At 35.4% G+C, this 104,507-nt stretch overlaps 3 protein-coding genes across 8 annotated transcripts; 2 read left to right on the top strand and 1 right to left on the bottom strand.

Moving 5' to 3' along the window:
- Positions 1 to 8,286: 8,286 nt before the first annotated feature.
- On the top strand, positions 8,287 to 9,001 carry LOC128210703 (U1 small nuclear ribonucleoprotein 70 kDa-like). Its single transcript, XM_052915055.1, has 2 exons — positions 8,287 to 8,393; positions 8,554 to 9,001. The coding sequence occupies exons 1-2, from the start codon at positions 8,287 to 8,289 to the stop codon at positions 8,999 to 9,001; spliced, it is 555 nt and encodes a 184-aa protein (XP_052771015.1).
- Positions 9,002 to 13,758: 4,757 nt separating this feature from the next.
- Positions 13,759 to 49,992, top strand: LOC128211917 (B-cell linker protein-like). Of its 5 annotated transcripts, none has more exons than XM_052917049.1 (17): positions 13,759 to 13,881; positions 17,663 to 17,837; positions 18,093 to 18,160; positions 19,113 to 19,175; positions 20,294 to 20,389; positions 21,751 to 21,891; positions 22,941 to 23,027; positions 27,725 to 27,784; positions 28,989 to 29,069; positions 32,298 to 32,369; positions 36,910 to 36,940; positions 37,577 to 37,789; positions 43,665 to 43,777; positions 46,105 to 46,227; positions 46,411 to 46,494; positions 46,824 to 46,985; positions 48,212 to 49,992. In XM_052917049.1, the coding sequence occupies exons 3-17, from the start codon at positions 18,098 to 18,100 to the stop codon at positions 48,326 to 48,328; spliced, it is 1,506 nt and encodes a 501-aa protein (XP_052773009.1). In that variant the 5' UTR covers positions 13,759 to 13,881; positions 17,663 to 17,837; positions 18,093 to 18,097; the 3' UTR covers positions 48,329 to 49,992. The 5 variants fall into 5 exon arrangements, with proteins under 5 accessions (XP_052773009.1, XP_052773011.1, XP_052773010.1 ...); XM_052917051.1 differs by having other exon boundaries at positions 17,663 to 17,849; XM_052917050.1 differs by having other exon boundaries at positions 17,663 to 17,854.
- Positions 49,993 to 60,540: 10,548 nt separating this feature from the next.
- On the bottom strand, positions 60,541 to 72,102 carry LOC128212027 (mesenchyme-specific cell surface glycoprotein-like). Of its 2 annotated transcripts, XM_052917245.1 has the most exons (3): positions 72,077 to 72,102; positions 70,800 to 71,165; positions 60,541 to 61,850 (listed from the first exon to the last, which is right to left on the bottom strand). In XM_052917245.1, the coding sequence occupies exons 2-3, from the start codon at positions 70,924 to 70,926 to the stop codon at positions 61,420 to 61,422; spliced, it is 558 nt and encodes a 185-aa protein (XP_052773205.1). In that variant the 5' UTR covers positions 70,927 to 71,165; positions 72,077 to 72,102; the 3' UTR covers positions 60,541 to 61,419. The 2 variants fall into 2 exon arrangements, with proteins under 2 accessions (XP_052773205.1, XP_052773204.1); XM_052917244.1 differs by lacking the exon at positions 72,077 to 72,102 and having other exon boundaries at positions 70,800 to 71,181.
- Positions 72,103 to 104,507: the final 32,405 nt, after the last annotated feature.

Below are 104,507 nucleotides of genomic sequence, written 5' to 3'. Positions count from 1 at the left end.
TTAAGAAATACATAGGGCATAATCGACAGTTTCAAGACTACGTCAGTTCCCTAACAACATACAAACCCGGCATGCGAAGCGCTTAATGGCATCTCACCCAACCTATACAGCTCTAGCCATCATCGGTTCCTAAAAGAGTCTTGGATGATAGAAAATGCCGTTGCAAGCTCTTGCTTGAAGTGTACTAAGTCAGGAGCCTTGGCACAAGTCGCCCGTATATAATTCCAGGCGCGGATGGTACGAGGGAAGAAACAAAACTTGTGGTTGTCGATAGAGAGTACCAGGCGCGGAAGTAACGAGGGAAGAAACTATACTTATAGTTGTCGGTAAAGAGAACCCGGCGCGGACGGTACGACGGAAGAAACTATATTTATAGCTGTCGGTAGAGAGAACCAGGTGCGGGTAGTACGAGGGAAGAGGTTATACTTGTTGTTGGTGTCGGTGGAGAGTACCAGGCGCGGAAGGTAGGAGGGAAGAGGTTATACTTGTTGTTGTTGTCGGTGGAGAGTACCAGGCGCGGAAGGTACGAGGGAAGAGGTTATACTTGTTGTTGTTGTCGGTGGAGAGTACCAGGCGCGGAAGGTACGAGGGAAGAGGTTATACTTGTTGTTGTTGTCGGTGGAGAGTACCAGGCGCGGAAGGTAGGAGGGAAGAAGCTATACTTGTTGTTGTTGTTGTCGGTGGACAGTCCCAGGCGCGGAAGGTACGAGGGAAGAGGTTATACTTGTTGTTGTTGTCGGTGGAGAGTACCAGGCGCGGAAGGTAGGAGGGAAGAAGCTATACTTGTTGGTGTCGGTGGAGAGTACCAGGCGCGGAAGGTAGGAGGGAAGAAGCTATACTTGTTGTTGTCGGTGGAGAGTACCAGGCGCGGAAGGTAGGAGGGAAGAAGCTATACTTGTTGTTGTTGTCGGTGGAGAGTACCAGGCGCGGAAGGTAGGAGGGAAGAAGCTATACTTGTTGGTGACGGTGGAGAGTACGAGGCGCGGAAGGTAGGAGGGAAGAGGTTATACTTGTTGTTGTTGTCGGTGGAGAGTACCAGATGCGGAAGGTAGGAGGGAAGAGGTTATACTTGTTGTTGTTGTCGGTGGAGAGTACCAGGCGCGGAAGTAACGAGGGAAGAAACTATACTTATAGTTGTCGGTAAAGAGAACCCGGCGCGGACGGTACGACGGAAGAAACTATATTTATAGCTGTCGGTAGAGAGAACCAGGTGCGGGTAGTACGAGGGAAGAGGCTATACTTGTTGTTGTTGTCGGTGGAGAGTACCAGGCGCGGAAGGTAGGAGGGAAGAAGCTATACTTGTTGTTGTCGGTGGAGAGTACCAGGCTCGGAAGGTAGGAGGCAAGAAGCTATACTTGTTGTTGTCGGTGGAGAGTACCAGGCGCGGAAGGTAGGAGGGAAGAAGCTACACTTGTTGTTGTCGGTGGAGAGTACCAGGCGCGGAAGGTAGGAGGGAAGAAGCTATACTTGTTGTTGTCGGTGGAGAGTACCAGGCGCGGAAGGTAGGAGGGAAGAAGCTATACTTGTTGTTGTCGGTGGAGAGTACCAGGCGCGGAAGGTAGGAGGGAAGAAGCTATGCTTGCTGTTGTTGTCGGTGGAGAGTACCAGGCGCGGAAGGTAGGAGGGAAGAAGCTATACTTGCTGTTGTTGTCGGTGGAGAGTACCAGGCGCGGAAGGTAGGAGGGAAGAGGCTATACTTGTTGTTGTCGGTGGAGAGTACCAGGCGCGGAAGGTAGGAGGGAAGAAGCTATACTTGCTGTTGTTGTCGGTGGAGAGTACCAGGCGCGGAAGGTAGGAGGGAAGAAGCTATACTTGTTGTTGTCGGTGGAGAGTACCAGGCGCGGAGGGTAGGAGGGAAGAAGCTATACTTGTTGTTGTTGTCGGTGGAGAGTACCAGGCGCGGAAGGTAGGAGGGAAGAAGCTATACTTGTTGTTGTCGGTGGAGAGTACCAGGCGCGGAAGGTAGGAGGGAAGAAGCTATACTTGTTGGTGTCGGTGGAGAGTACCAGGCGCGGAAGGTACGAGGGAAGAGGCTATACTTGTTGTTGTTGTCGGTGGAGAGTACCAGGCGCGGAAGGTAGGAGGGAAGAAGCTATACTTGTTGGTGTCGGTGGAGAGAACCAGGCGCGGAAGGTAGGAGGGAAGAAGCTATACTTGTTGTTGTCGGTGGAGAGTACCAGGCGCGGAAGGTAGGAGGCAAGAAGCTATACTTGTTGTTGTTGTCGGCGGAGAGTACCAGGCGCGGAAGGTAGGAGGGAAGAAGCTATACTTGTTGTTGTCGTTGGAGAGTACCAGGCGCGGAAGGTAGGAGGGAAGAAGCTATACTTGTTGTTGTCGGTGGAGAGTACCAGGGGCGGAAGGTAGGAGGGAAGAAGCTATACTTGTTGTTGTTGTCGGTGGAGAGTACCAGACGCGGAAGGTAGGAGGGAAGAAGCTATACTTGTTGTTGTTGTCGGTGGAGAGTACCAGGCGCGGAAGGTAGGAGGGAAGAAGCTATGCTTGTTGTTGTTGTCGGTGGAGAGTACCAGGCGCGGAAGGTAGGAGGGAAGAAGCTATACTTGTTGTTGTCGGTGGAGAGTACCAGGCGCGGAAGGTAGGAGGGAAGAAGCTATACTTGTTGTTGTCGGTGGAGAGTACCAGGCGCGGAGGGTAGGAGGGAAGAAGCTATACTTGTTGTTGTCGGTGGAGAGTACCAGGCGCGGAAGGTAAGAGGCAAGAAGCTATACTTGTTGTTGTCGGTGGAGAGTACCAGGCGCGGAAGGTAGGAGGGAAGAGGCTATACTTAGGCGCGGAAGGTAGGAGGGAAGAGGCTATACTTGTTGTTGTTGTCGGTGGAGAGTACCAGGCGCGGAAGGTAGGAGGGAAGAAGCTATACTTGTTGGTGTCGGTGGAGAGTACCAGGCGCGGAAGGTAGGAGGGAAGAAGCTATACTTGTTGTTGTCGGTGGAGAGTACCAGGCGCGGAAGGTAGGAGGGAAGAAGCTATACTTGTTGTTGTCGGTTGAGAGTACCAGGCGCGGAAGGTAGGAGGGAAGAAGCTATACTTGTTGGTGTCAGTGGAGAGTACCAGGCGCGGAAGGTAGGAGGGAAGAAGCTATACTTGTTGTTGTCGGTGGAGACTACCAGGCGCGGAAGGTAGGAGGGAAGAAGCTATACTTGTTGTTGTCGGTGGAGAGTACCAGGCGCGGAAGGTAGGAGGGAAGAAGCTATGCTTGCTGTTGTTGTCGGTGGAGAGTACCAGGCGCGGAAGGTAGGAGGGAAGAAGCTATACTTGTTGTTGTCGGTGGAGAGTACCAGGCGCGGAAGGTAGGAGGGAAGAAGCTATACTTGTTGGTGTCGGTGGAGAGTACCAGGCGCGGAAGGTAGGAGGGAAGAAGCTATACTTGTTGGTGTCGGTGGAAAGTACCAGGCACGGAAGATACGAGAGAAGAAAATTTACTTTAAGTTATCGGTGCGAATGGTATAAGGGAATGCGCTTTACTTGTATTAACCGGTAGGGGATAGCAGACACGGAAGGTATTAGGGAAGAAAGATTACTTGTAGTTTTCGGTAGAGAATACGTAGCACGAAAGTTATAGAGAAAGAAGCTGTATTTGTTTTTGTTTTTTCGGGAAACAAGCGCGGAATGTACGAGGGAAGAAACTATACATGTTTTGTTCGCTCCTAAGTGTTTCGAATGGGAAACCATCCAGAAGAAACAGTTCTAAGCACCATCCGTGCCTAAAACGGTTTGGGAGGATAGTCACACAGCAATTTCACTTTGGCTTAGGCTACACTTGTAGTCATTGGTCCTGGATAAGCGTTTCCGAAGTTTTAAAGATTGTAAATATAATATACGTGTAGATGTATGTAGGTTCTAAGTGGGTTGATATGTTCATGTCTTTATATCCTGTAGAACCTAACATTTAATTCCTAGTTTTCCAATAGGTTACGATTGACTTTAGTAACAAGTTCAGTGTGTGTTGCTGAATTTTAGTATGAACACATTGTGAAAACAAAACCAAAGAACAAAATTGTTTTTGAAATCGAATGGTGATCGGTGCTACTTATCAACGCCAAGTAGTCTGCAACACAAATCTGTACCATACCGTCGCCAATTTGGAGTTTGCCGTATTTTTCAATTTCGTCCTTCAGGGTATGTTGTTTCACGTCTATTTCAACTGATGGACATTCTTCTAGAAGACCTGGGGTTACGAAAATGTTTCCAAAACGTACAATAGAAACCGTCTTATGGTATATAACCTCAGCTTCCAACGCGTTAAATGTTTGTAACAATGTAATGTTTGATATAGATATATTAATACTCTGAAAGTTTAACCTTTTTGAAGCAATCAATGGAGCTGAGTATTTTGTATCGCGAAGAACTTCATATACGGTGCAGAGTTTGGTTGTCATTATTGTAATATGTATAAAAATGGTTTTGTTTGACGTTCGATAATACTTCAATAAATCAAAGGTGACCAAATTACATCTTTGCGAGTTTTCATTTTTGAGAACATTGAAGTTGAGGTGGTTCTTAAAGAAGCGAACAAGATGTAATCCTAAATCATCTGAATCCATTATTTCACCGTTGGTTTCCGCAGAAAAGGCAAAGTTCAACATGAGACTAGACGCTGTTGTAGCAAATTCAAGACAAACACCGAATCCTGGCAGGTAGAATGTTGGACAGTAGAGCTGTATGCACGATTTCTGAAATAAAACGAAAATAGAAACAGTAGAGTATCAAAATTAAGGCAAGAGAAACAGAGAACTCAGTGATCATCTGGATGAGTGAACAGATCTCTGCTACCATTTATTTGAAATTATAAACTGTTTCAATAATTTGAATGCGGTCACGTGATTTTGATAATCATCACGTGATATGCGTAATGGCGGTCATAACCGCTTGATAGATATTTAGAGAAACTTCAGAATGCATATGATCTTCAGAACATACTAGCTAGACCTATTTCTTTAGAGGAACAAATACAAAAAGGACGATCAAAATGCTATTTGCCAAATATGATGTTAATTTGAGGTAATAATCCGCCGTAGGTCATTTAGAAGACCACAGGGCACACGTTATAAATAATTCATCGAAAAGAACCTTCGCTGAGCATGCGGATTATCGAACTTTCAAAACAGATCAACTGGTCGAAATTATGAACACATGGTCTGTACTATGTGCGTTGGAACTCAACTGTAGGCATTTTTCAATATGGTATGCGACTTCTCAAAACGTTTATTAAAACGTTTATTATGATATGTAACGCAGACTTCGGTTGGTCATTTTGAAGCAGTATTACGTCAACAAGATGAGGGCGTATACGCCGTCATTAAAATTAGCCAATATCTCTATTCAAAAGCGAAATAAAATAAATTATTAGTATAATGCAGAACAGATTTACCTGAAGTGGGTCAAACATCTCATCCTTGCCACACAACGGAGCGTCTTTTGGTTCAACTCTTGTGGACAAAATCAAACTGAAATCTATGCCGTCAAATCTTTTCCCCAGATAATAATCTTCACACATTTCTTCAACATATGCAGAATTCTTAAAGCAATGGAGACAAAATAGATTTTGATATAAGTTTTTTCGTTGGAGAATGTTAGGTGATCTGTCAACGGTTTTACATTTTATCTCGTTTTCAGTAATAAACGCGTTCATATCACCTGAGTGTTGCCTGCATGTGTTTAAAATGTTAATCGTACCCGAACACCCATATCTGAGAATATCCTCATATAAGCTGATTGGAGGCATCGAGTAAAGACCACAGGAATCCAAAACTGCTTTTTCAAAATGGTCTGTGCTATTAAATCTGTTACTCATAATATGTTCACATTCCATGATATTAAGAGTCCATTCGACAACATCTTCATCTCCATTACATAGTGCACATTTCCGGTTCACATAGATGCGGCCGTCGGAATTCCTCGACACCGTAATGTAATCATCAAACTTCTGCATTTCTAGACAAGATTCATAGCCTTGGTTATCATCTGGACAGCTAGTTATGGTAATGAAACCTTCCCGTGTGGATGGCATTGATAAGTTCCTTGGAATGTTATAAAGTTGATATTGAGTGTAACATCTATGGATTTGTTCAATGCCCATTTCAGACTCAAAATCGTAGCAGCACTTTCCAAACAATCCGCAGTCCTCAGTACAAAGACAGAGTTCGCAACAAGGTCTTTGATTTTCATCTGGTGTCCATGTCTGTTTTAAAAGAAGAGACATGCGCAGTATATATATATATAAAGATTGTTTACAAACACGCACTCTGTCTGGTAGAATCCGTTGCGACATCATACCCAATTGGTCATAACGTGACTACAGTACCCTGGCAACATCTTATCAACAACACGCATCTACGGTATGACTTTTCAAAACGCTACTAATGATATGCGGTCGTATGTTACTAATGATATGCGGTCGTACGCTACTTATGGCATGCGGTCGTATGCTACTAATGACACACGGTCGTACTCTACTAATGATATGCGAACGTATGCTACTCATGATATGCAGTCGTACGCTACTTATGATAGGCGGTCGCACGCTTCCCATGATATGCGGTCGTACACTACTTAAGATATGCGGTCGTACGCTACATATGAAATGCGGTCATACGCTTCTTGTGATATGCGGTCGTACGCTACTAATGATATGCGGTCGTATGCTACTCATGGTATGCGGTCGCACGCTACTTATGATATGTGGTCGTACGCTACTTATGAAACGCTGTCGTACGCTTCTAATGATATGCGGTCGTACGCTACTAATGATACGCGGTCGCACGCTACTTATGATACGCGGTCGTACGCTGCTTATGATGTGCGGTCGTAAGCTACAAATGATATGCGGTCGAACGCTACTAATGGTTTGCGGTCGTATGCTATTAATGATATGCGGTCGTACGCTACTATTGATATGTGGTCGTAAGCTACTAATGATATGCGGTCGTTCACTAATTATGATATGCGGTCGTACGCTACTTATGATATGCGATCGTATTTACTCATGATATGCGGTCGTACGCTACTTATGTTACGCGATCGTACGCTACTTATGACACGCGGTCGCACGCTACTTATGATATGCGGTCGTAGGCTACTAATGATACGCGGTCGCACGCTACTTAAGATACGCGGTCGTACGCTGCTTATGTTGTGCGGTCGTATGCTACTAATGGTATGCAGTCGTACGCTTCTAATAAAATGCGGTCGTATGCTATAAATGATATCCGGCCGTACGCTACCAATGCTATGCGGTCGTATGTTACTAATGATATGCGGTCGTACGCTACTTGACATACGGTCGTATGCTACTAGTGGATATGCGGTCGCACGCTATATATGATATGCGGTCGAACGCTTCTCATGATATTCGGTCGTACGCTACATATGAATGCGGTCGTACTATACTCCTGATATGCGGTCGTACGCTACATATGATATGCGGTCTTACTCTACTCGTGATATGCGGTCGCACGCTTCTTATGAAATGCGGTCGTAAGCTACTTATGATACGCGGTCGTACGCTACTTTTGATATGCGGACGTATGCTACTCATGATATGCAGTCGTACGCTACTTATGATACGCGGTCGCACGCTTCCCATGATACGCGGTCGTACGTTACTAATGACATGCGGTCGTATGCTCCTGATGATATGCGGTCGTACGCTACTAATGATATGTGGTCGTACGCTACTAATGATATGCGATCGTAGGCTACTTATGATATGCGGCCGCATGCTACAAATGATATGTTGTCGTATGTTCGTGGCCCCTTCGTTCACAATGTATTTCGTAGTTATATGTCCACTTCGGAACACTAAATATTCACTGGAGGGAGTGACTATGGATATGGGTAACAAGGGAAGGGTATGACTAGGGGCGGATGATACTAGAGTACTAGAGGTGAGGAAGACTATGGGCCGGGGATACTCGGAGCGGAGGAGACTAGGAGAGGGGATGACTATGGGTGGGGGAGACTAGGGGCGGGGATGACTATGGGGCGTCGGGGACAAGGGGTGGGGACTTCGGACGGAGGATACTAGGGGGCGGAGGATACAAGGGCCAGGGACATAAGGGATTGTAAGACTATTGGACGGGGAGTGTAGGGGAAGGAATGACTAGGGGCGGGAAGGACAAGGGCCAGGGAAGTCTAGAATACTAGGGGCGGGGATGACTACGGGAGTGGAAGACTAGTGGCGGGTAAGATTTGGGGCGTCGGAGACTAGAGGTGGGGATGACTGCGGATGGAGTAGACTACTAGTGAGGGAGACTAGAGGTGGATGCGACTATGACGGAGGAGCCTAGGGGCAGGATACATTTTGGGGAGGAGACTAGGGGCGATGAGACTAGGGGTGGGGGACGAGGTCGGAGGAGACAAGGGGCAGAGATGACTAGGTGCGGAGAAGATTAGGGGCTGGGATGACTAGGGACGGAGAACACAAGGGGCGGAGAATACTAGGGGCATCGGAGATTAGGGTTTGAGGAGTCTAGGGGCGGAGAAGACTTAGGGCGTCGGAGACAAGAGACGGAGAACGCAAGAGGCGGAGAACGCTAGGCGCGTCGGAGACAAGGGACGGAGAACGAATGAGGCGGAGAACACTAGGGACGTCGGAGACAAGAGGCGGAGAACGCAAGAGACTGAGAACACTAGGGGCGTCGGGGACAAGGGACGGAGGAGACTAGAGGCGGAGGAAACTAGGGGCGTCGGAGACAAGAGGCGAAGAATACTAGGGGCGTCGGAGACAAGAGACGAAGAACGCAACAGGCGGAGAACACTTGGGGCATCGGAGACAAGAGACGGAGAAAGCAAGAGGCGGAGAACACTAGGGGCGTCGGATACAAGAGACGGGGAACGCACGAGGCGGAGAACACTAGGGGCGTCGGAGACAAGAGACGGAGAACGCAAGAGGCGGAGAACACTAGGGGCGTCGGATACAAGAGACGGGGAACGCAAGAGGCGGAGAACACTAGGGGCATCGGAGACAAGGGACGGAGGAGACTAGGGACGGAGGAGACTAGGGACGGAGGAGACTAGGGACGGAGGAGACAAGGGACGGAGGAGACTAGGGACGGAGGAGACTATGCACGGATGAGACTAGGGACGGAGGAGACTAGGCACGGAGGAGACTAGGCACGGGATGTTGACCGTGCTTCACCTACCCTCAGTCGTTATAAAACCGAGACTGCTGCTTTTACGCCTAATAACAGGTTTGTTGTTCTTGTGATGGATGTCTCTTCTAGATTGTAGTGCCAATAACATTATTAATTCACTGATAAATCTCTATAGACCAACGGAAAGCATATAATAAATAGTTAATATTTGAGTAAAACAAACCTTTAGAGGCCCAGAAGTGCAGAAGGTGTTATATGGACATAGTTCGGTCATATTCAGCTGGGCGTCGGATCCAAAAACGCTTGCAAAAAATGCCACACAAAATGCAGTTGGCTTGAACATTTTGACGTTTTGAATGTACCTAGAATACAGAATAATATCATCTGATGTCATCTCCGAAAGTTGCCTAATCTTTCGGGAGAGCTATACGGTTTTAAAACTTCCAACTTATGAAAAGTAATAAGATTGTCAGCCTATGAAATCAAACTTCTTGTCAATGTAACATACCTTAAAGCTGCACTCTCACACTTTGAACGTTTTGACAACTTTTTATTTTTTGTCTCGGAACCAGCCAATTTATGCGAAAATGCATGGAAACCAGTCATACGCAAAAGTTGGCTCATTCCAAGACAAAAAATAAAAAAGTTGTAAAAGCGATAAATATTTGAGAGTGCAGCTTTAAACAACAGAAAAGAAACAACAACAACAACAATCTTACCTTATCAAGGCAAAGTTTCAAAGCGTTGATTAATCATTCTCCGTATGAAAAAAGCAATAGCATTGTAAAAATGCTCCACGGCATCTGCAGGCAATCTAACTACACTACTCGACAGACATCTCCAATTTATAGACGCTTCTTAGGGACATGACGTCGTTGAAATGTGAAAGTCACAGGGCTATGCTGTGAAGGTTTAACATTTCTGTTACTTTAAACGCGTCATTTTTCGTAAGCTTCGTACCTTGAAACAGTAGAGCGGCCAGGGGCGTACCTAGTCATACTCCAGTACGAAGTGGGGTAAGCATCAGTATTGGGTCTTTGGTTTACTTCGTTTTAACTAAAACACCAACTTATTCATGCAATACCAAACGAGCAGTTTATTGAGTGATGACGTGCAACCGACAAAGAAAAGCACATGTAAGATATGTAAAACAAGTAAATTTTAGCACTGAAATAAGCATTGGCTACAAAAGTCCTACACTGTGCCACCGACTGGCCATGGTAAAAACAGAGACGGTTAACACTGGAAACCTGTGCTCATTTGCCAAGTGTCGGCTCACAAAGTATGAATATTGAGCCTCATTCATTTGTCTGATTCACATACGACATAACGTGCAATGCGAACAAAATAAACGATGTATACGGCGTGAAGTCGACAGGTAGAATGACCACATAACAACTTTACCCCTATACCATGAAATCCTCGTGCAAGACTGACCAATCAGCACCATACTGTGGCAAGTGCTTAAACGCGTACCTTGAAAGAGTAAACTTTAAGGTGCATGTGGTGTACCTTGGAATATCCCAATTCGCCTGCTGTAAACATCAATATTGGTTCTCCTGAATTGACACGTGCTGAAACCCGTTTCCTTTAAAGGGACTAGACACCAAATCCTGTCAAAATCGGCAAATTCAGTATTTCCTCAAAACAATCCATGAATTATCACTACGAGCTAGTATGAGGTAGATAATACATCATTTTACATGATTAAAAGGATAGTTTGTCGCTGCCCCAGCTGAGATGTCACGATTAAAAACAGGACATAGTGGTTTCCCAGTTTATGTATATTAAGCATGTAGAAGTATTTGACAATTATCTTTCTTTTTTTGCAATGGTAACATCTGGTGTCTTCTCCCTTTAATCGGTTAAAGAGACTCGCTCATGTTTCGGCACCAAAAATGAGGTTTACCGGCAATGCATCTGAAAACACTTCTTTTATAACACTCATAATGATTTGCCACACTTTATTTTGTTATAAAACAAATCCGTAAAAAAATGCATTTTCTATAAACCACGAGTCCCTTTTAGGGCGTTATTTTACTGAATGCTGAATATTGGTGCTTAAAACTGGTATTTTATCGTCTATGGCTGTATGCTAAAAAACACCTGCCGCTCCTCTCCCAAATAACTTATATCGAGACCCAAATATTGACATACCGCATGTCGACACCTCGTACAACTAAAAATGCCCCCGGTACGCACCTGGCGGCTTCCTGTGAGAAAACAAGGCGCCAAACTAGCCAACGGGCGCCATTTAGTGGCACGAAGCTTACGGATATTCTTGAGTTTCATGTGACATGCGCCTCACTAGCATTACGTACATAATGGCTCGATTGTTCAGAACTTTGTTAAAGTTAACAATGAAATTAACGACATTGTTGTTAACTTTTAATGGTGAACAATTTGATGATATGCTCACATATTTAATTAAAAAAGTACAGCTGAAACAGTTGTCTGAACTCTTGTTAGGAATACTGCCGATCATAAGTATACCTGTGAAACTGACAGAGGAATATAGATTTGAAAGTTAACAACGATGAAGTTAACAACGTTGTTAACTTCATAAAAGTTCTGAACAATCGGCCCAATGTCTGTCGCCAATCTAACGAAACCAGGGTGAGGAATAACGTGACCTAAAGGGGTTCTCACATAGGTCAACACGGGTCACAACGGCTTTATACAACTTTTTATTTAAGAATGAGCAAATTTTTGCGTACATTTCTGCAAACCAGTGTTACAAGACTGCTGACAAAAGATCGGATCGCAGATATCTATATTTCCGTTCGAAAATTAATGTTTTATGGCTTAAAGCGTTACTAACGGTTAAAGAAAATTGCATAAAAGATTATTTTTTTAACTTAAATAAAAAAATCTGCGATTTAATTTTTGTCAGCAGTCTTACATGACTGGTTTCAATGGATTTTCGCATAAATTGGCTCGTTCCAAGACCAAACAAAATAAAATAAGTTGTCAAAACGGCCAATCTGTGAGAGTGCAGCTTTAATACGAGTGTAACTTTAATAGTCCATTTTAGTACATACATTAAGTAAAGTTCCTCTTCAATAAATTGAATGACGCGTTAACCAAAGAAAAGCTCAAAATAGCATATACAAGAAAAGCAACTAAACTTTTTTTCATAAATAAAAAATATGTATCTTTCAAAAGAGCGGGTGACCGGAATTATGACTGAAAACATTTTAAGTGAAAACATCTGCTTTGACACCGAGATAATACATTTTTAAAAATGCTTTTCGATTTGTTGTTCATTTTGTTTGACGGAACACTATCTAAAATAGGTTGTTAAGATATATTTAGGTTCTTTATACTGTTATCTCCTAGATTATTTGGTGCACATGGCGATTGTTAACAACTAACGTTTTTTCGTTTTATTTTAGGTTCATTAAGGCTTATTTTGGTCTCGCAATTAAAAAAAACAACTCGAGAAACAACACGAAAAAACAACATGAAAAGAACAACAACACAAAAAACATCAACGCTATTTTTGGTTCGAAACATATACTGAAAGGAAAAAAAAACCTTATTTAATGCAAAAATGCATGCACTTGTATTTCTTTCACCAATTATGCACCAGTCAATTGTAACCACGGCCCCTCCAGGTCCGGGGGTATACTGGGGATAGCGGGGGAAATGGGCCGTGTTTTTACCCTTGAGGTGGACCTGCAGTGCCGAGTGAATGCGGTGGTTTTGTTTTCGCGCCGTAAACAGCGGGGAATGATCCTAACCTAGGATGCCCTTGGGGTGCGGGGGCTTTTAGCGGGGATTTTTCCAGCGGTTTGTCCCCACAGGACGGATATTTTACCGGGGGTTGACTGGAACGAAAGTCAAAGTCCCCGCTATTCCCCGGACCTGGGGGCCGTGGTTACAATTGACTGGTGTATTAATTAAAACACATTTTATGAAAAATAGATACGGAATGTGAAAAATGGCGTTTGAACTCTTTTTCTCAAAGTGACTGCATCCTTTTAACCAGCGTTCATATTTTACACACACTTAGCGTTTCACATAGAGAGTAAGCGGTGTTTTTTATTTTAAATATTTCAATGGACCAAAAAATCTATTGTCAGACGAAATTGTTCTCATAGCCTTATATTTACACCTCAACTTTCATTCCTTAAATGAACTACCTTTCGGCAATTGCGTTTATCAATCGATGAACGCAACATCTCGGATTTTTTCGTATCGCAATTCATTGCATAACAATATACATGAAAACTATTGATCTTGTTGTTGTTTGTATTGAGTCAGCAGCTCACGTAAAATATAAATCAACATTTTAGAAAGTGTTAATTTATTATATTTTAAATGTATTATTGCTATAATGGTTTCAATTTTACGTTTAAAAGTGATTTCAAGTGGTTGATATTTTCCCGCGTTATTGTGACGTCATTTAGACTTCGGACTCCACACACTTTGACCAGCCCAATAGAGTTCATACCCCGATAATGACATGAACCCCGCAATAAATATCTTAAATATGAATAGAATGCAATCGGGTTTTGAAGGAAAACCAAACAGATCCTAATCATCCCTTCAATGTAAAAACACGCTTTTTCCACCCCGTTGTAAAACTTCAATGATAAAGGCGAGTTTTTACCTCATTCGATCGCACTCTGATTATCGCTACATAACGATATATACGTCCTATATTTAAAGTGTCATGTTTCCTCTACAGTCGACTTATTTTATTCTTTAAACCAGGAAGCGAAAATAAAAAAACAGCGCATAATTGGATTTTTTAGCGACTTATCAGGTAAGAATGTTTTATAATATTTACTATTTACTTTTGTTTTGGCATTGTTTAGCTTACGTGTTAAACCGAATTTAAATTCAACATACATGTAGTATTTGATATACAATATAATATATGGCCATTTTGTGACGTAAAATACGAACAGCGAATAGCAGTCTTTTGTATTAACTTGATATTCAATCGAATGCAATGATGTTTAATCGTACAAGATAATATTTGATGCATTTAATCATGTTTGTTCGAATTTAATTCTATATAATGCTGTTTTAGTTCTTGATTATGATGTTTGATGCATTAGTTCGATAAAAGATGTTTGCTGCATTAGTTGTACGCTTTGATGTTTGATGCATTACGTTTTATAATGATGTTTGATGCATTATTTCGACATAATGATGTTTGATGAATGTGCTCGACTTAATGATGTTTGATGTATTAGTTCGACATAATGTTTGATGTATTAGTTCAACATAATGATGTTTGATGCATTTAGTTCGAGAAAATGATGTTTGATGCATTTAGTTCGACACAATGATGTTTGATGCATTAATTCTTCTTAACGGTCTTTGATACATTAATTTCTTCATGATGATGTTTGGTGCATTAAGTTCGACATAATGATGTTTGATGCATTTAGTTCGACATAATGATGTTTGATGCATTTAGTTCGACACAATGATGTTTGATGCATTCAGTTCGACAAAATGATGTTTGTTGAATTAAGTTCTAAATGATGATCTTTGATGTTTTCAGTTCGACGCAATTAGTTCGACACAATAATGTTTGATGGATTTTCTTCGACATAATGATGTTTGTTGCATTAAGTTCGACATATCTATATAATGATGTTTGGTGCATTTAGTTCGACATAATTATATTTGTTGTATTAACATCATAATAATGATGTTTGATGCATTAAGTTCGACATAATGATGTTTGATGCATTTAGATCTACACAATGATGTTTTATGCAACTAGTTCGACATAATGATGTTTGATTTAGTTCGACAATATGTTGTTTTGTGCATTACTTCGACAAAATGATGTTTGATGCATTTAGTTCGACATAATAAAGTGTAATCCCAATATACAATGGTTGTGGATGCATTTAATTCTTTCGATATGTTTGGTGCATTAAATGCATACGATGGATTTACAGTATGTGTTTGATTTCAATTCATCTTCTAATACAATCGATAATCCCATTATATAATTGGCAATGCATTTAAAACTTAAACCCTTTTTGCGGTCTGCGTAGACATAAACATATCTTTGACGCAGCTTATCCTTGATGTGTTCGATGAATTTCAACATTATTATTATGCTAAATATTACGCAAATGTAGCCTTAGTCAATTTCGACATTTGTAGGAAATATGAAGCTTTATTTATTCTTCTTCATTCTTCTCTCGCGTAAACACTTTTTTCGAAGGCCAAGGCTAATTATTTATCTCTCTTGATTTTGAATGGTGGAACATACAATCGACATTCAAGTTGGGTAATTCCCCGTGTATTTATTACTTTGGTCGTTCATATTTCAGCACGATTTCTATACCAATGGTTGTATTAGATTGTTGACATATCTAATGCGTTAGGAATAAAGTGTAGAATTCTACTGTTTGCAAAAAAACAAAGTACTCGTCAATCTATGTTGGCATATTACTGCCGAGAGAATATAAGTATTTTCCACATGTATGTTTAGCGGATGGAAAAATCCTTACCGAGAGGAGATGCGGAAGCCGGTAACGAGTCTTGCCGAGTTACCGGCCACGCAGCGTGCCCGAGGGTAGAATGTTTTCAACCGCCCCGCATACATGTCACGGAACGATACTTGTTCTTAATTAAACGCCAACGTCATAACGCGCAGTGATTTGAAATGAAGGCCAGAACGTTTTCATTTTACGTTGCCGTTTTGAGGTTCTCATTAAATTTTGTATTAATACTTTTATTGATGTACTTTGTTCTGTCTCTAAATCGTTATATTTTTAATTTAGTATCATCATCAATGAAAATATTTTTCTAAAACGGCGCGTTAATGCACGTGAGTCTACAATTCCGGGATGGGTTAGACCAGGGGCGGATCCAGGATTCGACGTTAGAGGGGGCGTTACTAAGGGGCGTAACCTTTGGCTTTCTCCCTTCACTCAGAACCAGAATATATTTGGTTTAAATCGGTTGCAAGGGGGACAGGGATCTCCCACATTTTTTAGTCCGAAACGGTGCATTTTGAGTTCGCATTTATTTACCTTTTTAATCTCCGATATTAACATGATTAGTAAACTTGGTCGATTCTACGGGGCCCGGTGCGCCCCCCCCCCCCCCGACCTGGATCCGCTAGTAAAGGCGTATACTTCCATGGCCGGTCAACACACATGTCTGTTATGCAAGAAGACGTTATGTTAACGTTCGCGAATTGTGTCATGTTAACCACTTAATTTTCGCGACAATTATCTAGCCATCAAGTTAATATTCGCAAGACTTTTTTCCGTAAGATAAATATCATAAGACTAAAAACAGTCTTGAAAGTGCACAGAGCCTGTTACCTTTTTTACAACACTACTTCTGTACAACACTAACAGGATGTCTAGTTGTGGTTTGCGAAATCCACTTAATAAGCAATATAATAACTGGTTAACTAGATACGATTCGTGTTTCCAATTATCTATAAATGCAATTCTGGCTTCTAGCAGTACCTGGTTATATTTACGATTTACGAAGTTCACTTAATAAGTCACATTATAACTGGTTAACTAGGTACGATTCGTGTCACCACTTACCTATAAATGCATTTCCGGCTTCTGGCAGTAACTGGTTATCTAGTTTGCAAATTCCGCTTCGTAAGTCACATAATAACTGGTTAACTAGATTATAAGCATCTTCCATGGCCGAGAGTGTAAGATAGGTTCATTCCGACCCGAGCGTAGGGTGTTTTGCGGAAACGAGGTTTACCGAGTTTCCGCAAAACACCCTGCGCGAGGGTCGGGATGAACCTATCTTAAACGAGCGGCTATAGTAGATGCTTTTTCTCCCACCTCAGTTTAACAAAATTAAGTAAAAATGTATTTTTTGCTGGAAATCGTTTGTGCTTAGTGAATATAAGTGCGTATAGATATGCGATAGTTCGCGGTTGTCATGGATATGCGCGCAGTGACTCAGATTATGTTAATAGTCAAATCGGTCATTATATAGTTCTAAGGAGAGTGAAGCATTATTTCTTGAAAGTTGCGTGAAAACTGTTTTATTGTGACATTTGAAGCGAGAAATAATTAGCGTCCTAAATATTGCCACAAGACAAGATTTCCATGATGCTACAGACGACAGCCTTCGACAAGGGAGGTAATTACAATGTGGTGACCATTAAAAAGCAGTTCCATAAAGGCATTTTATCTTCGCCCGTGGGCAACATAAGAATTTCTAGCATGGTTAAATTATTGGATCTACTTTTCTCACACTTCAGATAAGTAGATCCAATAATTTAACTATCTTTTCGGTTCCGCAAAACACCCTACGCTCGGGTCGGAATGAACCTTACACTCTCGGCCATGGAAGATACTTATAATCTGAGGTGGAAGAAAGATTCATCCCGTCCCGATATTTGTGCGTTTTCAGCTGTTGAATACATGGTTACAATCTTGTTATCAAAGATTAATATTTACCATAAATGCATTATTAAGTAAGTAGTCAAAAGTTTATCACTCGAAATTTATGTTTAAGTGTATTTATTGATTTTAAATACGAGTGTCACTTTAAACTGCATACCAAACTACTGCGTTAATGCACTTCAGATTCAGTCATACTTGATAACCAATTACTGCTTCAAAGAGTGAAAATATCAAGTTTTGAAAGCTTAGCTCGATCCACATCCCAAATCAAACGTCAGCGCGCACTGGGATGTGACCCAATTTGAACGACGTCATTTTCAAAACGACGTAACGTGTGCATACAAAAAGAAAAAAAACGGTGTGTTACAGTGTAAGGTATATTTCACCTCGAGAACAACAAAATTATATTTTCAACGTATTTTTAATCACCCCTCGTTTTACATTTTCATCACGCAAACTCCTTCAAGTTCAGTGGTATCAAAATAATGAGTTCACTAAGCATATTTGTTAACGTATGAAATCACGGCACTGTAAGCATTTTTTTCTTTCTGAAAAGTTGAGCTAACATACTATCGTGTTATGTTTCATTTAACAAGTGTTTCCATGTAACCAGGTACGATGGCTACCCGGAAGCTGCCACCACCACCGTCCCAACCCGGGGGAGGCCGAGCGTCACTCCACGTGAGTTTGCAAACTTAATACAGTCGAATCTCGTTATGTCGAATTCTGTTATCTCGATGTTCATTTTACTCGAATTTTATTTGATTTTTTTTTTTCGGTTTTGTTATACACTTTTATTTGTATTTCGGTTATATCGAATCTTCGTTATGTCGAAGTATTTCCCTAGTTCCCAACGAATTCGATATATCGAGTTTTGACTGTAGCATGAATTTCGAGAGGGCAAATTCCCCCGGACAATCCCCTAGCAAACTAATTGAATATATTTTGAGATGTGATCACCGATCAATTACATTCCAATGATATAAACAAACGCTAACAATCTTATTGAAAAAAAATACATAGACTTAAACACTATATAGCAGTGGAAGAGATTTAAATCTTATATTTGAAATCATAATTGGAGGGTAGCAGGGATGAATTTGTTCAAATGCGATAATAATTGCAATTGTTATACGTTCTAATTTCTAAGTACTTTATACTTGTGTTTAAAAACAAACCAAAAACAAGTTATGAAAAGCCAAATAATAAGTTTGTATACAAAAATATTGTTTTCAAAGAAATCTGTTTCACTAGCGGCGCACCAGGGGGAGCACCCGGCGCACTCCCCCCCCCCCCAAAAAAAAAATAAAATAAAATAATATAAATAATAATAAATACATAAATAAAAAATTTGTCCAAGCTTACTTTATATTTCAATTTATGAAAAACAAAGTAATAAAGTACGCCGAAAATGCACCATTTCGGACTAGCATTCCTTAATCTTTTCTTGGGGGACTACCCATACCCCCTGCCAACATCTTAAACCAGATAAAGATCGATTCTCAGGGAGGGGCGCAAGTCAAAAGCTAACGACCGTAAGTAACGCCTCCTCTAACGTCGAATTCTATATCCGCCCCTCCCTGTGTTCTACCATTAGAACTGGATTAAGTTCATCTAAACTGTCTGATTTCAGGGAGCTAACCCCTCGCTGCCGACCCGGAAGGCCTCTGCCCCGCCATTATCAGAAAACGGTCAGGTAAAGCACAGTTATTTCCTTAACATTTTTATAACGAGATTAAATAGTATCTTTAACAGCATTCGGAACTCCTTGGCTATTTTCCATTTGATGGAAAATGGACGAGAGGTTCCGAATGTAAAAACAGAGTTTATCATCAACTGACGTCATTTCCAGTAAGGGGTGCAACTCTTAGTTGATTAATTTAAAGGGTGTACTAATCAACTATAGTATTACTGTATAAGGGAAATCACTCTGGTGTTACTTGGGTGACATCCCACCATCTAACTGGTTTTGGGGCATCGTGAACATAAACCATGTCACTGAGCTTTACCATGATTGGATGACACATATGTACCTTTTATGTAAAATGGACACAACTATTGTGTAACTGGAAAAACTGTAATTCACCACCGAGCTTCGCCTACACACTATTTCATTACTAATATGGTATTAGAAATAAAACTTATATCGTAAGAAAGGAATTGGTTGTGATGATTATACTACAACTACATACGGCTGTAGATCTATCTGTACAAAATTGCGATGCAAGGCGACAGACAGTATGTTTTGCACATCCTGGTCGAATATTAACGTTTACATTCCTCCATCAATCAAATATTTACAAAACTCAAGAGTCTTACAATTTCGCGTTATTTAACGACTGCGAATTGCACTTGACAGATAATCGCTGACTACTAATTTTCGGCTGAAATTGTACTCAAGTCAACGTCCTAGGTCCACTGTTGCCAAAGATTAACCTGCGATATTAGATGTTAGGGCAAGCATTTGAGATATTTATGTATCTTCTGCGTACGTTAGATAACCATACATGTTCATTCGAAACTCGAAAACTCCTGATATAGAGTCGAGCGGTCTCCGATTGCACTCGGTCTTTCTCGGCCATTCCCGAGAAGTTTACGTCAAAGGGTCAAGCACACTTCAGAATATTTGTACAATATTGGTTAATTTGATACTAGTTTTATATTTAACAAATCGGCCATCTCCGACTGGCTCGGAAGAAAATTTAACTATGAATTTGAACATGATCGGTTATTAATATTCAAATCGATAAACGTTCCGGAAATGGCCAAGAAGTTGCGATCGCTTATGTCATGGTTTATGATGTTTATTTCCAGGGCGACTCTGATCAGGATGAGGAATTCACTGAAGCCTCATCACAGGAACTCTACAACGAAATTATCCGCGTCGTACAAGCCGAAGAGGGCCAGGAGGTTTGTATAAGGCGTGAACTGTTGGTAATTTAGAACTCTGCGGTTCTGAAAGTGCCAAAACTTTTCCCAATCGAAAGCCATTCAGATTCATTTGCTTGTGAAGTGAATTACCATTGTTCTACGATAATGTTCAGTAAACAAATACAGCTTCAGTGACAATATAACATGTTTATGTTTGGATACGGTTTCTCTTTAGACTGAACGTTGTTTTGATATAATTGATAGGAAAAAAGAGATTTTCTAAATCACATGACTACATAAGTACTCGTTTTTGTCCGGCAATTATGCGAAAACACGTTTCTGCCATGATAATTTTACGGTTTGATACACTAATATTTTTTCTCGAGATATACTTTCATAATGAATTTGGTGATTTGTATTTTTAACTCGATAGACTAGCATCATACCTGCATAAAAGAAATGAAATGAGCATAAAGAAGATATCCTATTTGTCGGAGTCGTGTGTCCATATTCTTTACTTCGTATAATTATTGCTACAAATATAGGAGGAGGAAGTGGAGATAAATACTCCCTATGTGTGTTTATATATATATATAATTATAATATAAGTAAACTGATACCATAGCTACAATTAAATGTAAAATGTTCGAAAAGTTGAAGGAACAACGAACACATATGTATTACCTTTGGTGAATGTGGATGTCTACCATTATGTGATACTTATTTTGTTAATTGTATGTTGTAGTTGTGTGTACATGCCTAATCATAGATATCCCCAATCATTGTTACAAAATGTCATATTAAATTTAAATATAAAATTTTGTGGGGGGTATTCCATTCAAATATTGGAATGCTTTTGCTAAATTTAGATGTTCAGAAGAAAAAAAATAAACATTGAACTAAGAAGACTCCGCGAAATTAAAGACCAATAAAATTCTTTAGTATGTTCGTACCCGGTACCCGACCAATACAGAAGTACCATTAGAACTGATTTCACATCCGGAACACCTCGGGGTTTTTTATCGAAATTTGGACGGTTTACATACTCAAAAAGTGGTACGTTTAAGTCCGCTGCAAGTAGTTCGCGCAGTAATTTTATTTAGCAGTTAAACTTTATGACCTAACTTTTGGGAATCTTCGTGATGTGTGCAATAATTCACTTCACTGGCAATCCATTTAAACTTTGATCAATAAATACAAGTCTTAAACACTAAATTTAATTCATGATATAATTAAAAAAATTACGAACTACTTCAACTGATGTACCTGCATACGTCTGAGGTTGAATTCGATAAAAATTGCCGATGAGTTCCGAATGACTGATTTGCATTATGTGTCAAGAAGCCGTTCGGGGGTTTCTATCATTTCTGTGGTAGCTCTAACTTGCATTGCTTCTGCAGCTGTACGCCGGAAGTGATGAAGAAGAAGACGGCACTCCCCCGCCGGTTGTCCGCCGGGTCCCGCCACCCGTCCCAGAGGAGCCACAAGAGGAGTATTCCGAAATAGAGGGCGTCCGTCCGAATCCTGAACCACAACAAGAGGTAAATTATTCATTTGACATCTAGAATTAAATGGCATCCGTCCGAATACGGAACAAAAACAACAGGTTAATTGTGTACTAAACCTTCGGAAAAACAGGTTCCCTGCCGAACGCTAAACACAGTTTTATTGTGGTATTAACCTCCAGAAATAGATGGCGTCCTGCCGAATGCTGAACCAAAACAGCAGGCAAATTGTGTACTTAATCTCCGTGCAAACAGTGTGCCCTGCCAAATAAATTACCATCTTGACAGGTTTGTGTTCTTAACCTTCAGAAACAGATGGCGTCCTGCCGCATGCTTATCCACAACAGCAGTTTAATTATGTACTTAACCTCAGAGCAAACAGGCTGCACTGCCAAATGAATAACCATTTCAACAGGTTATTTGTGTACTTTACCTCAGAGCAAAAAGGCTGCAATGCTTAACCATTTTAACAGGTAAATTGTGATCTTAATCCCTAGAAAAAGATGGCGTACTGCCGAAGCACGACAACATGAATTTTGTGTATAAAACCTCGAAAAGTCTAGCGTTGAATGACAACAGGATCTTAATTGCATATTAACCTGGAGAAAAAAGGCATAATGTCTAATGCGTCGGGAAACTGAGTGTGTCCTTCCGAATGCCGAACGACAACTGCAAGGATATTGTAAACTCAACCTCTTGATCAAGAGGTCTTCTTTTGGGTTGTGTTAAGCTCAACAGACGACATTGGTTATTCGACTGACATAGAAGCAGGACATTATTCACTCGACATTCAAACAAATGAATGTCGTTCTAGCACATTGGACATTCACCATTCAAAACTTATAACACTGTGCAATAAAAACAATGAATATCGTGCTGGTACCACATAAGTTAGTAAACATTAAAAATGAATACAAACGTCATTCGACATTGAACAAATTAACGTTGTGCTTGACATTCGACATTTGAAAATGATGTCATTCGACATAACATTCGACATTCAGAAAACGAAAATATGAGTGTCTTAGATCTCTTTCTGATATCGACCAGGCTCCTTTGTTATCTCATGCTATTGTATTTCATAGTTGTATGAGGTGGAGCCGGAGCCACCTGGGAGCCGTGGAGCCCATCGCCACTCCCCACCACCAGAGGAGCAGACATATGAAGAAACGGTACGTTTTCTTTCTTTCTGTTTACGAACAACTGTTATAAACTTATTAAGGTGGTATAAACAAGGGCAGGTCATTTCTATAAAATAGTGGATTATTTACACCTCATCTTTCATGCATTCAATGGGCAGCCTTTCAACAATTGCGAATATTTTACGTTGGACGCAACATTTTCGAAAATGTTCGGATCGCAAATCATAGCGTATGAATATAAATCGCGTACTACGCTATGATTTATGTCAGCTGGTCACAAAAAGTCAACATGTTGAAAATTGTTGATTTTTGATTTGTTAAATGCATTGTTGTCATTAGTGTTTCAATTTTTCGATAAAAAGTGATTCTATTTTGGGACCATTTTTGTCCGTAGCAATAAAATAATAAAAAAGATGTATTTTATGAACAATCCTTGAAAGAAAACATGTACTTTTGGTGTATATATAGAAATGAATTGCTTGACTGATGTCATTATCATGGATTTGAACGTAGTTGGGCTGGTTAAAGTTCGCGTGGAGCCCTTCGGATTCCACACGCTTTAACCGGACCAACTGCGTTCATACACCGATTATGACATCAATCAAGCAATTAATTCTTTAAATTTCAGCTTACATAGGTAGGCCATTTGACAGAGCGGACCATGCACTTCCATAGAAAAAATAATTTGTTGTTTTTTTCCATGAAAATAATGCTACTATGCAAATAGTTACAAAACTCTCAGCTCCACATTTTGCTGACAACTTTGGAAATTCCCTAATCTTTGCCTGACTATCTATGTGAATCATACAATTTTTAACCAGGTTTTAATAAACTGAAACCTGGTTATTAGAATGACGAACGTCGTTGTTCGGGCGGGCGGCCGTGCGGCCGGGCGGCGTGAAACTCACCTATGAACATGAATAATTTCAGTAAGGGTTGACATATCTTGACTAAACTTGGTCTATAGGAAGAGTTTATAGATACCTTTCATGGGATTGCGTTTGTGGTCACTAGGATCAAGGTCAAGGTCACTGTTACTAAAAATAGAAAAAAACGATTGAAACTGAATAACTTTAGGGTTGACATATCATGACTAAACTTGGTCTATTGGAAGAGTTTATGGATACCTTTAATGGGAGTGCGTTTGGGGTCCCTATGGTCAAGGACAAGGTCACTGTTACTTAAAATAGAAAAACGGTTGAAACTGAATAACTTTAGTTAGGGTTGACATATCTTGACTCAACTTGGTCTATAGGAAGAGCTTATGGATACCTTTCATGTGATTGCGTTTGGGGTCCCTATGGTCAATGTCACTGTTACTAAAAGTAGAAAAACAGACACAGGCTGAAGTTCTTCTGTCAATCATTGAAAACCTGGTGTCGTCGCACAGCGGCGTTTCTGTTTTTTTTTGTACTGGAAATGACGCAATGTATTAAGTTAAGCAAACTGAATTCAAAGACATCATAATGACGGAAACGTTCCGAGCTCGCTAATTACCATTAAAATGAGTCTAGTATTATTTCAGTGGCATTCCTTCAAAATGCCGAAGCTGCATTTTTCTGTTTCGGATTTTTACATCACTAATAAGTTAAATCATAAAGGCGAGCCCCATCCACCTGCAAAATGCCGAGTAAATAGTCCAATAGCAACATGGGGTTGTATCATGTGATCAAAATGTTGAGCAATGATTGGACATCTCACAGAGAAGCAAAAAGGCCGAACCTTCAGAAATTGTGACTACCTCGGCATTTTGTAAAACATTCGTGTGATCAAATTACCAAGATTAATTACTAAAAACGTTGTTACTGAAAACATGGGGTTTTGTAGCTTCGACATTTGGAAGTAAGGCGATCGATTTGTTTCATAGGGACAAAATTAAGTATACCAAGAGGAAAAGCGGTAGAACTGCTTCAAATTAAGCTACTTTTATTTATTTTTTGTCGGTCTGGATGGCGCCGACTATATTTGATTGTGTCCAAAATGTAGGTTTTACTTAAGGACCAGTTCATAAATTGCAGAAGAATGCCTTTGATATTTTTACTTTGCACGATATAATGTGAAGTTCAGTGTGTTAAAAAAATGTATACTCCAATTGATAACGAAGTCTTTAATAAATTATAACGGCCCTGAATATTGTTTTTTTGAAACTATCCATTTTAAATACCAACTTTTCTTAAAATAGATAGTAGGTTACACGGTACTATAACACTTTTCTATACGTTTCTCAATCTCCAACGCAGTAATCTCCATTGGTGAGCAGCGACAAAGGGAGTTTTGAAAAACTAAAATTAAGCTTAATGGTTTATTTTGGAAATGTCATTCAAAAAACAAATTCCAGTTTATTCCCTTATAATATATAATCTTTTTATCCCCGTTCAATTTACTCATTATAGTAAAGTGTGTTCACAAAAACACATACAATTGTTACAGTATTATCAACAATAATGTCTTTCAAACATATGCATACTTAACATGTAATCATTTAAGTAAATAACTTTTTTGATGATCGTCATGCTTTTTTTTGCTTCTATTTTTATCACGCCGACTTAATGGTATGCATCATTTTTTTCTTGTCATAATCTGCGAGACTGGAATTCTGTATTCTGGAAATTCTATCGTCAGGATGTTCATCTATTCAAATGTACTGGATTGTTCAAAGACAAAGATCACATTCGAACACAACGTATGCCATAATTTCCTAACAATAAATGGAATAGTCAATTGGTCCATTGGCTATCTTTTTCTCAAAAGGAAACGTATAGTGTCTTATATATAACCATAAATACAGTACACTGCCCAGACTTCGGACCAGGTTTTTATATCAGAGGTGGCGCAATGTAGGAGGGCATCTTAAGGCGTGCGTCCATACCCGCAGGCTCCCAATTAATAAAAGTTTCTAAACGCGGCAATGGTGGTTTGGGGGTCCTCACCATAGTGTGATTTATGCATAATTAGGATGGAGAGGGGACAGAAGGGCGTCGAATGCGACCCTCCCCTGGACCCGCTATTTCATTCGCAATATTTTTAATTGATTAGCGAAATATATATATATTTTATCCGACAATTATGCAACACTTTGTATAAAAGTTCAGACTCTGTTTCAATACAGATTCTCACATGGTTATGTTTGAGTGTCACAAAGTGCAGACATATTTTTCATAGTTTTTCCATGTCAGAATGTTCTTAGAACACTTGACAGTTTTTTCATTTATTTAAGCCATTGTGTTCAATGCAAACATGTACTGTATAAGTATCTGTTAGGGCGTTTTTGTTGAAACTAAGGGTGCTCAAGTTTTGTTTCCTTATCGGTCACGAACTGTGTGTTTGTTATAACAGTTTTCAAATAACAAATATCAATATCAAGTGTGTTGGAACTTCAAGGAAACCTTTCAAAACAGGTTTCCAAACCGCCAAAACCCATAAAACTAAAACTGAAACTAGTTCGGTAACCGTAAAAACGCTCCAACTCGTTTCAGTTTTTGGTCCAAGGGTTTCGGCGGTTTGGAACCTGTTTCGAAATTTGTGCATGATGTTTCAAATGCATGGTTTTTTGTCCAGTTTCAAAACCATGGTGGATTTTCTACATGTAGCCATGACTTCTTAATTCTTAGTTTAGTTTAAACTTATTTTACAACGATTGCGAAAAACAAGTTATTACAACATTATAGTAATCACTGTCGTTGGCACGATTTTACGCGAGAGTGAAGTCTTGTGTTGTGGGGGAAACCGGAGTACCCTGAGGAAACCCACTTGTCAGGCCTGGAGACCACAAACCAAACCCACATGCGCCCAGGCCGGTAATCGAACCCGGGTCGCCTTGGTTGGAAGCGAGTGCGCTAATCACTGCGCCAACTAATTCTTCAAAACAAGGATACCGCAGATGGCAACACCTGTGTTGGGTCACTGTCCGACATGATATTTTTCTATGTGAACTAGTTTTCGGATGAACTATTGATGTACATAATAAAGGTTACGATGGAACGATCCGACGAAACCACCTTCGGAGAGAGTTTGATAGTTTCAAAGACCAGTCTCGGTTTTTGTTAAAAAAACGATAACACTGGTTTTCATTTCATGGAACATTTGATTTTGTTTACGGATAATCGTCAAGTCCGAAGGAATTAATAAACCATGCACTGATTATATGTTTTTATACACCGATTGACCGCATCACCAAAACATTCAATCCTTAAAAAGGCAATGAAGTCATCGAAGCGTCAGCGAAGTACGTCAATTGAAGGTTTATGTAATAAGAACTTTTTTTTTGAATAATTTATTTCATGTGGTACAATGTCGTGCCAGCAAGAGTGACTTAGCATAAGTTAATATCACTTTCTTCACAATCGTTGTAAATTAAATTATGATTTATTAAAGACAATTTAAATCAGTATCCTAGGAAAAATAAAGGATGTATTTCATTCCTTGCTTCTGTTGATTCTAGCCCCTTTGCCCTAAGCACATGCTATAGTACAAGTTAAACACGGTACTTAAAAATAGCACAATGAAAACTGCGGGGAAACTCCCAGTAGATAAACACATGGAGGGGTGAATGCGAAAAGGTTCTAAGTGACATTAAATAAAGAAGAAGATAGAACCTTTTCGATTTCACCCCTCGACATGAAGACTTAGCTCTAATATTTTCTCCAATGCTGTGACTACGTGGAGTACCAAAATGTGAGTTAATAAGAACCCTGTATGCTGCTGAATATGTTTCCGTTATATTTCAGACAACGGAGGACGGTCTAGAGATGTACGTGGATGTTGGGGAGGGCGAGCAGATAGACCAGGTAGGAGCACGCTCATATTTTGAACTGTCTTCAGTTATGGTTAGAAGGACGAGCATTTAAAGGGAGCTAATTATGTAAACCTAGATTTATTGAATCTGCTATTGCACCAGACGACACGACTCTCTGTTAGAGCCGTACAGAAGGGCCCCGCGTATTGTTTGTACAGTCAACACGACAATGCAACATCTCAGTTACTCTTTTGATGGACCCAAAATGATGAAAACATCCATTAGCATTTGTATGCCTATAATTTCCTGCAAAACGATATGTATTTCACGAGCTCGTCTTGTAAAAGGAGCTTTATCAAGACAAAATAGGTCATAAAGGGAATTTGACACTTGGGATTTTTGTTTCGTCATGCATATCTTAATATTTCCATTCGATGTAATTGATCACCACCTTTAAAGATGAACTCTTTCTCCTAAATAAGCATTACCACAATTAATTCAATTGTTTTAATTTATCCAAAGGGATGAGTAAATATCGAAAAAAATGGTGCTTGTGAAGGCTACCGTGTTTAATTTGAAAGAAGGGTGCAGAAAACACGGTATTTCTACCATATAATAGTGGATCACTGTAAATCTTTAAGGACTCACCAGTCATTTAATATTTTTGCGTTTTCAGCTATTATATACACGGTTACAATCATGCTATAAGTAATTAATATTTTCCATAAATGCATTATTCAGTAAGTTGTTAAAAGTTTATCACTCAAAATTTATGTTTGTTATACATGTGTATGATTTGATTTTAATACAAGTGCTTCATAATCGGCGCCTCCATTTCATTTTCTGTACAAGAACCTATGCTTTGTTATTATCATGAGTGAATGTACCTTTTTTGAACCTTGATAAAAATAAAGGGAGGTATGGGTAATAATAAAGATAGTTTACATTTCCCAATGTGGGTCATCCCATATGACTGATTAATAAATGTAAGTTTGAGCTATGTTTTTTTGTATATTCCCTTCATTCATACGAATTTTGTCTGACCTGCAACGTTACAAGCTTGACCTTGGGCAATACATACATGAATGTCAATAAAGAAATAGAATTGTTGTTTGCATCCGTTTTTATCTGGTAGTTTGACAAATGATTACGAAATTTTGCACAATGTCAATTTGTGAATTGTGGTTGGTGACTTTGTTTGCTTTTGTCGATATTTGATCATTACTTATACTTAGTATATATGTATTTAATTCCAGGCCGGAGCTGAGGGGGAGGTTTTGTACGAAGTGCTGCCAGAAATATCGGGGAATAACCCCGTCCCCCAATCGGGGCAAAAGGTACTCAACTCTAACATAAAATAAACTCTGACATGTAAACAACTGTGTGCTTTAACTTATTTCAGTACTCAGCACATCCCTATTTCCATTTTTAGTATACAAACATGGGATCATATTTATTAAAGGGACTCCTTCGCATTTTAAAGATTCAGACACCGAACAAATTAATTTCATTTGAAATGCAATCAAAATGCTTGTAACAAAGTTACACTATCATCCATATTTAAAACAAGGACTCCATTGTTTAGCATTTGACAGCAAATGCTTTATTTTGCCGAACAGCGCTTGTAACATTATTTTATATTGATTGACTCTAAGGCCACTACTTTTATATAAATTGGTTTACAAAACCGGCGGGTCTAATTTTCCGAAAAGTACAAAAAAAAAATAAAAAAAAATGAATTTCACTTTTTTTTCAAATTTTTTTTCCCGACCGTATTGATTTTGGTGCGAAACGATAGAAAAACGAACAGATAAGAGTACGAATGCAGTAGATCTCGACTGATTTGTTGTTCCGTAGACGTATTCGCCAATTTATTTTGATAGCATACGTGAGCCAGTCAACTGATATGGCACCGCCGTTGGCAATGGCGAAATTGACGATAGTAGTCATTCTTTGTATGAAATAATTAATTAAAATATGCAGGAGTTGTTAAAATAACAATAGCAATACACATTGGCAAATTTAACAGCAGACACAAACAATAACTGTCACATGATTGTTGTTTTTCCCCGCTAATTTAGGTCATGAAAATATTGTTGTTTATAGATAAAAAATAAAAGTGTCAGCGGCTGCCATCGAATTAGTAGGCACAAATATTTGTTAAGTATGTGTGAGAAAAACATTTTATAACATTTTATTGTTAAATATCAAATAACAGTGCACTAAATGTGAGTGATGAAATCGAAAGTAAAATTTCTAAGTTGACACCGGTGACCTAGTTCGGTCGCTAGTGTTTATGGATTTTAGATCACAAAATGGTTTGGAAATACTTGTCATTGAGTCAATGTAAAGCTTGTGTTTATTCTAGGTTATATGTTTATTCATGTTTGGGTTTACAATAGTAGAGTAAAAACAATGAAAGAGTTGAACACATGTGTTAATGACATTTACTAATGCCAGAAGTTGTGTGCAAAACATTTAGATAAAACAACACGGAACACTATTTTAAATAAGTCCATTTCAATTTGTAATGAACTTGATATTTCACTATAAATGATATTTGTTGTTGTAACCAAGAAATACTCTTTAAAATGAAGCATGAAGTATATATGTCCTGTGAACGCATGTATACACAAAATGGCGGAGTTGGGAGAATATGAAAATATCCGATACATAATTATGTTACTATTATTGGTACATAAAGTTAAGTCACATGCTAGATTTATTATTTTGCGATGTGATTTTTATGTACTGGGCTGGTATTCAATATGCAACTTAAGTCAATCTTATGGTCATACTTCATTGACTTCATTCACTGTATTGGTGTGTTATTTATACCTCGTAATCTGATACGCTACATGAATCTTAGATCCAATTAAGACCAATATTGAATACTACCCCTGATGTGGTAATTTGCTGCAAGATTTGAATTTGAAATAGATTTGGTGAACATCCCATGGTAAATATCCCGGTCCGAAAATATCCGGACTTAGCATGGATCGAGTTACACACAACTAGGACCCCGCATGGAAAAGGTTATTAAAACTCAAATCTAGGTCTAGTTTGGTTTTTAGTTTTTCAGGAATTGTTTTCACAATATTAGAACTCAAATGTCTTCATAAAATGTTATTTTCTTATTTACTAAATTGGTAATTATTTCACTTTATTGACATTTACCAATATTGAAATAACTGAAATAATGTTTAGAAAATGTAACGTATTGTTTTAATACAATGCAATTTTTGTGTCCGTGTACTCTAATGCGTAAAATTCGCCTTCTCTTTTTTCAAATTAAAATTGGTCAGTTTTTGTTCTGCATTCACTTTTGCGTTAGCATGTACCCTTAAAGCTAAACAAATGTCTTGCTGAGTGATATCCAATGTATCTTTGATAAAAAGTGTAGTTTATACACATAAACATGTTTAATAGTCAATTTCATTGATGTTTTATATGCACAGTATGTAAGATTTAAACTGTGTGTTTATTTAAAACTTTGAAACTTTGAGTGTATTAAAGCTGCACTCTCACAGATTGAACGTTTTGACAAATTTTTCATTTTTTGTCTTGGAACGAGCTAATTTTTGCTAAAACCAATGGAATCCAGTTATATAAGATTGCTGACAAAAACTTCCATCGCGGATTTTTATATTTAAGTTCAAAAATTGATGTCTTATGCATTTTTCTTCAAACGTTAGTAACGGTTTAAGCTATAAAACATTAATTTTTGAACGGAAATATGAAAGTCTGCGATTTGATCTTTTGTCAGCAATTATTTATCATTGGTTTGCAGATATTTGCGTAAAAAAATGCTCTCTCCAAGACAAAAAAAAGAAATTGTAAAAATGGTATATCTGTGAGAGTGCAGCTTTAAAACATGCATAAATAGCAGTTTAAAAATTTAAAATGTCAAGAAAATGATATAAATTTTCAATGTTGTTTTCTGATTTTCACCCTGTAAGAGTATGTTTTTTTTCCTTTTTTTTTTTCTTTTTTTTTTCGACCACCCGGTGGACATTTTTTCCAAAAAATCTTGTAAACCAAAAAATAAAAAAGGAGTGGCCTAAGCTGGGTTATACAAAATTCTGTTCAAAGGAGTATATGCCAGTTGCTGTTTGTGATTTTTATATAAAGTATAGTACCCCAAAAGTGTGGCCAAAATACAATCTGTGAAATGGCCCTTCAAGCTGCACTCTCACAGATTTACCATTTTGACAACTTTTTTTTATTTTTGTCTTTATGCGAAAATTAATGTAAACCAGTCATATAAGACTGCTGGCAAAACACTAGATTGCATATTTTTATATTTAAGTTTAAAATTGATGTTTTATGCATTTTTCTTAAACCGTTAGTAACGGTTTTAGCAATAAAACATTAATTTTGGAACTGAAATGTGAAAATCTGCGATCTGATCTATTGTCAGCAGTCTATTATCATTGGTTTGTAAATATTTATGCAAAAATTTGCTCATTCCAAGACAAAAAGTTGTAAAACGGTACATCTGTGAGAGTGCAGCTTTAAGAGTGCGATCACGGCCAAGGAGTTCGAACATATAGTTGCTATTTCAGAAGCCTTCCAGCCCTCCAGCCTTACCAGCCAGCCGTCCACCTGCCAGAAACCCGTCACGTGATGCAGATACGGTAAGTGGCTCTTATTTATTAAAATCTCACTTGCATATGAAAAAAAGAAAGTATGTTATTCTTATACAGTCGACCCCCGTTGGCTCGAACTCGCTTGGCTCGAATTCCTTGTTGGCTCGAACTGGATGTAATGGACCGATATCTCTATACTGAAGGTAAGCATTCCCGCTTGGCTCGAATTTGCCGAGGCTTGAAGTATTTTTGCTGGTCCATGGGAATTCGAGCTAAGCGGGTTCGACTGTACACACACATTCTGTCGTCGTTGATTCGCTAACTGTCCAGATTATGCAACCTTGGAAGATATTAACATAAAACTTGGTGCACATCTTTACAACGTCAATGTGCAAATGTGAATCTCCTTAAAATTTTCAATCACTGTGTTTCAAATATTTGTTGTATTCAAGTAGTGTTGCTTGTTCAACTGAGAAAGCTGGACAAATTGGCATTCACCAGTAGGTTTTTTTGTTATTTCTTCCGGAATAGTACAATTGACATCACAGTTTGTATCTTTATTTACATCTCATCGTTGCACATACCATAAAACACATACAATATAAAAATAATATTTAAAACATTGCAATGCCATTCCATTCGGAATTAAAAGAGATGGTCCATGACCTTTTACAGTAATATTTTACATATCTAAACAATATTTATGTACATGTATTCTAAAAGCTAACAGATTTGCTAAATATATCATTATAAATAAAGTATCGAGTAGTAAAAAATAATAATTAATAGTTTTTTTTTTTTAAAAACAACAAACAAAGAAAAAAACTGAGCTAAAATAATATAACTTATTAGCAAAAATGTTTGAAAGCATGACAACATAATTAAACATAGTGAAGATGCTAATAAAAGCGTAACTTTATTTACAAAGTAAAAAACAGTAAAAAAGCGTACAAATATGGACACCCAAATATTAGTTATGCAACGATTATCGAGAACAATCGATAATGAACGAGTCCCCTAAAGGGCTTTAAACTATACAAAAGTGTGAATGGTGGTCCGGAAAATCAAAGGTTTCAAAATTTTAATTTCTGCTAAGTTTTGAGGTACAATATTTTTCAAGATCCTTTAAAACATGTGTACGTATAAAACTAGGGTAAGAAACGTTTAAGAAGGAAATTGTATTCAGAGATTTGATGGAATTTATGCTGTGCTCTTCAACACTTAGGCTATGTTTTTGTGACAAAATGTTTCAGACCATCTAATAAAAAATGACTTGTGGCTTCTTTATGAAATATTTCAATAAATATAATAAGAAATATAGTAAACGAAAACAGTACATTGTGCCTTATTTTCACAGTTTACGAACATGCAAATACCTCTGTTGAAAAACACGCCCCTTTACGCGGAACTTCCAAACATTGACGATTGTATCGTGCATTCTAAACCATTCCTAAGAGAAAATGCAAATGCTTTTTAAACCTAAATCTGATAAAATCTTCTTTCAAAAATGCCGATTGTCACCAAAATCACCTGCTCACGTATGAAGGGACACACGTATTACGCTTGCTTACAGGGGCGATAACAGGAGTTGACGTTAGAGGGGGCGTAACTTTGTGGCGTAAACTTTTGACGTGCGCCTCCTCCTCAGAACCATTTTTATTTAAAATGCTGGCAATATCTAGTCCGAAATGGTGAATTGGGGCATATTTTATTACTTTTTCCAGCTTATATATTGAATTTTACTGTAAACTTGGGCGATTTAAGGGAGGTGAGGGGGAGGGGCGCAAAGTGCGCCCCCATCTTGATCCACTAGAGCTTGATATTGAGCCTTAAATCAACATAAATATTGTATTTTTGAGGAATTTGTGTTTCCACTTTGGCAGTGCGGAAATTCTTTAAATCAAAACGTTTTCCATGGAAAAAGTGGGTGGAGAAAGCGAAACAATTAAACTTTATTAATGTATGTTTGTGGTTCAATCCTTCCCAAAGCCATAACGTAACCCATTCATTGTATGGTTTAGTCTGTTATGGAGTTTGGTTTTAAAAATAACCTTATTTAACTCCTTTTTTGAAAATCCGTTAGCATCCAATGATATAGAACTTAATCAAAACGCTATTGTGATAAGCGAGTGATATCCTATCAAATACACATGTACGAAATGAATTAAAAGACAATTTTGAAGATGTTATATTGGAGCCTGAATAATTTTAGGCTCTGATTTACAAAATTCTGTTCAAATGTGAAGCTGCCAGTTGCTGTTTTTTGTTTGCGAATAAAATTAATAAAATTTCTCTATATTAACAACATTTAAATATATTTTGTCAATATTAAATCCGTCAGCGAGATATTTTAAAGTATATTTGGATCTTACAGCATAGCTGATGAAAATACCGTTTTACCAAATGCTAATAAAATATTCCTTTGTGAAATTTGCTTCACGCTCATGCATACATACACACACACACACACACACACACATATATATATATATATATATATATATATATATATATATATATATATATATATATATATATATATATATATATATATATACAAAAAACATACATGTATACTGCTTTCTAATGTACATACATGTTTTTTTCGCCAGTTTTTGTTTGTTCAAGAAGTGACTTTTCAGTTTTCAAGCACGTTTATTTCTCAAAACGTCACATAAATATAAATTTCACAAAAAATGTCAATATACGCACTCAGAAACACCTGCACAATCCTTCAACTTAGGACTTTTTTGTTGATAACAAACTAGTTTCAGTTGGTTTCGGCTGTTTAGAAACCAGTTTCGAAAGGTTTGTTTGAAGTAACAAATGCATGGTTTTGTGTACAGCTTCAATAACATTATGGAGCTTCTGCATGTAGCCATTACTTCTGAACTTCTTCACAATGATACCGCAAATTAGGAAAAATGACAGGTCACACTTACTTTTTATAATGATGTCCGTTTTTTTGCTCTAGCTCGGAAGTGCCATTGGTTCGTTTTTATACGCCCGAAGGGTCGTATTATGTTATGGCCTCCATCGTCTGTCCGTCTGTCTGTCTGTCTGTCCGTCCGTTAGCAATTCCGTGTCCGGGCCATAACTTGGTAACTAATAAAGCGATTTTCAAATAACTTTATACAAATAATCTCTACATTAAAAGGATGTGTCGCGCGCAATTTCCAGGTCCATACCTCAAACACTAGAATCACCATGGGGGGGGGGACGTTAGCAATTCCATGTCCAGGCCATAACTGGGTTACTACTAAAGCAATTTTCAAATAACTTTATACAAATCATCTCTACATTAAAAGGATTTGTCAAGCATGCTTTCCAGGTCCGTACCTCAAAGGCTAATTTCACTGGGGGGGCGTTAGCAATTCCGTGTCCGGGCCATAACTTGGTAACTAAAAAAGCGATTTTCAAATAACTTTATACAAATCATCACTACATTAAAAGGATGTGTCGCGCGCAATTTCCAGGTCCATACCTAAAACACTAGAATCACCATGGGGGGGGGGACGTTAGCAATTCCATGTCCAGGCCATAACTGGGTTACTACTAAAGCAATTTTCAAATAACTTTATACAAATCATCTCTACATTAAAAGGATTTGTCAAGCATGCTTTCCAGGTCCGTACCTCAAAGGCTAATTTCACTGGGGGGGCGTTAGCAATTCCGTGTCCAGGCCACAACTTTGTGTTACTACTAATAAAGGAATTTTTAGAAAACGTGTCCTAGCCACAACTTTGTAAACAATAAAGCAATTTTTAGATAATTTTATACAAATTATTGCTACATTAAAAGGATGTGTTGTGAGCACTTTCCAAGTCCTGCTACTTTTAAACTTAGTAAGCAGTATACTAGCATAACCTAAATGTTTATTAAAGACCTCAAGCCGAATCTTCTTCGGGCGTATAATGCTCCGTTTCGCGGTGCTCTTGTTATATACAGCTCCTAAAAGAGGTGGAGTTTAATTTAGTCCTTATCTTTGTTTCATAGTTTCATCATTTTTCTACATATTTGAGTGAATTTAAAATGAGCCAGTATAAAAAATGAATTAAAAGTTGTGAAAATTACTCCCAGTTCCCCTAAACCCCAGGCCCCTTGTGATGATTATAAAGATTTAAGAGGATTAAAAAATATGACTTAAATCCTTTTTTGAAACAGCCTACTAAATCACGTAAGACTTTTTAATATGTGTTTACCCCAGTAGTGGGATTCAATGTACAGATTAGGTTATAAGGATGAAAGCGGTGTAGTGGATGTCGTACGACAGGTTTGATTCCGATCAGGGGTACTTTCACAGGGCCCCTTAAAAGGAAACAGTACTTGTTTCTGCCAAGAAATTCTATGATTAATCAAGCTATCAGGATAAGTTAGTATACTCCAACTTAAGCCAATCTTTTAGTCATACATCACGTCCTTCATTCACTGTATATGTCCGTTATTTCGCAATTAAAGCAATCCGATTAGCTACATCGCTCTTCGAATTTGGCAAATGGGCTTGCCCCTAAAGTTTCAATTGTATCTATTTACCAAACACGTACAATTAGTATTGTGTAAGCCCTCAAATATAATTACTTACTTGCAGGCCAGAAAATTGGACACAGATAATGAGTCAGGTAAGAAATGTTCGATTTTTTACCGTTCCTGGAAAAATTCTTATGAAACAACAGTGCAAATGTTTTTTTTCAAGAAGAACATCTGTGTTATTTTATCAAGATCATGTCAAGGACTGTTTTAGAAAAAAATATGTACAGATTGTGAGTTAGGTAATAGGAGATTGAACGTAGAATATGTTTGGTTTCCAGGAAATGTGCTTAAAAAACAACAATAAAGTTCTTTATTTTCACATCTTCGGAGAAACCAATGAAATGAGATGAAGTTGGCCTAGGCCTGATGAAGTACTTCTGGTTCGGTTAACCGACCCTAACTACGAAATAGGCCCCGATGATATAAACGTATTTATTGTCCGTCCGTATAAATAAAGAGGGTTCGATGTTACATATGTTCTACATTCCAATAATTTTGCTTATAAATCTGCAATACAGTCTTTTATGCGTGCGTGCGTGCGTGCGTGCGTGCGTGTGCGTGTGCGTGTGTGCGTGTGTTTGTCTGTTTTGGTGTGCGTCTGCGTGTGCGTTTGTGTGTGCGTGGTCATCCAAATCATCAGGCCGACATTACTTCGGCATGTGAAATTATGAATATCATTAATGAATGCCAACACCTTTAAGCTCAAGTTCTTTCTGGTATTCCAGATAATTCTCGGGATATTCCTCCGCTGCTCCGAAGAGTGTCGGGAGGCGAAAAGAAACCGATGTTTAAAATGGACCAATCAGCGCTTAATTCAAAACTCGGCAAACTCCGGCGAGTTGACTCGTGCGAGGAACCAATGTCGCCAAACCAGGTCAAGGATCCCACGAGCCCAAGTTTTCTTAAGAATGTTCAGCTTCGACCAGTGCAAAATAAAGGTGAGGCGAAGAAACAGGGTTGGGGTTGGTGGAGGGGACAGCGCGGTCAGACAAACGATATGGGGCTTTGAAACATATTTTTGGAAAACATGTGCGAAACAAAAGCAATCGATGCTGTCGTAATTGGACAATCGTTTATTGTTGTAAAATCATTGCAAGATTCGTACACATTGTTACGTTCCAGTTTGCTGAATAGTATGGTTAAAAAGAAACGAAAATACTTAGTTCAAATGTTGTTAACCAAGTAACATTATTTTATAATGTTTGTTAAATATGGACTTATCATATCGCGCTTAGTTGGACAATATATTGCAAATCAGTGCGAGAGCAATCCGAATTTAATTCTTGTTACTCACCTTGCGGATGGTATTAACGTGGCAATTGTGAATATTGCTATAGCTTTCAAGACGTTTAAACAACTAATAATACTGGGTAAATAAAAGTATTTCCTTGCAACATGCAATTACATTGGTAGCACAGTTGTCTCCCCTGCCTCATGCATATTCAAATCAACGAGATTTTGTCATATTTCCAACGGTATGTATGAAGTGTACGTAAGAATGTGGTTGCCGACGACGCTTCCATTCATGCCATTCGGAGCTCCTCGGCCATTTTTATCGAAAACAACCGGTACATCAGTTGAAGTAGTTCGTAAATTTTTGAATTATATCATTAATTAAATGTAGTGTTTTGCAGTTGTATTTATTGATCTAAGTTTAAATGGTTTGCTGGTGAAGTATATTATTAAACGTACCTCTTTTTGAGTATGTAAACAGTCCAAATACATCCAAGGTTGTTTTCGAAAAAAAAATGGCCGAGGAGTTCCGAATGTATTCATGCAATACCGTTCAATTGGGAATTAAATGAGTTCAAGCATTGCAAAATGAGTATAACACATTTATAATATTAAGACCACGATGTTGCGTCTAACATTTACGTGTAATTTAATTAGTAGGCCGTGAAATAATAGATATTGTTGTGACAATTTCACATTGTTGGGAACCTTGGTTGGCTACCATTTGATACACCTCGGCCATTTTTCTTCGAAAATACCTCAGATGTACATGGAAAGTTTTCAGAATTCTTTACATTTGACTACACTGCAAGTAGATTGCGTAGTAATTACAATTGAACAGTTCAACTCAGGACTTCACTCATAGGAATATTAATTATCTATGCAAGTAAACACTTCACTGGGACTCAATTCGAACTTAGTTATACAAATAACACTTTAAAACACTACAATTGATAATTATTATTATTTACTTTACGAACTTCTTCCACTGATGTACGCTTGTTTTCGATGAAAAATGGCCGAGGAGTTCCGATTGTGTTGGGTTCAAGCACTCAAATCACTCCCTTCATGGTCATGCTTGTTAGCAGATCCTTGCAAACTGACGTTCATTTATCATCCCTAGTTGCAAAAGAACCAGCTGGTTTCGGATCAAAATGTAGTTCGAGTCATACTATTCTTTTCCAGTATTCTCATTTGTGTAACAGAAACCTCTCTTAGTATGCTATTTTCTTTAGATAAGCTTTTATATATGGTATTGATACAATCATTATAAACCATTATAGCAACAATCTTGCCATGGAAATCAATTTATAATTGAATACAGTCGAACCCCGTTGGCTCGAACTCGCTTGGCTCGAATTCAACGTTGGCTCGATCTAGATGTAAAGGACCGATTTCTTTAAACTGATGATCAACAATACTTTTCGAGGCTCGAGGTAATCGCCGGTTCCGAGCCAACGGGGTTTGACTGCATAGAAATATATATTTTCAATTTGATATAAAAAAGAAGATCGTGTTTGCGATTTATCGTCGGACGTTGACTAAGTAGACCCCGAAATAGGCCTTTGATTTTAGTGGAAATGAGCATGTACGTGTCTGGCCCATATATAACAAAAATAGTTAAATCTTATTTTACCACATAAAAACGTAGTATGCTTTAAAATCCTTCATATTTTTATACTTTATAAAAAGGTATTTTCTCATACAAAGTGTTAATAAAAAGATTTTGACAATATTCAAAGAAAATTAATTCTAGAGAAAAATTGTACTTGATAATATATGTTAAAGGCAAGAAATTGTAATCATGGACTACCAGTACATTTTGGTTTGTAGAATAGTTTTCCCTTGGAATCTAGACCAAAGGTTTTAACAACATAATCAATGATAGAATGTGGTTTTAAAATGTGTAAAAACATATGTGATTTTCATGAACTTTTGATGCTATATTTTAAAGCTGCACTCTCACAGATTGATCGTTTTGACAACTTTTTTTTTTATTTTTTGTCTTGGAACGAGCCATTTCTTTCGAAAACGCATGGACACCAGTTATATAAGACTGCTGACAAAAAATAGATCGCATAATTTTATATTTAAGTTCAAAAATTGACATTTTATGCATTTTTCTTAAACCGTAAGGAACGGTTTAAGCCATAAAACATTAATTTTCGAATGGAAATATGAAAATCTACGAACTGATTTTTTGTAAGCAATCATATATCATTGGTTTGCAGATATTTACGCCAAAAAATGCTCTTTCAAGATTAAAAATAAAAAAGTTGTAAAAATGGTATATCTGTGAGAGTGCAGCTTTAAATGAGCTGAGGCAGAGATTGAGATTTGACTTAAGTAATTTCGTGATTTTGGGGCCAGTTGTTCATATATATGTGAAAATTTTACATTGTCCGGTAAACACTGTTGGGTAACAGTACTTAGCCGCTCCCTACATGGTGATTCTTGTTAGTAGATCGTTACAAACTGATGATGTGTTTTACATGAACGAACAAATAAAAACATTTATTGCATATTTTAAATATACATTTATGGTGAATAATATTTAAGTTAACAAACTATACTTTGTTTTGCGATTTTGCGGCGGATTTCACGCAGTAGACGCTGAAATGAGGTCTTTGATTTTTTAAGCATGTTCGTTGTACATAAGGTTTATGTATGTAAATAAAGAAATGTTGGGTCACATTTTAGGTAACAGTACTAAGCCCGCTCCCTACATAGTGATCCTTGTTAGCAGATGCTTGCAAACTGATTTTTTTTTATCCTAAATTTCACAAAAACCATCAGAGAAAAGAACAAAAGTCACGATATTCTTTTACAATATTCTTTTTTTGTAACAAAAAATACAGGCATATTCTCATAGGGCATTTTTGTTGATACCGAACTAGTTTCAGTTTTTGGGTTTCATGGGTTTCGACGGTTGGAAACCTGTTTCGAAAGTTTGTTTGAAGAAACAAATGCATGGTTTTGTGTACAGTTTCAACAAACTAATGGAGCTTTTCCATGTAGCCATTACTTTCGAATCTCTTCAAAACAATTACATGTATACCGCAGATGGTCGTTTGCATGTTTTAACTAAACAGTGTTTTTTAACACTTGTTAGATCAATGTCCGCAATGTTTTTTTTCTTTTCAAAGTGAACTAATGTTCAGAAGGAACGAACCGTCGAAACCGGAATGGGATTCGATAGTTTAAAAAACAGTTTTAATTTTTGTTAAACAAATGATAAAACTAGTTTTCATTTTTTTTTGAAACTGTTACAACGATAGCACAGTTCGTGACACCGATGTTAAACCAAAACTAGTTTATTATCAAAAAACGCCATTAGTATGCAATATTCCATACATTTCTAAGTTCATATCAGGGGCGGCCCCAGGATTTGATGTTAGAGGGGCGTATCTTAGGGGCGTATCTTAGGGGCGTAACCATTTGACTTACATCCATCCGTCAAAACCGAAATTTATTTGTTATTAGCGTTGGAAGGCGCGCGCAGTGGGGGGGGGGGGGGGGGGGAGGTGTGTGTGTGTACTCCCCCAATAGAATTTTGACATTTTCTAGTCCGAAATGGTGCATTTTGGACGCATTTTAATACTTTTTTCTCCTATATTGAAATATGGATTTATTTAATTTCGATGAAAAATAACTCCAAAAAAAGAAGCTATTTTGGCCAGTCGAGCTATCTGATTCGAGCGATTCGGTCCCTAGGGTGGTCTTTTGCTCTGAGAATTATAACAAATGAGTTCTTGTCTCTATGATACACAATAAACAAATAATCTACTCTTGGGCGGATATTTTTACATTTTAAATATTTTAATATTTCATACAATTTTTGTGACTGAAACAAAGCCTTTGCTTTTCATACACATAAGCAAGTTCGTTAAACGTAAGGTGTACACATATATATATATATATATATATATGTATATGTTCGGTCACATTTTAGGTAACAGTACTAAGCCCGCTCCCTACATGGCCATGCTTGTTTATAGCAGATCCTTGCAAACTGATGTCTGTTTATCATTTTTGTTTCACACGAACCAACAGGGATAGGAACAACCTGTCACAATATTCATTGACAGTATTATTTTATCTAACAAAAACTGACACTGGGCCGATTGTTCAGAACTTTGTTACTGTTAACAACGTGATAAACGACATCGTTGTTAACTTTTAAACGCGAATCATATGATGATGTGATCATATATATCTTAATAAAAACAATTACAGCTGAAATCATTGCCTCAAACCTTGCTAGAAACACAGCAGATAAGTATATACATTAAACTTCAAGAGCAGTAACAGTTTGAAAGTTAACAACGATATTGTTAACGGCGTTGTTAACTTTGACGATGCTCTGAGCAATTGGCCCAATGTCTCTTAGTTTACAATATTCTCTAGATTTTAAAGTTAACGTTTGGTGTACATATGGTAAACGTATAAATATAGGATTGTTCGATAACACTGTTTGGAAACAGTTCTTAACCCGCTCCCTACATGGTCAAGCTTGTTAGAAATCCTTGCAAACTGACATTTGTTTATCATCACTAGTCTCCCAAAAAAACCCGGCAGTTTTAGGATCAAAATACGTTCGAGCCATACTATTATTTGCTAGCATTCTCTCTTGTGTAACAGAAATGAATCTTACTACGCCAAATTCCCTAGATAAGAATACATGTATATACGAAAGATATCAGAAATGTGTAGCCATGCGCGGTGACTACGTAGAAAAAGTGCGCCGTTCATTGAACATGGAAGACGCGTGACGCTAATCGACTTCTAATAAAAGAAAGATGCCAGTCTGATAGTGTATTTTTCTCAAAATTTACATTTTGACCTCTAAAATGACCTTGACCTTTAAAATATAAAAATGTAAATAAACTTGAATCTGAACAGTAGTGAGTGTATGTATATATTTAAAAGTGATTTAGTTTTAATATTTACTTTCAAAATATCTTATCAACCTATTATTTGATTATTTTTCATATTACAAATTTTGGCGGCCATTTTGAACGCCATCTTGAATTTAGCGAATTCGCAAGAGCCACCATGTGGCCAAAGGCCATTTCATAAACAATAGACATTCTCCTAACACGACATATAAAAATAATTTGTATATAACATGCCGGACACTTTTTTCTCAAAAATGAGGACTTGGAACCCGGACTATTCGTTTACGTTTTTGGCGTGCGTTAAGTGACCCATAGTGACTGTGTTGAAATTGATGTAACTATCAACTTTTTGAATGGATTCGTATAATATTTATCATGGAGTATTGTTATTCATTAAACAGTATTGTGGTATTTTTTTTTATTAGCAATAGAACACAAAATACAGCACATTTACCCGAACTTCTTGATCACCCCTCTTATATTGTATCGTTGCAACGATTATGAAAACGATGTAGCTCATAATACCAACAATCTTATGATTAATACGTAAAAATCAAATTTATTATATAACATATTTATTTATTGAATACATTTATTGATTTTTTAAAAACCGATTTTTTTTAAAATAAAGATTCATCGTCATTTTTCATAAATATTTGTTATTACGGTATTCTTTCATAAGTAGTGCCCCCACCACCAGCTTCGTCAAAACCCGAGGTAGCCAAGAAACCCGAGGTAGCCAAAAAACCACAACGTCAAATGTCGGCATCGTCGAGTACTTCGTCCATAAAAGAGGTTAGTCCACCAAAAAAGTTGATGTAAGAGTTACTGTTAATCTTCGCATTTCCGGATATGAAATCGGTACCAGTCGGGTTGTTATCATTCTCATTCATCAGAGGTTTGATAATGATGAATCTAACGGATAGCATCAGCACTCTGGTGTACGAAAATTGGTTGTTATTAAAACCCCTTTATAAAATCACGTAAAGGCTCAATGGATCTTTTGCATCCATTTTCATCGGCAGCTTTCTAAATGGTTAAGTAAAAAACCGTCCGACGTCACCTTTAAAAACTGAGTTTATCAAGGCATTCGGAGCACCTTTGCCATTTTCCTTCCAAACATCTTCAGGCCATAATTTCTCGAAACCTCTGAAATCCCTTATGACTGAATGAAGCCTAGTGTAGTATTTTGTTTTTGTATAATTGGTGTAATGTATACATTCCTTACTCTTTTGGGACTTTAAAAGAAAATTATCCATATGATAGTAAAACGCTGAAAAAAGTAAAAACATTAAAAAAGAAATTTGGAAACGAAATAACCGACTTAAGGTTGTTGCGCTTAAGAACTTTCGAGAAATCGATGCCTGATGTATATAGACAGTTTATAATGTCAGATTTCTTTACCATTGACTACGCTGCAAGTAGTTCGCGTAGTAATTTCAATTTTCAATTAGCAGTTTACTATTAAGAATCTTAATGGTTTGTTCGATAATACACTAAACTGGGAATCAATTTTATTTAAGTAATGCAAATTACACGTTTAAACATAACAATTAATTATTATCACCATTATTAGTTTTACGAACTACTTTTACCGATGCATCGTCATACATCCGAGGCTCGACGTATTCCAACACTTATGACCTTGGAAATAATAAGGATATTTAAAGATTGCCCATAATGGCGGCGCCCATATTGAAAACGTGTTGTATTTGTTTTCAACCGTAAAGGGAAAAATTTAATGTTTTAGAGAGGAGGAGTAGTAGTGACATTATACCGGGCCTACATGGGTCGATTTCAAGTTTCTCCGAAGCGCAATAAAGACACGAATCAAAATAATTCATTTCAGTACATTACTTACGTTATCAAATGGGTTTACTTATGGCGTTATGATAATTGAGTTAATTGCCTGGCATCACATCACATTTTCATATATCGTGAAGCCTATTTTCGAGGTTTATCCCGAAGCTTACCGGAGTTGGCCGAGTTGTTACGATTGCTCTTATGGCTGAGGTGGCCGATTGATGATCTAGTAAAATTGCCGTGCGCCTGTTAAGTAGAACATTTTAAGACACACTTATTTGTCTTACCTTTATTTAACACTCGTACAACAATTATATTCCACCTCATGAGCCCCAATATAGATATTTCACTCGTAGCTACATCACTCATGAAATATAGCCTTTAGTACTCACTCGGTGAAATATAGTACGAGCTTACACGGTAACAAACAATTATCTTCTAGTTATATTGTGGGGGAACGAACACCGGATATAGCTAAAAAGTGATACATACATGTCAATTGTATATAAACAGTGTTACTATCATTTTTGTCCCATTTTACATGCTATCCCCAGTACACATTTCTCAACTTTGAAACTATCCTCAGTAAATAATACGGCTATCCCCAGTTCAGTACTGTGAGCATTTCTAAGGGCATATCTTTAACAGTTTAAAAGTTACATTGCCAGTTCTAACAATAAAAATAGTTTAGCTCATGGTTGTAAAATCCTTCGATTCAGATTTTTTATTTATTCAATTTACTTCCTAAAAATAGCAATACTTGTCGAAATTATGTGAGTCTTGAGGTGATCATCTCAGATTTGAAGTAACATTTTCATGGTCTGCTAAATCGTAAGTACATAAAGTACACCACAGGCCAAATTAAGCATTCAGCTATTAGTTTAAACACTTGCTTCATTTGTAGATACGGTAGATAAGCGTTAAAACAGCAAGATCTTCCCTCTGGTAAAGAAAAAAAACAACTGCATTTTTGTCTGTTTACTTATTACTGTTTGAGCTGTATCCAGTGTCCGTTCCCCCAGAGTGAGTTATTAGCACTCGATCAGTCAACAATAATGAATTTTTTTTTTTTAAATGAACCTGATTTTTTTTTCTCAAAGAGGTACCTAATTGCCGCAAAATATGGAGTTGGTATCCAAAAATGACTCTTACAAAAATAAAACGAAAAGGATGGCATTTATAAAATTACGTTATATACATTTTGTGTTCAAATTTCATTCAATGACTTAATAATTGGTGTAGTATTGGCGTTAACCCTCAGTTTCAGTCTAGGTAACCTTATCCCACGAAATATAATGTTTTACCGCTGCCATTTCCAGACGACTGACACGCCGCCACCCTCTCCACGATCGCCCACAAGCCCTCCGCCGATGCCTCCATCAGACGCATCCCTTACTAACGGGGACGACGGCGAGGACATTTACGATGATGCCACCAGTCTGGTAAAGAAAACGCCATACCCCAACGTTACTTCCTTTATTTATGGACGTTTGATTTTTTTTATAATTTTTGAAACGCGTCCGTAATGCGTATGTAACTTAATATAATAAAAACATAGTTCTTTGAGATAATTATGGGACCTTTTCCGGCAATCAATTTTTATTATGATTTCATTTCTGTTTCAGTTAGATGAGCTGCATGGGGAGCCGTGGTTTCATGGCGTGCTGGGAAGGAAGGAGGCAAAGATCAGGCTCAAATCACTGGCGCAGGTCCGGTAGTTTGTATTGTTAAATATACTAAAGCCATATATCAAAATCAGTAAGTACATGTATAAAACATAAACCAACCAATCAAAGTTACATTTATACGTCCATATGTTATATAAAGGTAGCCCTATTATACATAAGAAATAACTGGGTCGATTTTTATCATCGTTTAAACTAAACATGTATGGTCTTAAACTTTGTTGGGGGACTCAAAGAGCACGGTCGAAGTTTTGGTGTTGCTAATAGCGCTGAGCACGCAATTTAAAGCTTTTGCGACTTTCTTTCTTCTAAAGACTATTATTTGTTTTTTTCCCCACTTTATTCCTGATTAGGACGGAGCGTTCCTAGTCCGGCGCACCGACCGAGCAGGAGTTGCCTATTTATCCCAGCCGTACGTCGTTTCCACGTGGTATGGAGGCGAAATGTATAATCTTCTCGTACACACACGGACGGACGGACAAGTGGCACTGGGCAAAGCTAAAACGGATGAGTTGGTAGGGTAACATACAATGTATTAATTTATGAACGCAACTCGTACGGTTACGTGTATAAATGTACGTGTATGTGTTTGCGTGAACGTAAATGTGTGTACGTGAACGTGGGTGTGTGTATGTGAACGTGTATGGATGTACATGAACTTGAATGGATGTAAGTGTATGTGTAGACGTGAACGTGTATGGATGGATGTGCATGCAGGTGCTTGTGTTCACGTCACCGTATATATGTACGTGACCGTGTATTGATGTATGTGACCGTGTATTGATGTACGTGACAGTGTATTGATGTACGTGACCGTGTATTGATGTACGTGACCGTGTATTGATGTACGTGACAGTGTATTGATGTACGTGACAGTGTATTGATGTACGTGACCGTGTATTGATGTACGTGACAGTGTATTGATGTACTTGACCGTGTATTGATGTACGTAAACGTATATGGATGTACGTGTACCTGTATGTTTGTACGAATTATTGTGGCCTGTTGATTAAGTACTGCGATTTGTGTAATATGTTCAGTCGAATCCCGTTGGCTCAAATTCCCATTGACCGACGAACCTCGGGAAATTCGAACCAAGCGGGAATGCTTTCTTGATGTAGAAATATATCGGCCCTTTACACCCAGTTCAAGCCAACGAGGAAATCGAGCGTTTTGTGCTCACTCGGTGAAATATATTGATATCTTACACTGAAACAAATCTGTAGAATCACGTGGTTAAACAAAAATATATTTATGTTCTTTAATGTATTTTAGTTTAACCAAGACTTTTTACAGGTGATCAGATCACAACACAATGCACACTGCTTTAAATGAAATAACTGTACTAAGTCTTGATACACACAATTGTAGATAACTGTTTTTTTTCAGTGTAAGATAGCAATATATTTCACCAAGAGAGCGCAAAAAGCTATATTTCATGAGTGGTGTAGCCATGACTTAAATACATGTACTTACTTATGATGTTCATGAGGTGAAACATATTGCGATCTTACACTGTTTAGTTTATTCTTTAAAATGATATAAAAAGTTGTAGTTATTTAGAAAAACGTTCCAAAATGGAATTGAAAGCGACATAAAGTTTTAAAAACGTGTAAAATATCAAACTTTTATTTCACTGTTTGAAATAGTCGACCGCAATGGGACAAATTATGTAGTGGAAGTATTTATGGTCAACGGCTGTATACTTGAAAACAACATGTCACATTGATGTCTTTTTTAGGGGTTCACGAGTGTCCGGGATCTGGTTGCATACCACCGAGAAAAGGATCTGCTGCTACTCGCTTCCGGTGTTCCGCGGACCACCCGCTTGACCGTCTACCCAACCAAAAACGGATGACCTTATTTCCCCAGTTTACGTTATATTACAGGATGACGTCACTTCCGGTGAATGTGTTTTGTCTTGCATTTATCGTGTGGGCATATGATGTAAAAAGTAAATATTGAGGATTTTCATTTATGTTTGAAACTAATAAATTATCTCGGGTGCAATTTTGAATGTTCTACATATCAATGTGTTTTATCCATGTTGTTTCAAAATGTTCGAACATGGCTTTTGTTAGTCTGTCAGGTTTTAAGTTTTTCATTTTCGAAAGTAAAATATTTCCTTTTAAAGTTATAGTTAGAATTAAAATATTAATGATTAAGAATGGGCGGAGTGAGCGTATAGCAAAGATTTAATTCAGGTAATCTAACTCACTTAGAATACAACCTCACTGGCTGACACATTGTCAACGCAAAAACTGACACAATGAGTGTGTATCGGATGAGTGGCAGTAGGGGGACCTTTAAACACCCGCGAAAGTTGAAATTCATAATATAGTCTAGTACTTAATAGCTGCCTATCTGAAGTTTCATTGGGCCTTAAAAAAAAAATACATTTGGTTCGGGTTACCCGACCCTACCTACGGAAAGTAAGTGCCTTTCAATATGAAGTTTAAACCTTAAATGCTTATACAGAAGATAGCTTTAACACCATTCTCCAATTATGAAAATGATATTCTTATATAAAGCCTAATAAATAAAAAAAGCCTACCTACCCTACCTATTTTTGAAAAGGATGTAACCCTAACCAAACAATTTTTTTTAGGCTTTGGCTGTAAATGTAGGTTGTATTCTTATACTCGTAATACAATTGAATGAGCAAAACTAACAATAGCTTGATCTCCTCTTCTGAATTGTGCATGTTTGATTTTAATATGTAGCAGTTTACGACTCGTTATACTTTAGCAAAGTTCCATTGTTCCGATTTATTTCAATCAAAGTCTTGCTTTGCAAATAAGATATCGAATCGTTAGAAAAAAACATTTAGAAGTTATTTAAAGTAGAAGCTCTTTAATGTTCAATGAATAAATTGTACGCTGTATTCTCTGAGCATAACTGTAAAGAAATGTAGTCTTTAACATTACTTTTAGTGTGTATGTTAACAATTAATATAGAGAATAAGTAAAAGAACAGCCTGGAACAAAATTGGTGTTCGTTCAAGCGAAACGGCTTCTTACGTCTGTAAGAGGACACTTTTGAAGAAAAAACGAGTAACTGTATCTGACTTATACGACGATAAGTGTATTGCATATATTAATGAGCAAATAAATGCATAAATATATAAATAAATAAATACAGATTCATAAATAGATAAATAGAAATATATTTCCGAAAGTTAATCATTAAATTTGTATCATGGCCTTTGTAAATACAATATATCGGCTAGTGGGATTACTCGAAATGATCGTGCACTGTCCGCTTACAAACGTAAAAAGAAAATTTTTAATAGCTCTGCTGGGGGTATAGTCGTGTAATGCTTGTTCGAAATGATGTAAAGGGTACCTTGAGTTTTTATTAAATCTAAACTAACAGTATTGTGCTAACTAATTTGTTGTCTTATATATTTGTGAACATTTTAATCTTTGTATTTATAGGTTGTGAATATGTTCTGTGTTATACCTTTTCGACTTGTGCATATCGAACAATGATATATGTATCAATAAATAGAGAAAAAATGAATTATTACAGAGTTTTAAAGTGCTTTGTACTCTCTGCACAAGTATTCCATCATCCACGGTGGTACGAGTACCACATTATATCAAAAATAAAAATAACTATATTATAACTAAATTATGTTCTAAGTTATTGCGGTGGAGTGAAACAATAAAGCAGATGAGTTTTCTCCATGACGAAGTCCTCTATTATGTGCAAAGAAATTCAAATAATTACCATTTAATGATACTCATGACCTCAACGGAACAATACATATTCTTGATAACGTTCAAGAAATTTCCGAATTTGTTCTCATTTCAAGTTTTGACCAGAAACCTATTCATCACACAGAGTCGAAAGCTTTTAGGAAATCAACAAAGTCACAAATTGTTTATTCTAATAAAATTGAAGGTATTCCACTAACAATATATGCATGGCATAAATTGTCAATAGTTGAATAGTGGTTCCGGAGCCCGGCTTGATTAACAATCAATAAACAATAACTTTCTACAAACTGTGTCAATCTATTAATTATACTGCTCGTACATAATTTGCCTATGCAGCATAAAAAAGCCTAATACATATAGCCCGGAATTAACATAACAGGGTTTTCCCATGCCGGTACAAATAAAAGGCGAATTTTGAGCTATTGAAATTCATGTAACAGTCCAATGACTCTATTGTTTCCTAAGTAACTTGTGTATATTACAACGGTTTAATTTTGTTTGTACCGGAGGATTAGGTCGGAAAATCCAGAATAGCTATAATTCCGGGCTACAACTATTGGGAGATAATTTCTGGTAACAAAAGATTATTTTCATTAGTCGCATTTATTATATATTGATATTATAAGGGAAAAATATTCTACTGCCCCCCCTCCCCCCCAAAAAAAAAAATCATTGTCGTTTTTTCACAATTTCTGAAGTATATTTTTTGCTCTAGAATAAGTGATCTTTCAAATATTGACAAAATCTTTTTATCAACACATTTTATGAGAAAATACATTTTCAAGAAGTATAAAACATGCAATATTTTGAATCATACTGAAGTTTGCTTTAATGTGGTATATTGAGGTGAGATTCAGATTTGGTCTGTGTATTTTTGTAATTCTGGGGCCAGTTTGACTACATTTAGAGTTGCTTAAGGCAGTGCTTCGATGGCCAATTTGACAATCTGGTTTCTAGTTTATTTAAGCTATCATGTGAAACCATTCATGTACATATAAAGAAGAAAACGTTTGTTTTTTTGTAAATCTACACAAAAGTTCTTCTAGTAATTGAGTTAAAATGACAGAATCATATTATAAATATGTGACTTTCCATTCACAAAAATGAATGTTTATACGGTTTAAAGCTGGTGAAACATATTTTACAAGAAAATCAACAATAAAGTACTTACAGAAATACGTATTGCTGACCATGGCGTTTGGTTCATAAATGTCCGTCAGCACGCCACGGTTTTCCTGTTTGATGATAGAAAAAAACAAGCTCGTTTGAAACGACGTATGCTTCCAGAAATGGATTACTTTTATCTCTGATTGTTTTGTATAATACCAGTTTTACATACGGCAAAGAAATTGGTTGAGGGGAGAAGCACGATAACCAGAACTTTAGTTCAATGTTGAAAGGATTTGAGTCCAATGCTTTTGAAATCATTCATTTTATTTGCGGACACAGAGCAGACAAAAACAATTTGGAAAAGAAGTGCAAACTTCCAGTGTCGTTAACAATTTTGGGTAAGATATTTCTTTTCCGTGTCGTAAAATACAACAGCTGTTATTCGATCTTCATGAAACTTAGTTTAAACATTTGTCGACATGATAGTTAATTCATTCCCTATAAACATACAACTGCCAAAATGCCTATGTGTTAATGACAATTGCGGTTTTAATGCGACTTGCACATTTCCATGCTAACTTTAATTGAGACTTTCATAACTTTACGTTGAACCACATAAACATTACACGGAATTAATAGATTGGAAACAAATGCATAGACCGTTATTAAAAATATTTTGGCTGACGGAAAGTTAATTTAGGCGGAAGGTCCTGTTCTTTAAACTTATTTAAAATGTTTGAAATACTTACACTTTGGAAATCAGGTGGATATTATTATTATTTCCTTTGGTCCTTTATGGAGTCGAAACGTATTTAAAGTTACTTTTTTATTAAAAAAAAAAACGTTTATTATATGTATATTTTTTTTCAATTATTTTTTCACAGGGGAGAGGGGGATGAATGCCGTGGTTGCCCGTTTACCAATCTATAAGTCTAGCTGTTTTCGTTTGACCATAATTGGTTTGACAACGCGCATGAACTGCTTATCTTTGGTAACAACCAATTGTTTGCGTATTTGTCATCCGTATCATTTATGTACCATTAAACTAGTACAAACTCTATATACACAGTTTTCTTATTTGATAAAAAATAACAAACAATGATTGGACTTACAAAAAGGTTATTGCTGAGCATGGCTTTTAATTGATAATTTTACCCCAGTACGACACAGTTTCCTTATTTCATAACAAAAAACAAAAAACAAAACAAAAAAGTATTGTTGACCACGGCTTTGTATTGTTGACCATGGCTTTTGGTTGATAATTGTCCCCCAGTACCACACAGTTTTCTTATTTGATAAAAACAACAACCAACAAATACTTACAAAAAGGTATTGCTAACAATGGCTTTAAATTGATAATTTACCCCAGTACGACACAGTTTCCTTATTTCATAAAACAAAGAACAAAACAAAAATGTATTGTTGACCACGTCTTTGTATTGTTGACCATGGCTTTTGGTTGATAATTGTCCCCCAGTACCCCACAGTTTTCTTATTTGATAAAAAAAAGGTTTTTGGTTCATAATTGTCCCCCAGGACGACAGAGTTTTCTTATTTGATAATAGAATACACAAGGCTACTTTGAAACGATGTATGCGTCACGGAATGGCACATCTTTTCTACTACCCGTTATCATATGCACATGCAAATGTGTGACAGAATCACGACCGTCAACAGTTTTGTTCGTTGTTGAGAGGATTACTGTCAAATGAGTTTGAATTTGTTAATATCATTTGTGGAATGAAAGAGCAGACAAAAACAATTTGGGAGAGAAGTGCAAACTGGACAAGAACCAGTCACAGACTGCCATATCCCCTACCGAAAACAGTACAGGAGAATAGAACAAGGCAAACGTTGTATGCTTCCCGAAAAGGTACTTTATTTCTCGCCCGAAAAACTATAAAAGAGTCTAAAACTTGTAATATAAAAACAGGGAATGTCATAAGGTTATGCTGTAGATAAATAACAAGAATTTATACTTACAACAAAGGATTAACTCTTTAACAAACAGACAGTGTTATGGTTCCTATGAATGTACTCCAAGATGTATTTGTATATGAGTTTTGAAGTCAATACCTGAAAGACATTTGGAGTTATGATCCGGACAATTTGTTCTTTAAACAACAATAAAGGGGACACATTTTAGTAATATGTGGAAGAGAGGATTGCGTACTACACTACCTCTCATTGCCATATATTTATATTTCAAGATTAATTTTTTATCCATTCAGTTCTTATTGAGTTATGGTCCGAACAGGCAGCTTCCTTTTTAATTATTTGATACTGAAAGAGTCATAGGGGCAGATGAATCAGCTATGACTGAAGCTATGATAATGGTTCTTGCTCAATGCACTTGTTCATTCTGGTTTCTCTCTATGTTCAAATCCATTGAAATCCCAGTAGCAGTTTTAAAGTACTTCTCCGGCCAACGATGTGACAAATGGACGGTGAGCGCGGTGATTCGAGGAGCATAAAAAACATTTGCGTCAAGTTTGCACCGTATAACCAGATTCCCATCAGTCAAAAAATAATTTGATAATAATAAGTGTCTTTTTTAAATGTATTGTGCAATTACAGCTATTTTTTTTAGTTTTACTATTGACCCTTTTTGAGGTTTCCCATTCAATGTGAAAGTAACCAATTCACTATCAGACAAATGACGATAGTCAACAGAGAAGTGAGTGAAAGTGGCCAAAAGTGGATCGTAGATGGATCAACTACTTAGTTATCTTCCCCTTTGTGCGATGGTGCTATTACAAATTAAATAGTTCAAACGTTTGATTCATTGTTTATGATCTTTTGACAAAATAAAAAAGTACTATTTCTAGTTGTGGTGATCTAAAAACGAGATGTGAACGAGAAAAGGGGCCATATGAACCTAAGCTGCATTGTAATCGAACAGTTACTCACCAGTGCCATTACTTAGAGCTGCACTCTCACAGATTAAACGTTTTGACAACTTTTTTTATATAAGACTGCTGACAAATTTATATTTAAGTTCAAAAATTGATGTTTTATCCATTCTTCTTAAACCGTTAGTAACGGTTTAGGCCATAGAACATTAATTTTCGAGCGGAAATATGAAAATCTGCGATATGATCTTTTGTCAGCAATCTTTTATTATTGATTTGCTGATATTCACGCAAAAACTTGCTCTTTCCATGACAAAAAATAAAAAAAAGTTGTTAAAATGGTAAATCTGTGAGAGTGCAGCTTTAAGGGCAGGTCTAGGTAACAACATGGCATATTTGCCTATGGTCAATAAGCTCGTTTCAACGAACACGAGTATAACATGTACGATTTCTTTTTCCACATTTTCATCGATTATTAAATTAAAATGCAATTAAGAAACAAAAAATATAGCGGTAACAGTAAGCACTATTATGTTATGTTAGGGTGAACTTGTTATTGGTGTCCTTATAAAACATTGTGACGTTCAGATGTAATGGACAAAATAACAGCAATACCATTGACAAGCTGACCAAATATACACTTACAAACAATATATTCAGAACAGAAGTAACGGATTCTTTCTTCACTTGGACTGTATCAGTCATGGCATGCGATGCTTACTTCACACACGTAACAATAAAAGCGCTAGAAGCGCTGAAAGGCTGAAGACGCGACAAGCGTGATTTTGATTTTTTTTTTTAAATTCTGTTCACGGGCAAAAAAACTCGGATACATTTTTTGGGTGGCCCAAAACAGTGCCTGTAAGATCATGTAAATTGGTGAATTTTTAATACAACTAGCTAGTTTCATAACATTGACTGATAAACCCATATACTCTAGGATATATGAACATTGGTTTCATCTCGCTAGTGTATTGCTAGTTAACAATTAAATAAATGTAACCCGATATTGGCTAAGGATATTTTTACTATTTGTACTAGGTTAAGTTCAACTACCGTGGGGTCTTACTTTACAAATTTCTCCTAAACATTCCTTATTTATCTTTTCACTTGCATACAAATCGATCCAATATGGTGCCGTGTATTTGTTTTTAAATTTTTATCGACTCACCCGTTTAACGTTCTCCATCCATGACACTTCCCTAATAGTCTCTATATTCAACAAAGTGACGTCACGGCGACAATTTACGGTAACATGACGTTAACGTAGTTTTCAGACAATTATGCGTAACCCACAACTATTACCTACAACAATAGGCATAAGACATTAAACTGATAACCATTGAACTTGAATTATATTAAGATACAAAGAAACGTAATTCATTCACGTTTCCGTATATATTGAATAAAAGAAGCCCATCAAATACTTGACAAATGATGAACATTGTTCTCTGTTTGCTATTAATTTATTCTGTGGTGCGGGAAATGCACATTTCAATGAGTAAGGCTAAAATGGTTGCATGCTGATTGTTCCCAATCGTGTAGTGTCATTATATTCCGTTTAAGGCCAATAAACAAAAATTAGTTCCTCACGTTCTCGTACATCTTTAAAATTAATCATAAAAATTCGTGGCATTTGATCCACGTCATCCTTAAATTGATAAGCACTATATGTTTAATTCAGAAAAATGCCTATATTCTTTTTGATAACTATGAAAAACAATTTTGAAAAAAAAAGAACGCATTGGTACATTGTTTTTATTCGGCCTATGCATATAGATATACGGCTATCAAATCGCCGTAATAGCAAACGTCAACTAGCACACGTGTCAGTCCTGGCTGCACTCATCAGAATATTAATTATTTTTATTAACAGTTATGAATGTACCATTATACCTATGGTATCAAAGGAAACTTTGATTTATGAGACGTCGGTAACAAAACTTACAATGTATTAATTGAAATGCACGATATTTGCGGTTCAGTCAAGATGCGCATATTTTAAAAATCGTTGAACGTGGCAATATGCAACTTCCGTCTCCTCCGTAGGTATACTCGCCATACGTATTAGCATAAAATTAAAACCATAAATATGGATGAAGATTGGGACGGACGTTAAATTGGGGTCCCGTGTGACAATGCTATAAATATAACATAACATAACATTTGTTTAGCATTTAACGGTTACAATATTCATAGCCAACATAAATTATATATCACATTGTCGAGAAGAGCAAAGACATGGTCAACAGAGAGATATTGCATTATTTCAAACATAATAATAAAAGTGGTATTTAGTTATCACTATCTTATGCTCATGATCTAATATAGATGCATAGAGTTTAGATATACTAATATGTCGTAATTTCCTTTCTAAAATCTGATGACAACAAAGTTATAAACATTTGTTTTGTATGCCAATGGCAAACAGAAGGTTTAACGTATGTTTTCCTTAAATTATTATAATTTGGACAAACTAGAAGGAAATGATATTCATTTTCAATGACACTCATGTTGCAATAAGTACAAATTCTATCTGCTCTGCGTATATTATGATGCTTATCCGTTTTAATGTAAATCGTGACAGGAAACCCAAAATTGTGTAGCTGCTATTCTTAATTTATTTGTTTGTATTATATCAAGGTGAAATTCTGTTTTTACACTCAAATCTCAAGAGCCATTTTATACGTGTAGATAATTAAGCATCGTTTGTAACGCTAAGGGTGTCGGGGCAAAAATGACCGCGTCGTCAGCAAATAAAAGTAAGCATATTGATACTTCAAATACCGTCTACATTATAATTAAAATTTGATGATACATCATTCGCGATAAATGAAAAAAAACAGGCATGAACTCCCGTTTCACACCAATAGTTGACGTAAAAAATGGAGACGGGTTTGTTTTATACACATGCCATACTTTGACAGAACTATAAATTGCTTGTTTGGCTCTTACAAACCGCTTGCTTATATTTTCGGTCAAAATTTGTAGAGTAGATGTGGTCTAGTGATTTTATCGAAACATTTTTCATAATCGATAAAACAACACTATCACTTTCCTTTTTGAAAACAAATTGATTTTCTAAAGCTTTTCATTTCTACTGCTCAAATTTGTAAGTCTATCAAATAACATTTGTGAGTTTATTTTCGAAAGGATGTAAATATGTGTAATTCCTCTATATTTTCAAAGGATTTTGGATATTCTCCCGTTATAAAGACATGTTTCGAAAGAAACGATGCTATGTGGAAAAATGTATTTTTATACTCACCTGCGGTTATATTATGTAGACCGCTACTTTTTTCATTATTCTGCGAAAAAAAATGCCTATATTAAGAATAATATTTCTAAATATCTAGATTTTGCAGACAAAGTTTTAGAAATACAAAAGTATACATTGAGTTCAAAGTTGTTAGAAATGTGTGATAAAATGTTACATAAGTGTAACATAAGATTTTATTAATGTTTTTTTTTCTCAGATTCAAAAAACAGGACATTCTATTATAAGGTGGTATACATGTAAATAAAAATGCTATAAGCATTGTATTGTCTTTTAATAAATGCAATTAAAGAATGGAATGAAGGTTACACATCCATTTATGGGCAACATGTGTGACATGGTCATAAATTCCTAAGGGATTATGTGGCTTCATGACAACTTTAATTTAGGTTATAGTAACTTGAAAGTGACAGTCAATTAAGGTTGTAATACCCTGATGGCCATCATTCCAAACTATGAGCAGCTTGATATTTTTTTTTGTGTATTATTTTCTGGATTTAAAACCAAACAAAAATGTATTTAATTTATCTATACCCCCAAATCTCAGAATTTTTAGATAATACATTATTGATTACATTATCAACAACTAAAATCAAACTGTACTGAAATAGCAATATGGTACTACAACAAAATGTTTCGACTGTTGACCTTTTTTTAATAGCAATGAAAGTTTTATAAATGTTCAAGTTGAGGTTTTTATGGGCGTTTTACAAGCAAACTAAGGAGATTGCTTCGTAAATCCTTCTTTGCATTTATTTTCTTTTGCAATTATTCAAATTTGTTATTTAAAGAACAAAAGTATAGTCATAACTTTGTCCATAATATATTTGAATTCGTTCAAATATGTAATACCCTTTAGAATAATACAACAATTGTTCGGGGTAACCAGGCATCACAATCTTACTTTGCTGTACCATTGTTAATGTACTGAATATTATAGCATATTGAAAAACACTAACCATTAACTGTTAACCTTTACTCTATTGAATACATACGCACATCATCATGTGAGGTATTGCAACTAATGGCTAGATGCCAGCTAGAGCACATCTTGGGTAATATATATTATAGTTATTCAAATTTAATAATAAAAAAACCCCCACATATATTTAATCAAAGGTATCATTTGCTGTCATCAAGAGATTAGTAAATCAATGCAAAGCCTTTGTGTAAATTCATCCAATACTTTGGAAAAAAGTGTAACAAGTAAGACAAACAAATCTTTAATTGTATTTTAATAACAATTTGTTAAGTTTCTTGCAAAAAACAATGAACAAGTAAACACCTGGCTGACAAAAAATAATAGGTGTTGAAAAGTCTTTGATATAGGGGTTGAAAAGTCTTCAATATGGCTATTAAAACATTTCAACTAGGGGTTGAAAAGTCTTTGATTTAGGGGTTGAAAAGTCCATACAGGTAGGGGTTGAAAAGTCTTTAAAATAGGGGTTGAAAAGTCTAGGGGTTGAATAGTCTTCGTTTTGAGAAGGGGTTGAAAAGTCTTGGGGTTGAAAAGTACTGCTCCCGAGTTCACGTCACAAGTTAGTCGTTTTTACAAGATACTACATCGTACCATCGAGATACGAAATGCGCTTTAACGGGATACTTTTATCGTTTCAACGAGTTACTGAGTCGTTTTGACGAGTAACAAAGTCGTTTCAACGAGTTACTGAGTCGTTTTGACGAGTTACAAAGTCGTTTCAACGAGTTACTGAACCGTTTTGACGAGTTAAAAAGTCGTTTCAACGAGTTACTGAGCCGTTTTGACGATTTACAAACTCGTTTAAACGAGATAAGAGCGTCGTTTAAACGAGATAAAAAATAACACGAATGTCACCTCTATGCCACCGTAACTTTGAGAAGAAGTTTACTCAGTTGTTGAGGATATCTGCTGTTTGTGTTGTTTCTATGGGAGAGGGCATTTGGATTTATTATCGGAATAATCAGGCTGCTGGGCAGCTAACTTCACGCTGCTAATCTGTCAGGCTGTTGGGCTGCTAACTTCACACTGCCACGCTGCTATTCTGCCATGCTGCTAATTTACGCTGCCACGCTGCCAACTTCACGTATCCATCCCCATGTGTCTGGTATCAATCGGAACACCTCGGCTATTTTCCATCGAAAATTAACTCGGATATAGAAAAGAATGCCGGTAGCAGTAAAAGTAGGTCGTTAGTATTAAACATTGTAGAGTTTTAACGTGTATTTTGTATTACTAAGTTAAAATTGATTGCGAATGAAGTGTATTATTGCATAAATAATTAAGATTCCCGAGTATAAAGGCCTTAGGCTTAACTGCTAAATTAAAATTACTACGCGATTTACTTGCAGCGTAGTTTAATGTAAAAATATGTGATCATGCCATTGAACTTTGTAACCATTTTTAAAAAAAAAATAAAGCCATGAACATTTCAAACTGCTGTTTCAAATAACACCAATGAATATTTCAATCGTTTTTTATCAAATAATAACCATTCAACATTTGGAACTGCCTTTCAAATAATACCCACGACCATTTCAAACTTCTGTTTTCGAATAAGGCCCTTTGCCATTTTGAAACGCCTTTTCAATAACGCCAATCGTTGTTTTAACCTCTTTTTTTCAGGACATGTTTAGCCTTTTTTTTCAAATACCCATAAGGCTTAATGTAACTTTTAACTGCTTTTACAAATAATGCCCAAAGACAATGTTTTCAGACGATTACAAACCACTTCAAATGAGGCTCTTTCAAACCGTTTTCTTTTCAAATAAAAAAGATTAAAGATGCACTCTTACTCCCATATTAGATTTACCACAATTCATATAATTGTATAATTGTTAGAATTTGAAAGAAAAGTGCAGAAAACATGGTATTTCTTCCTTATGAGACTATAGTGGATAACAGTAAATCTTTTAGCACTCACCAATCATTTAAAAAAATGCGTTTTCAGCTATTAAATACACGGTTACAATCTTGTTATCAGTTATCGATATTCCCAATTAATGCATTATTTAGGAATTAGTTTAAGGTGTATCACTCAAAAGTTATGTTTCTTATACTTGTGTATGTATTGATTTTGAATAAGAGTGTCATTTTAATAAAATATTCAAGTATTCAACAAACAATATACGATATGATTAAACTTTATTTTAACAACCCTTTATATTCGAAGAACAACAATACAAACATCACGATAATGTAAAACAAGCAGTCATTTATGCCAGAAACGAGTTTTAATAATCGAAATAAAATAGCTGAATTTACAGAAGATAACAGGTGAATCTTTATAAGGTTTTTCAATGTTTAGCGACAGGTTACATTTTCTAAACATATCTAAGAGGCAGAAATGTCGACAGAAAAAATAAACAAACACACTTTAATTCTATTTTTTCATTATTACAAATGCTTAATCATTTCTTTCTGTTTTAGAATTTACTTTCTTTAAATGTAATATCAGATGCATAAAGGCATTTTTCTCGCTATATTTTTTGGTTTTAAATCTGAGGTCTTTATTTTCTAAGGGCCAAAACCTCCTTAACAGATAAGGCTAAAGTGAAATCAATTTGGCGTGGACTAAACGCGATATCACTGTATTTTATGTTGTATTGTATATTGGCTTTCGAGCATCTCACATATATTATTATATAATTTATTAAATGATAATACCCTATGTAAAAAACGAAATGACTTAGCGAAACTGTAACCCCAAGTTACACGCTGTTCACTGTCTTCCGCGAAGAAATATTACTCAAACATATGAATGGCGACACTCGCAACATTTACACCATTCTCACTACCATAGACATATTACACCAATAAACGGCGACAGCATGTATGTGGTGATCCTAGCGAAGGACTCTTTTGAGTATGACATTGGCACCGGCAATTCCTCAAGCCCTATGAGTGATAGTTGCCATGATGTGTCGATGAAATCTTGATCTGAACGGCGTCCATTTCGACCATATTCACTCGGAAATCACATTCACATGTAACGCGCTGAAACAATCCGTTTTACTGCGCCCTAACTGGTCGCTGACGTTGACGGTTCGGTGCGGCTTTTCCACCTGATCCAGCACCGCCGCTAGCACGGCCGCCAGCGCCGCCACCACCGCCACGACGTTTACCACCGGCACCAGCTGCACCGCCGCCACCACCGCCGCCGCCACCACCTCGATTCTGATTCCTTCGACCACCACCCCTCCCTCCAGCTTCCTCTCCTCCGGGACCACCCTCACCCGCGGCTTCTCCACCACGGGCCCGTCCGCCACCTCTTCGACCGACGGGATCTGGACCATCAGTGCCGCCTTCCAAAATCCCCAGTCTTTGAAGCGTCGTTATGTCCCTTAATATTTGGTTTCGCGCGCTTGGTCGTTTTGGTAGGATCGGACCCATTCCAAAACCCATCCCTGTCAAGGCTTGGTAGGCAAAGAGGTCATTCATATCTGAAACATAAGATGTCCTTTATTAATAATATTTACAGATGCTATGGTAAATGAGAACCATACGGGGAAAAATCAGTCTACGAAAAATACCCAAAATTTTCAGAGTAGTTCATCCATCAAGGGAAATGATTGATAGTGTTATCCCATTTTTGGGAGATACCTCTTGTATCAACCCGACAGTTAATACAAATAATAACTTATTTTAACGTCAGAGGGGGCGTAGCGTAGGGGCGTTAGCTTTTTAATTGCGCCACTCCCTCAGAGTTTAACAATTTCCTGTCCGAAAAGATGCATTTAAGGCATACTTATGTTATTACTTATTTTCTCTTATACTGAAAATATAACAGTAAACGTGTACGGTTTTAGGGGGAGGGGGTGCCAGGTGCGACCCCCCTCTCTCCTGGATCCGCTGGTGGTTTCCCTGCGTCATACAGAATACCATTTGTTGCTCACTTTAAATAGTTCTGCTATAGGATGCTACTGATAAACTGGGGAGCAGTGATATTTGAAAATTGCGCTTACACTTTAGATAATTGTTTTTGGACAAGATGTCCGAAGTCAAATTATTTGGATCATGTGATTGAAATCAAATTAGAGTGATTATTAAGTGGTCAACATTATCTTTTGTCCAATGAGATGGCAGTAATTCTCAAGTTTATTTCATTGTAGTAAATCAGCAGGCAGCCGTTATTGATTTTCATTAGGTGAAGCGGTAAATATAAAATAACGGCTGGCCCAGTAAGTGGGTAGTTAACACAATATAACGTAGACCACTTAATAACTTTGTGATTGTTAGTATGAACGCATTACGATTTATTTATAAAAGCACATACTTACAACCTTTAATCATTTTTTAAAGTATTATGACATTATGGTTGAAATTATTTTTGATGTATGGTAGTATTTTGAAGATTTTTCAACGTTAAATTTTTATATTGATTTAAGTTTTTTTTGTCGTACGGAGATGAGTTGAATCATCAACATATTAGTCGTTCATATTTAAGATGAAATTTTATTGATTATTATTGATTTTTTAATAAGGCCTAAAAAAATATGTCTGTTTCCTGTAACATGCTGAAAAATAAGATGGGTCGGTAGGTAGGGATTTTTTTTTTATTTTTTTTTATTCTTGTTTTAAAATGTCAGAATGATCCAATATTCATGTTTATTTCAGGTGAATTATTTTTTAATAAAAGAATTCAGTGTGATATATATAGATTCAAACTTTTTGCCTTTAATAAGCTAAAACTGCTAGCTTGATAGCCATTGTACATGTATTTCAGTTGTAGAATGCATCCTGTTGAAGGGCAAGCCATGGGTTCAACTCTCAGCGGTGGCAACATTATGTGCAATTTTGACCATTGTCAGTATGTTCACCAGGGAAGCAGTTCATCTTTACACTTTGCAAATATAACCCAGTGAAAGAGTGAATCAAATAATAATTAGACAATTTATTTTTGGCAAATGTTTTAAACAAAACTTTCAAAATGCATACATTTTGAAGTAATAAAACATGATATTATTGCACAAACTATTTTAAAATAGACTGTGTAATAATATCAAGTTGTATTACAATTAAATGTACATGGCAACAATTATAAAATAAACAGTTGGCTAGACATGCTAAGAATCATAACTAGACTATAAAATCTGACTAGCATCAAACCGCTGTTTAATACAACATGAACCGGCAAGAATCTCCACAAAACATATAAATCAATTTTTCGAATGATAAATGACTAGAATCAATGGCTAAACCATTTAACTCTTAGAGCGCTGTCAAAATTGTACAGGTCTTTGGGACTGCTTGGACACTTAAACCTTACTTACTGACTCGGCAGCGAACAGTGTAGACCCTGATTGGTCTACACAGGTCACAGAGGCCTGATATAGTCGTGCTTCACGTTATATATAATAATATAATATAAAATCAATACTTTATAAAATGATAGATTGGACTGGAATAGGTTTAAATTGACTAGAATCTGTATCAAAAAAGCTTAGACTGACTGATCAAAAATTAATACCATTTTCTTTTTTAAACAGTAAAACAGCAAAATTAGTACACGTACAGTACCTTCATTAAATAGTTTCAACAACTTAAAAAAATACAATTTCCAGTAGTTTAAAAAGATCTCCTGTATTAGATCCACTGTTCATTCTGTAAAAATCTCAAGCACAATGAAAAATAATCATAGAATACCATGTCTTATTTCCTTTTCTGGACTTGATTGGACTTAGATGATTAAAACATTCCCAGAGTCAAAACTTGGAAAAATATGTTCTGACTCTGACGAACGTATTATATAGTTAATGCATGTTCGTTATGTAACCTAATGCATCCTTGTCAAATTCCAATATGCACCAGCGATTGTTTAGTTGCAACGTCATCTTTCTTTCAGATTCACTTTCACGTTTATCTTTTTCCGGAAGTAAACAAAAACATTCAACGTTCCTATTGCCAATATTGCAACATTGTATTTTTCATAAATGGCATAACCATAACTGTTATACAATACTGTTTTGTTATAGAGCTTAACTGTAACACTGACAACGATCTACGTAGTTCTCCTTTCACTTTCATTAAAATTGACAGGAAGTTAGCGTGTACCTGTTTCCCGCGCTTTTCAGACCAAGTGCTACGAAAAATGTTTATTTTTCTGTTAACTCATTAAAAACTTATAAGAATATTTTTTTAATTAACCGGAGGTTTAATAAAACAACTTAAAATGAATGAACAAAATATATCTTTGCATTGTTGTTTTTCAATACCATCGCACCTAGCGAAAAAGCGGAAGGTATCCGTTAATTTGCGTAATGGGCGGAGTTAATATTACGTCATTGAGTTTGATTGCTGCTAATTGACACGGTTACCGATCAGATTCGAGATCGATAATCACTTGTAACTTCGGGTGTTAATTGCTCTTGCGGTTTAAACAAACATTCAGATCATGCATTGAGGCTCCTTTCAGATGATACCGACTCTCACATCGAAATATCCCAGGTCAAAACTGACGCATACTACAAATGTCAAACCGGAAACGTTTGTAACTATGCGACGAGTTTGGACACGGCTAAATTATTTTTATTATCGTTGTCATCACAGGCCAGAGATCGCTAAAAATCCGACCTTTCGAATTTTGGGGCATAAAAAAATTGCAGTCGGCGGTAAAAAAATACGGTCGGTCGGGTTACAGGAAACAGACATATTTTTGTAGGCCTAATTTTATGTGAGTAGCACTGTAACAAGACGCTTTAAATGAAATTTGTACTGGAAATGTATCAGTATTAAAATCATATCAACTATAATATACGTATATGATTTATTTGAAGGTCTAAATGGAAATTAATAGTTCGCCTGTCTGCGTCAGATTTGAACAATTAATTGTAAAACAGACCTACAAATGAACAGTAAATTATACTTGATGATAATCATTAGTTGTTCTGTCATATACATTATAATAAAACGTTTGTTTATGTCATTGTCATAGGTTAGTGCGTGTAAGTCTTTACTTTCGAATCAGATGTTGCTATATATCTGTACATTCAATAAGTGAGTCCTTACAAAACAACTAGTTTGGTGCGACGCAGTCGTATAACCATTTATTTTGTGTAATTGCGTACTAAATAATATAAGTATTAGTGCGTCGCACCACATCATTTGTTTTTGTAAATACAAACTAACAATCTTTGAGTTTTTAGTGTTATCTTTCCCCTAACTGGGACAGCCACTGTATTAAATTAATCGCGTTACCTGATTCAAATAAAAAAAATGTTTCACTGCTGATTTACTGAAAAAAATGAATTGAAAAAATGAGCAATACTTCTGATTAAGCAAAATATAATGTTGACCACTAAGACAAGTTTTAAGTTGTTTTTTAAGTTTTTAACCACCCTTTTTTAACTTTTAATGCAATTCTTAAGAAAAGCTATTTCGATTATTAACGTTTACGTTAAACAATTTCCTTATTACAATTTTTGGCGAGGTAAATGTTGGCCAACGACAGTCTTTGACAAGCGTATAAAGAACAAAAACATTTGCTACATGTCAAAAAATATATGTTTTCGCATTGTGATTAATAATGATATGCAGAAATGTTAGACTTGGAGATGGTTTGCATATATATAACTGTCAGCCAACGTTATTTAGTGCTTCTTCTAAAATTAGGCTATCACTTAAAAGGACTCACTCGCGGATTTCATGTTGACCATGATTTTTTCCAACTCTGTTGCAATTGATTTTAGTTTACTTAATTTTATGAACAAACTTTGATAAATAGTTAATCAATGAAATTTGAAAAGCGTTACGTAATGGCTAAACATTTCTTTGTGTAAACTGCCTGCCATTAATTTTGTTTAAATATATTGTATTATTTTTAGTGGTCTACATTTCTTTGTGTAAAATACTACTGTTTAAAAATAAACGCTTCACCTAATTAAAATCAGTTACATCTTAATGCTGATTTACTGAAATAAATGTATTGGAAAACTTGAGAAATACTGATTTTTTGACACACTTGGAAATAATGTTGACAATGAAGCTTAAGTTGGAGCTTTAGATGATGTATTACCACTGGAACACTCATATTTCACACATAATGATTGTTTTCGATGTATTATCTTACGAAACGTAAACGATTTAATTTATTAAAGCGGCTAGAGTATACTAGATCGGCAAATATAGTATATCTTCTTAAAATAAGCCTAGAATTATTTATACGAGCTAGTATGAGGCCGATAAAACATCCTTTTACATCATAAAAAGAATATTTTGTCGCAGTCTAAGCTGAGTTTATCCGTTTAAAATAGTGCATAATGATTTCCGAGTTTATAATGTGTATATTAAGAATGTGAAATCACGCCATGAGCATAGATACATTTAACGACGCTATGTTTAGATTAACTGGGATTTACGTGGTGGACAAACTCAGTTAATACCAAGGACGTAAAAGCTATGAAAGATACATATATCGTTATAGATGTGACGCACCAGTAAATAAGATGTAACGCATTGTACACAGCGATATCATTTTTTTCTTTTTTTGACATTTTTCTTTGTTTTCTTGCAATTGTATCATCTGGTGTCAAGTCCATTTAATGCGCTGTACACAGCGATATCAATTATATGTAGGATTTTTTGACAATTTCCTTTTCTGGCAATGGTATCATCAGCTGTGTAGTCTCTTTTATGGCTTCTGTTTAAAATGATATCTAAAATTAACGTTGTAAAGATGCTGTATTATAATTTAATGCATCTGAAATCGTTTATGACACTAATGGATGCAAATATATATTCTAAGTTATAATGCCATTAATAGGCATTAAAAGGGAAATGCTTTTTTGATAAGGACTTAACACGCAGATACCAAACAATGTATTATTTGAGTAAACTTAAATGACAGGTTGAATAATGAAGTTATCACATGTGCCTTCCCTTATTTCGCGAGATGTATTAATATAAAAAATGTAAAACTATAATCCACCATCTATCAGTTGATACATTTCTTTTTAACCAGTTTGCACATATTAAGTGTAATCAATACTTAATCAGTTATCTCTAATAATCGAAAAATTAAAACCAGTTTATACTACTTAACTAGTCTAAACAATACTGAATATATTAACATCAATGCTCCGACATTAGAATCGGTTTATACTACTTAACTAGTCTAAACAATACTGAATATATTAACATCAATGCTCCGACATTAGAATCGGTTTATACTACTTAACTAGTCTAAACAATACTGAATATATTAACATCAATGCTCCGACATTAGAATCGGTTTATACTACTTAACTAGTCTAAACAATACTGAATATATTAACATCAATGCTCCGACATTAGGACCGGTTTATACTACTTAACTAGTGAAGACAATACTGAATATATTAACATCAATGCTCCGACATTTAGAATCGGTTTATACTACTTAACTAGTGAAGACAATACTTAATATATTAACATCAATGCTCCGACATTAAGACCGGTTTATACTACTTAACTAGTGAAGACAATACTGAATATATTAACATCAATGCTCCGACATTAGAATCGGTTTATACTACTTAACTAGTGAAGACAATACTGAATATATTAACATCAATGCTCCGACATTTAGAATCGGTTTATACTACTTAACTAGTGAAGACAATACTGAATATATTAACATCAATGCTCCGACATTAGGACCGGTTTATACTACTTAACTAGTGAAGACAATACTGAATATATTAACATCAATGCTCCGACATTAGGACCGGTTTATACTACTTAACTAGTGAAGACAATACTTAATATATTAACATCAACGCTCCGACATTAGGACCGGTTTATACTACTTAACTAGTGAAGACAATACTGAATATATTAACATCAATGCTCCGACATTAGGACCGGTTTATACTACTTCAGGGCCTTCCACAGTGCAAAAGTGGGTGGGGAAGGTAAAAAATAAAACGTTTCAAAAAATCATGTTTAATTTAGTTTTAAGGAACGACCTATTCTGGGAGTAAAACATACATTCTTGGTGACATGTTTTGGGGTAGTTAGAAGTTGTACAAATTTTATAAAAGAAGATTTTATCACATTTTGTACCAAAAATGGTCAAATCGGGAAAACGCTGTTTTTTATTGAAAATCTGAGAAAGTCTTCTTTCATAAAAATGCTCAACTCCTAATTACAGCTTCTTATGTGGCAACGGATAGATGAATTATATTTGCTAACCGGCCCTTAACTAGTGTAAACAATAATGCTTATATTATAATCAATAAACTGACATTTACTTCCGATGATATTAATTAAATTAGTAAAAACAATACTGAATATATTATCATCAAGAACCTGACAATAGCAATAAGAAATTATATGCAGCATTTGTTGACTTTTCCAAAGCTTTTGATTATGTTGTTAGAGATATACTCTGGTATAAATTGATAAAACTTGGCGTTAGGGGAAAGATGTTAGATATTATACGTTCTATGTATATGAATGTTAAGTCAAAAGTTAAATATAACAATGAATTAAGTAATGATTTTTCATGTTTATTAAGGGTACGCCAAGGAGAATCTCTATCTCCGTTTTTATTCTCAATGTATCTTAATGATATAGAGGAGTATTTATGTACTAATAACTATCAAGGTATTGATTTTGATGTGATTAAAATATTTATATTACTCTATGCTGATGATATAGTTTTGCTATCTGATACAGAGGCAGGATTACAAGAAGGGTTGTTATTATTAGAAAATTATTGTGAAAGAAGGAAATTAAGTGTGAATCCAGAAAAAACGAAGGTAATGGTGTTTAGAAAAGGAGGAAGATTAAGTAGAAATGTAAAATTTATGTATAAGGGTAGAGAATTAGACATAGTGGATAGATTTACTTACCTTGGTATAGTTTTCACACCTGGAGGTTCTTTTTCAAAAACCTTTGATGCTTTGTCAGGACAAGCACTTAAGGCGGTTTTTAGGCTTAAAAGTTGTATATCTAAATATCCTTGCATTTCAATTAAGCATAGATTGGATCTTTTCGATAAACTTAATTATCCAGTCTTGAGTTACGGATCGGAAATATGGGGTCTTAGTAACGGTCTTCAGATTGAACGAATACACTTACGTTTTTGTAAAGAATTGTTAGGAGTGCGATTACAGACCCAAAATAACTTTGTTTATGGTGAACTTGGAAGAACCTCATTATTATGTAAAAGGTCGGTTAATGTCATAAGATATTGGTTAAATATTGTAGCATTGGACACTGTTAAATATTTTAAACTTATGTATGATAAACTTTGTATGCACTTAGAGGAAAATCCACATTTCAAGTCCTGGGCTTACAATGTAAGACATTTGTTACAAGCATTAGGTTTTAATGATGTATGGCTTATTCAAAGTGTTGGTGACATAAATTTGTTTCTAAATATGTAAATATATAAGAAGGGCTACTGATAATTATATACAAATTTGGCAGTCTGAGCTCAGAGAGTCTAGTAGAGCTCGAAATTACGTGCATGTGTCGTTTTTTGAATTACAACCCTATTTGTGTAATGTAAATATAACAAAATATAGATATGCATTGTCTAGGTTAAGAATGTCAAGTCATATGTTGAGCATCGAAACAGGTAGATGGCATAAACCAACAGCAACACCTTATAATGAAAGAACATGCTTATTTTGTAACACTCTTGAAGACGAATACCACTTTTTACTTGAATGTCAATTGTATGCGGAACTACGAGAAATGTATATCAAACCATATTACTTTAAAAGACGGAATATGTTTAAGTTTATTGAGTTGATGACCTCTCAGAAAGCTGTTGTGAATAGAAATTTAGCGATGTATGTGTATAAAGCGTTTGAATTACGAAAAACGTTTCATATGTATTATAAGTAAAAAACATATCCTCTTCGCTGTTAATACATCATGTCTTACGACCTATGACTTATTTTGCAATTAATGTACGTTTTATAATATGTATACTCATGGACATATTGTCTATTGTATTATGAAATAAAACACTTATATTATCATCAATAACCCGATACTTTGAACCGGTTTATACTCCTCAACTAGTGTAAACAATGCTGAATATATTTTATCAATAATCCGACATTTTCAACCGTTTATACTACTAACTTAACTAGTGTTTACAATACTGAATATATTATCATCAATACTTCGACATTTACAACCGGTTTATACGTCTAAACTAGTGAAAACAATACTGAATATATATATTTTCATCAATACTTCGACATTTACAACAGGTTTATCTTACTTAACTAGTGTAAACAGTACTAAATATATTATCTTCAAAAACCCGACATTTACAACCGTTTTATAACAATAAACTAGTGTCAACAATACTGAATATATATATTATCATCAATAATATGAAAATTACGAGTGTAAGTTACTTTCAAGAACCTGATAACAAAAAGGCTCCCTACCTAGCCCTAACAGAAGTGCCATCGTCATGTCTGGTCCACTTTGATAGTAGGGCTGTTGGCGACTCCATTGGCCGAGGACGGCTCCAAAAGCACAAAACACGACTATAAATGTAAGTATAACTTTCATTCCGTCTTTGATTTATTTGAAAGTATTCCAATTTTGGTTTAAGTTGTTTCTTAAGCGTTGTGTCTTTCCTTTCCACAGCAAGAATGTATTTTAAAGCGTCGTCCCTAGTCTTCCATGTTAAACTGTTTTGTTAATCAAGAATGCACGTACATTTTTCAAACGTCTAACAGAAAACGCCACCGTAAAACTCCTGAAGCGGAACAGTCGATATATAACATCAAAGACGTCTAATGACGGGACTGAAATAATAACGTCATGTTAAGAACATGAAGAACAATGGACCACTTATAAGGATTCACTTTCGTGAAAAAAAGATTCGTTTAACATTCATTCAACATGTAATTAATTCTGAATTTGCATATGTCGAGGTGAACTTTTTATTTATATGCAATATTACAAACTTTCAGTAGTAAGAAAATGTCACTTTAAAACTAGTAACAGATTTGAGTATTTAACTATAATGTTAGCAAACACATCATCATTCGAAGAAACAAGGGCGTCACGAAGCGAACGCCAACTCCCGTCTTTATCTCTCTCGCGCGAAAAAGGGGCATAACTCAACATTTATTTAAGCCATGATTATGGACCTTAACACAAATGTGCGCATTATTGCGTATTGCAACTTGTGTACCAAGTTCCATAAGAATTTTTTCAACGATTTTTAAATGATAACTTAAGTTTAAGTGTTTGCAACTTGTGTACCAAGTTCCATAAGAATATTTTAAAATGATAACACAAGTTTAAGTGTTTGCAACTTGTATACCAAGTTCCATGAAAATATTTTAAAATGATAACACAAGTTTAAGTGTTTGCAACTTGTATACCAAGTTCCATAAACATATTTTAAAATGATAACTTAAGTTTAAGTGTTTGCAACTTGTATACCAAGTTCCATAAAAAATATTTTAAAATGATAACTTAAGTTTAAGTGTTTGCAACTTGTATACCAAGTTCCATAAGAATATTTTAAAATGATAACTTAAGTTTAAGTGTTTGCAACTTGTATACCAAGTTCCATAAGAATATATCAAAATGATAACATAAGTTTAAGTGTTTGCAAGACGATGCCGACTACGACAATACCAAGGCTATGACAACACGTCAACTTTTGACTATGAAAAACAGACGATCTTAAATAGAAATGTCTTACCTGATTCAATTTGGTGGAAAACTTTCCATGCGTGTATGTATTTTCGTACACAATATAAACTGACTTTATCGAATAACCTTGGTTGTCAACACTCGAAAACCTTCGGCCTTTTTCGGCGACGGATACGGATATACTTAACATGCCGTTTATCGGACATGCATGTCAAATGTATTTTATGGGCGAAGATTGGACACATTTGGTATAAATCAAACAGCATGAATGTAATTTAATTATATTAAGGCTTAAGAGTAATGAATTACTAAATATAGTGCTGATTTTCAGAACTTTGATCAATTAAAATATGTGATTAACGGCGTCGTTGTTAACTTTTTAACGTGAAATATTTGATGATGTGCGCACATATGTAAATATATAAACTTTAAAGTGCATCTGAAATAAATGTCTCAAATCTTGTTAGAAATAAGCAGATCACATGTGTATTCATTAAAATTCCAGAACAGTTACGCTTTGAACGTTAACAACAATGACGTTAACAACGTTGTTAACTTTAACAAAGTTCTGAACAATCGGCCCAAAGGTTTATATAGAATTTCAAAGCGAACCATTCATTTCGATAGTACACTGTAGATAAGGTATCGTCATGACACATTAGTAACTAGAAACAAACGTTATTAGTTGTTGAGTTCTTGTATTTATATAGTTGAACTACATTCACCTTCAGGCCATATCAAATTGTTTCTATGTTAAGCGTCCGCGGACGGATAGGTTTTGGGCTTCCAGGTCGAAAAAACAACAACAATAACAACAACAACATCGACAGATTTTATATGATTTACCGAATATCTATAATTTCCTTTTCACTATAATTCCGTAAATGCCTATTGTGTGATTGCCCGGATCGCCACACTTAAATACAAGTTTTATTTGCAGTGGAAATCTATCTTACAATTGCGTATGTTCAGGATATGATGTCACAATAGGTATTCGTTTATTTCGGGGGATTGTTTGTTTTTACAAGGTTCGTAATTAGGGTTAAACATAAAAGGCAGTATGGTATTGCCTTGTTGGACTTGTAGTTGACAGAAATACTTAAACTCTAATTCACTTTATAAGTTAAAATCCGTCTGATCGCCGAAAGTGAGAAAGCCAAAGGCGATAGAACCCCTACCCCCCTCCCAACCCAGCAAGATGTCTACACGGTGAGATATTCTATCGAAGCACCTCATCCATCAACAAACCTTGAATGTATACGGACGGTTTACAATGTCAGAATTATTTACATTTAATTCCACAGCAAGTAGATCGCGTAGCAATTCAATTGAATTCGTGCTGCGTCGTTAATCTTCGGTCAAGTCGCCTGTCTGTCACTAAATATATACTACTAGTCCAGCCAAACACAAACTTTGTAGGGGTCTCTGCCATTTTGGTTTTACGATCTACTTTTACTAATGGATCGGCATACATCCGAGGTTTAAAGTATGGCGGGGATATTGGTCGAGATTTTCCAATTGCAATACATATTGTGCCCAGCAGTTGCCCCCCTTCCATCCTCCGTTATCATGTAAAAGCGTATGACCAAATTTGTTAGTGTATATCTATCGCCAAAGCTAATATTAAAACCGCGTAATTTGGGTCAAGACTGTCTCTTCTCTAGGTTCATTGCCTCTTTACTAAAAGGCCATTAATTTCCCCTTAAACCGGTGCACTTTCAGCCATGACGCTTTCACTAATATGAAAGAAATCTGGACTAAAAGCAGATGCATACAGATGAAAAACCTTGTCAGAAGCATCTGCCATGTTTGTTAAAATAAAGCCCCTTAGCCTTTAATTTGTCCCACCGGGATATTTCTAAAGACCTTAATGGTACTTCAACAACATTTAAGTGTTTCTGTTAGTTTAATTTTATGAAGTTATTTGTTTTTAAGATACAAACCAACACACATGATACGACTATTTTAATAGTGTACAATGCTTGGTAAATCAGAATGTCAGTTTAAACTTATTTTTTTCTCACAACGTTTGTGAAACAGGTTATTGCAAAATAATATTTCTTACTCTCTTTGGCACGATGTTGCCCGATTGTGTTTCAAGGGTCTCTGCAGCTTGGAAACTGTTTCGAAAGTTTTGCTTGATGTTTCAAATGCATAGTTTTGTTTTTTTACAGATGACGATGCCTTGTTTTATATTTGTAAAGGGTCATGCAATGAAGCTACCTGTAAATTGAGTTTCATTGAATTTGGCCTAGTATTTTCAGATACTTTTTTTTTAAAGCAAAACAGTAAGTCGGCCATTTTGTTGTTTTTGTTGTTGATCAATCTCAATGCATTGTTATCTTTTTGTAGAGGGTCATGCAATGAAGCTTCCTGTAAAGTTTCAGTGAATTTGGCCTGATAGTTTCAGAGGAGATGTTTTTTAAAGCAAAACATGAAGTTGGCCAGATTGTTGTTGTTGTTGAACAATCGCGACCCCTTGCTGTATTTTTGTAGAAGCTTACCCAAGGAAGCTTCCTGTAAAGTTGCACTGAATTTGGAGTGGTAGTTTCAGAAGAGATGTTTTTTTAAAGCAAAACAGGAAGTCAGCCATTTTGTTGTTGTTGCTGCTGTTGTTGTTGTTGATCAATCGTGACTTCTTGTTTTATTTTTATAGAGGGCACCTAAGGAAGCTTCCTGTAAAGTTTAATTGAATTTGGACTGGTAGTTTCAGAGGAGATGCTTTTTAAAGCAAAACAGGAAGTCGGCCATTTTGTTGTTGTTGTTATTAATCAATCGTGACCCCTTGTTTTATTTTTGTAGAGGGACATCAAAGGAAGCTTCCTGTGAAGTTTCATTGAATATGGCTAGGTAGTTTCAGAGGAGATGTTTTTTAGCAATTGTTGACGGACGGACGGACTGATTGACGGACGGACGACGGACAAAGACCGTTCCAAATAGCTCACCTTGAGCACTTCGTGCTCTGGTGAGCTAAAAATCAATTTCTTTGTAATAAATAAATCTGAAGTTATAATGTAATAACATGCGGACAAATAATTTGTGGATGAAATAGTATAAATAGATAAGACAAACTCCATATATAAGTCACCTTGGCTTGGATGAAAATTAATACTTAAACCAATTAACCAGAATTAAGTTGTATTTAAAGGTTTTATAACATTGCTATCTTTACAGATTGAGATTATTTTAAGTTTGCAGTAATATACCGATCATACAGCCGAAAACTGCTTGCTTTAAAAAACATATAACCGAAGTTTCTCTTGTGTAATTGGGTCCAGGTCTTCGTTACATGAACCTACAATGTATCCATCGCTAATGATTTTATCCTCGTTTAACGCTAATACTATTGTCAACAATTTGATCAACTTGTTAATGAGTGAATATGTATATTGGAAGTCTGTCATGATGACAAAGAATGAAATCTGGATTTTATGATTTCAGATGTTTTGCACATGTATGTCCATGTGTGTATAAAACAGGCACCAGAAATTGTAATTTGTTTACAGTGAGTTTATCTCTCACCATTTTGGGAAGAGGGTCGGTTTAACGTATAAATATGAGACAAAACACTTCATAGAAAATCAAATTGGTGCTTACATTAAACCAAATTTCGCAGGCTGGTTTTTGAAAGTGAACTTGACGAAACAGTAAGCACTATTACAAATAACAAGAAGGTATTAGCATACGTATTTTCTCGTGGTTTGGAATAATATTTGTCCCCATTACTTACAATCATTTTTTGTAATCCACTTAGCCAAAGACAAAAGGCATTAAAGTGGGTTAAAAAGCTGAGAGAAGCTTACACGTGTGGCCTCCGGGTAGGCGTATTTATATTGCGAGAAAATTTATATAACTCACTTACCAGGTGAACACCAAAATCCCTTCGAACACCGCCATTTCTTTCCGCATCACACATTTCCCTCACTTAATATTCGGAAAACACAAAACACGTTGGACCCCCTGGATCTACCCCATGCTTAATATTAATCGACATATCGTACTGACCAATCAGAAAGCGGCAAAACAATAGATGAACACCATGGGTATTCTCGATCAGCATTGTCGTTCCTTCTCTCTAAGAAAGACAAACAATCGTAGAAGTTGTCATACGCTGGCATTAAACATTGTTTAATGCTGTCTTTCTCTCTTTTGTTGTCTATTTTGCTACGTTTAACGTATTTAAAGAAAAAAATAACATATTTACCTCATCTGCTGCATTTGGAAGTCCATGCATGTATTTACTTTTTCGGCACAAAATATTTTATATTATATTATATTATATCTCACATTTTATATACTTCGTCATGTTAACTTGAAGCAAATCTACCAAGTTACTTCCTTTATGCAATTATAGTTGAAATGCATGCAACTGTTTTTCGATGATGGATAGCAGACCATCAGAAATATATCATTGCACATTACATATAGCCATAACATTATATTTTTTTTGTGACACTACACTTATTTGGCGGAGGTTGATCTGAATGGCATAAATCATATTTTAGTAACAATAAGGTCATACTCCAAGAAAACAACAACAATTTAATGTCCGAGATCGGTCTCATCTATAGCATTGGTCAATAAAGTCAAGACAAACTTGCCGGTCATCGTTGACAAGCAAGAATCTCTTGAAAACTCAAAGCTCTTAAAGCGTTGAAAGGCTTTCGGCATGGTTACAATAAAACAGATCTCAATTGTTTGGTAAACTTCAAAAATATCATTTTGTATTTTTGTAAAGCGTTAGTAATGTATTAAGCCATTAAATGTCATGTTTGAACGTTAATATGAAATACTGATCTTTTTTCATCAGTCCTATGTCACTGGTGTTGAGACATTCAAGCAAAAATTGCTCATTCCAAATCTAAACATATTTTTTGTCAGTCTTTGAAAGCGCAGCCTTAAGACAACATTGTCTTCTCCTTTAAAACAAAGACGCCAGAAACACCATCCTAACTAGGCAAGGAGTATTCTCGCTAATAATGAAGCATATAAAGCACAACTAAAATACTATTAATATTTATTGGATAATTTTTCATTGCTCGTTTATAAAGGATAGCATAATAGTCCAATGATATTTCCATACATTTCCGTAGAGTTCTATTTAAAAGACAAATGCAAAATGCAATTATATTACAAGCCATTGTCACGAAGAATGATTATCGGTTTCGAATTTCATTTTACTGTTTGAAATGGAATAATACAAGTTCCTTTCGTTAGCAAACACAATAAAGATAACGCGATATATAACTTGTAGTAGGGGTAAAATACATGTTTAGATATTTTATTTTTGGATTTATCTTTATTTTATATAGTGTTTGAAAAGTTAAAAGGTCAGCATATACTAATAACAAAATGCACATCAGTTAAAAGGGTTCTTTCAGAAAGTAAGTACACTTTTTAAAAACAGTAGTTTTTGAGATTGAAAAGTTTTGATATTATTATACACTTTGTTTTCAATGTTATATTCAATTAAATGTATCTCAAGGCTTCAAATCTGCTTATGTATATTACAGAAATAATCAATTTAATACTTATTCACTTAGTGATCACATATATTTCCATAGCAATAACATTTCGTTTGTTTGTGACACATACTTGTCGGAGGTTGATCTGAATAGCAACATTCATATTTTCGTAACAATAAGGCTATATTAAAAGAAAACAATCATAATGCAATGTCCGTGAAAGCGTTCATCTAAAGCATTGGTCAATAAAGTCAAGACAAAGTTGCCAGTCATCGTTGACAAGCAAGAATCTCTTGAAAAATCAAGGCGCTTAAAGCTTTGAACGGCTTTCGGCATGGTTACAATAAAACAGATCTCTATTCTTTGGTAAACTTCAAAAATATCATATCATATTTTTGTAAGGCGTTAATAGTGTATTAAGCCATAAAACATCATCATTTGACAGAAAATATGAAAAAAATGATATTTTTCATCTGTTCTATGTCACTGGTGGTCAGACATTTAAGAAACATTTGCTCATTCCAAATCTAAATATGTTTTTTTTGTCAAAACGGTTAATCTTTGAGAGTGCAGCGTTAAAGACAAGATTGTCTTCCCCTTTCAAACCAAAGACGTCAGAAACACCATCCTAACTAGGGAAGGATTATTCTCGCTAAATATGAAGCATATAAAGCACAACTAAAATACTAGTACTATTTATTGGAAAATGTTCCATTGCTCGTTTATTAAGGATAGTATAATAGTCCCCTGATATTATCCATACATTTCCGTAGAGTTCTACTGCAATTTGAATTACCAGCCACTTTCACCAAGTTTGAATATCGGTTCCGAAGTCATTTTACTGTTTGAAATGGAATAATATCAAGTTCCTTTCGCTAGAAAACAAAATAAACATATCCTGATATTACCTGAGTTAGGGGTAAAAACATGTTGAGAAAAAATAAGTTTAATAATTATATACTTATTGATCACATATATTTCCAGGGCCATAACATCATTGTTTGTTTGTTTACACATACTTGGCGGAGGTTGATCGGAATAGCAACAATCATATTTTCGTAACAAAAAGGCTTCATTGAGAGAAAACAACCATAATGCAATGTCCGTGAATGAGTTTCTCTAAAGCATTAATCAATAAAGGCAAGACAAACTTGCTAATCATCGTTGACAAGCAAGAATATTTCGAAAACAATCATACAAACTAATAACACGAAGACGTAATGTTTAAGGACGTTCAAACAAGTACTGTGAAAGAAGCTACAGGCAGGTATGTTTAAGCCACCTTTACATTGTCATTGCTTGGAATCAAAGACAAACATATTTTTCTTCAACTTCTTAAAGGGGTCCTTTAACAAACATGCTAAGCGCAAATATCTTTACAGAGTTAAACGACGAAAACTTGCTTTTCGCTAATAGCTATCTATTGAGATATGTCATAACATTCCAGTAAACCTAAGTGATTCATTCCAGTAAACCTAAATGATAAATTCTAGTAAACCTCTATTCAATTCAATTCAACCTCAATTCAATTCAAGATGAATAAGTAAAACGACACTTGCTTTCGACTGTTACGTGTTGAAACTGATTTAATAAACCAGTACTTGCCTGCGACAGTAACGTGCTGAAGTTAAATTAGTAAACCAATACTTGCCTTCGACATTTACGTGCTGAGGTTGAATTAGTAAAGCATAACTTGCCTGTGTCAGTTACGTGGTGACGTTGAATTAGTAAACCATAACTTGCCTGCGACATTTACTTGTGAAACTAGTTTCAATGAACACTTGCCTTCAACTTTTATTGCCATTTATTTATTGATAATGCACCAAGAGTCGCACTCTAAAATTTAATTGCCCCAGTGGAAGGAATAATTGCCCGAGGGCTTTAGCCCGTGGGCAATTATTTTCACTTGGGCAATTATCAACCAAAAGCCATGGTCAACCATGTATTATTCTGTATAATACAAATGTTTTGTCATTTATCAATGATTTCAAATGGATTTAAAAACATGATTTTGTGGAATAATGAAGGAAATGTCATATAAATAGCATGTATCTGAAAGTCTTATAAATGCGAAATAACAAAATGGGTTTGAATGCCATTGGGTGCGAAAAATAACGAATGACTGGAAATCAAAATAGCAAACCTTTTCATACGTGTTTTCAGAATAAGCCTGTAATTTTTCCATTCTTCAAATATTTCCTGTTTTACATCGGCTGATTGTGATGTTCATTTCAAGGTGAGCACAGCTAGGGTCGATAAAGCCCAGGAGCAGTCCCATAAGAATCTCGGCTAGAATGACCCTAGCCATTTCGCTGGAATAATTAACATTTCTCATCGAATAAGTAAAAACAAAACGTTTCAACAATACATTTCCTTGTCTCACTGCTTTATGACCTTTACCGAATGAAAACACCCGGTACGGTTTTGGGTAGTACTCATTACTGAAACCCGGAAGGTGTCATTATTGGTAAAACTAAATTCACTATTATTGCACCGATAGTTCCATTATAATCCCTTTAAAACTTTTAATGTTTAAATGTTTGCCTACCAAGTATACGCTGTCATTTTTATTTCGTGAAAATGACGTCCGTGTGCACTCGTCTTCGTCAGGCAATTATGCCATAATCGCCCTAACGTTCCGTGATAATCTCACGGGCGGAGACGATAATCATTATTGCGGGAACGAATTTCTATAGTAAAATGTTACTATTTATTGTAACATATGTATTATCACGGTATAATTTGCGAACGTTAGCCGGTTATATTACGGCAGTTATATGCCACCATAGAATTCAACAAATGTGTACAATACTTGATAGTTTACCCTCTATGAGAGAATGATAGTTAAAGTGTTGTATCGTTGGTCAAACCAGAGTACCCGGAGAAATGTTATCAATATTCAGTCATAATAAGACATAACAAGGAATATTCATTTGTTGATAAAATAATATGAATATATTAGATAAAACCCATGTATTATTCATTTAGGTAAAAAGATTAAAATTAATATTTAAAACCATTTTAAAACAATCAGTTTTATTCTAAAGGTTTTATATAACTCTTTAAACAGGAAGTAAGTTCTTATTAGTTGTCAGTAACCTATTGGTCACATAACCTGCCAGCTTTGTCAGTGATATAACCTCAGTTGTTTGTTTCTTGTGTAACCGGGTCCAGGTGTCTGTTACATGAACATACAAGCTATTTATCAATCGAGTTTTTATACTTGTTAATTGCATATAAAATTGTGTATCACTTATGTAGAATAAAACTTCTTGTGTAACCGGGCCCAGGTGGCCGTTACATGAACATACAAGATATCCATCGCTTATGTTTTTTATACTCGTGTATCGCATATTTAGAATAAAACCTCTTGTAAAATGGACGCCATTTTGGTACGATATAATTTTGGTGACCCAATATGGAAGAATATGGGGTCACCGCGTGATCAGTCCTGGACCAATGGTGTTGTTTCATTAATGTTGGAGGCCTGATATAAAACAATATGTGCTTAAACGTATAATTATATTCATCTCATTGACTTTATAATCTCTGAGGTTTCAAACCAGGCCCATTTGCCCGCCCTACAGTACTATTTCTGTTGCGGTTTATTGTTTAATATGAAACGGAATTCAATTGACCGCTAGATGTGTCTTTAAATCTTCGTAGTGCCCAAATTATACGTAGATAGAATTTATTAGACGACTTTCATGAATGAATATAATTATCATATAACTTCCTATGTGTTTGCGTTTGAAGGCGGTCATGGACTATTTTGCTTTTTGCTAACCTCAAATACCACAATAATTGATTTATAATTAAATACGTACGAACAAATTACCACAACAATGTATTATTAACATTCTTTTTAAATTGTGTCAGTCTGTTCTGTGATTTGTCCATTCTACATTTCCACACCATTGTATTTTCTATTTTGTAATCATATGATGTTTATTGCTTGTCATGTGATATTACGTCACGTAGCCTTATATACTAAGATTGCCTTAAGTTATTCGCTTGCCAAATTGCTTGTTATGTTGTTTTACATGTCTGTTGTAATAAATGTTACTATGACAAGTAAATGTGTGTGTTTGTGTGTGCGTGCGTGCGCGGGTGCGCGCGCGCGTGTGTGTGTGAGTATATGTGGAGGAATATTGTTTTCATTTAAAAAGTAATAGATTGACTTTATAATAGATATGGATCGACATATCTCACTGACCAATCAGAAAGCGGCATTAGAATCAGCTACACACCATGTGTATACTCGATCAGCAATGTCCGTCAGTCCCCTAAAAAAGACAATTGCGGAACGCGAAAAGTAATATGCTGGCTATAAACATTGTTAAAATGCTGCTTTTTTAATAGTAATGTTTATTTTACTATACATTCCGTACTTGAAGACAAATGCCCATCTGCGTTTTTTTAGAATGGCACATATTTACATCTCAATTCATGCATCACGTTTTCATATATTTACATGATCGGCACAGAACTGATATATGCACAATTTAGTTCTAATCATATGCGCAGTAGTTTGATGGCATGAGTACCGTCCCTTTTAACTGTACATTGTTTTGATCAGTGAACCGGATCGCTGTGTTGAGATTCCTTTGGGATGCATTTGTAAACTTGAACAAATTTCTTCAAGTAGACGCATGTTCAGTTGAGAATTCTGGTTGTTATGAAACTATTTGAAGATAATGTGCATGTTTTTGTTGCAACCTTTCGTTTGGGTACTTTTCTTTGCATGCTTTAAGTACACAAACCCTATCGAACAAATTGAAGTTCTTTACGTTCAGATATTTAGGCATTTTCTGACATTGTTTAACTGCAGTAATTCATAGTAATTTTATGCTAGATCGTTGGTAGGAGTGACCCCTTTGATAATTCTGAATTTTAAAAATGTTTTAAAAATATTTAAGGTTAAATGTCACTCAATAATTTACGGGTAATATGGCATCAAAGCAGGAACTCATTCCAACTACTGTGGTCATATGCATATACAGTTTAAAACAACACGGTCGAGTTACTAATTACTATGATTTATCGAAAACATTAACTGTCTTCCTTAATGAACTACGGAATGAAGTTCCTCAAAAGACGAACGGTTCCTGATATAATATATACTTTCTCACGTTTACTATTAGCAAACGGTAGATTTGTTTTACGCAACGGCTTTTAATGTGCATGTATACCATACCACAAAATATATGTCGTTGCACAGTCTATATTGGTTATAAAAAATAACAAATAAACAACATATTCATCAATTTATTTACAGGGCAATGTGTGATGCTAACATGATAATGATTACAATTATGACCAAATGACGTTTACAAATTATATACATTTTTTGAACAATAAGCAGAAATAAGTTAGTAATGATAGAATATAATTATATACTATAGGATATGTTGCAAGTATGTATTGTTTTTGATTATGGTGATGTATGTTGAGGACATTTGTTGAAAAGAACACATTCAAGGTGTGTAGTCATCTCTGTGGCTGGGGCTGGGGATGGTTCGGGCTAAAAGGGCTGTCGTAGGGAGCTGACGTCATCCATTTGGCCGTAAGATTGTAGAATCACACATGAACGTTGGCATGCACCTGAAATGAAAGTTTAGAATTCATGAGAACATTTAGTTAAGGATACTTATTCATACCAAGTAATACGATTAGCTTCATCATTCTTAGATCAATTAAAACCTATATTAAATACTCTTCTCTACCATGGTATGCTTAATCCACCCATTTAATAATAATAATAATAATAATAATAATAATAATAATAATAATAATAATAATAATAATAACTCTTAAACCCCAAATACAGGTTATATGATAATAATAATTATTATTATTAAACCCCAAATACAGGTTATATGATAATAATAATAATTATTATTAAACCCCAAATACAGGTTATATGATAATAATAATTATTATTATTAAACCCCAAATACAGGTTATATGATAATAATAATATTATTATTAAACCCCAAATACAGGTTATATGATAATAATAAATTATTATTAAACCCCAAATACAGGTTATATGATAATAATAATTATTATTATTAAACCCCAAATACAGGTTATATGATAATAATAATTATTATTATTAAACCCCAAATACAGGTTACATGATAATAATAATAATTATTATTATTAAACCCCAAATACAGGTTATATGATAATGATAATTATTATTATTAAACCCCAAATACAGGTTATATGATAATAATAATAATTATTATTATTAAACCCCAAATACAGGTTATATGATAATGATAATTATTATTATTAAACCCCAAATACAGGTTATATGATAATAATAATTATTATTATTAAACCCTAAATACAGGTTGTATGATAATGATAATAATTATTATTTAACCCCAAATACAGGTTATATGATAATGATAATAATTATTATTAAACCCCAAATACAGGTTATATGATAATGATAATAATTATTATTATTATCATTATTATTATTTACTTAATGCTTTGTACCATAGTCGTACAATTAATGCCTTCTTTGCGGATATACACTTACTACTAGGAGGTTGTACTGATTAGCAACAGTCCTAATTTCGTGACACCAAGGCCTTGATACCGCAAGAAAAAAACAATAACGCAATCTCCGTGAATGCAATTATATTAACATTGATCAATAAAGAGAGTCCAGATTTGCCAGTCATCGGTAACTAAGGATAAACAAGTTTTACTTGAAAATCCATAAACTTATAACTTGCATATATTATGTAATTTTGAAATAATTTTACCTGGACTAGTGTTCAGTGTTGTTCTTAATTGGGTCCACGAACGATGTAGCTTATCGGATTACTTGTTATTGATAACTGACCAATGGAGTAAATGAAGTTAATGATGTATGACTATATTGTTCACTTAAGTTGAATATTGAATATCACCCCACCCCAGACGAGTACCTTGTACGTTGCTACATGCAGGTATGTAAACACCCGCTTAACATTTAAAAAAGTTATTTAAAAAAAAAATCATGTTAAGATATGTCACATATTACAGTTAACATAATTGAGCAATTCCAGTTAAAATGAATGAAAAATATCAGTAGACCTAAGTGTTACATTCCGGTGAGCGTATATTAGAAATTTCAGTAAAGCCAAATGTTCCAGTAAACATTAAAAATAATCCGGTAAACCCAAATGAGAAATTGAGAGCCTACTAAAATAAAATAAAAAAATAATGCATTCGACATCTAAGTGTTAAGATGAATAAATTAAAACAATATTTGTCTTGGACAGTTACGTGTTAAAGTTGTTTTATAAAGCATCAATTGCCTTCGACAGTTACATGTTGAGTTAAATTAGTAATCGGCGGTTACGGGCTGAAGTTGAATTAGTAAATAGCACATGGCTCCGACGGTTACGTGCTGCAGTTGAATTAGTAAATAGCACATGGCTCCGACGGTTACGTGCTGAAGTTGAATTAGTAAATAGCACATGCCTCCGACGGTTACGTGCTGAAGTTGAATTAGTAAATAGCACATGCCTCCGACGGTTACGTGCTGAAGTTGAATTAGTAAATAACCCATGGCTCCGACGGTTACGTGCTGAAGTTGAATTAGTAAATAACCCATGGCTCCGACGGTTACGTGCTGAAGTTGAATTAGTAAATAACCCATGGCTCCGACGGTTACGTGCTGAAGTTGAATTAGTAAATAACCCATGGCTCCGACGGTTACGTGCTGAAGTTGAATTAGTAAAACAACACTTACCTTCGGTGGGTACGTGTTTAAATTGATTAAAAAAAACTTTTGCAGTCGGAAGTTACGTGTTAAAGTTGATATAGTTAAGCAACACTTGCCTTCGACAGTTACGTGTTGAAGTTGTAATCGGGGGAGTCTGGGGAGTCACCGTAATAGATGTACGGGGGTCGGTACATGCGATACATGGGCGGGGCTCGTATGTACACTGGGTACGTCCTGTAGACGATGTATGCGTGCGCAGCCAGGGCCGATAGAACGGCCAACAGGATTGCGTGAAGAACGAGTTTTGACAACATCTTTCTGGAAAAAGGGAAGGGTGGTCTTTATGAATAAATTTCATGGCGTGTAATCTGAGTATTTTGAATTGGTAGTCAGGAAGCCGCTAAGCGCTGTGGTGAGCGCACTGGCTTCTGAAGTTACCAAGGCGACATTGGTTCGATTCACAGCCTGTGCGCATTTTAGTTCGGTAAGTGGTCACCAAGCCGGACAAGTGGGTACTCCGGTTTCCCCCACAACGCAAGACACCCCCACGCACAATATCGTGCCAACGAGAATGACTTAGTAATAGTTATTATATCTATATTCACAATCGCTATAAAATATATAATGATCAAACACTATGTTCTGCCAATTTCAAATTATAAATTGTAACTATGTTATCAAAGTAGAGTGGAAAACTCTGTTAAAGTGTTAATGACCATTTGAACGGACATTAACCTTTTAAAACACATATTTCTTGGAAAATTACTATAGTTGTATTTCCTCGTTAAATAAAATCGTACTATAATGTAGCTCAATATATTCCAACTAATGCACCAGTCAATTGTAACCACGCCCCCCCCCCCAGGTCCAGAGAATAGCGGGGACGAACAGATGGTAAAATCCCCGCCAAATGCCCCCGAACCCCAGGGACCCTAGGTAAGGCCCATTCCCCGCTATATTTAAAGCGAAGACAAAACCGCCGCATTCACCCGGCACTGCGGGGCCACCTGAAAGGTAAAAACACGGCCCATTTCCCCGGTATACCCCGGACCTGGGGGGATGGGCGTGGTAACAATTGACTGGTGCATAAGGTATCTGATGTATAACCATGTTGATATTTGATGCGTGGTGACCTCATGTTATTGTGGCGCCATGTGAAAGGGGCTTTATGGGTCAAGAAATAGTACTTAAATATAATACCGAAAATATGTATCACAATAACACTTTTTTGGTCTTAAAATCTCGCACTGAAAGTAAAATTAAAGTTGAAAAACAAATTGCAAACACTTCATCTTTTATGTTGTTTTCATCATTTTGGGGTATATATTACTTATAGGTAAGCAATACTCTTTCGTAAATCTTGTAGCATTCACCAATCATTTAATATTTTTGCGTTTTTAGCTTTTAAATACACGGTTACAATCGTGTTATTAGTATTTAATATATTCCATAAATGTATTATTTAGCAAGTAGTTAAAGGTTTATCACTCAAAAATTATGTTTGTTATATATGTGTATGTATTGATTTTGAATAAAAGTGTCACTTTAAACTTCCAGTAAAGTTACGATTTCATAACGATGACTTTAACAACGTCTTCTGACCCAGCCTCTGTTAAAATTTACCGATTCATCTGATGAATATCATTAGCTTCTGATTTACCAAATGATTTTAACGGCAGATTTGGAATAAAGACTCAAAAATCAGCCATCCCATTAGACAAAATACATTTTCGAACACGAAATGATTTTAGATTAAAACAATTGGCATCAACAAGCAATACGAAGAAATAGACCTATTTTTATGATGAATTTGAACTTTTTAAATGATGTGTTATCATTTTGTTTACATCTGTAATAATTTTGATAAAAATAGAAACCTTTTTTCAGTTACCTGTAATTCCAAAATGACCTAAAAGGAGTAAAACTATGCATGTAATAACTTTAATTTCATGATACAATTCTAAATAAAACTTTACTAAGTGGGATCAATTAAAAAATGTTTATTAATTGTTTATATTCTATGATCATACTTACTTGTTCTATATTTTAAAAATCCGGAGATCAGTAATCGATGGCGTGTCGGAAAGCACTTACGGTTTGGGGCAACTTAGGTTGTTATATATCAGGGACGCAGTCCGACCTGGGTTAGCATTAGCACAGTCATTAATGTCACGAAATGTTTGTTGTTTTTTCTCAGTGATCATATATCAAAAAACGCTAACATGATTGATATATTTGTAACGAAATGCATTAACCGAGGTCTCGAACTTTATCTAATGACAGTTTTTTGCCGGTTACGTGTGGGTGTTTAAAATCATCTGTCAATATACCATGACTCGAAATATGCATTCGCCATTCATTTTGGTCAAAAATAGGCGCATTAACTGGTATAAAGATGATATGAACATGTAAACAAATAGTGACACAGCTAACAATTAGTGATAATTAATAATAAAAAATAGTCAAAAGCCATTAGTACGGTATTGTGGTGGGTTTAAATGTCAGAATATAATTACTATGACAGGTCGTAACTGCACAAAAATAAAGCCAAGCTATACTGTTTTGTTAATAAATATTAGCTTGAATTCGGTCGTTGATCTCTGAGTGGTCTAGCCACTGCATTATGAAGAATTGTTAACATTCAAGGAAAAGCATGACTCAGTTTTCATGGAATTCGGCCACAGCCCGTTGTGTCGTTTACGCATGACACTTAATACTTTAACTGAGTGAGGTTTAGAGTTTAAAAGGTCTACCGATACCAGATACCAGATCAAATGCTGCCGCAAACGAAAGCAGTGAAGAAGAAGAAGAAGAAGAAGAAGAAGAAGAAGAAGAAGAAGAAGAAGAAGAAGAAGAAGAAGAAGAAGAAGAAGAAGAAGAAGAAGAACAACAGCAAGAAGAAGAAGAAGAAGAAGAAAAGTAAAAGAAGAATGTTTATAACTGACCACCTCCCATGCCAACTTCTTTTAACTAAGCCACCAAAATAGTTTTGTTCAATTCTTAAACGGTTCCAATTAATTCACAGAAAGTATAAATGACATTTAACAGGTAAAAGGGTGAAAGGGCTGATAGACCAAGTGATACAATTCCTTGCAATGACAGGCGAACCAACTGAAGTATGTTTAGAACAATAAGCGTTGAGTTGAAAATGTCCTTGTTAAAGTAGAATAATTATCAGTGAAATATTCCGCTGGGTATTTTCTCGACACTCCGGGTTCTCCCACAACATGGCCACACTCTCTAACATCGTACCGACGTGATTTGCTAAGCATAAGCTAAAAATGCACTATATCTCCCAAATAAGATTTACCACAATCAATACAATTGTTTAAATATACCAGAAAAGATAAATAAATGCCGAAAACAAGTGTTCTTATGAAGGATTCCGAGTTCAATTTGAAAGAAATATGCAGAAAGCACAGTATTTCTACCTCAAGAGACTATAGAAGATCACTGTAAATCTTTTAGCATTCACCAATCATTTAATATTTTGGGTTTTCAGCTATTAAATAAAAGGTTACAATCTTGTTATCAGTAATTAATATTTTCCATAAATGCATTATTTAGTAAGTAGTTACAGATTTATCACTCAATTTTTTTGTTTGTTATACATGTGCATGTATTGATTTTGAATAAAAGTGCCACTTAATATAACTTTCATCACAATCGTTTTAATAAAATAAAAATAAAATAAACTAAGTTAAAGGGTTTGTAAATCTTGAAACTAATAGGATACAAAACTATCGATGTAATACTATAAATGATTTTATATTTGATAGTTTCTTCGGACTGCAAAATATTAGGTATATGCAAGAAGAATACTTTGGGTTATATGGCATTTTTCCGGGCCCATATTCATAAAAGACTTTCACAAAAAGACATTTCTTAACTTAAATCTTTCCCTTAGTTAAGTATCTTACAGGACCTATGCTTTGCTATGGTGTTTTAGATTATAACTATTGGAAATCCCTATTTTAATCAGTTTTATGTTATATTTATCATAAAATTAATGAACGAAGGGTAACACAACATTATATATTCCAATCATTTTTACTTTTCCTTATTTTTGATTCTACTAAGTTAAAGAAAGGACTAAAATCAAGAAAACTACTTTTAGATGTTTTATGAACATCGGCCCTGAACATAAAACCTTGCACTGAATAACATAATATTATCCATATATGTCTTTTTCTGGGATTGTTTTGTATTCCTGCTTTGCTAAGTATGTGAACCATGAAAATTGTCACATTTTTGGGGAAGATATCACAACATGAAATATAGTGATATAAAAAATAGGTATATGACGTACATAAAGAGAAAAATCAACAATATTTTGCAATATGTGTTTTATTTGTATTCCAACTGTGCTATCTATGTATGTGAACTTCGCACACTCCTTACAAAGTGCTTGAATATATCACAGCATAAGATATTAGTCACATGGAAAATAATCAATGACGTACATCTAAAAAGCAAACAAACATGTTTTAATTAACATTGTTTGCTATAATAATCGCCAAACTTCGTCACAATGACGTACAACTAACAACAGAGATTTTTGATAAAAAGTTTGATATAATTTTCCCCAACGTTTTGGCATTATGTCTTGAATGACTGGATCGCAATATTCTATCTAGAGTTATGGCCCTTTTATAGACCAAATTTACTTTGCTCGCTCTCTAAAAATAACATTTCTCATTCTAAATTACCAAACTCGGTGCTAGAACATAACACTACAACATGTATCCTAAATAAGAACAAGCAACAGCAAGATTTGTTTTACCAAAATGTGGTCATATTCATTTACCCTGCTCACTTAATTAAGCATTTCTTTAAATCTTCACAAAACAATGTGGAGGTTTAACATGTTTAAGTGGTACGAATAACAAGGAGAGGAGATCGCAGTATTCACTTTGTTAAATCGACCCTTGAATTGTCAAAAATGGTATTATGAAGGTTTTACTTGCAAATTCAAATGAGTTTGGCTAAACCGACCATTAAAGTTTTTAGTTTCGAAATAGAAAAATAGAAGTGTTACTACTCAGAAAATTTTAATCGAAAAAGTGATCGTAAGATACGTGGGTAGATATGATTGCCCCAAAGTTCGCAACCGGACATACGGTATTAAACGAGCTCTACGTATTCGGTAGACTGCCACATCGCATTTCAGGGATTATGGTCCGTTACAATTTTGGATACCTGGTGACCCCATGTTATGTTCATATAGTTTGAAAGATTTTATGAGTTTAAAATAATTTGTAAACTTCATTCCGACACACATATGAGGAACAATCTTGTTAAGCTTATATGATGTTGAAAAAATAGGCCAAGTCACGTCCGAGTCCAGTTGGAAAAAGAAAACAACCACACTGCAAGAACTTAATAAATAATGGTTTCATGATATTTATTTTACATACATGTTACAAGATTACAATACGCCTTTAAATGATACCACAAGTCAAACGACTCCAAAATTTAAAATGACTACCAATGATTCAAAGACATGAAGAAAACCAACTTAATTGTACGTCGGATATAATAATTGCCAAATTGTATCCAAATTTACACTGCTGCGATACTCAATGACTTCTTTTCTTATATTATCTATAACTTATAGCAATGTTTATAGGGATAAATATTGCTAACTTTGATTTACTACCAGATTGTATTCAATTTGGAGTTATAATTCTTGAAATGTTATCTATAATCATCTGCAAGTATATTACATCATATCAAATTTAGTTTTAAAACATATTGCTTTAATCTTTTCGGTCCTACACATAATTAATCCTTTCTTATTATAACGCTTTTAAAAAAGGGGGCTCTACAATTCGCGGAACTATGGTTCTATACGATGTTGCTGCTGCTGCTGCTGATGCTGTTGATGCTGATTTTTCTACACACACTTTATACAGATTTTCCTGCCTTTGTTCAACACAGATGTATATCTTGTTTTCATATTCAAACGTCCATATCGTGTGATTTGCAAATCGAGACATTTTCTACGCATGTAATAAACTGACTGATTATAGGTTTTGGAAAACAACAAAACCACCTAAATCATTTTCACTGACATTTATCTCGGTCAGAGATCATAAACAATCACAAAGCTGACAGAACCTCTGTTAACCTGTAGGTAATTTATGCAGTATGTGATTAGCGACTCATTTTAGGTCAATATTGTAATTTATTTTTGCGTAATTCTGTCATCCATACTATGTGTAACATCCGTTTCGTCCTTGTTGGTGTAATAGTATTTTGTTTTCATACTTGTTTCCGCCTATGTGGTCTAGTGCTTAGGGCGTCCACATACAGAGCGGGAGGGAGCGGATTCGACCCACACACGTGTCTTGTTCTGATATGGTCGGTTGCTATCCCAGCAGATAGTTAAAGTGACACTCTTATTCAAAATCAATACAAACAAATGTATAAAAAACATAAATTTTGACTGACAAACCTTTCACTACACAATAGCATTATGTTTAAATATAGATGGAACACATTAATGAGCATCGTACTGTGCAATATAATACATCATAACAGATCATATAACATAGCTAAATATGTTGCATATGAACACACGCACACACACACGCACACACGCACGCACGCACGCACACACGCACACACACGCAATACACAACGCACGCACGCACGTACGCACACGCGCACACATACAACGCACACACGCAAACGCGCACGCACTTGGAAAGCATATTATATTTATGAGTGTTTCATCTCTGAGATTCAAAGCGTCTGAAAGACATCTGGCAACATTGTAAAAACCTTCACATTTTCGCAAGATGGCAAGATTCTTTAAACTTTACTAAACAAGGCCAGTTTGATTGAATATAGTGTTTCCTATATAAATCTATATATTCAGAACAGCTAAGGAAAATGATATTCGGATATAACTACATGTATATTCCGTGTACACTTACATTGATGTTCTTTTCTGACCATATAATGGCATATATCTCTCTCATTTTCCAAATAATGTGAAGATAATATAAATTTGGACAATTGGTATCTTAATTTTATATCGTTAATACAATCTAAAGATATAATCTAAATATTTATATCGATCTTAAGTTCACATTTGAAAAATCTATAATACTTCATTTTGGTGAAATTTATATTGCATGCGTATCATTATATTTCTTTGTTCAATATAAATGTTGTTCATAAGTAAGCGGCGTTTTCATTCTTTTTGCCTAAAAGTAAAACCTCAATTGCATTCCCGTAAGCGCGAATGATTTCTTTCTCCATGCATTTCGATCGGCAATTATAAAGAAATCCATTTATTTGCCATAAACTGCTCAAATGCTATTTGTTTTTTTAAATAATTCATTCTTACAGTTACTTTCCTATTCGTGAGCCATACTCTTTGACCGATCGCCATAAATATATGCATAAGATAAAACTTATTAATGACCGTGTGTCATTTTTGACTTATATCATTGTGTATATAGGGAGGGACGTTAAATGGGCGTCCCCTGTGACAGTAATATTTACTGGTGCACGTTGAAGAACTAAGGTAGTTCTAATCAAAGTTATATTCTGTCTGTGCACTGTGCTCCACAAACCTAAAATGACTAACAATCTTATCGGAGCACTTGCCGAATGAGCGTTGCCCGAGAGCCAAAGAAGCTTACACATCCACTCATCTGTAATCAATTACCTGAAATTTGCCAGCACAAGTGTGAATAACTTTTTTGATACAAAACGAACAGCTAAACCATATTCTTGTAATGAAGTTTTTTGACTACAATAACATAATGCTTTAATTTTGTAACGACCTACGCAATCAAGGCAAAACTTCCTTAAAAGTCAGGGAGATGTTGAAACGAACACCGAGTTGAACGTTTAACGGTTTATAGTGTATTCTTGTATCTTCGAATCATGAACATCAAACACATGTATAGTTATAAGATAGCAGTTTAAGTTGCATGGGCTCTCACGTTTTCTATATTTGGTAACAAATAACTATCTATCATTAAAACAACTTGTTATTTATGTAAGGCCAAACTACTATACCTATGGAATTTACGTAAGGTCAAACTACTAGACCTATGGAATTTTCGTAAGGTCAAACTACTAGACCTATCAGATTTAAGGGTGTTCTCAAACCCAACCGAGCTATCTGGCGTCAAAAACCACGCTCAGACATACGGGTGTAATCTAACCCAAACGAGCTATCCGACATCAAAAGACAAGCTAAAACGTCTGATCCCGAAAGGAACGCTGTTTATATAAAGAACAGGAGATGCTCACGTGATCAAAACTGACCAATGGCGGCCGGACAGGTGAAACGTCCGACCAATAACCGGAGGACCGGTGAAACGCCGATCAATCACCGAAGGACCGGAGGACCGCCCTGACAGAACAGAAGGACCGGTAGGGCGGTAATCATAATGTCCACCGGGCGGTCCGGCAGCCATGATAGTTTGTTTACAATATTATTAATACGAATTCAAGACATAATAAAATCAAGCAGTAACGAAGTGGCTCAAAATATAAATTGTTATTATAGGACAGATATGAATAAATAATGTTTATCTAATTAAGAAGATGATGAAACAGTTAAACTTATCAGTTCAAATACATTCAACACGTATATGTAAGGTGGGTGGAGAACACCTCTTGTATGTACATAGCAACAGAAAGAAAATGATTGGATGGAATTTAAACAGACATGACCTAAGGTAAGTACGTTAAATTATCAATTCATAAAATATATCATAGTCTTTAAATATATCTCAGTACTGTATGTTTCACAAAAAGATGGCAAGTAAATGTCCAGTTGAGTAACCTGCATAATAACAGGGTCATTACAATATGTATCCACTGAGTTGTGATTGTGAGCATGTTTGTATTTCAGCCATAAGGAGAAGTTCTACTGTAAATAACCATGGTGGACTCAAGGAATGCAAAACAATCGTTCATAGTGTGTTTACATGCATTCAAATCGACCAACAACTTATACGTATGCCATTTCTGCCATTATATTTAAGAACAAAACAGAAGTTTATTTCGACTAATGCAACACAGCATCTCGTCAAACAAATATATACAATTAAACAAAATATTCATGCGTGTGATCATCGTTACAAGGTAGCCAATATCAATAACAATTCAAGATAGCTCAATAAATATGGAGAATGTTCACATATAACAATTATATTGATAATAATAGATATAAGAAGCTGTTTATCTAGTTATTTAGATACATTATGGAAATGCAAATGATTAGTGGTCACGATAGTGATTGTACGATTACGACTTAAACAATATCATTGATATATAGGTTTCTTCTATTATTTGCCTGTACCAAAAATTTACATAAATTTACAATAGTTGTTTTGTTATTACAACTAACTAGTTGAGTAAATTTAAACATGCTGGGTTTTACATAAAATACTTTTTAATAAATTTTTTACATATGTCATCGAAACAGTTACATTTTATAACAAAACGAAATTCATCCTCAATTTCCTGTGTATGGCATAATAAACATAATCTTTCATTTCTTGGCAGTCTGTTTTGTCCGTACCTGCCAGTTTCAATACGTAACCTGTGAGCTGATACACGTAATTGAGTGAGGTATTTTCTATTAGTTTTGTTATATAGTAAATTAAGATATTCAGCCATACCAAACGTACTGTGCAGATGCAAGTATAGAATATTAAATTTCGCACTGTTTTCAATATCAGCACGCCACTTCTGTAGAAAACTATCGATTCAACGTTGTTTAAAGACTTGAGCAAAGAGTTTGACATTATAATTCCCCGGATTAACCCAGACATCTAAAAACCCATTCTCCTCAAGTAAACATTTAACGTTAGATGCCCAAGTTGTAAGGCCTTCCTCGCTTAAATCAACTGATTTACGGTATAACAAATTTAATAAAATATTATTGGACTGTTGTACTTTGAACCAATATTTAATAATTAGCACGTATCTGTTAATATATATTTGATAACGCCCTAATTCTCCGTAAACAGCCGCTGTACATGTACTTTGCTTAACTCCTAGAAGCGATTTGCAAAATTGTAGGTGGATCCTTTCAATATTTTTCGATTTTGAAAACCCCCAGACCGAACTCGCATAGTTAAGGATCGAACCTACAAATGAGTCAAACAATTGAAGTGCAATTTTCGGAGGTACGTCATATTTGTTAATATTTTTGTTCAATACGTTCATAGCCTTTAGAGCCTTACCGACTACAAATTGATTATTTAAAACGTTATATTTAAGGAATGAATTGAGTGATTGATGTCATTATCGTGGTATGAACGCAGTTGGGCTGGTTTAATTGTGGACTCTACATGTACTTTAACTAGCCCAACTGCGTTCATATGCCCGATAGTGACACCAATCACGCAATTTATTACTTATTATTAAACCCATAGTTCATTAGGTCATTCAAGTATCGTTAAAAATACTTCTTTCATTTGAGAAAATCTTACGGTAATTCTTCTCACCCATAGTGTAAATAGAACTTACCGACCGTAACCTGAAACAGTTGATCTAATGACGTCACTCACAATAACGCGGGAAAAAGTCAGTCACTTTAGATAACTTTTAAACGTGAAATTGAAACTCTTATGACAACAATTCATTAAACATCTCATCAATTTACGTACAATAACATGATAAACAATTTTCTATTAAAATGTATACTGTTATGCGAAGATTCGCGATCCGAACATATCCGAAGATGTTGTATTCATCGGAAAATATTCGCACTTGTCGAAAGGCAGTTCACTTAAGGAATGGAAATTGAGGTGTAAATATTCTGAAAAATAATAAAGACATTTTTATGTAACTATGCCGTATATTTAAGAGTTCATTTTGGCAATCTATAGAAAACGGAGCGAGCGCATCGAGACCGCAGGCCGAGCCTGAAGCTTGCACCATTTTCTGTAGATCGCCAAAATGAACTCACACTTCATGATGATCACACTTATTTGACCCACTAGCTCCGCCTTTTGTGTACATACGTGGCATTTTGGCGCGAAAGTTAAACCGACTCATTTTCATTAATTGAGGGTCTGGTGATTGTAAATTGTCGCGGCTTTGTGAAAATGTTTTAAAAGCAAACAAAATGGATTGATGTTTGTACAAAAAATGGAAAAACACCTTAACATTTACGTTGACGGTACTTTCCGTTTAAAAGTTGTTGATATTGAGATTATTAGAATTACCAAGATATGTTTGCAAAGTACAGAACTTTTACTTTGATTACATTGTTTTTTATTCAGAATGAACAACAAAAGATTGCACATTTTGGTACTAAATTTTGTTTGATTGTTTTTATATTAGAGCATTTTAAAGGGGGAAACATGAATGTTAATTTGTCATTGAATACTTTAACATACATTAGTTAATTGTGTACTGAAGAATTGTCAACACGCTTTGAAAGCTGTTTAATTATATATTTTAAATTTTGTTTTGTTTCATTACATAAGCTTAAACATCTTCCAGACAACCGCAGCCTTAACTGTCAATCAAAGTTAATTTGCGCGTGCGCATGGGGCAGAGCGATCTATGAAAAATAGAAAAAAAGTACAAGTGACGTAGACGGAAAAAAAACCATTATATAAGTGCTGTAATTAGCGTCATGCATGATATGGAGTAACAGTAAATGGGTTAAATCCTCGATTTTCATTGGCCCCACAATAAGTGCTAACAAAGTTATCATCGAGTACAAGACAGTGGGCATTTGCGGGTCAGTTGGAAAAGGTATAAAACGCTTTTCGATAAAAGTGCCACACTTTATAGTCCATCGATATACATAGTTACTGTTCTGCCAAAGATTAGCACTTTATTCCTTTGTTCAATGTAAGTATATATTGATATTTTACTATGGATAAAGAGGATGTGTCTGCATATTATTTCTAAGCTTTTTTGTGCCTATGCAATCATTATAAAATTTCGAATTAAATATATTTTTTTAAACATTATAACTTTGTACATAACTCCGAAACTTTATATCTAAGAATTGGATATAGATCATGACCGTTTGCAAAAAGCTTAAAAGAACAAAAAAAACAACAATAAAAAAACAACATAAATTAAATAGTTTACCATATGAAATATTTTGACAAGCTGTTGTAATGAGAATGTATTCTTTTTCAGATAAAGGCGGTATTGGCTGAAACAATGATTTATCTGCTTGTATCAGCCGTTTTCCAAGTCACATATGTGACGGCTTTTGGCGAGGCAACCGCAATGCTCTCGGGACACCATGAAAAGACGAAGGAATTCCCCAATGCGACCTTTGAGCCCCATACTTTTTTCAAAGTCGTGAAAATCGATGGGTTAGCTGAAATGAACGATGTCGGCAACTCAGAAAATAAGTCAAATATTGCAACTCTCCTGGCGTCGAATGGTCCTGCAGGAAACAGACCAAAAAAGAATTTAAGAAATCGAAGAAGTCGAAACACCGCCGACGACATCGTGGAAAAGGGAACTCACGACAAAACCGACATTCAGCTGGCGGCTTTGAACGAAAACCATGCATGACACAAACTAGTAACGAGTTCAAAACAGAAGCAGAAGACATTTTCGGACACAAGGTTGAGATACATCCGGTAATACCCATTGGAAGGATAACTGTTGACCAATTCTTCTATGAATCCTACTGTGCGGAAGAAAAATGTAAGTGTGCTGGGATAAAAAAAAAATGTTCACATCTTCTTGTGAAACCACTTACAGTTATACGTACGCTCGCGCTGTCAAAAATGGCGAAATTGGTTGGACTTATATCAAAGTAAGATCAGGTTGTAGCTGCTCAATTCAGGAAGTCGAAAATTATCCTGAGAATGTATGGGATATGCTGTAGCAAGTAAAATATTTCAGTATGTAAGTTGACATTCTTTTTATTTTATGACACTACAATACTTTTTATTCATTACATCGCTGATTTGACTGTTACTGTTCTATATATTCAAGTAAATTATTTTCATTTTGATTTTGGACTGATTTATTCCGGATTTGAATCATTAAAATTTGTTTATCTCTGCTATTGTGTTTGTTTCTTTCAAATCAGCTCCTTGTTGTTGCTCAAAATATCGTCTGTTGTTAAACGGTTATTGCCATCAACAATTGTGCTGTATATAGTTGTATGAAAGCATATAGAATGTAAGTGTACACTATAATGTTGAATATTAAAATATGAAAATAATTATATTCTTTGTTTAGCAGCCCATGTGCCATTCAACGGTGTCACAGTGCTTTTAAGATAAAGGGCTTGTTCCAATCTCCTAAGCGGTAATCTCCCTTGACGAGCATCAGGCTCATTGCACGTGCAAATCAAACTTGCTAGAACGTCCACTTTGTGAAGTTGAAAGAAAAATCGATTTTTCTTCAAGACGACCCATCGCACATTTGGAAACTTTCAGGATATCTACTTCAAGACATTTATCAATATTTATGCTTACGTTTTGACAATTAGATGTAATCAATAAAAAGTTTTCCATAAATTTTGACTTTTTTTAAACCTGCCCCTGGCCATCAAAACCAACCATTTGCATGACAATCTAAATTTTAAAGTAACGTTCTTATAATGTCAGCTGCCAAGTCCGCCCAAAATCCTGCCAAAAAAAGAGAAGTAGAAAATCGAAAAATGCAACATAAAAAGGGCAAAAGTTAAAGGCTTCTTATGTCAAACACATTTGATTTACCATCGATACAGTCTTCTAACAAAAAGTTATATATATCATTTATAATACAATGTTTACTCTTTACAACTTTTGACCAATACTTCATAATTCTTGAAAATCTGTACATACACAATGGATATCGTTGCAATTCTCCATGCATAGCGGCATTGCTACACCTAAAATTTAACACCTAAAATGCGTTCACAAAACATTCAAATGTATGCGTTGGATTTCCTTGGATTCAACACGACCCCATATTTCACATAAATAGTTCAAAAAATTGACGCTACAAATGAGTCAAAGACCTCACAACTTTGTCTTTGATAACAATATATTCATGGACCTTGATCCTTTACTTGCTACAGTGCTTTGATTCGTTCTGAAAGTACCATTTGCACTAAAAACAGTGCCTAGATAGTTTACAGTATCTAATTCAACATCTTCATAAAACCATTATTCACTGTTTAATTTTCTGCTTTTCCGCTTGAAAACTATATTTTTGTTTTGTCTGTATTGACACTAAGCCCCCAGCTAGAGCAATATTCACGTAGTTGATTAAAACTGTTCTGAAGATCGTCGGGGGTTTCCGCAAGAAGGGCCATATCATCGGCGTATATTAGCAGTATGAGGGTAATGTCATTCAACGATAATCCGCTTTCGAATCTAGATGCAAGGTAGAGTGAAAATAAAGAGCATTCTTCTCCTTGCGCGCGGTCGAGTTCTCTCGAATTCTCTTAAATCGGATAAATTCCACAATGCTTCACCTGTCTCCGTACCGATTCGTACATGGCTTCAGCAATGTTCAGAACTTTTCTAGAAATGCCTAATGTTTTCAGTTTGTGCCACAAACCGTCTCTTTGGATACTGCCAAAGGCCTTCTGCATATCTATGAATAAACAATATAGTCTTTTACCGTTCTGTAGATAGTGCTCAATAAGCCATTTTAAAAACAAAATATGGCATCTATCGTAGACATGTTATTTTCTGAACCCAAATTGTGGATATGTGATAATATTGTACTTCTCACAGATAAGCGGTGGTGGTGAATAACAGATGAAAAGTTTTTTATTGGCGAAGCAACTTATCAAAGTAATACCTCTGTAATTATTGACGTCATATCGGTCCCCCTTTTTAATACTGGTACTATAATACCAATCATCCATTCATTAGAGAATACTCCGAATAATATATGATTAAACAAATCGACTATGTGACCTATCAAAATGTCACCCGCTACAATAAAATTTTCATTGATAAGTAAATCAAGACCATCAGCTTTCCTTCGTTTTAATGTTTTCATTGCACGTCTAACATCGTCATTCTATGACGTCGACGTCTAACTCCTCGTGCGGTAGAGGCACATCCGTTTCTACATCATTCGAGGCAGCATTATAACAGCTATCTGTTTCTTCTGATAGCGTTTTAATGTATTTACAAGAAAGACCATTGATGCAAAGCATCAAAGGGCGCCGTTTAATAGTTTATGCAAGCATATTACAATGCATCGAAACGCATTCATGAAATTCTCAAAATATTTGTAGTATTCTGCTTAACAACATAGGCTAAAGCATTGAAATTGAAGAGTTTCAAGTTGAACATTTCATTAGGGTGTGGTACATTAATGAACACGACAGAAATAGGGTGCTTGTGCACTGTACTTTTTGTCATTGCCACCTATCCATATACCAAGTTTTATTTCAATACCAGGAGTATTTTGAAAGTGATGCTCTGGTCAAGAAAATTAGGCAAAGGGCAATAATTCTGTAATTAGCTGAAATACAGCTATAGTCATTGTGCACTGCACTTCCTCTTGTTGTGCTTTACCATTGAATGATGTTTAATGAAATTCCAAAAGTAGTTTTTTGTTATGCTACGGACAGGAAAAGGAACAAAGGGAATAACTCTTGCAATTCGCTGAAATAGAGTTATTGTTCTTGTACACTGCAGTTCTAATCATTTAGGGGGAGGGGGCAAAGTCACCATGCTGGAATGACAACTTGAAGGGAAGAATAAGTTTCCTGATTATATTGGGAATTCATCATGAAGAAGTGACATGAAATAACAATTTTCGTAGTACTTTAATAAACAATATCATTTCGTATGAAAGTTACAAACATAAATAGAACATAATTATTGAACTGTTATAAAAAGAGAACATTGTTTACTAGATGAAATGCATTTATAACATAACATGCCTTGTTTTTAGCTGTTTAATAATACTAAAATGTATGAAATTGGACAAATTGCATAAAAAAACTGGTCACTGGAGTTATAATGTTAACTTCTCCATTTAAATGGTAAAGAAGAGTTGAAAATGGATGTTTTTAGTTGATACATGTAGTGATATTAACAAAAAAAACATGTGTCTTATAGGACAATGGCAAATTTTTCAAATATGATAAAAATAATGCATACAAACTGAATATGTATCAGACTATGCATGAAAGAAATAATACTGTTTCTATTTTTCACAAAGGTTTTGAAATACAACAATGCACATATAAGCATAAATAGGCCAAATATGCACAAAATAATAGTAAACAATGTGTGAAAGTGATACTGAACACTTAAAATAATTTCTTTGTGCATTAAATGAATATATACCAGAAAAGCAATACTAAATCAAGTCCAAAATGTATAATAACATGAAGAACACCCTTTATGAATATCTTCATAACAAATCAGAGTACATGTAAACAATAATCATTTATATAATTAGTATCAAATGTGTCTACTTTAAAGTGTGTTTTCATTTGCATTAAATTAATATATACCAGAAAAGCAATATAAAATTCCTTAAATGTATAAGAAACTGAAGACAACAAAGAATAACACCCATTTATGAATATCTCCAAAACAAATCAGAGGTCACCTAAACAATAATCATTCATACAATTAGTATCAAATGTGTCTAGTTTTTGTGTGTCTGTTCATTATCTTTAAATGAGCATCTTTAAAGTGAAACTCTTATTTGAAATCAATACATATAACAGGGCTTCCATTAAGAATTTGAAACTGGAAGTATAAACTTTCCTGTCCATCAATTTTGGAAGTTTTACACTGAAATGTGGAAGTTAAAATCTCCCGAATACAATATCTTTTTCCACTATTTTTCAATTAGAATGTTAAAAATCAAGTAATTTGTAACTTTAACTTGCCAAATTCAAAGACTTATATTATAATAAATCATTTTATCTTAAGACTGATTGAAAAGTGACCATAAAAGTAATATTGACACAAGGTTTGAATATTTTGAACTTCCAAGCTTTCTACTTTGGTGGTTTTCTTCAAAATTATGGAAGTTTTTGTACTTCCTATAAATCAATTCTGAAAGTTTTAACCCATTTCTGTAATATACTTCCAAACTTCCTTTAATGGAAGCCCTGCATATAATTGTAATCATAACACACATCAAATTGACTGATAAAGTATAACTACTTAAAATAATGCATTTACTGAAATATTGTTTACTGATTTATAACAAGCTTGTGACCCTGTTTATAATAGCAGAAAGCATGACAAATATTAAATGATTGTGATTGCTAAAAGTTTACTGTGGTCTACTATAGTATCACAAGGCAGAAATACCATGTTTTATGTTCATTTTATTAGCAAATTGAACTCAAAATCCTTCATTAGAAACATTGTTGTTGACATCTATCAACCCATTTTGAAAAATCAAAACAAAATATTAATTGTGATAAGTCTTGTTTGGGAGTAAGAGTGCATCTTTAAAAATAGTGTGTGTTTTTTTCACTTTATATGAAATATGTACCAATTCAATTTGACAAATGAGACAAAAAATTAAGTTAGGAAATAGAAGTAGTAATTGTACATAATACAAAACAACAACAAAATTGACGAAGCTCAATATAACAGGAAATCTATATGAAAACAAAAATCATTCAAGGCCATAATTATTTAAACTGAATTAAGGTATTTAAGTAATACACACTTTAATAAAAGCTTTCACCGACAACATAGTTATTATCAAGGTACACTATGGGACTTTTATCCAAATTTTGAAGATATTTTACCGTGAATTAAAAAGTTATTTAAGTTTCATTACACCCAACCCCAAACTCCAAGGCTACAAAGAGCGACAGGTAAATATTTTGTCTATATTTGATTTTTGTTTCACATTATCAGAGCTTATGAAATAAACACAACATTTCTGGTGAAATAAACTTCAGTTAACAGAAAACATAAGTTCAACCGAACAGCATTATTGATACACATACAAAAAATCATTTTATTGATCTTGTGAGTCTTCTGAACAGAGCACTATTTCGATGTTTGAAAATATAAAGCAGTTTTATAAATCATAAAAAATAATTAATAATAAGACAACCTGCTGAAATCATTTTAAATATTTTCTATGATGTCTAATAAACAATTTAAAAGACAATTTATGATAGTTTACCGTTCAATTTTGAAGAAAATATACATAATGTCATGTAACCAAACATTTTTATAGCTAATAAAATGCTTAAAAATCAACCCTTTTCTTGTAAAAATTGATAAAGCTTTATTGGACTTATTCATAAACTGTAATCATTCAAATAAATGAATTTATGTATGATACTTACTCAGATTAAAAACAATGAATGTACTTTCAAATTAAAATATGTAAAGAAACAATAACACTATGTACATGTAGGCGGTAATGCCCCTCCAAAAATGTCAGAGTGAAAGTTCTCAACTAATTTGTCTTTTTAATATTATAACATGTAAACAGTCTCTGTAGGTAATCGATGTCTATTTGTTTTATTTTGTCAATGGTATTCTTACATTTAGAATTTTTCACAATAAGTCTTCACTCTTAAACATTTGAAGTTTGGTCTGTTCCCATGCGTTTGTAATTGTATGTGTGTGTCACAGATGATAATTACTCAATGCTGAGTCAATGATGATTTGGTTTTTATGCCCCTTCAGGTTCTTTACCCATCTAGAATGTTTAGTGCTGTAAAGGAAAAAAAAAGTACTTTAAAAGCCTTTCTAACTTATTAGTATAGATAATAATACTGCCATACATATACAAAATAAAATATAAACAGTTTAATATTTCTCGACATTATTTAAAAAAAACAACAACAAGCTGATACATACATGTAGATAATATATAAAGAAAATTACTAAATTTATCAATAAAATTCATCATCATCATCATCATCATCATCATCATCATCATCATCATCATCATCATCATCATCACCACCACCACCACCACCACCACCACCACCACCACCCACCACCACTTGATTATTGAATACAGTGAGTTTATAAAACAACAAACACCAACTCAAATATGTTTTATATGAAATACTCACATCATCTCTATCAGATGTGACTGCCTTGTGGATGACATGGATGTCAAATCTGTCTGAATGATCCAACATAGTATTTAATGCAGGCTGGAATTATTCATAACCCCAATTTGTTGACTTAGTAATATTCAGTCATTTTCCTACCTGAAAGAAATTAGACTTCTGATTATCAACCGACAGAAACTACAACTGTGAAAGACAAATGCACATGTATCAATTATACATTCTGCACTAATATCCGTTTTAGCCAAGAGTAAGTTGGTAAGCACAAATGTGAAGTTGTTGTGCA

Source organism: Mya arenaria, chromosome 12 (genome assembly GCF_026914265.1).
Source record: "Mya arenaria isolate MELC-2E11 chromosome 12, ASM2691426v1".
NCBI classification, from domain to species: domain Eukaryota; kingdom Metazoa; phylum Mollusca; class Bivalvia; order Myida; family Myidae; genus Mya; species Mya arenaria.
Note: the sequence above shows the minus strand (reverse complement) of the source record. Positions and strands in the feature narration are given on the sequence as shown.

Coding starts and splice junctions, on each gene's coding strand:
- LOC128210703 (XM_052915055.1), top strand. CDS start 8,287: ATGACGGAGGAGCCTAGGGGCAGGATACATTTTGGGGAGGAGACTAGG. Junction 8,394..8,553: donor CAAGGGGCAGAGATGACTAG/GTGCGGAGAAGA, acceptor GGAGAACGCTAG/GCGCGTCGGAGACAAGGGAC.
- LOC128211917 (XM_052917049.1), top strand. CDS start 18,098: ATGGCTACCCGGAAGCTGCCACCACCACCGTCCCAACCCGGGGGAGGC. Junction 18,161..19,112: donor GAGGCCGAGCGTCACTCCAC/GTGAGTTTGCAA, acceptor GTCTGATTTCAG/GGAGCTAACCCCTCGCTGCC. Junction 46,986..48,211: donor AAGCTAAAACGGATGAGTTG/GTAGGGTAACAT, acceptor TGTCTTTTTTAG/GGGTTCACGAGTGTCCGGGA.
- LOC128212027 (XM_052917245.1), bottom strand. CDS start 70,926: ATGAAAGTTATACTTACATTTATAGTCGTGTTTTGTGCTTTTGGAGCC. Junction 61,851..70,799: donor GGCACTTCTGTTAGGGCTAG/GTAGGGAGCCTT, acceptor CTTATGTTTCAG/ATATGAATGACCTCTTTGCC.